A 106,338-nucleotide genomic window follows, 5' to 3' on the forward strand; every position below is an offset into this window, starting at 1 on the left:
GCTATTGCGAGGTGGGTGGTGGGAGGATGGCAGAAACACTCTTCGTCATCCACTCATTCTTTACATGTGAGCTCCTGACTGTTGTGGGTTTATCTGGGTGCCGGGGGGTGCTCTTATCAGATGTTACATTCTGCCGACAGCGTACATATTGAGATATTTAAGGTTGGAACCTACTTTCTCACCAAGAACTCCACGAATCAGCGTGATGGATCCTGTTATCACCAGCAGGATTATGAAGCCACTGAGAATGGGAAGGCACTTATAACAACACCTAGGACACGAGGATCTTGTGGGAGACCTTTCCTGCTGGGACACATTGACTCGATTATTACAATGCAATATGCACAAGATAATTCTCTGCATCAGTCGTAAAGGCAACAGAGTGAACTAACTTAGCTCTCCTCTTGATACCAAGCCTCATCTATCAGGACCACTTATTGGATATCTGTGCAGGCCCAACCCTTTGTTTTCTACTTTCACGGGCTCTGCTCTCATTATTTTCCGAGGGGAGTTCGCAACACATGCTGCCACTACTGCTGCAGCTGAGTCAATAGTACAGCCTTCCTGTTAATGAGGTCAATCCTGTCACAGTGTCATAGGGGTCTACAGCACAGGAATAGGCCCTTTGGCCCATCTAGACTGTGCCAGTCGAAAACAACCACTTAACTATTCTAATCCCACTTTCCAGCGCTTGGCACAGGGCCTTCTATGCCTTGGCATTGCATAGAGCCCCAGACCAGGGACATGAACACACAATCTAGACTGACCCCACAGTGAGATTGCAAAAATAGAGACTCTGCCTTTGGACAAATTGTTAATCGCGCAGACGGACATCAAGGCAAGATCTCATGGCAACATCATGTGGAAGGGTGAAGAGTGACATCCTGTAGTTATTCCTCAAATAACATCAGGAACACAGGTTGCGTCTCATTGTCTCATTGTTGTCTGGAGAAGCTTGACTCAAACTGACGGCCACATTTCACACATGACAACATTGTCTGCCCTTCAAAACATGTTCATTGGCAGTGATGCGTCTTGTGACATTCCTCAGACCCTCGGCCTTTTGGACTGGTCAGTGTGGGCCCCATATAATACCAGTTGAATCCCAGCAGCAACAGGATGAGGTCCCAAAGTGGGAGCCACTTGGCGTTGTGGGGGGCCACGGGGCTTTATGTGACCCCTGGTAGATTTTATGTGTTCTGACCAACAAATTCCAGCCAATGGGGGAGCAGGTGGGTGATCTGTTCAAAGCTCTACAACCATTACTTCCTCTGCAGGATGCCTATGTTACTGAACAGGTGAGGAAGGAATAACTGCTTTGAAAGTGAGCTTTTTTAAGGTTTTGTTAGAGTTTTTCAAGAAGGTCTCAATCAGAGTAGATACAGGGAACCAGAAGATGCTAAGAGTTTGGACTTCCAGAAGGCATTTGGAAAGGTACCGCACAAAAGGTTATCAGAAGTTAAGGGCCCATGGTGTTGGCAGTAGCATATTGGCATGGATAGAGAATTGGCTCATGGCAGGAAACAGCGAGTGGGGACAAGGGGTTTCTTTCTCATGTTGGCGACCTGTAACCAGTGCAGTTCCAAAGGGATCAGTGCTAGGATTGCAACTGTTTATAATATATATTAATGACTTGGAAGACAGAAGTGAATGCACTGAAGTCAAATTTGCAGACAGCACAAAAATAGGCAGAAAGACAGATTGTGAGAGTGCTACAAATATTTTGCAGAGATATTGATACATTATGTGAGTGAGCAAAAAGTAGGCAAGTGGAATATAATCTGGGAATATACAAAGTTATTCACTTTGGAAGGGAGAACAAAAGAACAACGTATTATTCAAACAGAGAGAAATTGCAGAAAGCTGCCACAGAAACAGACTTGCGGGAACTTGTGCATGAAACGCACAAAGCTAGCACACTTGTGCAGTGGGTAGTTGGCAAGGCTAATGAAATGGCAGTCCTTATTTCAAGGGGGTTGGAGTAGGGAGTCTTACTGCAACTGGACAAGGCGCGAGTGAGACCACATCTAGAGTACTGTGAGCAGTTTTGGTCTCCTTATGTAAGGAAAGATGTCATTACATTGGAGGCAGTTCAGAGAAAGTTCATGAGGATGATGCCTGGTTTGAAGGGATTGTCTTATGAGTAAAGACTAAACAGATTGGGCTCTACTCACTGGAGTTTAGAAGAAGAAGAGGTGATCTCATTGAAGCATACAGCATTCTTAAAGGGCTTGAAAGGGTAGATGCTGAGAGGATGATTCCCCTTATGGGAGATTCTCGGGCAAGAGGGCATAATCTCAGGTTTAAGCGTCGCCAATTTAACACTGGGATGAGGAGAAATTTCTCCTCTCAGAGGGCTATAAGCCTTTGGAAATCATTACCAAATACTGCTGCAGGGACAGAGTCCTTCTGTATATTATTTAAGTCTGAGACAGTTATATTCTTGATTAATAGGGGAATCAATGGTTGTGGGGAAAAGGCAGCAAAGTGGATGTTAGGAGTGCCATATCAGCTATGACCCTATTGAATGGCTTGAAGTGCCAAACAGCTCGTATTTCATTTGGTATTATGGTCAGTCCATTCCTGGCAAAGCTGAGAAGAAACTAAACGGAGATCTGGGCTCATTAACTCAATCTTGGGCAGAAAAGCTGAACAAAATGTGAAACAAATTTAGACCTAGGAGGGAGATGAAAGTCCACAAAAGGCTGAGGATACTCTCCCTGGTTAGTTATTACTAAATAAAGAACAGGAAAAGGTTGCAGTTATTTTGTTTGATGAGAGAAAGTTGATCGTGTATCTCATTACACAGTCAACCGTTAAATAACTGAGTCACACGATAGCATGGTGTGACAATGAATAGGTGCAACAGCTTCACACCTGTCAGTCCGAGTCATTTTCCAATTATCTGTCCTTTTACTTTTATTTGTTTAGAAATTGAGAAGCTATCAGTAAACAGCTATTATTTAACGTGAGTGACCATGACTAGAAAGTAGGTCCTGCGCATCACATTGGGGCCAGGGAGAAGGACAAACTGTGTACCTCGCCGCATTTGAACACAGACTGCTTCAGTATCTGAGGAGTTGTGAATGGTGCTGAATTTTGTGCAATCATTGGTGACCGTCCCCACTTCTCATCTTATGATGGAAGAAGGTCATTGATGAAGCAGCTGAAGATGGTAGGGCCTAGGGCACTACCCTGAGGAACTCCTGCAGAGATGTCTTGGAGCTGAGAATACTGACCTCTAACAACCACAACTATCTTCCCATGTGATAATGGGAACTGCAGATGCTGGAGAATCCAAGATAATAAAATGTGAGGCTGGATGAACACAGCAGGTCCAGCAGCATCTCAGGAGCACAAATGCTGACGTTTTGGGCCTAGACCCTTCATCAGTAGGGTCTAGGCCCGAAACGTCAGCTTTTGTGCTCCTGAGATGCTGCTGGGCCTGCTGTGTTCATCCAGCCTCACATTTTACCATCTTCCTATGTGTCAGGTATGACTCCAACCACATGGGAACATCCACCCTTCCAGCATGCTAAGGGTCCTTGGTATGACAATTGTCAATACAGCCTGATGTCAAGGGCAGTCACTCTCACTTCAACACTTAAGTTAAGCTCTTTTGTCCATGTTTGGTCAAAGTATGTAATGAGGTCAGGAGCTGAATGGCCTTGGCAGAACCCAAACTGAGCATCACTGAGCAGGTGCTGCTCTGTAGCACTGTTAGTGACACCTTCTACCATTTTACTGATGATCGAGAGTAGATTGATGGGCTTATTAATTGGCTGGGTTGGATTTGTCCTGCTTTTGTGTACAAAACATACCTGGGCAATTTTTCCACATTGTCAGGTGGATGCCAGTGTTGTAACTGTCCTGGAACAACATGGCTCAGGGTGCAGTTAGTTCTCAAGCACAAGTCTTTAGTACTACAGCCAGAATGTTTCAGGGTCTACAGCCTTCGCAGTATCCAGTGCCTTATGACTTTTTTTGATAGCACGTGTAGTGAAACAGCTGAAGGCTGGCATCTATGGTGCTGGGGATATCTGGAGGAGGATCATTCACTTGGCATCTCTGGCTGAAGATTGTTGCAAGTCTCATCTCTTGCACTGACATGCTGGACTTGCCCATCCTCGTAGTTGGGATATTTGTGAAGTGTCCTCCTCCAGTGGGATGTTTAATTGTTCATCACCATTTACAACTGGATGTGGCAGGACTGCAGAGCTTCGACTTGATCTATTGATTGTGCAAATGCTTAGGTCTGTCTATCACTTGTTGCTTCTGCTGTTGGCTCACAAGTAGTCCTGTGTTGTAGCCTCACCAGACTGACACCTCATTTTAAGGGATGCCTGGTGCAGCTCCTGGCATGGCCTCCTGCACTCCTCCAAGATCTCACTCTTACCGAAACTATCATGGACAGCTGCAAATGCAGCAGGCAGATTGGTGGGGAAACATTCAAGTACATTTTCCCTCTTCTTGGTTCCCTCACTACTTGCAGTAGACCAAATATTGCAGTTCTGCCTTTTAGGAATGCATCAGCTCAGTGAGTAGTAATAATCAGAAAAGGTCCTTCAGCACATTGCATCCATAGTGGACAAAAAACAATTGCCTAGCTATTCTAATCCCATTTCCCAGCACTTGGCCTATAGCCTTGTATACCTTGGCATCACAAGTGCACAGCTAAGTACTTCTTAAACATTATGAGGGTTTCTGCCTCCACCACTCTTACAGACAGAGTTCCAGATTCTTACCACTCTCTGAATGAAAAGTTCTGTCCTCATACATTTCCTCTAAACCTTCTGACCCTAACCTTGAATCTATGCCCCCGGCCATTAAGATCTACCCTAACTACGTCCTTCATATTTTTATCATTTTATATATCACAACCATGGCCCTTCTCAATCTCCTTTGCTCTAAGGACAACAACCCCAGTCTGTCCAATCTCTCTTCATAACTGAAACTCTTCAGCCCAGGCAACATCCAGTAAATCTCCTCTGTACTCTCTCCAAGGCAGTCACATCCTCCCATAATGTGAATTCCAGAACTGAACATAACGCTCTAGCTGTGGCCTAACCAACATTTTATACATTTCCAGCATCACTTCTGAACTCATAAACTCTAGCCTCGGCTAATAGAAGTAAGTATCCTTCTTAAATACGTTATCCATCTGTCCTGACACCTTGAGGGACCAGTATTCATGCATGCTAAGGTCTCTCTGATCCTCGGTACTTTCCAGGGTCCAACTGTTCCTCATGTATCCCCTTGTCTTGTTTGTATTGCCCAAGTGCATCATCTCACATTTATCCAGATTGAATTCTATTTGGAACTGAGCAACCTATCTGACCAGCCCATCTATATCCTCTTTTAATCTAAGGCTATTTTCCTCACTATTTACATCTGTGAACTTACTGATCAGTAGGGGTGCTTGCAAGCTACACTTGGTAACTGTCATTATATTACTTACCCAGTGTTAATGCATCAGCTTTTGAATGGCGTGGGGGTGAATCCACAGAAAGTTTCCTTAACCATATTTGACCTGATGTCTTGAGACTTCATAGGGGAGGGGTAATGGTTAATTTTGAGGGCTCCCAGGGCAACACCCTCCTGATTGTATAACACTGTGTCACAACCTCCAGCAGCTGGGTCGTGTCGGTGACAGGAGTGTCTGGGACCTTGGGGCTAAAGTATGATTCTATGTGTTTGGTAATGTGATGTTGTTGTTTGACGTGTCTGTGGGACAGTTCTCCCAACGTTAGCACAAGCCCTGGGGTGTTGATAAAAAGGATTTTGCAACGTTGATGACAAGTTGAAAGCCTGCATTATCAATCAATCATGAGATTTTGGCAATCCTTGATGGCACCTAAATGGAGAATTTTCAATCCAACGCCATTATCTCTCACCATTAACCACTGTACCCTTATTTACCCCAAAGCCTAAACACAGGAAGAAGATCTTGTGCCTTGTATACACATAATATTCTGAAATATTGACAAGGATTTACATTCGCGGATGGCCGTCTTATCGGACCATTTCTGCCTTCAGTGTTTTTCATCTGAAAAATTCAGAAAGAATGGCCGTAAAGTGATTGTAGAATGGTCAAGGCTAAGTCACATCTAATCTTAAGTAAACATTTCACCAATTTCTGTTCACAACCTGCAAACTGAAAACAGATGGATTTTTTGATCAGACACATGCCTCATCTACTTCATACACACCAACACATCTCATTGCTCATAATCAAGTGAGGGGTCATCTCAGACATTTCCAGGCCATCACGCTAACCAGCCTTCCAACCACTGACTCCACTGCCTTGGGAAAGCAATCAATGTAAACAAAGACACCTCCCATACTGTTCCACTCTCTTCCAAAGGGCAGAACATACAAAATGTTTGAATATATGTACACGTAGTTTCAAGAACAGCTTCCTTCCACTGCTATTAGACTTTTGAATTTGCCTTTCAAATGTTAATTCTGATCTCTCCATCTGCAGCTTCGCTGCGGCTGTAACACTGTGTTCTGCACTCTTCTCTGCTACCCTGATGCACCTTGTATGGTACGATCTGCCTGAATAGAATGCAAGACAACACTTTTCACTCAGTGTACGTGTCAACAATTAATCAATCAATTAATCTATGGTCTGCTAGAATTGGATACTGGGAGCTATCAATACAAGATCTACCCCTCAATTATATTGACCCAGCAGTTTGTCTCGGATCATCATGTGGGATCCCGAGTGTGTGGAGTTTAAATCCTTATGTTGGATCTGGATTTCCTGCAGCTGGCTTGCTAAGTTCACTGTCCCTGAGTAATAAAATAACTTAAATGTTTAATTAATAATTAATGCATTTCTTAGTCAATACAGTCATACATGAATAAATGATTTCTATTTTCACTCAGAGGTAGCAAGTGTATTTTTTATTAATGCTTCAATCTACAAAGTTAATATTTCAATAGCCACAGAATACATTCCTCACCCAACTTAGCCAATATTCTGTTCATGCTCAGTGTACTTACTCAACTATAGAAATGTTCTATTACATCGCTCATGTTATGAACCTCTCAAGCAAAAATTAACGAGTACAACAGCAACTTGCATGGATATAGCACAGTAAGCACCACAGGAGTTTAATGAAGCCAAATTCACACTTAACAAAAAAAAGGAACAACTAGAACAAACAACTATCGCTTTTTAAGGAGAACAGAGGGGTTGAGAGGCAGAGATATCCAGAGAAGGAATTCCAGAGCTTGATGTTTCCTCATACGGCCAGCAATGGTGGGGCGAGAAAACCAGGCGATGCCCAAGAAGCCAGAATAGAACATGTACAGAGTACTTGATGGGTTGTAGGGGTGGAGGAGGTTACAGATATAAGGTGGAAGAGGGCCATGAAGGGATGTGGAAGCAATTGATTTAGGTTGATCTAGAGCCAACGTTGGTCAGCATGCAAGTGGATGAAGGGGCTTGCTGTAAGAAACGGCACTTGCTTGACTTCAACCAAGTTAACTTTTGCTTCAGCAAGCTCAGTTATCGCCATAGGCATCTAACTAAAATATCAAAAAATCAGGAAATATTTTAATATAACAGGCTAACATTTCAATAAATCCAATTGTACTCCATACATTCACAGAGCTAATTTTCAACACAGCTAATTTTGAATAAACTTTGCTTATATTTCACAATATTACATCAATACTTTGGATGCAAGCCATTCAAAGGTAATTAAAGATGGGTGACAAATGCCAAGTCATGCAGCGACACCAACATCTCGCGGATGAATTAGATAAAACATAAAAACTGAAAGGACTGCAGATGCCGTAAATCAGAAACAAAAACAGAAATTGTTGGTAAAGCTCAGCAGATCTGGCAGCAACTGTCTTCGTCCAATCTGAGGAACGGTCACCAGGCCCAAACTGTTAACTCTGATGCTGCCAGACCTGCTGAGTTTTTCCAGCAATTTCTGTTTTTGTTTCTGGTGTTAAATAAAACACACTTTGACAAGGGAAATTTAGATGATAGCTTCTAAATATAGGCAGTATTTATTCGATGTGCAGTTCAACCAACTTCAGTGAAACTACAAAATAGACATTACCGTGCCTGATGTGCTTGCAGATGATTGAAACTGAGAAACACTCATATTTCAGCCTACGCTGACCTGAAAGAAGGCAGACAGTCCTGAGGCAATAGGTTCTCAAAGACATCTGTGACTAACAATGGAAACAAGGCATTTTAATGGAAGTGCATTTACAGAGGTAGGGCCATGCAGTTAAAAACCAATGTCAAGCCTCATTGGAAATGAATAATGGTTACCATGAGTTCTATTAATCCCTTGTCAGTCAAGTGCTCAAGCAGTGACTGTAATATAGAGCTTCAGTGAAAGGTTCATGGGATCCAGGCAATGGCTGTGATACCATTCTCTCTGTGTTGCATTATGATGCAGAAAAGCCTAATTATGTCTGAAGGAAGAATAGATCATATCTGCAACTGAATAAAGCAATCAGATGGCTCTGTTGGCAGTATTAACACCAGGGAGAAACCTCGGTGAATGTAATTGAACCAGGCTTGTTTATTCTAATCTTCAACCGAACCAATCTTCCATCTTCAACTTCTGATCTTCAACTCCCCACAGTAAGTGTGGGATGTTTTTGGCAACATGAGTGCACACGAGGCTCCTGGTGAGAACTGGCATTGACTCCAGCAGAGATCTTTGGAAATTACAGACCTACAGCCCCAACTTTCAATTAGTTGAAATGAATAGGTGAATAAATGAAAGAAGGTAAGCCTCTGTCTGGGCTCCCATTGTGCAGCACATGAGAGTCATTCTGTACCGAGGCTACCAGGCCAGTTGTCCAGCATTTGAACTTCTCTTAGTAAAGAAGGGTGTGCAGATTCGGTGGGTTAGTCATGAGAAATGCAGGGTTACATGGATAGGGTGGATCTGGGAGGGATACTGTTCGGAGCATCAGTGTGCAATTGATGGGCTGAATGGCCTGTTTCCACATTAGAGGGATTCTATGAAACAACACAGGAACTTTAGGTCACTCTGCCCCTTGGGCCTGCAATAACGATTAATCATCTATACCTCAACTCTTCCTGCTGCCTGTGCTCCATGTATTGTGATCAGGACAGCAACTTCAATAGCAAGATCCTACAGAAGTTTTGCAAGGTCTGTGGCACTGTTAAGACCAGCATCAGCCCCTTATTATCCAGCAGGTAATGATTCAACCAAATGCTGCCTGACCGTTTGTTGCTTCCTGAGAGAAAACAAAAGTGGCCTGAGTATGTTCCAATGCTACCTTATGTTTACAATAGCACCCCACAACCATCCACAGGCTAGTCTTTGTTCTATCCCTTCCTTTAGACCCATTCCCAATCTTCCCTGTAGATGATCTGCTGGGACTCCTCATCTTCTGATGGGGATGGCCAGGCCAATGAGTGGATTGCTGAACTCCAGATGAGGCTAAGCCAGACATTTGAGATGTCCTTCAGGAAAACTGAGGGAGAAGCACTGAGAAGAAAAACAATGATCAATTGCAAGGTGAACTGGACAGACCTAACAACTGTCCCCAAGATCAGAACATCAGAGTTTGGAATAAAATACAGGATTTTCTGGGTCCTTAAACTCCACAGGGGCATCGAGAGGGCTGGACAATGGTGCCCACACCTATGTTATTGAACTGATAGCTGGAGAAAACGGCACAGGAATCAGCTGCGTGGGAAAGGAAACTGAATTAACAAGCCCAGCCATCGATCAAATGATTTCTGGAGAATTTCCAATGAGAACATGAATGAGAATAGACCCCAAGTGATTGATCTACCACAGAGCTGAGATCCCCAGGAGGGTGCCAGTGCAAATAGGAGGCTGAGAAATTCCTCTCATGCAAATGCTGGGTGTCACTCCAATCCTTACCCATTTGCCCAAGTTGGTGATGCAAGAAGGGAATGGTGCCACTATTGGTACAATTGAACCTGCTGATCATTCAATTGCTTGTTAGTCACTGTGAGCTGGTGTGGTTGACAGGACAGCAAATCTCAAGCAAGAAAGCGTATAAAGGCACCACTAGCAGGTGGCATTGGTGAGTGATGGCAGCGCGCAGGGCAACTCAAGCAGTTACGCTGGGAACTCCAGAAGTGGATGACGATGATGAGGGGTGGAAAAGAACAGGGAAAACTAACTTTTTCTGGAGAAAAGGGTGTCTTTGGAGGAAGATGCCTCATGGAAAGAAGGTTCAGACAGACAAAAGGATTTCCTCAGCCTGATATAAACCACGGGCTCAATTCCAGACAAATGTTTAATTTTGATTTCTGTTCTTGCTGCAAGGAGAATCAAGAATTCCTGCTTTGTGATCTTTGGGCTGTCTTTGTGTTCAAACCTCATGTGACAAAAAACAGGAATGTGGGAAGTGGAAAGGAAAGGGCAATTGAAGCCAAAGATCAGGCATGAATGTATCGAATGACAAAGCAGGCTCAGACAAATTCATGGATAATAAAATGTGAGGCTGGATGAACACAGCAGGCCAAGCAGCATCTCAGGAGCACAAAAGCTGACGTTTCGGGCCTAGACCCTTCATCAGAGAGGGGGATGGGGGGAGGGAACTGGAATAAGGGTCTAGGCCCGAAACGTCAGCTTTTGTGCTCCTGAGATGCTGCTTGGCCTGCTGTGTTCATCCAGCCTCACATTTTATTATCTTGGAATCTCCAGCATCTGCAGTTCCCATTATCTCAGACAAATTCATGGTCTACTCTTGCTCAACATTGCATGTTCTGATCTCTCTCCTAGACTTTGATTGTTTACATGGAGCATCCACGGAATTTTAAGAGAGGGGGATGATTCTTCAAAGAAAATTTTTTACTTGCTCATTTGACACTTCAGCGAATTAATCAGTTGTGGGGTTTATAATCTATTGAGGTCACAGTCAGATTTGTATACCATCAGTGGTGACGAAAAATAAGGAATTCAAATATGTAACCAGGTGACTGAGAACGATCTGTGCTCATATCCATTACTTTTGCAAATGGATTCATAAAAATGGAATTGAAGGGACAGTGATCATTGTTTGCAGCCAGCTACAGCGAGTGCAGGTATACTTGCTACCACATAAGCAGGCCTAAGAGGTGCGTAATTCATTAAGCCTCTCTCATAACAGATATATGAGGTTCCCTTAGTTCTCTAATCAATAGGGAGAGATCACACTGGAAACCTCCACCCAGTATGTGAAACCAGATTACTGTGCTAACATTCTTCATTGTGATTAAACAGATTTCCAAACAAGCAAAATATTACTAATTGTTGGGCACAAACTAACTTTGTTTCTCCTGGTATTCACCTGACCTAAACAGAAATATAGTTTTCCCTATATTTCAGTGATGTTGTTCTTATTGGATAAACATATGTGTGATAATGGAATAGTGCAGATTAGATGGGCTTCAGATTGGTTTCACAGGTCGGTGCAACATCGAGGGATGAAGGGCCTGTACTGCGCTGTAATGCATAACTGTATGCATTTTAAAAATCAGGCTGTTTCTGAGATTTTACCACACACTACTGGAGGAAGATGATCAGAGGATTTACAAGATGATCAGAGGATTAGATAGGGTGGACAGTGAGAGTCTTTTTCCGAGGATGATGACTTCAGCTTATACGAGGGGGCATAGCTACAAATTGAGGGGTGATAGATTTAAGACAGATGTCAGAGGCAGGTTCTTTACTCAGAGAGTGGTAAGGGTGTGGAACGCCCTGCCTGCCAATGTAGTTAACTCAGCCACATTAGGGGCATTTAAACAGTCCTTGGATAAGCATATGGATAATGATGGGATAGTGTAGGGGGACGGGCTTAGATTAGTTCACATCGGCGCAACATCAAGGGCTGAAGGGCCTGTTCTGCGCTGTATTGTTCTATGTTCTATGAAGTGGGACTTGAACCTGAGTATCCTGGTCCAGAAGTAGGGATCCTACCACAGTGCCACAAGAACCCCTCATCATAATTATTCTCTCGGAATCAGTTAGATGTTGGGATCTGGATGCAGAATCAGTTTGGACAAAAATAAAGTGTAGCGAAAGATAAAGTTACTGGTTAGAGTGGTTTGTAACCTCCCTCACAGGAGTTCGATATAGGAGAGTATTAATCAAGCAATAGCAGGGGTTTGTAAAACAAAAGCGCTGCAATTATCTTAGGAGATTTTAATCCTCAAATAGATCAGACAAATCAAATTGGTAAAGATAACCTGGGATCTGAGGTCATAAAGTGTATTCGCGTCTGTTTCTGAAAATAAGGCATTCTGGAAGCAACCTGAAAAGAGGTTATTTTGGATTTGTGATATTTAATGAGGTAGGTTCAATTAATGATCACTTGATATAAGACCCACTCAGTAAAAATGATCATTACATGATAGAAGTTTGCATTCATGTCAAAGGCGAGAAATGTAGATCTGAAGCTAGTGTTTTAGACTTAAATGAATGCCATGTACAGTTCCAGACACAACACTGGGAAATGGATAAAGAAGCACAGAAGAAGGGGCCGAAAGGATTTACAGGGCTGATACTGGAACTGAGAGGTCATAGTGATCCACCAATGATTGTTAGGCTGCATTTCTTTTAGGAACACAGGAAATAGGAGTAGGAGGAGGCCATTCAGCCTATCAAACGTACTCTACTGTTTGACTAGATTGTGGCTGATCTTCTAGCTGAACACTATTTTTCTGCACTATCCAGACATATTAAATATCTGTAGATCTTTGTTTTGAATAGATTCAATGATAGAGCCTTCACAACCCTCTGGGATAGGGAGTTTCAAAGATTTAACATCCTCTGAGTGAAGAAATTCCTCCTCAGTCCTTAATGTACTATCTCTTAATCTGAGACTGAGCCCCGGTTCTATACCATCCTATCCAATCCTTTCTGTATCGATCCTGTTAATCAATACTAATTGTAAGATGGTTGTGTTAGAAATTTTATGTAATAGGGAATAGAACTGGAGCAAGTATGGTGCGTTGAATAGCCTCTTTCTATGATTATTACTAATTTTGTAAGTTTTAGTGAACTCACCTCCCATTCTCCAGGACTGTAGACATTGCAAATGAATTCTTCTTAATATCTCCTCATTTGACAATCCTACCATCCCAGAGATCCATCTGGCAAAGAAGCGACCCAGTAGAGGACTCAAAAATTAGGGGAGGTTTCTACAGAGCTTGTGGGGAAAAGAAAACCTAAAGATCATAGCCCCAGAGTATGCAGCCTCTCCCTGTAGCTCAAACCCTCCATCCTGACATCATCTTTGTAAATCTTTTCTGAACTCTTTCCAGTTTCACAACATCCTTCCTATATCAGGGAGACTAGAAATGCAGGCAGTATTCCAAAAGTGGCCTCACCAATGTCCTGTACAGCCGCAACATGACTCCTATACTCAAAGCACTGAACAATAAAGGCAAGCATACCAAATACTTCCTTCACTAAGCTGTCTACCTGCGACTCCTTTCAAGGAGCTATGAACCTACACTCCTCGGCCATTGGCCCATCTGATCAAGATCCCATTGTGCTCCAAGGTAATCATCTTCGCTGTCCACTACACCATCAATTTTGGAGTCATCTGCAAACTTACTAACCATATCTCCTATTTTCACATCCAAATCATTTAGAAACATGATGAAAAGCAGAGTACCCAACTCTGATCCTTGTGGCACACTGCAGGTCATAGGCCTCCAGACTGAAAATCAACCCTCCACCACCACCTTCTGCCTTCTACCTTCAAGCCAATTCTGTATCCAAATGGCTCATTCTTCCACTATTCCATGCGATCTAACCTTGCTAACCAGTCCATCATCAGGAACCTTGTTGAATGCCTTACTGAAATCCATATGGATCACGTCCGCTGCTCTGCCCTCATTAATCCTATTCGTTACCTTTTCAAAGAACTCAATCAAGTTAGTGAGGCATGATTTCCCACACACAAACATTGCAAAGTTGGGTACAGTGCTTGTGGATTGGGAGGCAGGACGTCAGAATTTGGTGTTTGTAAAAAGCTTGGGGGGCGAGGGGAAACAATGCATTGTCCCTTTAAAAGGTGATGTGCTTTTTTCTGTGCTTAGAGATTTTTTTTAAAAAGTCTCTGAGCAACTTGAAAACCTGCAGGTACAGAGAGAATCTGAATTGTAAGATTGGCATCAAAAGGCCGCAGTGTTAGCAGGCAAAGTAGCAGTTTTGTTTTGATACCCAGACAAGTTTTGAACTTAGCCAATCAATTTGAACCAGACACTTAGATAACAAAAACCAATTAAATTTAAATCTGTTACAGGGATAGTAGAAACTGCTGATGCTGGAGAATCTGAGATAACAAGTAGAGCTGGATGAACACAGCAGCCAAGCAGCATCAGAGGAGCATGAAAGCTGACATTTCAGGTCAGAAATCTGAAGATGGGTCCAGACACGAAACGTCAGCTTTCCTGCTCCTCTATGCTGCTTGACCTGATGTGTTCTTCCAGCTCTACACCATGTTATCTTAAATTGAAATCTGATGGTTTTGACAACATAGGATGAACCCTATTCTAAGAAACTGATATGTCATCAAAGATATAAAAGAAGGGACAGATAGGTGAAGACTGGAGAACCAGCTGCCAGAGTTAACCGCTCTCAGCTCTCAAGAGAGAACAGCTAGCTCTCACAGACTTCTCTAAGTCTTGGAGATAGCACTATCTAAGAAAAATTAAAAGTATACCAGTAGCACAGCTAGTTAATATTCCTGACAAAGAATCAACAGATGTGGCGTTCCTGACATAACATGTAATGGAGAAGGCACAGAGCATTCTAGAAGACGTGTAAAATCTGGCTGTAATTTCAAGAGACTAAATTTTATTTCTTTTTATTTTATATGAGTGGGATTTCTATTTATTGGAACAGCAAACAATTGGAATCTTGTTTTATTTGTAAATAATTAGTAGTTAGAAGGGATTTATTCTGTTTGTTAATAGTTTAGTTAGTTTGTTCACCAATTAGAGTTAGATAAATAAATTGTTACTTATTGATTGTAAAGTGAGTGTTGGGGATTTGTTTTATTGAACCACTAGAAGTTTCTGAAAGGCAGGTTACACCACTTTTCACACTCCTTTAACAGATTATAGGGCAAGGTGCTCCTCTTTGGGTGTTTTGGTTTTAGTTTTCAGAGCAGGGAGAGGTCAACATCCACTCCATAATACAAAGCCAATTTGACTTTCCCAAATCAGTCCTTGCCTTTCCAAATACGTGTAAATCCTGTACCTCAGGATTCCCTCGAAAAACTTGCCCACGACCAACATTAGGCTCACTGGTCTATAGTTCCCTGGCTTTTCCTTACCACCTTTCTTAAATCGTGGGACCGCATTAGCCAACCTCCAGTCTTCCAGCACCTCACCTGTGGCTACTGATGATACACATATCTCAGAAAGGGGCCCAGCCATTATTTTCTTTGCTTCTCACAGAGTGCAAGGGTACCTCTGATCTGGTGCCGGGGATTTAACCATCTTTCTGCTTTTTAAGATGTCCAGCACCTCCTCTTCTGTAATATGGACATTTTTAAGATGTCACTATTCATTTCCCCTCGTTCTCTGCCTTTCCCCTCGTTCTCTGCCTTTCCCCTCGTTCTCTGCAGTAAACACTGATGCAAAATACTTGTTTAGTGTCTCCCCCATTCCTGTAGTTTCACACATAGATGGACTTGCTGATCTCCAAGGGGCCCTATTCAGCCCCTAGTTACTTTGTTGTCCTTTATGTATTTGTAGAATCCCTTTGGATTCTCGTTAACCCTATTTGCCAAAGCTATCTGATGTCCCCTTTTTGCCCTCCTGATTTCACTCAAGGATATTCCTACTGCCTTTATACTCTTCTAGGGATTCACTTGATCCCTGTTGTCTATATCTGATATATGCTTCCTTCTTGGTCTTGACCACAACCTCAATTTCTCTAGTCATCCAACATTCCCTACACCTCCCAGCCTTGCTCTTCACCCTGACAGGAACATACAGTCTCTGGACTTCTGGAGACTTCCCAGTTTCCAGCCGTCCCTTTACCTTTGAATATCTGCGTGCAATCAACTTTTGAAAGTTCTTGCCTAATACAGTCAAAAGTGGTCTTCTCCAATTTAGAACCTTAACTTTTAGACCCGCTCTGTCCTTTTCCATCGCTATTTTAAAACTAATAGAATCATGGTCACTGACCACAAAATGCACCCCCACTGACACCTCAGTCACCTGCCCTGCCTTATTTCCCAAGAGTAGGTCAGGTTTTGCACCTTCTCTAGTAGGTACATCCACATACTGAATAAAAAACGTTCTTCTATATGTAAAGGTTTTTTTTAATGAAGAAAGTATATTTTTGAATTTAAAAAGTCTTCCAGCTGAAGTAAAATGGACGTTCATTCAGTTAATAAATGCCTTGGGTTTTTTGGAGCTGTCGGTAGTCAAGTTCCACTGTTTGTTTGTTTTCTATATGCTAAGACTGTGCAGAGCCAAAATGCTTCAGTGACAATGTGTAATATAATGACTTTTATGAATAAAGTATATTTTTGAATTAATTTTTGAATCAGTTTCACTGTTGAATGTGGATTATAAAATCCTGTCTAAGGTCATCAGCAACCACGTCAGGTTGACCCTGGGATCTGTGATTCACCTCCAATCAAACCTGTGCTGTAACGGGCAGGATAATCTCTGAGAGCCTCACGGTCCTCAAGGATACAGTCGCCTACATCCAGGGGTTGATAACTGCCTCATCAGCCTGGACCAGCTGAAGGTCTTTGACAGGAAATTGCACACCTACATGTGGGACATGCTCTGCAAATTGGGCTCTGGGGAGGGAATCCACACTTGGATCTGACTGCTCTACACCAACATTGTTAACATAGTCTCAATCAATGGGTGGGATTCGGAAAGCTTGCCACTCAGATCTGGAGTCAGACAGGGCTGCCCACTCTCTTCTGCCTTGTTTGTGTGTTCTATCTAGCCTTTTGTTGCGTCCATCAGGAAGAATGTGAATCTGAGGGGGTGACTGTTCCAGGCAGCGGAGACCTGCTAGTTGAGTCCGCCCCATACATGAACAATATCGCTGCTTTCAGCTGGATCCGTTGCCAGTGCTTAGACTCATGAGCATCTGCGACCAATTCAAACTGGCCTAGGGAGCCAAGGTAAATCGAAGCAAGAGTGAGACCATGTTTTTTGGAAATGGGGCTGATCAATCCTTTATCGCCTTTGCTATCAGAGCAGATTACCTGAAGGTGCTGAGAAAATGGTTCCAAGGGGTTGGTGCCAAAACTTGGGAGGAGCGTATTGCCAAGGTGAGGCATAAACTGGGCATTTGGGAGAACTGCTCCTTCTCCATTGCATATAAAAAGCTTGTCGTCAGGTGCAAGGTACACTCAAGTGTTACTGTGTGTGGCGCAGGTCTGGCCTATTCTCCAAGGCTAGGCCACTGCAGTCACCCGGGCCACCTTCCACTTCATCTGGAGGTCTAAGATGGACCATCTTAGGGAGACTATGTCCAAAGCTCTGAGTGGGGGTGGGGGTGGGGGATAAGAACATACCCAATGCCGTCCTCATCCTGATGGCCTCCTTTATGTATGGCTGCATCAAGCTGACTGTAGCATTCAGTATGCAAACAACAACTGTCCATACATACTGAGGTTCTATATGTCCCAAAGGTTATGGAGAATGGGCCTAGCCTCACCGCTGAAGAATGCTCCAAATAGTCAGGCCATTCTGTATCACCTGTCCGTCATGGAAAAATTTGTAAAGAGGATCATTGTTGACCAGCAGCCCATCAGGCAGTGGTCAGCACATAGCATCCTCGAGACCCTGTGGGAGAAAATGATTGACCCTGTTAGGTGGTTCTCTGAGCAGACTGTCAAAGTCATTAGGCAGAATGCCTCATCATCAGAACTTTCCAACAGGCATCAAGACAACACTTGGCTGATGGTGAGAAGGGCACTACCTGTGAGATCCTTCATGTAAGTCCGGTTTCTTGAAGCAGCTGAAGGGGTAAGAGGTTGACAGGCATCTTCTGCTGGAATGTGCCTTTGCAAAGAAAGTCTGGAGAGTGATGAAATGGTTCTTCTTGAGGTTCATCCCGAACAGCTCCGTAATGCAGGACTCTGTGTTTTGCAGTCTCCTGGAAGAACATCAGCTTGGTGAAGGGCACTCTTTGATCTGCCCAGAACCTATTGGTCTTCCAGTGTAGAGAGTTGGCCTTGACCGAGTGTTGCAGACTGACACATTCCAAGGTTCAAGACCACATGCTGAGGGATGTACTAAAGCTTAGGGCAGCTACCACCAAGACATAATTGGGAAAGATGAATGCCTAAGATTTGTTCTCTTTGCCTCAATGTATGCAAATAATATTATGCATGAGTAGAAATCAAACATGCCTTTGGTTTTTTTGCAACTGCAGGGAATGTCAAATTACAGTGTTTGTTTATTCTTAATATGGAAAGACTATACCGAACTGCGTTAGTACTAGTGTATGTACACAAAGATTTTCACTATGAATAAAGTATATTTTTGCAATTGAGAAAACAGTAAAGATTTGTGTTTCTTTTGCACATTCCACAGCCACCGTTCATCCCAAAGTACTTTACTTTTGAAGTGTGATAGTCAGTTGTGAAATGTGGGCAAATTTCACGTCAGCTTTGCTGTTTATCTAATATTGCCTGGCCTGCTGTGTTCCTCCAGCTCCACACCTTGTTATCCCACACGTACCCAGCTCCCACAAGAAACTTACGCCTGTGAGAGATAATGGGAACTGCAGATGCTGGAGAATCCAAGATAATAAAGTGTGAAGCTGAGTGAACACAGCAGGCCAAGCAGCATCTCAGGAGCACAAAAGCTGACGTTTCAGGCCTAGACCCTTCATCAGAAAGGGGGATGGGGTGAGGGTTCTGGAATAAATAGGGAGAGAGGGGAACTTACGGCTGTGCTGGGTGAATATTGACCAGAATGTAACGTCCCTGGAAACAGGAGATCTTTAGCATGCAGCTATTGAGAGGGCAGATGTTGAGTCTTGTGAAGGAATTGCCTCTGGCACTGCAGCACTCCCCCGGTGCTGTCCAGGAGTGGCACTGAGACAAATATTCCAGCCCAGTACCAGTGGAAACCATACCCAGTGGCCAACTCAGGCGTGAAATATTTGAGAATGCAACTTCTATTAGCGTGTGGTTAGCAAATATATGCTTTACAAAGTCCCGATCCTCCTCTCAGCCACATTACCATTCTCTGCATTGACCAAAACTTCAGCCTCACCTTGGCCTCACTTGGCAAACCTGCCACCCTACGTCATCACCTGTCAGCAGTCCCACTCCACATAGACTGGGAGGGGGGACGCTATTAAAGAAAAGCACTACAATCATTTTCGACAAGCATTCCACCACATCAGAAAATAGATTAATAAATAATACTGTATGTCCCACTGGAGACACACATCTGTCTGCGGATTAACTAGTCAATGTCAGCATTGAAAACTTGTAAATCCCCTCTTTCCCACAATGGCTGAGTCCGCAAGCGAACGGAATTCCGCCACAACCATCAGTTTTTAGGGGACAATTTACAAATCTCCACGTTTAATGAAAATAGTGTGTAATATTTTAATCAGATGACCATGGTTTCAATATTATAGTTTAAATTGATGTTATTACTGTTGAGTTGTTGGGTGAAAGCCTGTTTTATTAGATGTGCCAATGTGTATGTGTTCTCCGTGGTGCCCCCCTCCTTCCCGCGGTGGTGGAATTACCGAAAGAGGGGACGGACACTGAAGCAGTCACCGCTGCCCCTGCCGCTGCTGCTGCTGCCATTGAGTCGCTTCTTCCTCTCACTGTAGGTACCGTAAGTGTTCGCCTTCTCTCATTCGTGTTCTGTAGCTCGCGGAGTTTCTGCGGCTTCCTCCGGCAGAGCGCGATGGCGATGTTAATGTCACCACCGGCCCGGTTCACGCAGTGTAGGCCGCTGGATGACCGCAGGGTCCTAGAGCCCGGTACTGTGCCTCAGGTCCACGTAGGGAGGAGGGGAGTGAGGGAGTTAGCAAAGGGTAGAGGGCGTGAGGGAGGGGGAAGAGGGCATAGAAGGACTGTAGAGGCAGGGAAGTAGTGGATAGAGGAGAGAGCAGTATGGGATGGAGGGAAGGTAAGTGGGGGACAGAGGAGAGTGTGGTGAGTTTTTGAGGATGGAGGAGAGGGGCTAGGGGATGGACTGAGTGAGTGAGTGAAGCGGAGGAACAGGTGTACGAGTGGTCCAAGCCTCACTTTCATAGAACATAGAACAGTACAGTACAGTACAGCACAGAACAGGCCCTTCAGCCCACGATGTTGTGCCGACCATTGATCCTCATGTATGCACCCTCCAATTTCTGTGACCATATGCATGTCCAGCAGTCTCTTAAATGACCCCAATGACCTTGCTTCCACAACTGCTGCTGGCAACGCATTCCATGCTCTCACAACTCTCTGTGTAAAGAACCCGCCTCTGACATCCCCTCTATACTTTCCTCCAACCAGCTTAAAACTATGACCCCTCGTGCTAGCCATTTCTGCCCTGGGAAATAGTCTCTGGCTATCAACTCTATCTATGCCTCTCATTATCTTGTATACCTCAATTCGGTCCCCTCCCCTCCTCCTTTTCTCCAATGAAAAAAGTCCGAGCTCAGTCAACCTCTCTTCATAAGATAAGCCCTCCAGTCCAGGCAGCATCCTGATAAACCTCCTCTGGACCCTCTCCAAAGCATCCACATCTTTCCTATAATAGGGCGACCAGAACTGGACGCAGTGTTCCAAGTGCGGCCTAACCAAAGTTTTATAGAGCTGCAACAAGATGTCACGACTCTTAAACTCAATCCCCCTGCTAATGAAAGCCAAAGCACCATATGCTTTCTTAACAACCCTGTCCACTTGGGTGGCCGTTTTAAGGGATCTATGTATCTGCACACCAAGATCCCTCTGTTCCTCCACACTGCCACGAATCCTATCCTTAATCCTGTGCTCAGCTTTCAAATTCCTTTCAGGGAGGGAAGGTTGTTGGGCTTCCATGCGGATGGAAGGTTGCTACCCTCTCAAAGCCTGCAATTCCCCAGCCACATTGAAAACCCTAGTGCCTTACCGATGACAGCTCGCCCCTCATGTCTTTAAGGCACCCAACTTCAGAGGTTGTTTGCCACTTTCCTAACTATGATCGTTTCTGAGTATGAAAAAAGATGATGCTTTCAGAAACTTATGATAAATTTGCATACTTCTTTTGTCAAATGATGACTGCATCTAAGCTAACATTCAGACCTGTTAAAGGTGAGAGAATGTCTGAATAGGCTCTAAGCCTTTCTAGACACCTTGGGTCACTGAGTTGAATACTGTGTGAATCTTTGAAGTTTCTCTACGTTTGCACTTTGTAGTAATCACTCCTACTCATACCAGCAAAGTCTCAGTGTTGTTTGGTGGACTTTATCCATCAATCAGACAAAAGCCCCTTTCAAACATTTTGGTTATGCAAAAAAAATCAGGATAGCAAGCAAGAAAAGCAAAGGATACTACAGAATGTGGGTTAATATAAAAAGCAGCACCAGCCCTTAAAGTTTGCAGCTAAGTGCCATACTTTTCTTATGGGCCAGAACATAACTACATGAAAGGCTACTGGAGAATGACTTGTACAGATTCCTCCTCTTACATCAGTTATATTGGTGGTAATGCAATTAATCTGTTATTAATGAATTGAAGTTTTGTCATATGTAATGACTGATCAGTGTCTTGTATTTTAGACCAACAATAGAGCAGGGGAATAGGAGTAAACTATTCATCCCCTTGAATAAGTTCTGTAATCTAATTGTATCATGGCTCCTTTGAATGTTACTTCCACTTGCCTTTGTCTGAATCTTCAAAATCCTTAGCTAACAAAAAACTGTCAAATTGAGTGCTGGAAGCTTTCAAATGAACAATTCTCAGCATTTTGTTTTTGAAGGAAGTACTTTTTCAGGCTTTCACTACTCACTGTTGAAAGAAGTACTCCCTGATCCTACTCCTTTCTGTACACTTAATCAGCTCCTCATCTTCATTTTGATCACTGTTTGATGTAGCTAACATGCAGAATTTGTGACCACAAAGATGTGGTTGTGACAAATGGCATATATGTTTTCAAAAGCTAACTAGGTGAGTGCATGAGAGAAAAAGGAATAGAAAGGCAATTTGAAAGGCTGTAATGAAACGGGAGGAGATTCATGTGGCAAGTAAAATGTGCACCACTACAGATCAAATGGGCTGAGTGGCCTGTTTCTGTGGTTAAAATTCTAAACAATCCTATGTATCATTTTAAATCCAGCAGGTTGAAGGCATGGTTTTCCTTTATCCTTGTGCACCCTGTTACATCTTGATAAGTAAATTCAGAATTTGCAGTTCTAATATGGTATGACTGGAGTAACTTTCAAAATTCCAGTGAATGCTTTAGATATTTCTTTACACCCCTTGTTATTTTCCTATCATCACAAATCTCCAGTGTATGACGAATACATGTTGTACAGGTCAGGGTGTGTTGTGAAGCACAGATAAAGTAATAAACAGAAGAAATTATAAGGTGTGTAAAGAATCGTTGCATTGCCCGTATTAATCATTGTGTTTAATGCATTTGAAGTGAAGACTTGGTAATTAACTCTCTTTATATTGAGAGATGACTGCTTTGAATTTATCGTACAAATGTCTCTGTTAAGCATGAATGCTTAACAGCAGTGGAGGGATTGGGTGTTGAGGAAACACGGCTTCCCTGTGTGTGACAGGAGTGTTTAATTTGTCTGCAGTTGGAAGTTTTGTCTTGATGGTCACGATTGGTTAGAACAAAGTTGAGGAAGATCTGTGCTTGGGTATATAGGAAAAGACGAGTAATGAATAACTGGCAATACTGTTTGAATTTATTTCATCAGGCTGGTGTAGGCAAAATGTTGGTCAATCCTGATTTTAAAAGGTTTGGGAATTTTGGGAAGTGAGAGCATTATATTAAACTTCCTTTGCATAGGAGAAGGCTTGCCAGTGGCTAGGCCGCCTTAAATAAAGGATCAGGTAGTTTTGTGTAAGTAAAGATCTAGTGACGAAAATAAAGGCCTTTTGAAATGTAAATCACAAGGTGTATGCAGGTGTTCCATACGTAGACCAAAAGGCAAATGAAGAAGTATTTGAAATTCTAAGAGTAAAAAGATGCGATCCTGTGAAGAAATTGTCAGTATTTCAGAGTGGAAAAGCTAGTGATCTCTTCTCGGAGGGGAGGTGGAGGTAAATGGAAAGAGGGGACAACCTAGGTTTAGTTGGCTGATTGATTGAAGTCCCAGAACAATTGTAGATGAGTTACAGTGAACGTGTGGAGATGTCACAAGGCAGATGAACATGTGATACCACGACAGCAGATCTCCTGGCAAGAGTAGTTACAACCAGCAATAGTATTGTATGAATGTGATCACTGTCCAAGTAAAATAATCTGGCTTAAATACGCAGATCTGTCGTACTGATAATGGTTTTTGTTATTATCTATGTTGTGCAAAATCAATATTTATTCAATGGAACTAATCACAAGTGTTCACGTTTTTGAGCTTTTGCAACCTGGGCCAAGTATTTAAATGTGGAGAGGAATCTGATGTTACAGGAGCTTTCCAAGTGGTAGGATACTCTTGTAAGTTCTGACAATGATCAATTAAATAAGTCACTGCTGTCATTCTTGGCCTCTGCTCCACTTGGGATGCATTTTTGGTGGAATTGTTGTTATTTGGCTCAGGTACAATGGTCTGCTTGTCTGTACAGTCTACCTCTCTTTAATGTTCAGATGGAGTTAATATGATTAGATAGTGGAAAACCTATTCTTAGGATATAGCATAGCTGGTACTGAATAAAGAACATCTTTCTGAATATTTATCTGTTCATTCTTGGAATGTGAACATCACTGGCGAGGTTAGAATTTATGTTCCGACTGGGCGGCCCAGTGGTTAGCACTGCTGCTCTCCGTATCTGAGATCTGTGTTTGATTCCAGCCTGAGGTGACTCATGCAAACACCACACAGACATTCTCCCCACGTCCGCATTTGTTTTCTCCCACAGTCCAAAGATGTCCAGGTTCAGTGGATTGGCCATGCTAAATTACCCATAGTGCCTAGGTGGAGGGAGGTTTGGCATGGACGCAATGGGTCAAATGACCTGCTTTCTCACTGTAGGGATTCTGTAATTCTTAGTTGCTGTGACTGAATGTTGTGCTAAGTCACTTTCTGGTGTAGTTAAGAGTTAACTAGCTTGTTGTGGGACTAGAGTTACATTGGTACAACTGGGTAGGGAGTATAGATTTCTTACTTACAGGGCATCTAATAATCCTGTTTGTACAATAATCTGATAGCTTCATGGTCAAGCTTTTGCAAATTCTCTTTTTAAGTGCCTAGGGTGGAATTTGAGCTTGGATTCTCTGAAATACTAATCCACTGAATGCTGACATGATCACATGCTGGATGTTTTGTCCTTTTCTGGAGCTTGGTTTTCTGGGATAAGCCATGTTAGATTCTAAGTGTCGACTCTGTTTCGGTCTCCAGATGTTGCCAGATCTCCTGAGTTTCTACAGCATTTTCTGTTGCACTTGTTGGGTTGCTCGCTGGCAACTTTCCGGTTCTTTAAACGTATGGGGGCTTTGCGCCAGAGAATTTGGGGATTGCAATTGTTAGAGCACAGATTTTCAAAAGGAAAGTGGGGCAGCCATGAAAAATACAGGTTAGTCACTTGGCATTGGTGGAGAAACTTTGAGACAGCACTTCAGGGTGAAATTAATCAGCATTTATTAAAGACAAATAACAACTGATCCTGATGTGGAATGCTGTGTGACTTGTTGTTCCATGCATGTAAAAACTATGTACTGTAAGTCTGTGACCTTTTGGAGTGCAGGATGTATTACCCAGCCTCTCATACCTGATCTGCTGCAATGTCTTGTTAAGTCAAAGTTCATTGTGCTGCATTTCAGCAGTTGCAGTGATGTTACAGACAGTCTCCTGTGTCCCAAAGCCTACTGAGGAAGAAAATCTGCCACAGTTCTTTCTGCTGTTTAATGGCCTTCACTGGAATACGTGCTTTTATGAATATCCAAGGAAGGGCTAGATTTGCTGGTGGTGTCCTGCATGGTGGAACAAGTTGTTGGCACTTGCAGGTGAGCCAGGGAGAGTGATACATTTCAGGACTGCTGGTTGCTTGGGAACTTTACTTTGGCAAAAGTTAGTGACTTGGGGAAGAACTGAGATGGCAAATGCTGAACTGATGCAATTCCGTCCTGCAGTCTGGTCTTCTGGCTTACCGATTGGGAATGTTTATGGATCCAGAACAGCCGGTGCTCTTCAAATGTGTGTGCACAAATTTGCAAAACTGATGGGATACATAAATGAATACTTTGCTATTCCTTTATTTTAAAGAACGTTCACCTGTGAGACTGTTGCAAAACATACCCATCCAATTGATTTGCTGTGTTCTAATTTGCCAAGTTTACATTGGCAAGCATTGGAGTGGAGTGAACTTCAAAGTTTGCATGTGATTGATTCTAGTTCTGTACAAATTAAGTTATTGTCCTGGATTTTCTAGTGACCAGATCATTGTTTTTGCAGTGTAGATGTGTGCTGTGCATCGGGATCCTGGGAATCCCTGATGGACCAGACTCCAGGAGAATCGCTAGGAAATTGGGAGCTGGAAATCTCAAAAGAATCTATTTAAAAGGGAAAATTCAAAGGGTTCTGCAATTAAGTAAACTTTTGCCCAGGAAAAGTTGATTTAAACCTAATGTAACTCGTGGATAACTTTTAATTTGATCCCCTGAACTTAGCACACTGTTTGCCCCTCCTCCAACTTCTTCTCCTGTGGACCCCTTACACTCTGTAGCCTCTGACCGACAATTCCACCCCCCCCCCCCCCCCCCCAAAAGTATCTGTCACCACATCCCCTCTGGCCAGAGCTGATATCCCTGAACCTACCGTCTGACCGTCTGAATTTCGTCACTCACTTCATGCCCTAGTCACCTGACATCCTACTGTTGGACTTAGCTCATGTACTTGCCCTTTCACATCTCCCAAAGTCACTGGCTGTGATGTTGAATGTTAAAATCAAACGTCAGCTTTCCCTGTCCTGTTCCTCCCAGTTGCATACTGTGTTACCTCTAACTGTAGCATCGGCAGTTCTTACTATCTCTGAAAACAGCAATAGTTAACTTGCATAGCAAGTATTTTTGTTTTTAATCACTTTTTTTTAAATTTTAAGTTTTCTCTTAACATGAAGCTGAGGAGATCAGTGGTGATGTCCTCCCCTTTCTGTTTGATTTCTGCTTGCCTTGCCTTCCCTACTCCTCACTATTCACGCTGGAATTGGAAATTCCGCTCTGCAATGAAGTCCACAGACCTTTCAAATTATTTTGTACCACCTGCATGTGCAGCAATTAAAAGGGCTGGCTTGTGTAGGAGTGTCTCGTTCTCCGCGTGGTCAAGCAGCTTAGATAAAACCTTTGACAGAGGGGTTAGCAGGGTTGGAATGAAGTGGTAAGCACTGGGGCTTTCTTGTGGACTAATTGGGGGTGTTTAGCAAAATGGGTTCTGTTTCTAAAATAACAAAGTGTGAAGCTGGATGAACACAGCAGGCCAAGCAGCATCTCAGGAGCACAAAAGCTGACGGTTCGGGCCTAGACCCTTCATCAGACTCCTCTGATGAAGGGTCTAGGCCCGAAACGTCAGCTTTTGTGCTCCTGAGATGCTGCTTGGCCTGCTGTCTTCATCCAGCTTCACACTTTTTATTATCTTGGATTCTCCAGTATCTGCAGTTCCCGTTATCTGTTTCTAAAATATTTTGTTGTATTAACCAACATACTCACAAAGGATTTCTGAGCAGTCACTATATGGTTGACAGGGTCTATGTAGTAATAAACCATGATTCAGATTACTTCCTGATTGGAGATTTCACATTGCGGAGAGACCTATCCAGAATGGGTTACAAAGTAGATTTAACTTCAGTTTCGTCTTTGTACACATGTTTATGATGTCTTAATCCCAAAAGCAAAGCACTTGCATTCATACAATGTTCTTTACTTGGTGTTAAACTTCCCAAAGCACTTCACAGGATTAGTATCAAACAAAACTAGACTCTGAGCCATATAGGAAGAAATTGGATCTGATAACTGACGTTTGATCAGATTGAAATAGTGGAAAAAATGGAGCTGAAAGGGTACTGCGAGCTCACGGACGATTTTGAAATTTGCTGCTGATTTTCACTCTTTCATTCACGAAAATTCAATTAGTTCTGCAATTTTTTAAATTGCCTTTTTGCCCCTATTTCTGGCTTTCAAATGTAGTCAGTTCTAGGTTGGATTTTCAGATTTTATGATAAGATCTGGTGGATGCTGGTGTCATTGGCAAGCTGTAACACTTTCTGCCTGTGAAGTGACATGTAATACATTGCTTTCCACTCTGCCTTGTATAACTTCGCAATAAGGGTTGTTGAGTTGACTACTTGTGCTTTATGAGGTAACCCTGGAACTGATGTGTATAATTGGAGCTGTATTGACTTAATGCTGCCAACATACGCATTGTAGTTTTACTGAGTGAGATATCAGCCTCACCAGTTACTGAGTCAGAGATGTATAACACAGAAACAGACTCCTCAGTCCAACTCACCTGGCCAACCAGACATCCTAAATAAATCTAGTCCCTTGAAAGATGCAGGGATCTGCACTGTTGTCAGAGCATGCAGCAGGGGAATTGACGAGGCGGACTTGACCTTGCTGTCCTCAATCTGTCTATCACGACTGCAACAGGGGAATAGACAAGGTGGATGGGAAGAAACTTTTGCTGTTGGTGGAGGGATCAATGAACAAGGGTTAGAAGGGAATGGATAGAAGGTTTCGGAGGAATGTGAGGGAATTTCTTTTTTACCCAGAAGGTGACTGGAATCTGGAACTAATTCCTGTAAGACTGTTTCTGCCTCCACCAGTCATAATATTTAGGAAGCACTAGGAAGGAAATTGAAGTACAGGTCCTCAAGGCTCATAATCTCCGGATTACTGCCCGAGCCACGTGCCAATTGGCATAGGGAAAAGAAAGTTAGGGAAGTAAACACGTGGCTAAGGGATTGGTGTGGGAAAGAGGGATTCCATTTCATGGGGCATTGGCATCAGTTTTGGAACCGGGGGATCTGTACCGTTGGGACGGTCTCCACCTGAACTGATCTGGAACCAGTGTTCTAGTGAAAAGGATGAATAGGGTGGTCAGTAAGACTTTAAACTAGTGAGTCGGGGGAAGGGAAAGTGAAAGAGACAGGGAGTATGGAGTTAAATGGAAAGATAAGCAACAGGATAGCATGTGTACAGGTGGATTTAAGCTCGAGGCACACTAGGAATACAGCAAAAAGGAAGGATAGCTTAAGACATCTTGGGATTTCCAACCTCTCTCATAACGATAAGAAAGCTAGCATTAAGACACTTTATCTAAATGCTCGTAGTATTCGCAACAAGGTAAATGAAATAACAGCACAAATCCTCTTGAATGATTATGATGTGGTAGGCATCACAGAGACATGGTTGCAGGGAGCTTAGGATTAGCAGTTAAACATCCAAGGATTCACAACATATCGAAAAGACAGGGAGGTGGGCAGAGGGGGTGGGGTTGCCTTGTTAGTTAAGAATGGAATTAAATCTACGGCACGGAATGACATAGGGTCAGAAGATGTGGAGTCTGTGTGGGTGGAATTGAGGAACCACAAAGGCAAAAAAACTATAATGGGAGTTATGTACAGACCTCCTAACAGTGATCAGGACCAGGGGCGCAAGATGCACCGAGAAATAGATAGGGCATGTCAGAAAGGCAAGTTCACAGTGATCATGGGGGACTTCAATATGCAGGTGGATTGGGTGAATAATGTTGCTGGTGGATCCAAAGAAAGATAATTCATGGAATGTTTGCAGGATGGCTTTTTGGAACAGCTTGTGATGGAGCCCACAAGGGAGCAGGCTGTTCTGGACTTAGTGCTATGTAATGAGCCAGACTTTATAAAAGACCTTAAAGTCATAATATGATAGAGTTCAGTCTGCAGTTTGAAAGAGAGAAGGCAAAATCTGATGTAATGGTGTTACAGTTAAATAAAGGTAATTACAGGGGCATGAGAGAGGAATTGACGAAAATCGACTGGAAGCAGAGCCGAGCGGGGAAGACAGTAGAGCAACAATGGCAGGAGTTTCTGGGTGTAAGTGAGGACACAGTACAGAGGTTCATCCCAAAGAAAAGAAAGATTATCCGGGGTGGGATTAAACAGCCATGGCTGACAAAGGAAGTCAGGAAATATATCAAAGAAGAAGAGACAGCCTATAAAGTGGCCAAGAGCAGTGGGAAATCAGAAGATTGGGAAGGCTACAAAAACAGAGGATAGCAAAGAGAGCAATAAGGAAGGAGAAGATCAAATATGAAGGTAGGCTGGCTAGTAATATTAGAAATGATAGTAAAAGCTTCTTTCAATACATAAGAAACAAACGAGAGGCAAAAGTAGATATTGGGCTGCTCCAAATTGATGCTGGAAGGCTAATGATGGGGGATAAGGAAATAGCTGAAGAACTTATTAAGTACTTTGCGTCAGTCTTCACGGTGGAAGACGTGAGTAGTATGCCAACAACTAGGGAGAGCCAGGGGGCAGAGTTGAGTACGGTAGGCATTACAAAAGAGAGAGTGCTAGAAAAGCTAAAGGGTCCAAAAGTTGATAAATCTCCTGGCCCCGATGGGCTACATCCTAGAGTTCTGAGGGAGGTGGCTGAGGAAATAGCGGAGGCTTTGGTTGTGATCTTTCAAAAGTCACTGGAGTCAGGGTAAGTCCCAGATGATTGGAAAATTGCTGTTGTAACTCCCTTGTTTAAGAAAGGATCAAGGCAAAAGATGGAAAATTATAGGCCGATTAGCCTAACCTCGGCAGTTAGTAAAATTCTAGAATCCGTTGTCAAGGGTGAGATTTCTAAATTCCTGGAAGTGCAGGGTCAGATTAAAACAAGTCAGCATGGTTTTAGTAAGGGGAGGTCGTGCCTGACAAACCTGTTAGAATTCTTTGAAGAGGTAACAAGTATGTTAGACCAGGGAAACCCAGTAGATGTTATCTATCTAGACTTCAAACACGCCTTTGATACAGTGCCTTACGGGAGGCTGCTGAGCAAGGTGAGGGCCCATGGTGTTCGAGGTGAGCTACTGGCTTGGATTGAGGATTGGCTGTCTGAAAGAAGGCAGAGAGTTGGGATAAAAGGCTCTTTTTCGGAATGGCAACCAGTGACGAGTGGTGTCCGGGCAGGGCTCAGTGTTGGGACCACAGCTGTTCACCTTATATATTAATGATTTGGAATGAAGGGACTGGGGACATTCTGGCCAAGTTTGCCGATGATACGAAGATAGGTGGACAGGCAGGTAGTACTGAGGAGGTGGGGAAGCTGCAGAAAGATTTAGACAGTTTAGGAGAGTGGTCCAGGAAATGGCTGATGAAATTCAATGTGAGTACATGTGAGGTTTTGCACTTTGGAAAAAAGAATACAGGCATGGACTATTTTCTAAATGGTGAGAAAATTCGCAAATCAGAAGTGCAAACGGATCTGGGAGTGTTAGTCCAGGATTCTCTAAAGGTTAACTTGCAGGTAGAGTCCGTAATTAAGAAAGCGAATGTAATGTTGTCATTTATCTCAAGAGGGTTGGAATATAAAAGCAGCGATGTGCTTCTGAGGCTTTAAAAGGCTCTAGTTAGGCCCCATTTAGAATACTGTGTCCAATTTTGGGCCCCACACCTCAGGAAGGACATACTAGCCCTGGAGCGTGTCCAGCGGAGATTCACACGGATGATTGCTGGAATGGTAGGTTTAACGTATAATGAACGGCTAAGGATCCTGGGATTGTACTCAATAGAGTTTAGAAGGTTGAGGGGAGATCTAGTAGAAACTTACAAGATAATGTATGGTTTAGAAGGGGTGGACACGAGGAAGTTGTTTCCGTTAGGCGGGGAGACTAGGACCCGTGGGCACAGCCTTAAAATTGGAGGGGGTAAATTTAAAACTGAAATGAGACGACATTTCTTCAATCAGAGAGTGGTGGGCTTGTGGAATTTGTTGCTGCAGAGTGCAGTGGAGGCCAGGACGTTGGATGCCTTCAAGGCAGAGATCGACAAATTCTTGATCTCAAAAGGAATCAAGGGCTACGGGGAGAGTGCAGGGAAGTGGAGTTGAAATGCCCATCAGCCATGATTTAAATGGCGGAGTGGACATGATGGGCCGAATGGCCTTACTTCCACTCCTATGTCTTATGGTCTTAAGTCTTTACATATGCCCTTGCAATGCCAAGGCATACAGAGCTATGGGGCCAACTGCTGGCAAATGGGATTCAAACAGTTTGGTACAAAAACGAAGCTGCTGGCAAAGCTCAGCAGGTCTGGCAGCATCCGTGAAGGAAGAAACAGAGTTAACATTTCTGCTCCGGTGACCCTTCCTTCACAGTTCTTTTGGTTTTCAGATAGCTAGATTGTTCTTGACTGGCACAGACACTATGGGCTGGAGAACCTTTTTTCAGTGCTGTTGGGCCCTTACAGTTCTGGTAGGAGCGAATACTGTACAGTCAATTTTGGATGCGGTGCTCTAATCGCGCAGTGACTTTCCACCTTTTTTGGCATTGCTGTTGATGTTCCTTCTGCTTTTTTTCTGGTTCATTTGTCAGACTGCACAATCCTGTTTGCACCCTGTTGACCATGTAAAGTCCTCCTTACTAACATCTATCTGGGGGCTAGTGCCAAAACTGAGAGCTGTCTCATAGACTAGTCAAGCAACAAACATTTGGTCCTTTCAAGATGTGTGGGTTTACAATAATCTTAAAAAGGGTTGGAGGTATCGCTGGCTGGCCAGCTTTTACTAACCATTCCTAGTTGCCCTGGAGAATGTGGTGGTGATGGTGAACTACCTTCTCGAACACTGCGGTTCTTTGTGTAGGTTCACCCACAATGCCCTTGGGGAAGGAATTGCAGGATTTTGACCCGCAACTCTGAAGGAATGGTAATATATTTCTCACTCGGGATGGTGAGTGGTTTGGAGGGGATCTTGCAGTTGTGTTCCCAAATCACCGCTGCCCTTCTTCCTTCTGGATGGAAGTGACTGTCAGTTTGGAAGATGCTGTCTAAGGATCTTAAGTGAATTTCTGCAATTCATCTTATAGATAGTATGCTCTGCTGTTACTGAGTGTAAGGGTGACAGGAGTGGATGCTTGTGAATACAGAGCCAGTCAGGATGGGCTGCATTTTCCTTGGTAATGTCAACCTTCTTGAGTGTTGATGGGGCTGCAGTCATCCAGACAAGTGGGGAGTATTGCATCAGATTCCTGACTTGTGCCTTGTAGAGATGGTGGACAGGTTTTGGGGAGTCAGGAGGTGAATTACTCATTGTGATATTTGTAGCTTTGGACCTGCTCTTGTCACTTTATCTATGTTGTAAATCTAGAGCTGATGCAAGTAGTCCTGTTTGGTGGCTTCCCCTGGTTCAGTTCACATTTTCAGGTATTCTTGGCATGCCCTCCTGCACTCTCCATTGAACTGGGGTTGATTCCTAGTCTCTGTGTGCGAAGCTGGAGGAATACAGCAGGTCGGGCAGTATCAGGAGCTGGAAAGTTGGTGTTTTGGGTTGGGATGCTTCATCAGAATTCCCTGGCCCCCAAAACCTCACCCGCACCACCTGTTTCTATCTCCTCCCCAAAACCCACAAACCTGACAGCTTCAGTCAACCCATTATCTCTACCTGCTCCTGCCCCACTGAACTCATCGCTTACCTTGACTCCGTCTTATTCCCCCCTGCATTCAGGACACTACCCGTGCCCTCCGTCTCCTCCAAAACTTACAATTCCCTGGCCCTCAAAACCACCTTGTTCCTTTGATGCTGCCTGGCCCACTGTGTTCCTCTAGCTGCACGTTGTGTTGACTCTGACTCCAGCATCTGCAGTTCTTGCTATCCTTGATCCCTAGGCTTGATGGTAATGGTTCAGTGGGGCATATGCCGGGCCATGAGGTTACAGATTTTTCTGGGGTACAACTCTGCCAATGTTGATGGCTTGAGGCACCTCATAAGTGCCCAGTCTTGAGTCGCAAGAGCTGTGCAAAGTCTTCCCCCTTTAGCTAGGTGATAGTGCCACACAACACGGTGTTAGGGTGTTCTCAATGTGATTTATGTCTCCAAGAACTATGTGGTGGTCATTCTTACTGATAGTATGCAACCGTACAGCGTAGAGAATGTTGACTGCCATAATGTTGAATGGGATAGATTGTAAAATGATGTAGTAGCTCAAAACTGGGCGTACATTGGAATGTTAAAGGGATAATATTTGTTCTGCTGACATGTAAGAAATTAGGTGCTAAGCTGTGCCGGGGATGACTCTGTCTCACAGACAAAATGTGATAATCTAATTATACTCTGTTTTCTGTAAGTGTTGAACTAAAGCTAAAAAGATACAGAACTGTCTAGAGCGGCGATTGAGAAGTGAGGAGCTGTCTAGTCGTGCACATTGTTTCTGGGCTGCTGACCTTTGCTTCTAATGTTAGGTGATTAAGTCACGTACTATCATTGTTGCTAGGCATATGACTATGGGGAAGTAAAAGTTGTATTTCGCATACATGACTGACTGTGATATAAAGTCCTCTATAAAGGGAAGATGGTTCCCTTATTGGAGGGCAACGCTTGACATGACGCTGCAAGCTCTGCGAAGATTGTTAAGTGATCCTCTAAAAGCTTGTACTAGCTTAAATAAACTGTGGCTGTTCACAAGTCGGCATATTGCATTTGTATCAAGTGTGTCGGAATCTCCTGAAAGAGAACCCCACACCATGAGGCAGTGCAGGCTGTCAGCAGCGCAGTACAGTGAAACTGAGTGAAGTTCGGCTAGCCCCGAGCTCCAGTCGTGGTGAAGGTGTTGGCCATTCCCACAGCAGAACCAGAAATACCATGTAAGGGTGTCAGTGATAAGCTGATAGACTAGACTGATAACTCCAGATTAGCTGAACTTGCGTGGACAAGCAAATTATTTAGAGTGGAATTTGGCCACTCAAACTCTAGTGTGGAGTCACAGGTGAGCTTGTAAAATGGTCTCACTAACCTTCTGAGAGAGTATACATCAAGAGACGTTTTTAACACTGATGACAAAGGACTGCTTTACCAGATTGTTGTTTTTTTATTATTATTTTTAAAAATGGCAAGTGTAATGCTGCAAAAAGCCATCAAGGGACTGCTGTGGCCTGTGTCAATATGAATAGCATCGTAGACCTGCTGCCTTGTAACGGGACTGTAGAGTGAGTCTTTTTTTTACCAAACCACCTGACTGACCATCAGTGTTCTTTTTTGAGATAAGGATCAGAAAGATGCGCAAGATACATCAGTGGAAGAAAGGGAAGGTTATCATCCTGGCAATTCTGAAGAGTCTGATGAATGCTTACTATTTTGCCTGGCTAAAATTGCAAAGGCTGGTACTTTACTCCAGAGCACAAATTTCTGAAAAATCTTCAACCGCATTTATGACACAGCAGCCTCTTACACTAAACAGAAAAGGATTGAGTTTTTTTATCAGCACTTGCTCCAGTCCTTTTTCAAAATTTTTCACTGAACAAAGTGAGGCTATTATGTGGTGTCAACAAATTGAAAAGTCTACTTTTGTCATCTACCGCACCACCATTTTTCTTTTTTATGTCTAAGCATGTTTCTTGGCACGTTGGGACACAAAGGTTTCCTCTGCCGCCTTGAAGCTCCTTTTAATATCTGTTCCAATTCAATGGATTGCAATTTTACTGCATTCTACCCTAACCTATATGGCCCAGCACATTCCTGACCAATTAGTCTGGGAGTTAACCTTGATTCAGTATAGAACAGCATGTCAGAAGCAATGGCAGGTGTGTCTGAAGTTTGGTACCAACCCAGTGAAACAATAGAATTAACATGCGTGGAGCTGAGTGATCCTCCAGCCAATGACACTGATCCAAATTTTGAAGACCTGTCTAATCATCTATGAATCATGGTGGAAATTTAATCAGCCAACAGGTGAAAGCTCCACATGCATCTTCATCCTCAGATGGTACAGCCCAATACTTGAGAGTAAAAGACATGACACATTGTTTCTGACTATCTTCAGTCAATGTTGCTGAGTGAATAATGCCTCTCCAACTCTTCCTGAGGTCCCCACCATCGTAAGCCAATCTTCAACCAATTCAGTTCATACCATGTGATATCAAAAGATAGTTACGTTTACCAGATACAACAAATGTAAGCCCCCGCCATTGCAATTTGCTGTTCTTAAAGGCTTGTGCTCCTAACCTGGTTGCATCTCCAATCAAGATGTTTCAGATCAGCTACAACACGCCTATCTAACTGAAAGTGTAGACTTGCTGAGGTGTGCGGTGTCCACAAAGCAGTTAAACCAAACACCACTCGTCAGTCTGTTCTGGATCATCAGCAAGTTGATGTGTGTTGTTAAATTTATTAAATCACACTTGTTCACAAGTAGGCTATTCATCAAATCAACAGCAGTAGTTTAAGAAATCAGCTTAAGACAAGGGTAACTAGAGATGTACAATAAACCCTGGCCAAGCCAACAACACCCACATCTGATTCTTTGCAAACCTTTCCCAGCCAGGGGTTCTGATAGGACCATCCAGCTCCAGACCTTATTGCAGACTTAGTCCAAACAGGGAGGAAAGAGCAGAATCCCAGAGGCAAGGTGAGAATGACCACCTTTGATGTCAAGGCAGCATTTGACTGGGGTATTGAGGAGTCCCAGTAAAATTGACGCCAAGGGGAACGGAGCAGTCTCTCCAATGCCTATCTCAAAAGAAGATGGTTGTGGCTGTTGGAGGCCAATTGCTTTCCCTCCGCTTTTCATAAATCTTGTACCTCTTTTTGTTTCCTTCTCCATCTTAGTGAATGTGTTGATTTCAATTGGGTTTATTCTTTTACTGTGGATAATGAAATTACCTCTATATCATGTATTAGCACCAGATAGTTTAATTTACGCAGTAAAATTCTCAGGATTTGTTATAGTTTGCACATCCTGTCAGCATAAATAATAACTGACGTTATCTGTGACCGACTAAATTAGTGTAGAAAATTGGAGCCAAGAGTAAGACTATTGTTAAGAGCTTCTTGTGGACCCAGTGGGTTACCAATTCCATGTGTTTTTCATTATGAGCAGTTCACGTTATCTTGTGCAAATTCTTGTAGTTTGGAATTACTCAAATTAAAGTAGAGTGAGTGTTGAAGATTGAAAAGTTTGTCATACATTTGAGTTGGTTACGCAAGATTTACAAATCAGATGGGCAGGGCTGGGGATAAGCATTATAACACATATTAGATTACAGATATCTATTACATAGCTAAAGTTTTGCAATATTTATAATGTGACATATAGATATACCAAGTTTCTGATTGCAGTTAAAATTCCTTAAATGGTCACCCATCTCTTGTGTTCAAGAAATAAACTAAATGGACAATTATTGTTAGCTTTTTTTTTCTTCCCTTCATTCCTTTCTAGGAAAAATGTATTAATTCCTCACAGAAATACCACTTTTGTGGGTAACTAGTAATGGCTCCAAATGTCATTCATAACTTGGAAACCTTGATCATGTGTGTGGATGGGTGGTTCTCACTGCTGGGGAGGCATATGGGTTCAATTCTATGTTCATCTGTCCACTCAGCACTTTTTTACAGTGACTGGCAACTAGAGGTGGGGTGGAGAGGGAGAGAGAAGTGGGGAATCCCCTCATCCCCTCTGGTGCTGAAACTCCTATAGGCTAAACTAATACATAAACATAGTCGAGCCTTGAATCCTTTTTTAATGCAGTTGGTATAATTCTATTGGAGAGATGCTTTGCAGTAATTTTCCTGGAGCTTCTTTCACTCACTCGCCATAACTTTGGAGTTTTGGAATCCTGCTGAAAAGTGAGTGGACTTGTTAGAGTTGAGATTGTAGAAGCCCAAAGGAAGCTTTATTGGTGCTGTCTGAGCAGTACACTCAATTAATTAATTTTAGTTACTCCTCTATCACCTTATCTACACAATACCAGTATTCTGTCCCAGTCTTCCTTTCAGTATTTTGGAATCCTTTCTGAATCAGTGCTGTAGAAAGAACCATATTCAACCTTGCAACAACATGCACAGTTATTATAGTCGCACTTGCAACTAGTCAATCTGCTGATCAATTCCCTTCACGTTGCAAGAAGTTGCAGTAAGTGAAGCAATTGCTGTAGACGTGCTGATGAGCTGTAGCCACAACCGAGGCGTTAGACCTGAAGCAGCTGTCCAGGAGTAAGGACAGGGCTGTCATTGCAGCTGTTTGCTGGGGAGAGTTTTAAACTGCCCATGTATTGCAACATGGGAACGAATACAGTGCAGAGCACTTTAGAAAGCACTCGAGTCATTTGCTGCGGCTCTACCTTTAAACGGGTATCTGATTCATTGTCACAGTTGACATTTTCTGCCATATTGCCAACCTCCATGCTGTGATCGTTGGAGGGAAAGCTAGATGAGGGGCAGGAGTAAGGAATGCAAAATTTATATTGATATGGTGAAATGAAGTGGGATGCTCCTGTGGGACATAGCAGCTAGTCTATTTTCAGTAATTCTGTGGGTGTAAGTGCTTTCTGGTTGAGAAATGAAAACCAACAGCAAGGACACCACGTTGTTCCAACTTCCCTGGTTTAGGAAACTGACTTTCAAAACTGAGAGAAATAGGGACTGAAAGGTAGTTTTTACACTGGTACATTAGATACTGGAAAAATTAAATCCAGAGCTTTACTTCAATCTAAACCATGGCAGAAGGAAAGGAAACATTTTGTATCAAGCTAATGTAGGATTGAACTTGGAAAGTATTTTCTTAAAGAAAACGCAATACTTGAAATAGTGGAAAGGTGGAGGCCAAAACCCTGCATCGTGGTGCTAACTGGGGCAGGGCTTGTGATGTGGAAGTTGTATAGTACTTCTGAATGGATGAACTGCAGTTGGATGATTCGCCTTCCTTGCTCGTCTTTTTTGGGTGAATCTTGATGCTAATAATGCACGTCTACAATTGTAGCCAGGATACATTGTGATGCATGAACTTGCTTGTTTTATTATCTGAAAAGTAGTGCACCAAGCATCTGGTGTCAGTGAAGCTGGAGATCAGTTACTGCCACCATAAAAATTACTTTCCATCCATTTGCAATTAATTTCCTGAGTGAATTGAAAGAGCAGATCTGTGTTTGTAATGTGATTCCAGCTGCTTCAGGGTTGAAAGTACTTCCTTAAAATTTTGATGCTCACTGTATCCAAGTCTCTGAGTTTTGACTCATTTGCTCCCTGCCAAACTTAGTGAAACATTTCTTTTCTCCCCCCCACTCCTTGTTTTCAAGTGGTGTGTGGTTTTATATCGTCATCTGGGTAGTGTGACCTTTTCCATGGGCACTGTATTTACAAGGGGTATTTATCTGTAATGGCTAAGCAAAAGAAATTGCAAAGAATTTCCTCCAATTAGTTGATTGGCTTGTTTATCCTTTTCTTATCCATTTTAAATAGAGCATGCCAGTGGTTTCAACCATCGAATAGGGTATTCAAACTGAAGTCTGGCAATCTGTCTCATGAAGCTCTGGCAAACTTTGACTTATCCATTGGCTTGTCTGTATTATTTAAATTAATAATCACTCCAGAGGTTTGGGGGAAAGAAATTTGTTGGTTGTGTGTCTTCAGATATGAGATATCTGATAATTAGTCAGAGTCAATACAGTGAGGAGCTGAATATACACAGTAGGTCAGGCAGCATCAGAGGAGCAGGAAAGTCAACGTTTTGAGTTTACACCCTTCATCAGGACTGGGGAGGGGGAAGGGAGCACAGAAACACATAGAGGGGGAAAGTGGGACTGGGGGAAGGTAGGTGGAATGGTGATAAGTGGATGTAGATAGAGGATAGTAGAGATTGGTCAGTGGGAAGGCTGAGGCGGATAGGTGGTAAAGATGGACAGGTTGGGTCAGGTCAAGGAGATGGGGGTGAGAGGGAGGGTGGGATGTGGGATGAGGATGGGGATGGGGAGATTTTGAAACTGGTGAATTCTATTTGAGGCCGTCAGGCTGTAGGCTCCCAAGGCATATTAGGTGCTGCTCCTCCAGTTTGCATGTGACATCAGTGTGGCGCTAGAGGAGGCCCAGGGTGGATATATCACCCAGGGAATGGGAGGGGGAGTTAAAATGGTTGGTGACTTGAAGGTGGTGTTGATTATTGTGTACAGAGCACAGATGCTCCATGAATTGGTCACTGAGTCTGCGCTTAGTCTCACCGTTGTGGTCTCCTCTACATCGGGAGCAGCAGATACAGTAGACCAGGTTGGAGGATGTACAGGTGAATGCCTGTTGGATTTGGAAAGATTGTGTGGAGCCTTGGATGGAGGGGAGAGGTGCGGGGTCAGGTCTAATACCTCCTGCAGATGCAGGGAAAGATGCCAGATGTAGTGGGGTTGGTGGGACGTGTGGGCTGGATGAGGGAGTTGAGGTGAGAGCAGTCCTTACGAAAGGCAGATAGGGGTGGGGAGGGCGACATCTCTTCAGTGGTGGGGTCTGATTACAGGTGGCAGAAGTGGCGAAGGATGATACACTAGATGTGGAGATTGGTGGGTTGGTCATCCCGTATTGACTTTGACTCCGGCATCTGCAGTTCTTGCTAACTCCAATCAATCAGCATTGCCAACTTGCAATTCAATGTACATCAGTGTGATGTGAATGCTGATGCAGCTTACTTCACTCTGTCTCCTACATTAGAAAAATATAACCTTGACCACTTGTGTTGTTGTCCAAGTAGGCATCGTCAGTCTTGGCCTTTGCCATATTGGATGCCTCCGTCCCATCTCCTGATAAGGAAGCTGTTCACTGACTCCATCTAAACTTCCTGTTACCTTGGGAAGGCAACCAATATCACCAAAGACACCTCCCATCTGATTACAACCTCTTCCAACCTGTTCTGTCATGCAGAAGATACAGAAACTTAAACACACAGACCAACAGACACAAACAAGTTCTTCCCCGCTATTAATAGATTTCTGAGTGGACCACTTAACTTTTAAATTTAAGTGTTGATCTTGTTCGTTCTTCTCTGTAGCTGTAACATTGTGTATTCCTTACTCTGTTCTATTATGCAAATACACTTTGTATGGTCTAGTCTGCCTGTACTGCACTCAAAACAAAACTTTTCACTGCACTGAGCTACGTGTGATAATAATAAATCAAAAATACAATTTGACAAGATAATAAAGTGTGAGGCTGGATGAACACAGCAGGCCAAGCAGCATCTCAGGAGCAGAAAAGCTGACGTTTTGGGCCTAGACCCTCCTTCAGAGAGGGGGATGGGATGAGGGTTCTGGAATAAATAGGGAGAGAGGGGGAGGCGGACCGAAGGTAGAGAGGAGAGTATAGGTGGGGAGGTAGGGAGGGGATAGGTCAGTCCAGGGAAGACGGACAGGTCAAGGAGGTGGGATGAGGTTAGTAGGTAGGAAATGGAGGTGCGGCTTGGGGTGGGAGGAAGGGATGGGTGAGAGGAAGAACAGGTTAGGGAGGCAGAGACAGGCTGAGCTGGTTGTGTGGTGCAGTGGGGGGAGGGGACGAACTGGGCTGGTTTTGGGATGCGGTGGCGGAAGGGGAGATTTTGAAGTTGGTGAAGTCCACGTTGATACCATTGGACTGCAGGGTTCCCAAGCGGAATATGAGTTGCTGTTCCTGCAACCTTCGGGTGGCATCATTGTGGCACTGCAGGAGGCCCGTGATGGACGTGTCATCTAAAGTATGGGAGGGGGAGTTGAAATGGTTTGCGACTGGGAGGTGCAGTTGTTTATTGCGAACCGAGCGGAGGTGTTCTGCAAAGCGGTCCCCAAGCCTCCGCTTGGTTTCCCCAATGTAGAGGAAGCCACACCAAGTACAATGGATACAGTATATCACATTGGCAGATGTGCAGGTGAACCTCTACTTAATATGGAAAGTCATCTTGGGGCCTGGGATAGGGGTGAGGGAGGAGGTGTGGGGGCAAGTGTAGCACTTCCTGCAGTTGCAGGGGAAGGTACCAGGTGTGGTGGGGTTGGAGGGCAGTGTCGAGTGAACAAGGGAGTCACGGAGAGTGTGGTCTCTCTGGAAAGCAGACAGGGGTGGGGATGGAAAAATGTCTTGGGTGGTGGGGTTGGATTGTAGATGGCGGAAGTGTCGGAGGATGATGCATTGTATCGGGAGGTTGGTGGGGTGGTGTGTGAGAATGAGGGGGACCCTCTTTGGGCAGTTGTGGTGGGGGCGGAGTGTGAGGGATGTGTTGCGGGAAATGCGGGACACGCGGTCAAGGGCGTTCTCGACCACTGTGGGGGGAAAGTTGCGGTCCTTGAAGAACTTGGACATCTGGGATGTGCGGGAGTGGAATGTCTCATCCTGGGAGCAGATGCGGAGGAATTGGGAATAGGGGATGGAATTTTTGCAGGAGGGTGGGTGGGAGGAGACCCCACCACCCAAGACACGCTTAAAGAATTCACCTTTGCCTCATTTTTTAAAAAATGCACCAAGATTGCACAGTACCAAATTTATTTAGGATCTTGTGGTGATAACGCGTCCAAATTCCTTATTGTGCAGCATGTACCTCTGGACTGATTGTGTAACTAGTTCACTTTCTCTTCCATCACTCTCATTTATGTAATAAAAACAATTCTAAAAATGGAAACTCAAGGTCTCCTTTGCTCTGTTTAGTTCGTGAGGAGAGGGGCATAAAACCCTGCAATATTAATTAGCCACATGATTCCTAATCTTGTGCACAAAGATTTTGTGACTAAAGCAGACATGAAGCACTGTGCCACGGTAATGTGCCAATACATATTGAAATTGCTGACACTATTCAAGTTGGGCACGTGATGAGTTTGAACTATGTTTAGCCCAGGGTCATTTTGAAGTGTAATTGAATGTGGAACTACAGTGGTAGATAGCTTTTATGATAATTGGAGTGCAGGTTTTGACTTTACTAAAAGGATATGCAAGAAAGTTTGTATAGCACCTTTTCATGACCTCCGGAAGCATTTTATAGTCAATAAGTACTTTTTTTGGTGTAGCTATTATAATAATGTTGAAAAAGTGGTTGTTAATTTGCACAAATAGCAACAAAATAAATGACCACAATTTTATTATCCTTGTGTTGGTCTGCTTTTGTGGCTATTTGCATCATTCTTGAAACAAGAACAGAAATTGCTGGAAAAGCTGAAACAGCTGAAAAGCTGGCAGCATCCGTGGAGAGAAATCAGAGTTAACGTTTCAGGTCAAGTGACCCTGGTGTTTTGGGCAGTCTGTAAGACAACTTACAGAACTTACTACCATCACTGGCCTAATTCAGTCAGTTGTTGACTGTAGAATGTTGTCAATGGTTTGGTTCAGGGAGCAAAAGATTGGTAACTAGAATTTAAATCCAGAGAACTGAGATTGTGTTTGAGGGAGGCAAAGAAAGCAAGGAAATGTAATAAATGGGAGGATGTTGAGAGGGATAGAAGTGAGACCTTGGAAGACAGGTCCTTGAGTTTGCAGCACAGGTAGGTAAGGTGGTAAAGAAGCCCTGACAGACATTTTTCTTCATTGGGCATGGTATTGAATACAAGAGCAGGGATGTGATGCTGAAAATATGATACTGGTTCAGGCAACAGTTGGAGTTTTGTTTAGTTCTGGTCACCATTGCAGGGAGGACATCACACTGTTGAAAGAGTACAAAGGAGATTGACGGGAATTTCGGGACTTGAAAGTTGTAGGAGTGAGGAAAGATTGAACAGGCTTGAGCTGTATTTCTCAAGGAGGTTGAGGGGTGACTTAGTTCAGGTATACAAATAAATGAGGGGCTTGGATGAAGTGTCAGGGAAGATGTATGTTCCCCTAGCCTAGAGGTCAAAGGCAAGCAGTGGCAGGATTGACATGATTGATAGGAGGCCGAGAGGAGATATAAAGAAAATCTTTTTGTGCCCCAGAGGGTAGAGGGTGTATGGGATCTACTGCCCCCTTTTTGATTGAGACAAAAACTCATTTAAAAGGAACCTGTTCTGGACTGCTGTAACTTGCAAGGTTGAGAACCAGGTATCAGTAGGTGGGATTAGAATGGGTGGCTAGTTATTCAGCTATGATAGGCTATATGGTCTTGTTCTTTGCTCTAACTTTTCTGTTGTTCTAAATAACTTTCCTAGTTGTTAGTCTTTATTATAAAGCGTTAACTTGATGGTTTAGTGTTAATGTGGCTACTGATATTTTTTATTCTGGTTCTAATTGTTAAATAAGGTTCATTTTTCAGTGCAAATCAGTGATAAAAGTTGACTAGTCCTTGAAAACCTCTTTAAATAGGACAGCCAGAATTGTCAACGTTGACAGATCTTTATTATTTGTTCTTTAATTTGGGAGACATCTACAGCTGAAGTGTTTGTTGTCCATCCCTAGTTGCCCGTGCTTGTATATGGAGTTGTATATCACCACCTGCAGGTTACTGTTCCGATTTCCTGGGCACGCATCTGAGATCTGGATACTTCGAATGGATGACTTGTGTTTTTCCTGGCCCTGCAAAACTGCCTGTCTGGCATGACTCAGCACTGTTTTGTTGAAGTAAAGCTGAAAAGAAAAGCCAGCAGAGGCTACATTCTGCCTTCAGTTACTCAACGCAGATCTACGTCAACAGCATTTGCAGATAGCTGGAGATTTTATGCTTGAGACTCAAGTGGTTTATCAGCCGTCTCTCTCTCTTGCCTTGAAGTATGTGTGCTCACTCTTGTGAAATGGGGTTGGGGATGGAAATGAGAAGGTTTGCTGTAACAAATAGAGGTGCCAACCTACAATGGAGACAGACATTATGGTTTGAACCATTGTCTGATGATCAATTTGAGTTAGCTTAAACGTAACCTTTCTGCAGTGGCCATGCTTGAACTTTGATTTTTTTTCTGTACTGGTACAAGATGACCCACTAAACTGAAGTATGCTGATTACTGGTAACGTTTTTTAATATACTAAATAACTTGTAATATTTCTACCTGTTTCAGCACTCTTTTAAGCTTGTTTATATTTCTCCAAGTCAGTGTTTTATTTCAGTTATGGTATCTGTCAACCATGACTCACAAGTTAGCACGTTCAGAAACAGGCAATTGTGGGATCAAACCCACTTCATATGTGACTCCCAATCCAATGTAGCATTAAGGGTCAACTGCACTGTTGGAGATGCTATCTTTCAGATTTTGCCACTGACTGTAAGGCAGTTGTGTTTGCTGGTAGCTACGTATTAATACACAGGGTTGTCACCCATCCTTACAGACAGGAAAGCGGGCACACATACTGCCTATCTTGACTCAACAAAATAGATGATACTGTTCTCTGGATTGTTTCTTTGGGTAATGCCTCAACCAATTCGAGTCAGTCTGCCTGTAGTAAAAATTTAAACAAAAATTGGCAGTTTGACTGTTTGTCATTCATTGACTGGTGCATTCTCCATGGCAATACCTCTGGCAATCAGCAGTCTCCTTACACGCTGCGTAAAAATTGTTTACTTTTTACTTTGGTATTTCTTGTGAATTGCCCAAATAAGCGTAAGATATCAGACTTCAACAAAATGTTCTTTTTCCAGTAATACTCCAATCAAGTGCTATTGTTTCTCTTCTCACCATAAAGTTGTGTCCAGTGCATGCTTGCAGTTTCAGTTCTGCATGGCAGCTGTGGCTTTTACTTGAGGATTTAAAATAGTTGAGAATATTGGAGCCCAGAATTGCTTATTCATGACTAAGGGTTTTTTTTTTGTCTTTTGAGTTTGTGAAATGTCATTTCCCTATTTATTCTGCCAAGTCATTGTTGAATAAACCTGCTTTGAATTGTGGCATATGAGTGTTTTGTCAATTTAGCAGGATGTGAAAATCTCCAATTGAACCTAAACTTGTAGCCAAGCAGTGCAAAGCTGGCATTTTCACTTCTACCGTTTTAATTGCCACATACAGCAGGAGGAAGAAATTTGGGTGATGGGTCGGTGGGGTTTATTGTAACTGGGTTTTTTTAATGTCAGGAATATTGCATAGAATTTACAGTATAGACATTTGGCTCAAATAGTTTAAATCCGTATGCACCTCCCCTTCCCTTACTTCCTCGAATCTTAGCATGTCTTCATACCCCTTATTCCCTCAAGTACAGCAGACTTTTTATTGTCTGACATTAATGGGACCAGGAGTGTGCTGATTGATCAAATAGTCCAGATAATTAAAGAAGTGCTCATAATAAAGGTAAAAATGCACACTATGTTACAGAAGTGTAATGTGGAGGGTGTACGCATCATTTGTTATACTTTATTTACTGTATTTAAGTGATTTAAATAATCATGCATCTTTACCTTAAATAAAACTTACCGACGGAGAGCCTTTCCACTTGTAGCCTCAAATGACTACTCTGATGTTCCAGTAGGTCATGGAATTTGAGGAGAAATTGACTCAAAATTTAATTAAATGTTGATATTTCATGTGGCCATTCAGTTTTAACAGCAAGTATATTTACATTGAGGTAAATAAATTTTAATGTAAACTAATAATTGGACAAAATAATACAGTAAACTTTGCCGTATTTCAGGGATATAGTTTTTGCAAGTTTGTCAAGATTGCTCGTCAAAGTTTGCTGTACTTTTCCAGCAGCCCCTTGAATATATCTGTTCTGTTTGCCCCAGCCATTAATTAGATAACTGGTTCCACAATGCAACCATGATTTGTTTGGATAAAGACGTTTCTCTGAAATTCCATGTTGTTTCTACTATTGACTCTTTTTTTGTTGTTAACCCCTAGTTTGTAGTCTCCCTAGCAAGTAGAAATGTTCTGTTTCATCCTCCGCACCCTTTGTGCGTGGGTTAGCTCAACAAGTGTGACTTCCTGATTTTGTGTAGCCTCTGCTAAATATCACATCCTGCCAACCTTTTGGAAATGATGATTTCAGAAAACAAAGTTTGTTAGAAAACTTGGAATATTGTGTCCAGTTCTGGTCGCCCTATTATAGGAAAGATGTGGAGGCTTTGGAGAGGGTGCAAAGGAGGTTTACCAGGATGCTGCCTGGACTGGAGGGCTCCTCTTATAAGGAGAGGTTGACTGAGCTCAGACTTTTCTCTCTGGAGAGAAGGAGGAAGAGAGGTGACCTGATCGAGTTGTACAACGTATTGAGAGGCATGGATAGAGTTGATAGCCAGAGACTTAACCCCAGGGCAGGATTGACTGCCACAAGGGGTCATAGTTTTAAGGTGTTAGGGGGAAGGTATAGAGGAGACGTCAGAGGGAGGTTCTTCACCTAGAGAGTTGTGAGTGCATGGAATACTTTGCCAGTGGTAGTCGTGGAAGCGGAGTCATTAGTGACATTTAAGCGACTGCTGGACATGCACATGGACAGCAGTGAATTGAGGGGAATGTAGGTTAGTTTATTTTATTTTTGGATTAGGATTATTCCACGGCACAACATTGCGGGCCGAAGGGCCTGTAATGTGCTATATTTTTCTATGTTCTATGTTCTGTGTTCTAAAATCTAAACTATAAAAGCCAAAATCATCATTTCCCAAGACTGACCATTTGTTTCTTGTTTTGGCAGTTCTGTCAGCAAAGAACATGGATTCATCTGAAGTGGAATTTGGGGCATCAACAGCAGATGATGCTGCTGAGTCTCCAGTGGCAGTGGAAGAATCATTCTTCAGTATGCTGGACATCTTTCTGTTCTCCCTTATTGCTGGGTTTGCAATCTACTGGTTTTTCTTCAGAAAGAAAAAAGTGGATATCCCAGATTACAGAACAATCCAGCCACAGTAAGTGTTTCAACAAAAATTCCCAGAGTCTTAATTAAATGTCCAGTGGAGCTCCTCATAAAGGAGGAGTGGGGGGGGTAACTAGTTTAGTCTCTTTCAATCTCTGGAAAGTCTCTGAAATTGAAGCAGATTGGTTTTCAAACCCGATCCATATTTGACCGCACTTATCAGCTCTGTCACTAAGTCTGCCTGTCGATTTCCACCTCAGCATCACCTCCATTTCCCCATGGCTATGTCTTTAACTGCCAAGGATCTGGAATTTCCTTTTTGTTTTTATCCCCCCCCGCCCTCTCTCCTTTTAAAGTGGTCTTCAAAACTTCTTACCTCTTTAACCATACTTTTAACTATTTGCCCTAATATCATATTTTATGGCTTGGTGTCAAAGTTTGTTACATAACAGTCATGTGATGTGCCTTGATCCCACTGCTTATGTTTAAAGATTCATAAAGTATAAGGATTTGTTCTTTTCCTTTCTGAACTTTTTCTTTAAAACACCCCTTACTTTGTGGTTGAAAGGTATTTCAATAACTTAATGCTCTCCTTTTTCTGTAATTCTTGCTTGTATGTCTCCTGGTGTGTTCTTGTTCCTTTTTATTGTTGCACTTTTTATTGCTGTAATTCAACTCTGTTATGTTTGCATGCTGTAATATAGCGCACTCAGTGTGTAAACGAATACAAGCTATGTAACATACAGGAGGGAGTGGGGGATCATGGGAGGCACTGAACAGCAATTGAGAGGAGCATTTTGGCTATTTGGGAATGTAGCAAGTTATCTGAGGCCTGACTCCAGCTGGATACGTGCAGATAGGGATCTGCCCAGATTTAGTTGAAATTTAGCAATGGATAAGGAATCTAGAACTCCGGAGAGTAGGCCTGGTTTCCCAGATTGACCCTGTCAACCCCATCATTTTGCTTGTTGTAATGAGGTCACTTCACAACCTTCTCATCTCCAGACTGTTGTATCTTGCATTTTCTCTTGCCTTCTCTAATGTTCTGAAAACCTGGTTTCAAATCTCACCATGGCAGAATCTGGAATTTGAATTCAATAAAAATCTTAATTCTAAAACTTTAATAAAACCTAATTTGATTCAGAATCCTGAACTAGATTCGCAAGTTTCAGATTATGCTTCAGATTTTTGCAGCCTTTCCCCAATTATAAAATAATATGCGTATCTATTCTTCTTACCAAAGCGCATAACTTCACACATTCCCAATTGTGTTCCATCTGCCACTTCTTTGCCCTCTCTCTCCTCGCCTGTCCAATTCCTTCTGCAGCCGTCCTGCTTTCTGACCACTCCCTGTCCCTCCACCAATTTTTGTCTGCTGCAGCAGCTGCATGGTACTCCCACGCAATTTGCAATCTCATGTCCCGGCATATACCAACTCTGTTACTGCCATCAAGCCACAAGGTCAGCCGTGCTTCAATGAAGAATGCAGGAGGCTGTGGCCCGGAGCTGCACTAGGCATCCCTTAAAATAAGGAATCAACCTGATGACGCTACAACACCAGACTACTTGTCTATCAAACAGCAGAAGCAGCAAGTAATAGATGGAGTTAAGTAATTTCACAACCAACGGCTTAGCTGTAACCTCTGCAGACCTGCCACATCTAGTTGTGAATAGTAGTGGACAATTAACTAGCCCTCTGGAGGAGGAGACTATACAGATGTCCCCATCCTTAATGATGATGGAGCCCAACTCATCATGAAAAAATCAGGCTGAAACATTTGCATCGGTCATCAGCCAAGTGGCCAATCCATCAGTGCTTCCTCCTAGCCTCTCAGTTGCTGGTCTTCAGTCAGTTCCATTCACTCCAGGTGATAACAGAAAATGGTTTGAGGCATTGAATCCTGCAGAGGCAATGGGCACTGACAATGTTCCAGCTATAGAATTGAAGATTTGTACTCCAGAAGCTACCATTCCCCTAGCCAAGCTGTAATCAGTACGCAACAGTGGCATCCACCCAACAATGTTGAACATTGCCCAGGTGTGTTGTATACACAAAAATCAGGAGAAATCAGCCCTGCCCAGTTATTGGCCGATCAATCTACTCTTGATCAGTAAAAGTGACGGAAGGTGTCACCTACAGTGCTAACAATTAGCACTTGCCTAACAATAACCTGCTCACTGACTTTCCAGTGCCATTCACCTCCTGATCTCATTGCAGCTTCAGTTGAAATATGAACAAAAAGGCTGAATTTCACAGATGAGGTAAGAGTAACTCTCCTTGGATATCAAGGCTATATTTTGCCCAAGCATGCCATGAAAGGAACTCTGACAAAGCTCGAGTCTATGGGAATTGGAGAAAACTCTCCACTTAGTTGGACTCATACTTGGCACATAGGAATATGGTTGTAGTTTTTGGAGGCTATTCATCCCAGCTCCAAGACATCTGTGCAGGAGTCCTCAGGGTAATGTCCTAGACCCAATTGTCTTCAACTGCTTCATCAATGACCTTCCCTCATCATAAGGTCAGAAGTAGGGATATTTGCTGATGATTGCACAATGTTCGTTGCCATTTGAGTCTCCTCAGATGCTGATGCAGCCAATGTTCAAATGCAGCATGACCTGTGCAATATCCAGGTTTGTCTGACAAGTGGCAAGTTACGTTTAGACAATGTGATGACCATCTCCAACAAGAGAGAATCTAAGCATCGCCCTTGCTATTCAATGACATCACCAGCACTGAATTTCCACTATCAGTATCCTGGGGAATATCATTAACCAGGAACCTTATTGCTGCAGTGTTACATGACTAACCAAATAAGAACAAGCCAGAGGCTACTCCCTAAAGCCTGTCCACCACCTACAAGGAACAAGTCAGGAGTGTGATGGAATATTCCCTATTTGCCTGGATAAGTACAGCTCCAACAACACATTAAACTTGGCACCATCCAGGACAAAGCAGCCCGCTTGACTGGCACCACAGTAGCAGCAGTGTTGCTATTTACACATTGCACAGCAGAAACTAATTAAGGCTGCATAGGTAGTACTTTCCAAACCTGCATGACTTCCATTTATGAAGGAAAGGGCAGCTGATGCATGGGAACACCACCACCTGCAAGTTCCCCTCCAAACCACTCTACATCCTGGCTTGGAAATATATTGCCGTTTCTTCAGTACTGCTGAGTTAAAATCTCAGAAGTCTCTCCCTAAGAGCATTGAGAATGTACCTGCACCAAATAGACTGTGATAGTTCAAGAATACGGCTTGCCTCTACCTTCTCAATGGTATCTGTGAATGGGCATTAAGTGCTGGCCCAACCAGCAACAGCGACATCCTGTGAATTGATTTTTTTTAAAAAATTCAAAGTCTGGTGCCCCTTTTCATTTCAATTATTGCTGATACTTATCCATAATCCAGTGAGATTGTGCTGTGACTGCCCAAAAATATATTTCATATTGTACCTTAACTCCCAATAGGCTTTCATTGCAACATTATGGTAAAAGCTTGTGTCTAACCCACTTCATCATTCAGTTCATTTAACTCAACTAAAACCTCCAGAATTGTTGTGCTGAGACCTCTGGCACTTCCCAGTCACACACCAAGAGAAGAAATTGCAGGAATTGACTTACCTTTTTTGGTACAAACTGAAATACTTTCCTGTAAGATTCATGATTAACATTACCCCGTTGTAAAGCTCCCTTGTTCGCTCAAAAGAAAAAAAAATTCATTGCGACTTGCCTCTAGATTACCAGGCAATCTTGTTTGCCAGCTCTGGTCAAAAATGAACATGGAGAGAGTTGGAGGCCACTGCATTTCACATGAGACTGAGTCAGTGAGTGTGTATGTATGTGCTTTGTAAACACTTACAATTAAGTCGTCAGCTCAGTTTTGTACCATTCATCATTTCCCACTTATTCTTTCCTGGGAGTGGACATGAGCAGCAAGGCCATTGTTTGTTGCCCATCCCTAATTGTCCCTTGAAATGACTAACTTGCTGCGGTGCTTCAGATAGTATTTAACAGCCAACTGTGTTGCTGTTGGCCTGTAGGTTAGATCTGGTGAGGACGGCAGATTTTCTTCCCTAGAGACATTAGTCAACCTGTTTTGCTTTTGCAGCAATGAATAGTATGGTCACCCATTACTGAAACCGGTTTTCAATTCCAGAATTATTCACTGAATTCAGATTCCATCAAGAATTTGATCTTCCTCCCCATATCATTTGTCTGGCCTGGTGGTTATTACATGCTACCGTCTCCTCCCAAGTCATGTTCAAATCCAAGTAATTAAAACAATTCCTGTTCTAGTTTTTGCATATAAGTAGCATCGACCGAATGTTTAGTAGGTTTAAATGTGGTGATTTTCGCCTGATATTTTTATTTTTGGTGGTCATTTGATGTGATGTATCATTCACTGGGGCATTGAAAAGAACGGGGACATATGTTTTGAATAGAAATCTTTTATGATGAATTACGTAACCATAGCAGCAGGCCTCCTCTGTTCAGTCCTGAAACAGCTGCCTTTCAGCTTAGTTATTTTTTCTCCTCGAGAGGTCATTGGATGTGATGAAGCCGTTGCTAAGGGAAACACAAGTGCAGAAGAGGGGCAGATTGCAAAATGATTTATACACTGAAAGACACTGCCACCACCAAGTAGAGAATGTAATTATTTGTTAATGCAACCACTTGAATGTCAGTGGATTTTGTGAAGGTTGCAGTAACAGTGTAAATATGGATCACAAATCAGTTCGCCTGGCATAAGAAATTCCTCAGGGGCGTCATTGAGGCTTTACTTTCTCACTGTTGTAGACAAGGATCTTGATTGTGAAATGATGAATGGTCTGTAACATCTGAATACAGTGGAAACATAGCATAAATAGAGTGCAATTCTGCCAAATCTGCAGTTTGCATAATAGACTGAGAAATCTGAAACTGGAGCTATGGGCTGTATTTTCTCTGTTCGCCAGCATGAAGTAGACCTAAGCAGGTTAGTGTTTGCTTAATACTTCTGAAACATAACACTACAGTGCAGTAGAAAGATGGCCTGAATTTGCTGCTCTGCATTAAACGTGTGCTAGTACATTTCATGGTCATAGGTTCTGAAAATTCCCATTCGATTCTTGCTCGGCATCATGTGTACTGGATGGACAAGGCACAGCTAATAAAGTAGCTTTATCCTATGCCAGCAGACAGTGTGATGCTTTGAGTTCCCAGAAGCCATTATTTGGGTCTGCCCATTAAAGAATCTGTCCTCTGGTGCTATTTTCATATTACAGCCAACCCCTTAAGATTTCCAAGTGTAAAATTACAGCTGCATCATTATGATATTGACCAATGCACAAAATTGTGGAATGGATTGTTTAGATGGGGGAAAAATATTTGTGGATTTACTCCTCTCCAAGTGTGTTGACTGTTCTTGTTTGGTATGAATAGGAATTCATGGATTGCATGGCCTGGGCTGCTGTTGTAAGCAGAGATGCAGTTACATGTGGGAAACAGTAATGCTGTTAATCATAATCCGTAATCCAAATTGAAAACCCTGCATTGATACTAAAGGAGGCCAGAGCATTTTTGCTAGTTTCATTGAACATGTTCCAGTGATTCAGCCTTGTGCTGCTAGGTAAATCTAAAATACGAAGTCTTCATGCAAAGCCGAAGACCCAATCATTGCAGTGCAGATGGGCAGCAAGCTACCAAAATGTAGGTTAAGTTGGGACCACTAACCGTGTAACTGTTTGCTGCCCCCCTCCCCCCAATCCACCCCAGCTCTACTGTGTCATCTCGAGCGAAGAGAAATCTCTCTCATCCTTTGACTTTCAGCCCAGCATTGTTTGGTGATCTCTGCATGACCATATTGTACAAAATAGCAATAGATCGAAGTGAAGTCTGCCTGCTGTTGTATTTGATGCATTTTTTACAGAGTCAGAAATTATGTTCTAAAGCTTTTTTAATTAGCATTTCCAGCAGAATAGGTAATCTAGCCTTTGGGGTGCACTGTGAAAGCAGCTTCTCTGGTTACATGCATAGCTTTTCCACCACCTACCTCCCTCAGTCTGACACCAAAACAGTACAGATTTCAGCATCTTTTTATTTCATTGTGTTAAGCTCTTGACCTTGTTGTCTGTCTTTTGCTCCAAAATAGCATACATGGCGTCATGGAGAAACCAAAACTGGTGAAAATGTCATTAATATCGCTTGTTAAGAGCAAATGCTTTTTTAAAAGGTAGCCACAATATTGCTGGACAAGTAATCCCGAGACCCAGGCTAATGTTCAGATCCATCAATTGAAATATAGAAAGTTATTCCGATGGTGAGCCCATAACCATTGACACCGAAGCTGGCTGGTTCACTAATGTTCATCAGGGAAGGAAATCTGTCAGTATTTGATTGGCATACATGTGACTCTAGACCCACGGTAATGTGGTTAATTCTTTATCTGCCTTTTGAATGGCCTAGAGGGCCAAATAGCTCAACAGCATCAAGGATGAGCAACAATTGTCAGCCTTGCCAGTGGTATCCATGTTCTCAAGGAATTGTGGCGCAAAAAGATGCTGTCGTCTCCTAATTAAATGGCCCCCTTCTGATCAAGATTAATATAATTGAATGTCATCACAGAAAAGGAAAACAGATACCTACTGCTCATGCAGGTGAGAGGCCTTTGAGACGCCCCATGCACAGTTCTGTGTGCACAGAAATATGAAGACGGCTGTCAATTCAAATACCCTGTGATAGTCACACAGCTTGGCATTTATTAGAATAAAATTTACTCTACCTTTGAACTGTTGAACTGTGGTGTTCTGCATTGTATGGAGATCGATTCATTTGACGTATTGTTAGTATCTTTTACATTGATTTCAGAATTTTGATGCAGCGTCATGAGTTCAAGGTTGAACGTAGTGGGGAATGGGTCATATTAATGATTAGCACGTCAGGGTAGTTAATCCACATGCATAGCAAGTTGAAAACTTCTAGTCTCTTGTTAGGCCCACAGGGAAGAGCTTGTTCTGATTTAGAATTTTATCCATTAACAAGGTGATGCCCTTTTCCAAACCTTTTTCGAACGTCAAACAAGCCAAGCCAGCAAACAAAGTAAATAGGTCTTGTTTGGGTTTGATTACCTAGATTGTTGAGACTAGAAGGTAGAAGACTATAATTTGAATAGTGTTTTAAATGATGGACCAAGGCAGCTGCTTGCATCCTAGCTCTGTCTGACTGAAGCCAACTTGAATGGAAATTTGAATAGTATAGACATCACCTCTTTTATATAGGATTTAGCTGTCATATAATTAATCAGAAGTAGGGTAGTCAGCCTCTTGATCCTGTTCTGCCATTTGATAATATTATGACTGATCTGTATCTTAATTCTCTTTCTTCCTGGATAACCGGAATCGATCAGTCTTTGTTTATTTTGTAGTATTATAAATGGCACTTAACAGCTTCACATGGCACTGTCTGAAGCGCTTTGTGACAGCATCCCCAAATGTGTTACCCTTAGGTTTCAGGTTGTTTCCCCTCCTTGATCTGGTCTTTCCTCCTATGACCATGGAAGGTGATATTGAGCACCTCAATTGGATCACCCTTCCACATGCAGAGAGTGGTTAGAATGTGTAACTTAATACCACACGAGGTAGTTGGCACAGGTCAGAGCTTCCCAACTTGTGGGTCAGACCAGTGAGGCCACAGCATAAGGTTTTGGGGTCATGAACTCTGAGAGAGTGATAGCTGCTGTGAACCTCAGACTGATTTCTGTCTGCAGTGAGGCCTCTTTAAGTCCGCAGGCTGTTCAGCCCATCAAGTCCACATTGACCCTCTGAAGAGCATCCCCACCCCTCCAGAAAGTTGTCATTTGGTGAATTAAAACTTTCAAATCTGATCTTGATTGTGTCTGTTTTAAATAGGGCAGCTAAGGGATCTGGAAGTAATGTGTATTAAGAAAGTTTTTTTTAAAAAAGCCAAGATCTAATTGAATCAAGTTCAATCGACTGAATGAATGGTTTTGCTCTATTCCTGTGCTATCATCATTTATTGCTGTGTATAGCTCATTAAATGGTATGCTTTTGAGAAGGTCATATCAATTGTTTATAAAATTTAAGGCATGTGCTATATTTCTTTGTAGTTCTAGCAATAAATTTGTCTGACCTTTATCAGCTGAAACAAATAGGATGCTTTGCAGAGCGGAGAATAATTTCCTCTGTAACATTTTACTTCCGTGATTTTTTTCTCCTTTTGCGCCTGTTTGGTGGTTTCAGATACAGCATTGAAATGCAGCAACTACAACCTCCTCCACCTGGAGCAATGGGCCTTCATCTAGTCAGCAGGTGACATGATAACTACGTGCCCGGGGTGAACTACAAGCATATAAGAGTGAAGATGGTACAATTAGTGAAACATGCTTGCTTTATGCAGGCAGTTTACATGTTCTTTATTTAATTGTATATTCACTATTTCCCACAAACAGAACTGGAGACATTTAACCAATTAACTGATGTGGTACAGTTCCCATTTAGGCTAATTATTTTGTCCTAATTTGAGCATTGCAGGGATCAAAAATGTGGCGTAATGTAGTGCGTGTCTCTGCTTGTATCAATAGACGAACTGCCTCATCAACAGCAACATTTCCAGAAGTGGAATTATCTTCGAATTTTGTAGAATCCCTAATGTTAATTTGATGCAAGATAAAACTGTATTTAATCAAGTCTTGCATGTCACACCTGCATTTAAGTCATTAATCTGACCACCTTTACCTTACACTTGCATATTCTTGCAGAGTAACTCCTCCAAACTTCTTTTCTGTAAACCCTTTATTCTTCCCTGCCTCCCAGACGCTTGCACCCAAATGGCTAACTAGGTGACACGATATTTACCCAATCTGCGCTCCCTATTTCTATAAGAATCTAATATACTTCTCTATCAACTGCTGTGCTGCCTTGATGTCTAAGATTTCCCCTCCTCTACCAGTGATCTTCCTGACAGTGGCTGGTTGACTGCTCCCTTGACACATTGTCAGCTTCAGCTTCCAAATTTGCTGAAACATTTGTCGCATTTTCATGCACTCTCTCTGCGCAAGAGGGAAGCGCAGGTTCGTGGGTGGATGAAGTACTGGTAATGTCATTCTTGCACTCTTCTTGGGTCTATGTGAATGTAGAATAAGGGAATGTTGATGAAGACCCAAAAGCACTTTCACTACATTTGTGGCACGTTATTTTTTTTCCCCAGTCATGTTTAATTGTGCAAAACCCTTTCTCAGTCAGCTGATTGTGTTGCGGACTAGGTTTAACGTAATATACCCTTCTCTCTGTTGAACAGTGATGGGACTCCGAGACACTGACAAACCTAAATAGGAATGGTCTGTTTTTACACTGCCGGGATTCATTTTAAACCAGGGTATTTCAGACCAATAACTGATAGGGACTCTATGCCAATTCAGTATGGTGAGAGACTTTGTACATGTGACTTTATTGACATGTTTAATATCACTTTGTGGTTGGATATGTCTTGTGTTTAGTATTGCATCTTATTTGGTTAATCAATCCTATTGGAAAATGTGATTTTCATTGTTTTGTTTTGGAAACTGGAGGAAATAGGAGGTGTTCGCAACAAACAACTGCACCTCCCAGTCGCAAACCATTTCCACTCCCCCTCCCATTCTCTAGATGACATGTCCATCATGGGCCTCCTGCAGTGCCACAATGATGCCACCCGAAGGTTGCAGGAACAGCAACTCATATTCCGCCTGGGAACCCTGCAGCCATATGGTATCAATGTGGACTTCACCAGTTTCAAAATCTCCCCTTCCCCTACTGCATCCCTAAACCAGCCCAGTTCGTCCCCTCCCCCCACTGCACCACACAACCAGCCCAGCTCTTCCCCCCCCACCCACTGCATCCCAAAACCAGTCCAACCTGTCTCTGCCTCCCTAACCGGTTCTTCCTCTCACCCATCCCTTCCTCCCACCCCAAGCCGCACCCCCAGCTACCTACTAACCTCATCCCACCTCCTTGACCTGTCCGTCTTCCCTGGACCGACCTATCCCCTCCCTACCTCCCCACCTACACTCTCTCCACCTATCTTCTTTACTCTCCATCTTCGGCCCGCCTCCCCGTCTCTCCCTATTTATTCCAGTTCCCTCTCCCCATCCCCCTGTCTGATGAAGGGTCTAGGCCCGAAACGTCAGCTTTTGTGCTCCTGAGATGCTGCTTGGCCTGCTGTGTTCATCCAGCCTCACATGTTATTATCTATGATTTGTATATTTTCATGTTAAGTGTGAAAACAGTTTGCAGATTAATTTATTCTGTGGCTTTTCGATCCTGTTTGGAAGGAGGACAGTTGTTGTCTGTGTGTGTCTGTGTTTGGTGCTCATAGTGAAGAATGGTTATCTTCTCTGAGGCCCCAGTAATTCTGTGGCATTTTTGCAGGCAGTGACTGGAAGGTGAGTTCGCTATGTGACTCAGAAGCGTGGAGGCTATGCCATTACCTTGTAAAAACGCATCAGTGCTAATCAACTGAAAACCTCAAATGCTAAGTACTCTGATTTTTGGCTAGATATGGTGCACCTTGACATCTCATGCATAGACTTGCCATTGGAGTTCATCGGTTGCTCAATGTATTAAAGGCGCATAAAATCAAAATGCTGTAGCTGTTGGAAATCTGAAATAAAATAAAATGCTGGAGGAATTCAGCAGGCCTTGCAATATCTGCGAAGAGATTTGATGTTTGAATCCAATATGACTCTTCAAAGGTCTACTACTTGCTGAATTTCTCCAGTACTTTTTGTGCTAGAAAAGGTTAGGATTGTTTTTATTTGATTTTGTTTTGTTTGTATGTGATATTGTGTATCTGCATATTGCTCCGTATTAGTTGGGTTTGCTCTGTTGCCCATTTGTTTTTTTTCCCCAGTGTTTTTTTTAATATTCTCTGCCTAATCTCTGCTAACCTTAGTAAGGAATTTCCAAAGAGATATCCGTGGAATATGCTTGTTAGAAACTGGAACTGCTCAACATATTTCATTCCATTTCAACTCATCAGACTGCACTAGACATGACCACAGGCCATGGGGAAATCTTTTGAGTTGCGTACTTGATGAAGCACTGGGACTACGTGGATACCTCATTTTTTGAGCGAGACTGTGAACTGAGCAGAGAATCAGCAAACAGAGTTGACCAAATGGTTTATTTTTGAGATGAAAACTTGTGTGATATGAATTTTAGCATATGTGGAAGAAACATATTGGTGCAAGGTAAGTATTCAGGTTTAGCTTCCTCTTCCTGTGTTATGTTGGACAGGAGTGCAGTGGATAACCATAATGGTTGCTCAAAGGCTGATTAGGTGAAAGGATTTTACTACTCACTGAGCTTATTTTCATGTATAACAATGTGAAATTTATGGACCAAATCTTGCTGAAAACTACGTAAATCTCACACTTGTCTGAATAATTGGTATATCTGGTGTTTGCAGGGTACCAACAATACAGGAAACCAGTTTTATTGAAAAGATGAAGAAAACAGTAAGTACATCGTTTACTGTTATGTTGTGTGGACCATAAGACATAGGAGCGGAAGTAAGGCCATTCGGCCCATCAAGTCCACTCCGCCATTTAAATCATGGCTGATGGGCATTTCAACACCACTTCCCTGCACTCTCCCCGTAGCCCTTGATTCCTTTTGAGATCAAGAATTTGTCGATCTCTGCCTTGAAGGCATCCAACGTCCTGGCCTCCACTGCACTCTGCGGCAATGAATTCCACAAGCACACCACTCTCTGGCTGAAGAAATGTCGTCTCATTTCAGTTTTAAATTTACCCCCTCCAATTTTAAGGCTGTGCCCATGGGTCCTAGTCTCCCCGCCTAACGGAAACAACTTCCTAGCGTCCACCCCTTCTAAACCATACATTATCTTGTAAGTTTCTACTAGATCTCCCCTCAACCTTCTAAACTCTATTGAGTACAATCCCAGGATCCTTAGCCGTTCATTATACGTTAAACCTACCATTCCAGCAATCATCCGTGTGAATCTCCGCTGGACACGCTCCAGGGCTAGTATGTCCTTCCTGAGGTGTGGGGCCCAAAATTGGACACAGTATTCTAAATGGGGCCTAACTAGAGCCTTTTAAAGCCTCAGAAGCACATCGCTGCTTTTATATTCCAACCCTCTTGAGATAAATGACAACATTACATTCGCTTTCTTAATTACGGACTCTAACTGCAAGTTAACCTTTAGAGAATCCTAACACTCCCAGATCCGTTTGCACTTCTGATTTGCGAATTTTCTCATCATTTAGAAAATAGTCCATGCCTGTATTCTTTTTTCCAAAGTGCAAAACCTCACATGTACTCACATTGAATTTCATCAGCCATTTCCTGGACCACTCTCCTAAACTGTCTAAATCTTTCTGCAGCTTCCCCACCTCCTCAGTACTACCTGCCTGTCCACCTATCTTTGTATCATCGGCAAACTTGGCCAGAATGCCCCCAGTCCCTTCATTCCAAATCATTAATATATAAGGTGAACAGCTGTGGTCCCAACACTGAGCCCTGCCCGGACACCGCTCGTCACTGGTTGCCATTCCGAAAAAGAGCCTTTTATCCCAACTCTCTGCCTTCTTTCAGACAGCCAATCCTCAATCCAAGCCAGTAGCTCACCTTGAACACCATGGGCCCTCACCTTGCTCAAGGCCTTTTGGAAGTCTAGATATCTAGACATATCTAGACATCTACTGGGTTTCCCTGGTCTAACATACTTGTTACCTCTTCAAAGAATTCTAACAGGTTTGTCAGGCACGACCTCCCCTTACTAAAACCATGCTGATTTGTTTTAATCTGACCCTGCACTTCCAAGAATTTAGAAATTTCATCCTTGACAATGGATTCTAGAATTTTACCAACTACCGAGGTTAGGCTAATCGGCCTGTAATTTTCCATCTTTTGCCTTGATCCTTTCTTAAACAAGGGAGTTACAACAGCAATTTTCCAATCATCTCGGACTTTCCCTGACTCCAGTGGCTTTTGAAAGATCACGACCAAAGCCTCTGCTATTTCCTCAGCCACCTCCCTCAGAACTCTAGGATGTAGCCCATCGGGGCCAGGAGATTTATCAATTTTTAGACCCTTTAGCTTTTCTAGCACTTACTCTTTTGCAATGCCTACCGTACTCAACTCTGCCCCCTGGCTCTCCCTGGTTGTTGGCATACTACTCACGTCTTCCACTGTGAAGACTGACGCAAAGTACTTAGTAAGTTCTTCAGCTATTTCCTTATCCCCCATCACTAGCCTTCCAGCATCAATTTGGAGGTTGGAAATCACAAGATTTCTTAAGTTATCCTTCCTTTCTGCTGTATTCCTAGTGTGCCTCGAGCTTAAATCCACCTGTACACATGCTATCCTGTTGCTTATCTTTCCATTTAACTCCATAACCACTTGGTGATGTGAGAGAATCTATTCCCTCTCTAAACTTCCTATTCCTCCTCCCCCCACCCCCACGCCCATCAATTGACTTTCACTGGTTTCAACTTTACCCAGTGCATGGGTGTTAATTATGTTAAGTTTCTGTTCAAATGTAGCTCCACAAGAATCACTACCCAAATCCCAATGTCAGCAATTTCTCTCCATAATTCCTGGGATATCATAGATCGGTCCTTGTCCTTCTCTGAAGCCTCTTTTGAGTTTAGAATTGTTGAATCTCAGAAACCTGTGGCACTGGAGACCATTCAGCCCACCAGACCACTGCTGGATTTTTGAAAGCGCTGTCAAGACCCCTCCGCTGTTTCTGTAACCCCATAAGTTTCTTACCTTTGTGTACCTGTCTCACTCCCTTTCTCAGTTTCAAAAAAAACCAACATTTCTACAAAATAAACAAAATATCTGCTTCTATCACCTCTTCAGGTAGAAATTCCAGCTCTTGACAACTGAGTGTATCAAGAACCTGTAGTCTTTCCTGTAGGTCTTTCTGCCAAGGATTTTACATGTATGGCCTTTTTTTTTTCAAACTGAGCCATTTTCAAGAGAAAATAATTTTTCTCTAACTATTCTATTAAGATCTCCCTCCCTCCAACTTGAAAATCTCTCTTGTGCAATATACCTATCCTCTGTTAAGAAAAACACCTTAGGCCTTGCCAGCTTCTACCCAGAACTGAAGTCCCTCATCCCTGGAAATGCACTGCTAAACCACCTCTGCTTCTCCTTTGTTTTTAAGAGTTTTTACATCTTTCCTGAAGTCTGCAGTCCACTTATATCCCACTCCAGTTCTGACCCCAAACCAAATATTCAAAAGAGTTCTGGCATAATTATTTTCTTCTTTATGCTCAACTTATAAACTAAGTGCAGTATACATGTAAAAGTCAAGTTTCTAAGATTAAGCTTTTAGTCAAAATGTTTTGAGGAGGAGAAGCCGACATGTACAGGAGTAACATTTGGGAGAGGTTAAAATACACTCTAGATCACCTGACTATCGCAGATTTGTCAGGTCAGAGACTATTCATCTGTCACACAGCCCTTTTTGTTTCCTGTTTCTGAGCCATTCTGTGACCCAGACCATTACTTTCCAAAGTATTTCCTTCATTATTCATTATTCATTTTTCTTTACTACTTCCAGTTTTCTCTCTCCACCTTGAGCCAATACCTTACTTAGGTGGGGTTTCATATGCATCTTTCAATAACTTAAGCAAATGACTAACTATTCCCTCAAATGAATATCTTGATTGGTGATATAAGTAAACTGTTCAATTATCGGTTGAGCCCAGTCCTGGTCTCAAAGATCTGCACGTGTAAACGTTAATACTTTTTCTACTATTTCCTATGTTGCCCTACCTCCAATTTAAAGATAGAGATGCAATACTTCAAGATCCTGATGACATAACAGTCACACCCGATGTGTCCATGTTATGCTAATTACCTAGAATGTATGCAGCAATTTGAGACATCCTGAAATATTGTTTCTGTGTCTTTACGTATTCTTCCCTGCAGGGAAAAAACATAGTTGTGTTTTACGGCTCTCAAACAGGAACTGCGGAAGAGTTTGCAAACAGGCTGTCAAAGGATGCCCAGCGGTATGGGATGCGAGGAATGGCTACTGATCCAGAGGAATATGATATGGTTGGTAACATAGTTTCATTACAATAAAGAATCTGAACATAACTGAACCCAAAGCTACTGATAGATTTATATGTATAACACACGAATGGCAGATTTATATGTATAACACACGAATGGCGTTTTTCTGATGGATTACTTGAGATTAAGAATTGTCTCTGTTTCAGTAGAGACTCTAATTGTCTCATTTTCTGCCTGTTCCCTTTTAATCTACCTTCGTCTTTGCCTTCAAATCTTTTTGGCATGTTTCCCTGGACCTCGTCCTCCCTGTCATTCAAGAGACTTGTACTAGAGATGTTCAGAACTGACCATTCAAAAAAAATTAATTATTCAGTAGTTTTAACAATGTTCCTGAATAGTATCATTTATTAAAGTGAATAAACTATCAATAAAGCACAAATGATTTGCTTCATCAGTTGTTATTAAAGGATGAAATATTTCCCGTACAAAAAAAGAATGGTCACAGAATTGTCTCACCTGCATGCTTTAAAAAAGTGTTTTGTTGAAATGTGATAATTGGTCACATGCACCAAGGTGACTTGTCTACCTGGTCCCAAAAATTGGAGATTACTGTATTCAGCTTTGTGATCTCTCTAGAAATCAAAGCTTAGTGAATTTTAGAAACTGGGTTCGCATGACTGCTAATGTCATATTAATTGCAGTGAAAACAAATTCCTAATGTGTCCACACTAATAAGTGACCATGTCTGAACCTATTTATGAAGACAGGGAATGATGACTGTTCATTTTTAATTTTGCTTAAAAGTAGTTGGATTTGTCCCAGCGTGCTGGTAATTTCCCTATAGTGTGAAGGGACAGATGTTGACTTTGTAACTGGAAATCAGCTATATTAAGTATGGCCAACAGGAAAGCAGTAGTGTCAGTTCGGGTGAAGGCAATGGTAGGCACCCTTCCCTTCCTATATCCAGGAGGGAAAAACAGCCCAATTACAGACAGCAGTAGAACAATCTTACGACCAAACTTTGAACGAATGAAGCACCTTTTAATTACTAATAAAAAGTATCTGAAGCACTTCTTTAAAAACGAAAATAACTATCTTAAAGGAAAAGTTCTGAGTGATGTGCAAAAATTTGAGCAGTGGAAGATTGATAGAGAGAGTCTTAGGTGTAAAGAGAATAAAAAAAGAGCTAGATGTTCACTGCTGGTGGGTGGGTAGCTTGAGTCAGGAAATTTTCTGACCCAGCAGATCTGCTTCAGTTTAATGCGTCCCACCACCCTCAGTTTTTGCTCCAGGGAGATATTAGGATGGAAGTTAATCCTAGAAGCATCAGTGGCCACAGGAGAGCACTGCGTCTCGGCTGGTGGAAATGTCATCCAGTTTGTGTTTTGAAAACTTTGGGCCTTCGTAGCCCTCATCTTTCACACACGTCCAGAAGCCACGCACTTTTACAACCACCCCTCCCCATGTCAACCCATGTTTCCCACCCGCACCACTGCCTCCCCAGAACCTTCTGCCACCACTATCACCATCTCCCCTGTATCTATAGTGGGCAAAGGTCAGGAACGATGTGCAGATGAAAGGAAAATTAAACTCTTAACAATCTACAGAACTCTCATTTGTACACAGTCAACACTGGAAATTAATGGAATCTGTTGCTAGTGAAGCCGTAATGCAATGTTGAGGGGTGCTGGAATTTGACTGAGATCAAGTTTTCTGGCCTGTGACTGAGACATCCCACCTCCCAGCAGTACCAGCTCAGGTCAACAGGTATAAACTCTCCCTTTCCCCAAGCCTGTGGTATATGCATTCTGCACCTTAAGCTGTCTCATAATTTTCCAGGTGGCCTCTTGATATTATAAATACATTGCTTAGTATGGTACCCTACAATGAGATGTAAGAACCAGCATTATGTTTTTGAGCCTGGAGTGTGTTAAATTTTAACTTTATTCTGCTGCTTATTTTGTTTAATCATTCGAATGAATGAGGTAAGGTAATGCAATTGCTCATCCTGAGCCAGGGAAAGCACACTCTAGACTGAGAGTTTTTGGAGCAGTGGTGAGGGCATGTGGTGTTGTCAGAGGTGTCATCTTTGACGAAGGATAGGCCTTGCTTTAACTTAGAGAATTTGCAACTTCAGTTTGCCCCAAAATGAATGACTGCTCATGAAGTACTTGCTGAAGCCATTCTTATAAAGTAAGAAATTTGCACCTAGCTGAATCACTCAAACAGCGGTAAAATAGCCAGATAATCTGTCCCAGAGATGAACACCTGAGGGTATTGGCCAGGAGCACAAACTTGACCACGTGCTCACGTTAACGTAAAATATCCTGTGGTGTGCTAGAAAAGAAAATTAATCTGATGTCTTTGGTAGCTATTTTTCCATTGATCCGTTCTACCGAAAACCTACGTCTAATCCCTTTTATTTACTGCATGTGAAACTTTACTTAATGGATATTGACTGTAATGCTTAACTACATGCTGACAGTGAATATGCTTCAAGCATGATCCGTTGTCTAATAAGCATTTTGGGAGTATTGTACTTTACACTTGTTTTGAGTTAGTCCAATTTTCTACTCCTTTCAGTCTGAACTAAATCGACTTACAGAAATAGAGAACTCCCTGGCAATTTTTTGCATGGCTACATATGGTGAGGGTGATCCCACTGACAATGCACAAGACTTCTATGACTGGATGCAAGAGACTGATATCGATCTATCTGGTGTGAAGTATGCAGTAAGTACTATAGAAAAATGGGCGAAGGGTTTGTGACTTTATATGTCTTGTATAACCTAAACTAATGTGAAGATAATTTCAGAGGAATCTTCAGTCCGGTGAATTGTACAATCTGTAGTTAATGAAATGCAGTTTGTAGTATGTTCGCATTAGGAATGAATGTAGCTTTATTTTGAAATGTTTCTTTCTAATTAGTGAAATATAATCTTTAATATACTTATTGCAAGTATAGAAAATAACTTGCAAAATGACGAACCATGAATCTTATTTTAAATATATTTGGTCATGTTTTAGTTTCTTGGGAGTTCTGTAGGCAGATTCCCTCAGAAATGATGTCGCAAAGCAGCTTGAAATTTCTGCTTGTTCTTTTTCAAAAAAAATGCATACATGGATGAGGGTGTCGCTGGCTAGACCAGCATTTGCTGCTGTCTGGGCATTTGAGTGTTAAACACATTGCTGGCCCTGCCTACTCTGACTTCTATGTGATTCCAGACTCACTGCACAATTCCTCCCTGAAGGACATTAGTGAACCAGATGGGTTTTTGCAACAATCAGCAGTTGTTGCATTTTGTCATTAGGTCATCTTTTAATTCCAAATTTTATTGAATTTGAATTTCAAATTGTCGTGGGATTTGAGCCTCTGTTCACAGAACATTGGCGTGTGGTTGTGGATTACCAGTCACTTGATACTTATGACTGCACCAACTCTTCTGTCACGTTTGAGGCATGATATGTAGCAGATACAACATACTTGGGAGGAACATAGTACACCTGTGATAATAAAATGTGAGGCTGGATGAACACAGCAGGCCCAGCAGCATCTCAGGAGCACAGAAGCTGACGTTTCGGGCCTAGACCCTTCATCAGAGGGTCTAGGCCCGAAACGTCAGCTTTTGTGCTCCTGAGATGCTGCTGGGCCTGCTGTGTTCATCCAGCCTCACATTTTATTATCTTGGATTCTCCAGCATCTGCAGTTCCCATTGTCACTCACACATAGTACACCTGTGGTTCAGTGGTAACTCTCTTGCCTCTGAATCAGAGGGCTCAAGCCCCCACTCTGGGATTTCAATACGGAACTTTTCCCACGAATGCCCACCCGCTCCACTAGAGATGCTCAGTAGCTGCCCTGTGTACTGATGCACTGCAGAAATTATCTAAACATCCTTAGACAGCACCCTACAAACCCCCGGCAACTTCCAAGTAGAAAGACAAGAGCAGCAGATACATGGGGACACTACCACCTGAAATTCCCCTCCAAGCCTCTCACCACCATCCTGAATTACAAATATATCACCACTCCTTCAGTGTCACAAAGTCAAATGCCCTGGAATTCCCTCCTGAAACAGTATGTGGTTCTACATATAGACTGCAGCGGTTCAAGAAGGCAGCTCACCACCACCCCCTGGAGAGCAACTAGGGCCGGGCTATAAAAGCTGGTCCAGCCATCAAAGTCCACATCCTGTAAATAAACTTAAATAAACACAGGCAATTTAGCACCTCAGCATCCCAAAACGGTCAGTTTGGGGTGCTTCGCTACTCCCTCCCCCCACCCTCAGTCACACGACCCCCCCCCCCCCGTCAGCTGCGCCATATCCCACCCACCGCCCATCAGCTGCACCTCATCTCTCGCTCTCTCTCTCCCCCCTCCGATGTTAGGGTTTGTTGTGAAGTTTCATTGCTATGAGCAGCCAGTATCTCTTGCCGGTGGTTATAGTTGATACCACATGGCTTGCAGGATGATAGGAAATGAATTAAGTAGGCCTTCATCTTTGCCTGTCTAGCAATTCCATTTTTCCATTGATGCTTGATAGATCCCAAAATGGGAATTACTGCAGTAGAGTCTCAATTTTGCAGAGAGATGGATGCAGTGGCGTGTGAGTGGAATCCAGGAAGTCTGGGGACATGTGAGAATCTTTTGAATTTTACCTGTAGGATCTTCTATTTTTAATTCTGTTTTCTGCCAGGCAACTGGTTTGTTGCTGGTTAGGAAAGCAAGTGCCAGTAAGTTTCTGCCAGGCCCCTTGGAAACTGTCCTTGACAGTTAAGATGGACTAAGCAAGAGTTCAGGACAAGGTGAGGGGGGAAACAGGCAGCTTTCCACCTCTGATTGTGCTGTTGCAGTGGGTAAGGGAGAAGCTACCATTGACAGGCTGAATGCATCTCTGAGGAGCCCAGATAGCACTCTTTCTGCTCCACTGATAGCTTTTTCTGAGCCAGGGAGAACTCAGCTGCCTTATGTTAGTTGTGCTGTCGAAGCCTCAGTTAAATATGTTGATGAAGGTAGAGACGAGGCAGTTCTCAGTAGGTTGCCATATCCCCATTATTACATCTTTAACCTCTTTTCCTCCACCAAATTGCTTGTTACTATCGAGATGCCAGTTATGGCTGTGCTGTGGTCTTCTCCACACACTGTGATCCCACTTACATCTAGGCCAGCTACAGAAGAATGAAAGCATGAATGCCGTGTACAAACAATCCTTGATGAGCAGTTGGCTTTCAAAGCAATTAATAAATTCCATTGACTGTAACCTGCTGCAATTAGGAAAGGCAGGTGAAGGATAGGAAACTCCATCTTTGCACATAATAATTGAGCATTGAACCTGGGTACCCAAACTGCTGTGGTCTGAATTTCTAAACACCTACTGACCTTTAGTATCTAGTCCCACATGATTATTTAAACATAATACTGTACTTTAGTTCAGAACCATGAAGTCTTGTTTGCAGAGTTTGGTCCTCATGAACTTTCTGCAAGATGTAACAACTTTTCACTGAACCCATGTGTCTCAAGCAAAAAAAAAGGCATGTCAGAGACCTGATTGTTAAAGAGTTTAGAATTTGCTTTCTTTTTCTAGGTCTTTGGACTTGGAAATAAAACTTATGAACACTTTAATGCGATGGGCAAGTATGTAAACAAGAGACTGGAACAGCTGGGAGCAGAAAGGATTTTTGACCTCGGTCTGGGAGATGATGATGGCAAGTGAGTGCTTTTGTATGTCCAGGTTTTATGAAAATGTCAAGATATTTTTGGAAACCCCTTTTTTATAGTGTTCTAGCCTTCAGGATTTCCTAACTGGGATGCAAAGTTTAACTGGTGTTTTCTTTTACCAAAGCTGAAAATGAGATCTTTTGCCCACTCCAGGTTAAAATCTTTAGTTGCTTTGTCTTTGAATACAATATGGTTTTCTGAAAAAAAAGACTTTAATTGTTTTCTTTTAAAACAAGCTTTACACTTTAAAATGAGATGTGTTCGGTGTCTGGCTTGCTGCATTTGTTTCATTTGAGGCTAAGGTGCAGATACTGGAAGGCTTTCACAGTTACACATGACATTCATGAACTAGTGGCAAATGCTGTGGTCAGAGACCAATTGCTAAAATATAAAGTGGCACAGTTCAATGCTGTTGCCATTTCTGAGGTACAAGAGAACTGACCGATTTAACGAGGGAGAGCGGCTGCGTGTGTTCTTTTAACAAATGGTCACATCTCTAATATTGGTTGTAAGCAGGGGTCATATGAATGCTTAAATTTGCTCGTCCTCTGCAATGATTTAAGGTGCATAGACATGGAAAGAAACCAATTATCACCAGACATTTCCCTTCTTTCTTCTTGTACCCTATTTTATTTAACAATATATTTAACATGCATTATAAATTAGCGTGGTTATGTCACAAGACAATTTCTGATTAATACATGAACCAAATACTGCGAATGTTGGAAATCTGAAATTTAAAATAAACAAAATACAGCCAGGTCTGACAGCACCTATGAAGCAAAGAATAAATTTGACACTTGAGGTCGATGACCTTTCATCAGAGCAGTTGTCTACCTGGTGAGTTAGCTCTGTCTCTCTCTCGGGAGGTGCTGCCAAATCTGCTGACCATTTACAGCATTTTGTTTTTAATCTATTTCTGACTAAATTGACTTGGTCAGCTTTTGTTATTTTTACATAAGTTCTTGGAAAAGGACAATCTGTGCTAATGCAATTAAGGGAAGCCAAATTCCATTTTGCATAATAAAATTTAATCATCCTATGCCAGCTGAACCTGTGACAAGCCTGCTGTCAGAATGTAGTGTTTACTCACATCATTTTAATGGTCACATTATGATTGCCATGAGGTTATGATTTCTGGTTTTGATTGTTTGCTGTGCTGTTTCTATATAGGCCAAGAGATTTGCTGTGTATGGTTTTTGTAATGAGGTGAGATATTGGGCCTCTATTGTATTTGCTGACATGAGCTTCAAGATGTACTGCACAGCTAGGTGTGGGGGGTAGCAGGGAAAGCGTTTACCTGTTTCTGGAGATAGTCATCCTGTAGGTTAAATACTTCAAATTTGGCCAGTAATTAGAGAACAGGACAGCACAGTCCAGTGGTTAGCACTGCTGCTTCACAGCATGAGAGACCCGGGTTCAATTCCACTCCCAGGCGACTGTCTGTGTGGAGTTTGCACATTCTCCCTGCATCTCCATGGGTTTCCTCCGGGTGCTCTGGTTTCCATCCACATTCCAAAGATGTGCAAGTTAGGTGGATTGGCCGTGCTAAATTGTCTGTAATGTGCAAGTGGGCTAGCCATTGGAAATGTAGGGTGACAGTGGTAGGTTGGGCCTGGATAGGATGCTCTTTGGGTTGAATGGCCTGCTTCCCCACACTTGGGATTCTGTGATTCTAGGAGGGAATAACTACAAGTGAGGAAGGTAGAGGGATCTTGAAGTTAGCCTCAACTCTTGACCTTGTCCAACAGATATCAGATACTTGCTCCTTGTGTGGATGTGAGAAAAGACTATAAGGATGATGGGCTGTCGTGCAGGAGGCCATTCAAGTGGGGGGAGCTACAAGAAAAGTGGTAGGGCATCTGTAATTAGGCATAAAGATAGCATCCTTTGTGAGCAGGATTGAAAGTCCCGCATGGTGTGTAGCCAACCTGATGCCAAGGTAAAGGGCGTTGCAAGCCAGCTTGAGATGATACTGGAGAGGGAGCAGGATGAATCCAGTCGTGTCCATGTTGGCTGCAACACCTTGGGCAGGAGTGGCAAGAGGTCCTGTTTGGAGAATATCAGGAATTAGGAATAAAATTAAAAAACAGGATCTCAAAGGTTCTTGCTTCTGGATTATAATCCAAGCCATGTTCAAATTGGCATGGAGATAGAATATTAAGGAAGTATACACTTGGCTAAAGGAGTAGTGCTGGAAGGAAAGGTTCCAATAAGTCAGATAAACATGATTTTTCCCTTAAGAAAGCTATGCTGACTGTCTCTTTTGTCCTTGTGACTATTAATTTTATTCTGAATTACTAATTCTAAAGGTTCCGATGTTAGTCTGACAGTTTTGTAATTGCTGGGCCTCTGCTCAGAGGCTTTTCTTGTTTTTGAAGAGGTGTGTAAAATTTGCAAAGTGCCAGTGTTCTAGCAGTATTCAAGGCCCAGGGAAGATTGTGGCTACAGCCTCCGCAACTGCTGCTACTCTTCCTTCAATATACATGCCTACATCTTATCTGTTCCTATTTCTTGTCAACTTGAAGTGCCAACAGCTTATCCAATGTTACTTACTTATCAATTTTGAACCCATCTCTTGAGTTTCCTCCACTGTCACCATGGCCTCAGTGACATCTGCTTTCCTATTAAATACGGATAGAAAATGGTAATCAGAATGCTCCTTTTTCCAGTCTTTGCGTCCTGATTATGTGCCTGTAAAAGACTTTGGTTTTCCTTTGTTTCTTGCCAGTCTTTTTTAAAAGTCCCTCTTTCTTTCTGTTTGCTTTTCCATCCCCTTTTCAGAAAGGGGTATCACAGCTTTAGCGTGAGCTGTGCTTCCGTCAGAAACTAATGTCCCCACCTGTATCTAAAATGGAAAACCAGCTCTTGATTGGGATCACAAGAGACTTTTGCATTTACCTGCCTGATTCTCTCAAACTGGCTAGCAGTCACCTATCCCCTACCTACCTGCTTGCCTTAACCTGCAGCGTGCATACCCTGTCTGACACATGTGTCTAGCACCCACAGACCAGGTAAGGTCTGGCAGTAGGAAAGAGGCCATTTTAGAGCAGCAGCCAGTTCCATTCCCGTGATGCGGTATTCGGACTGCGTCGGGATTGGACAAGGACCCTTGCTGCTAGATATCTGACAAAATACAGAATGTGGCATTTGTTCAGACCAGGCTCTGTCATCTCATCTAATGGTAACCCCTAAATCATAATCCTAAACACTGAAATGAGTTTGCAGTATAATTAATCCAAGATCTTTCCTCTTCCTGTTAGCTTGGAGGAGGATTTCATCATGTGGCGTGAGCAATTCTGGCCAGCAGTGTGTGAGCATTTTGGAGTGGAAGCCACTGGTGATGATTCCAGGTCAGTGCCATGCAGGTCATTTTATGTAGACCAGGTAAATTCTTTGTCTGTCACTATTTTCAAAAAAAAAAGCCGGGCAGCTGACAATAGAATAGAACCAATCCTAGTCATCAGGACCCATACATCCAAAGCAACTCATGAATCTGGAAAATCATCTTACTTCACTTCTTTACATTGAGCTTTTAATAGTTTTGATCAGTGGTATGCATGGAATGTCTCAAATCTCAGATTTAACTACATTACAATGCATGGGTACCAGTTTCTGACATTTGATTTATACCTGACGTATAACTCTGATTAGATGAATGTTGACTGAGGGGGTGGGGAGGGAGCCTGCAATTTATAACACAAAAATCCAAAAAGCCATCAGTTGCTTTTTTGGACATAGATTGTCACTGAACTTTTTACTGTGGAAGTTTGAAGTAGTTATCTAAATGATTTTGATAACCAAGACAAGTTTATCTTGTCAAGTGTTGAGATTGTTTGTGCTTTGTAGATCCAGTTTAAAAGCAGCATTGTATTTACTGCTTTGCAGCATCCGTCAATATGAGCTAGAGGTGCATAACGACATTAAGATGAATAAAGTCTATACTGGAGAGATGGGACGTCTGAAAGCTTATGAAACTCAGAAACCGTAAGTGACTTTTTACAGTGCTCTTTGAATTGTCATTGTTTGTATTATGCTTATATTGAACTAACACCTGACTATTTCTGTATAATTTAACAAGCAGTAATCTTAATTTCAAAGCGTAAATTGAAGAAACTTTGTGCCCTCGTGTCAGTGCACTTATTCTGCTTACATGGCATCTATTATCTATCCCACTTATTGATACTGATTAACTTAATTGGCACAGAAACGCAGTCATCTCGTGTCTATCAATTTTGCAACAGAGCCAGGGCCACAATCATCTTGTGAAAATAAGGATCTTCAAATGTGCTTTCATCTTTCTGGAAAGAGTATTGTGGTCATTTTTTTAATGAAATCCCTAAGTTAACTCAGTACTTGGAAACCTGTCAAAGAGCTTCATCATTGGTTGATTTATACTCTGTCTTTGTGTAACATCTCACTTATTCTCTGTTCTACTTTCAAGATAAAATGTATTTTCAGGAAGCAGTTCCAAACTAAAGCTTTCCCCCACAAGCCACCTTCAAAATGCTTCAATAAAGTTACTCACCTTTTTCCTTACTTGGTGACATCTCAGAGCAACAGGATGAGACTTTAACAGGTTGTCACAGATTTTTTTCTGTCATGGATAGTTTGATATTTGATCACTTCAGAACTGCCAAAACTAGTGAAAGAATAGCTCACGGATCTTAGAACGCTCAGCAGAAAAGTTGTAAAGGGATGGGGAGAGGGTTCTGGAATAAATAGGGAGAGAGGGGGAGGCGGACCGAAGATGGAGAGAAAAGAAGATAGGTGGGGAGGGGATAGGTCAGTCCGGGGAGCATGGACAGGTCAAGGAGGCGGGAAACACCACCCTTGTTCCCTCTGCTGCCAACCTGAAAGCATACTGTTTCAGGGTAATAAGTTAGATTAACGCCTAATTGAAAATGTCCTTTTCCTGTCATGTATGAGTCACTTTCAAGATCAAAAGGTTTCAGTGGTTTCCATTTGTTTGACCTTTACCTAATATTGTAATAATTCAAACTTTTATTTCCACAAAGTAAATGTAAGCTTTTTAATCAAAGTTGGCTTAACAGCATTTGTCCATGACCCGTGTTGATTCCTGGATGCAGCAATGGCTTAATTCTAAACTAAAGTTTTCTGTTAGAATTACTGTATGACCTTTCCCTTCCTTATCTCAGCATTGTCTTTAAGCCCTACAGTTCTCAAATCTCTTATCACAATACAGAACTGAAATGATAGAACTCACTGCCTGGCGTTGCTTCAGGAATGAGCAATGATATCTTTAAGGAAAGGTTTAATGAATACGTGAGGAACAAAGATAGAATGGTACAGGGCATGATGGGAGGAAATGATTGGCTGTGATCGAGCATATACGGGGTCAGTTGCCCTGAATGACCTGTTCTATTCTGAAAGTTCTATGTAATTCTACCTATGCCTTGTAACATTTAGGCCTGCAGTCTGTTTCATTCATAAAGCATTTAATTTCCCATGTTTCCATTGCAACAGTGCTGTTTGTCTTTTTGGGTGTCTTCAAGGTGGAGATTGATAAATTCTTGATCTCACAGGGAATTAAGGGCTACGGGGAGAGTGCAGGGAAGTGGAGTTGAAATGCCCATCAGCCATGATGTAAATGGCGGAGTGGTCTTATGGTCTTCATAGGACATCTAATGTATTCTGCTGAAAGCTACTATGCAAGCTGGTGAATTGACCTCTGCTCATCTCATTAAATAGTTGCTACAGCATTTGAGTGGAAGGAGTAGCAGGGCCAGTTCGACATGGCATGACCTACTCCAAACACACCATATTTTAAAATGAGTGTGCATTGCAATATCCTTTTCTACCAAATGTTGGACCTGATTGATGCATACATGGGAATGCAAGAACCACCCTTACTTAAGTCCTAACTTAACTGTTCACCGAACAATTTTCAAACTATTTATGAAAACCTTATTGATTAATCACTGCTGAGTTAATCATGGTGCCCCACCTTAACAGCACCTGACATGCTGGGAAATCCCTGTCCTCGATGATTAATCTGTCCATATGAACCAATGTACAAGCAGATGGATAGAGACTGGGTCGTTTACCGAATGGGCAAGAGACAGTCCACCCATGGCGGATCTGGGGTTCAGGATACAGGTGGATGGCATGCACAATAGGGGCAGATAAAAACAGCCCAGTTGTAACATTTTGAAATTTCAGTAAATTAAGGTGTGAGTTACCTATGGATGAAACAATGCTCAGAGGAGTTTGAAGTTAGCCCAGTTAAATAAAAATAAAAATTAGTGGGATCATTGCTAGTGTGTGGCATTAGTTGGTTGACTCTTTCAAAGCACTGGTACAGGCAGAGTGGGTTTCCTTCTGTGATGTATAATCCCAAGATCTACAGAGGGGAATACTACCAAGTTTGGAATAGTTAGAGAATGATTTTTTTAAAAAATCAGTAAGTTCAGGCTAGAATTTGAGAAATTGAATTTTAAAAGTTTTGGAGTGTTGGCAGATTGGGCGATTGTATGGTAAGTTGATTCCTGATAGAGAAAAATGAGGTGATTTCCAAAATCCATCTCCTCCACCTCTCTTTTGTTGTCCGCTGATGATACAAATATTGAGCAGCGCTACCTTTGGTTGACGTGCGCACCACTCTGATCAAACATTATGTTGTTTCCAATCCAGGCCCTATGATGCAAAGAATCCATTTTTGGCAACTGTAACCGTTAACCGGAAACTGAACAAAGGAGGAGAGCGGCACCTCATGCACCTCGAGCTGAACATCACTGGTTCAAAGATTAGGTAAAGAAATTAAGGACTTTTTTGTTTTAATTTGGGCACTGTTGGATTAAATTGCATCTATTTTCAATGCAAGAAGGCTGACAGGTAAGGCCAATGAACTCAGGGCACAGAGAGGTACATGGGGCTGGGATAATCTAGTCATTACAGAAACATGGCCAAAAGAGGGACAGGTCTGGCAGCTTAATGTGCCAGGGTACAGATGCTTTAGGCGGAACAGAGGTGGAGTCAAGAGGGGAGGGGGAGTTGTATTTTTTGATTAAAGTAAGTAGCAGTGAGGCTTTGTGGGTGACCCTAAGAAATAAGAGGATGGTGATGTTATTGGGGTTGTACTGTAGGCCCCCAAGTTGCTAACAGGAATTAGAGGAACAAATATGCAGAGAGACTGGGGCAACATGCAGGAGAAATATGTTTGTCATAGCATGGAATTTTAATTTTCCTAACATAGACTGGGACTGCATTAGTGTTAAGGACTTAGATGTGGAATTTGTGAAATGTGTTCAGGCAAGTTTTCCTCAAGGAGTATAAAGAGGTTCCTACTCAGGCAGGGTCAAAACTCACCCTACTCTTGGGAAATAGGGCAGAACAGGTGACTGAGGTGACAGTGGGGGAGCACTTTGGGACTAGAGATCACAGTTCTGTTAATTTTTAAAATAGTTGTGAAGATGCACAAAACTAGTGCACAGGTTCAAGTTCAAAATTGGGGCAAGGTGAATTTTGATAGAATTAGACAGGAGCTTGCAGGGGTTGATTTGGAGTAGTTTGTTTGCAAGCAACAGGATCTCTGGCATGTGGGAGGCAATTAAAAGTTGTGATAGCTAGAGTTCAAGGTCAGCATATTCTTGAGGGGAAAGGGTAAAGTTGGCAGGAGTAGGGACCCCTGAATGATGAGATACTGACGCTTTGACCAGAAAAATGAAGGAGGTATGGCTCAGGTACAGACATCTGGGATCAAGGGTATCCCTGGAGGTATATAGGAGATACAGGAATTTACTGAAGAAGGAAATCAGGAAGGCGAAAAGAGGGCACAAGATGGCATTGGCTGAGAAGATTAGGCTGAATCCAAAGAGATACTTTAAGTAAACTAAAGGAAAAAGAACAACTAGAGAGAGAATAGGACTCCTCCAAGGACCAAAGTGGACATGTGTGTGGAACCGCAGGAGATGGGTAAAGTCCTCAATGAACGTTTCTCCTCTTTGTTTACCATGGAGAATCACAGGAAGGCTTGGGAGCTTGTGGAGGTGGTTTTGGAAGTATTAGAATGTATGAAGGTGTATAAATCTCCTGATCCTGAACAGATGTATCCAAGCATCCTACAAGAGGCTACAGGAGAAATTGTGAAGGCCCTGGCTGATGCATTTGCATTGTCGTTAGCCACGGGTGAGGTCCTGGAGGACTGGAGGGTAACAAATGTTGTGTCATTATTCAAGAAGGGCTGCAAAGACAAACCTGGGAACTATAGACCTGTAAACCTAAAATCTGTGATGGATAAGTTGTTTGAGAAGATTCTGAGGAATAAGATATACATGCATTTGGAAAGACAGGTTTGACTAGGAGTAGTCAGTATGGCTTCATGTGTGGTAGATCATGCCTCACAAATTTTAAAGTTCTTTGAAGTGACCAGGAAAAATGGTTGAGGGCACGGCAGTAATACTAGTCCAATGGATTTCAGTGAGGCCTTTGATAAGTTTCCACATGGTTGGCAGCTCTGGAAGATTAAATCGCATGGAATCCAGGGAGAGTTGGCAAATTGGATACACAATTGGCTTGATAGTAGGAAGCCGAGAGTAACAGTGAAAATATGTTTGTCTGACTGGAGGCTTGTGACTAGTGGTGTGCCTCAGGGGTTGGTGCTAGGTCTATTGCAGTTTGTTATCTACATCAATGATTTGGATGAGAATGTATAAGGCATCATTAGTAAGTTTGTGGATGACATTGAAATAGGCAGTATTGTGGACAGTGAGGAAGGTTATCAGAAATTGCAGCAGGATCTTGATCAGCTGGGGAAGTGGGCTGAGAGATGGCAAATGGAGTTTAATGTAGATAAGTGTGAGGTGTTGCAGAAGGGCCTTGGAGTTCGAGTGCACAGTTCCCTGAAAGTGAAGTCACGGGTAGACAGGGCAGTGAAGGCGGCTTTTGGCTCACTGGCCTTGATCAGTCAGGGCATTGAGTACCGAAGTTGAGAAGTTTTGTTACAATTGTACAGCTTGTTGGTGAGGCCACACTTGGAGTGTTGTGTTCAGTTTTGGTCACCTTGCTATAGAAAGCATATTATTAAACAGGAAAGAGTGTGGAAGAAGTTTGCAAGGATATTGCCGGGACTCTAGGGACTGAGTTATAGGGAGAGGTTGGACAAGCTAGGACTTTTTCTTTACAGCATAGGAGACTGAGGGGAGGGGGGTTGGGAATATCTTATACAATCATGAGAATCGCAGATAGGGTGAATGCACTCAGTCTTTTTCCCAGGATTGAAGAATTGAGGACTAGAGGACATCAGTTTAAGGTAAGAGGGGAAAGAATACATGGGAACCTGAAGGGCAACTTTTTTTACACAGAGGGTGGTACACATATGGAATGAGCTGCCAGCGGAAGTGGTTGAGGCGGGTACATTAACAGCATTTAAAAGGCATTTGGACAAATATGTGGATAGGAGAAGTTTAGAGGGATATGGGCCAAGTGCAGGGAAATGGCATTAGTGTTGATGGACATTTTGGTCGGCTTGGACCAGTCTGGACTGAAGGGCCTATCTCTGTGCTATAGAATTCTGACCCTATGACACTGATTTCTTCCAATAGTTGTGAGTAAATTGTTCCCTATTTCAGTCAGAAGGTGGAGAAGAATATTTTAAAAAAAAATCTCAGCTTCAAACAGAGGATGAGTCCTGGATGATTAACATTCTGAAATATTGCTTTTCAAAGTCTTTACAAGGAACATCATGAGTGACCTGACTCCAAGTGCATATAACTGAGGCCTAATTAATGACTTGGATAGTACACTGAGATGAGGAGGAATTTCTTCTCATCAGAGGGTATTCAATGTGTGAATCTCTTGACTAAAGAGGGCGACCCGGCTGGGTGATTAAGTACATTAAAACCTGTCTATCTCAGCCTTAAACTAGCAAGGGAATCCAAGGTTATAGGAGGAAGGCAGGAACGTGAGTTGTAGATTATCAGATCAGCCACGATAAGCCAAGGGGCCTATTTTGAATCCCATGTCTCATGGTCTCACGTAAATTAACTGGCCATTTTTGAACTGTTCTTGATTTCAAAATATTAAACAGCAAATTTGAATGTTATCAAGTGTAATCGGTGTCCATTTAGGTAACAGTCAGTGGATTAAGGAGTAGAAGTTTATAGCTGAACAACCACCTTGTCTTTCCCATAGTGTTTGAAGTGACAGAGAGATGGGCCAGGATGTTGTGAAGGCATTTTCCTATGCAGTTAGAGGTTATAACTTTTGTCCCCTTACGTTCTCACTGTCCAAGGCCCCAATCTCCAGTTCCAGGTGAAGCAGCATTTTACTTGTGCTACTTTATAGTCTGTATTTGCTGTTCACAATGCCATCTTCTCTACATTGGTGAAATTATGTGCAGACTGGGTAAAGCCTGTGTGGAACACCACCTCTCTCTGCAATAATGTCCCTGACCCTCTGGTCGCTTCTTATTTCAACTTGTCATCTTGTTATCATACAAACGTTTGTAGTCTAGGTGTGCTGTTCCAGCAGAGACCTAATGCAAGCTGGAGCAGCACCTCCTTTATAGGCATTTTACAGCCTTCCAGACTCAACAATGAATTCAACAAGTACAAACCATGATCTCTGACTTCATTCTGATCTAATTTGATTTGATTTATTGTAGTCACGTGTATGGTGAAAAGCTTTGCTTGCTAGCAGTACAGACAGATCACAGTAATCAGGGAATGCAGATCTTTGGACGGTGAAGCGTATAGTTTACACTGCACAGGATGTATGCAAAGCAAGATAAGCATTAACAAGATCAACATCAGTTGAAGTTAGAGTCCATTCAGTGTAACAACGACAGGAAAGAAGCTGTTACTGAACCTGTTGGTGCATTTGTTCAAGCTGCTGATTTCCAGCCACCACTGCCACCATCACCATTTCTTTGTGGCATAGTTTTCCTTTCATTTCAGGGATATGTTCTATTTATAAACTGTTCAATATAACTGAGAGTTCAAACGTCAGTTGAGGAGAAGAAAAGCAAACGGGACAGACAGTTGTATACGGGGAAGCTTGCCCAGTGAAGGTTGCATCAGTAGAATAATGAGGAGTTAAGGAAGTGTCTTGGTTAATTTTCTCATTTTGGGAGTGGGACAGTGTGAGATGTCTGATTTTTATGATCAGTTAAAGAGCTGTGAATGTATGGGGCCAACTATGTGTTAAATCCCTTATGGTGTTTCTTTCCCACTCTTCTGTTGTAGGTATGAAAGTGGAGATCACGTGGCTGTGTTCCCTGTGAATGATTCGACGATCGTTAGTGAGATTGGCAAAATATTAAACACAGACCTAGATGTAATATTTTCCTTAAAAAATCTTGATGGTGAGTAATAAGTGAACATCCAGGTAAATAAAGGGTGTAAATTGGAAAAACAGAAAAGAATATTTCGTGTTAACTCCATTGAATAATAGGATATTAAACATTTAGATACCAGCATGCTTTTCACTGAATGTGATCAGTTGATGTAGAAGGGGCTGTAATTCCAGTCTGAAGTTTCGCCCCCACAGATAGTTAAGGAAGCATCGAAAGCTTGCCTTTGCTCGAGACAGATTTTTATTTACAGAATGAAACATTAACAGATATATATCTCCTCAGCTGCAGTCAGTAAATAACCCTCTGTGCTGAAGTGAGGTCCCTTCTGGTCTAGTGGGAGCGTTCCTACCTCTGGGCCAAAGGATCTAGGCTCAACTCCCACCTGCCCCGGAGGTGTATCATTACATTTCCAAACAGGCTGATCAATGGCAATAATGATGTACTGTGGTAACCAGTGCCCCTCACTTGTTTAATTTCAGTTGATACCATTAACAAACACTCAACAAGTGCAAGTTGTGCTGTTCATTATTGTAATTTAATTAAGAGGCACTAACTTAATAAATTGCACCACCAGTGGGAACATGAGGAATGGAAAGAATAATTTAGAAATGAATTACTGTGAAGTTTACTCCATTGCTATGACCATAGTGTTTCTTTTTAATAGCAGTGGCATTTATGAATCCTGCTTCCTTCAGCTTCCAACATTTCATCTGTATTTTTCATTCTTTAATTACCTGAAAGAGGCCTGTTCTGAGTCGAGTTTAAATATAAACCTTTTGATGTAAGCTGTCAGCGTTCACAAGGCAAGTGACCTATCACTAATCTGTTCTGAAATACTGAATTCAGTGCTTCCAGCCACTATAAGAAGTTATTAAGCTGTCGCCTGGGAGACTATGTTTAGACACTTGACTATATAAACAAACATTGCACAGCCTGGTGCTTGACTAATGCTGATTAGGGTGGATTAATGAGCTTTGATAAAATAAAAGGATACACGCAACTTATCCTCCATTTGGAGAAGTGTACTAACTTACTCACAAGTGGGGTTTGTTTTTTTTTGTTTGAGATCAGTTATCCTTCAAGTGCTTCAGATGCATATCATTATTTTATTACCATTATAATGGAAGTGCTGAACAAAAGTGCTCTCCAGTGTGTCATTAATTTTGCTTTTATTGTGTTTGTATGCTTCTAGAGGAGTCCAATAAGAAGCACCCATTCCCCTGTCCAACTACGTACCGAACAGCTTTGTCACATTATCTAGATATCACCAATCCTCCACGCACTAATGTTCTCTATGAACTGGCCCAGTATGCAACGGATCCCAAAGAGCAAGAATTTCTTCGAAAAATGGCTTCATCCTCCCCTGAAGGAAAGGTAAAGGACACAGATGTTTATTGAGAGCCCCATAAAGTGAATCCTGTTAATAAACCATTTGAACATCCACTATGTGACTCATTGTGCCTTCTCTCCTGTGCACTTGTTCTTTCACTATCTCTCCCATTTTATTCATTTCTAGCTACAGTACAACAAAAATTTGCCTTTGATCTAGCCTCCAGAACATGGAATTTTCTCCTTGCCTTCTCTATCCTTTAACATAGATAACACAGTGTGGAGCTGGAGGAGCACAGCAGGCCAGGCAGCATCAGAGGAGCAGGAAAGTTGACATTTCGGGTCAGGACCCTTCTTCAGAAAATGAAGAAGGGCCCCAACCTGAAATGTCAATTTTCCTGCTCATCTGACGTTGCCTGGCCTGCTGTGCTCCTCCAGCTCCACACTGTGTTATCTCTGACTCCAGCATCGGCAGTTTGTACTATCTCTATCATTTAACAAGTTTGTTCAAACCTATCCCTTTTGCCAATTTTGGGTAACCTACACTCATAGGTAGCTTTCATGTCTTTTTTTTGTTCCTGCTAATGTTTCTGTCAAGCTCCTTGATGTTTTGGGGTGTTAAAGTTGCTACATACATAAGTACATCGACAGAATACCGCTTCTGTTCTCTGGTAGCTCGCTCTTGCGCATCTAGATGAGATTGAATTTTATTAAATAAATTCGTATCCAATACTTACAGACGGGATTGATATCTGCAGGTTCTGTAAAATGTGGAGAATTTATGTTACAAACATTTAGTACAAGTGTATTGAGTATAGGAGTTGGGAGGTCGTGTTGTGTCTGTACAGGACATTGGTTAGGCCACTTTTGGAATACTGCGTTCAATTCTGGTCTCCCTGCTGTAGGAAAGATGTTGTGAAACTTGAAAGGTTTTCAGAAAAGATTTAAAAAGATGTTGCTGGGGTTGGAGGGTTTGAGCTATAGGGAGTGGCTGAGTAGTCTGGGGCTATTTTCCCTGGAGCGTCAGAGGCTGAGGGGTGAAGTTTACAGAAGTTTGTAAAATCACGAGGGACATGGATAGAGCGAATAGCCAAGGTCTTTTCCCCAGGGTGGGAGAGTTCAAAACAAGACAGCATAGGTTTAAGGTGAGAGGGGAAAAGATTTAAAAGGGACCTGAGGGACAACTTTTTCACAGAGGGTGGTGCGTTTATGGAATGAGCTGCCAGAGGAGATGGTGGAGGCTGGTATAATTACAACATTTAAAAGGCACCTGGCTGGGTGCATGAATAGGAAGGGTTTAGAGGGATACAGATCAAATGCTGGCAAATGGGATGAGATTTATCTAGGATATTTGGTTGGCATGGACGAGTTGGCTGAAGGGTCTGTTTCTGTGCTGTTCATCCCTATGACTGTAAGAGGCCATAGAGCTTTTCTCACTCCTTTTGAATGTTTGTTGAACGGTGTGGTGCTCCTGTGGTTTCATCTGGACACATGCTGATAAATGCTTAATAGAATAACTTCCAACTGGAGAAAGTGAGGCGATTGCTTCAATCTTTTTATAGTAAGGATGTCTCTGTACTGTGTTTCAGTCACAATACCTCAAGTGGGTAGTGGAAGACAGGAGGAACATTCTGGCCATCTTACAAGATTTGCAGTCCCTCCGCCCACCTATCGATCATTTGTGTGAGCTGTTGCCACGGTTACAGGCTCGTTATTATTCTATTGCTTCATCTTCAAAGGTGAGACTTGCTGAGAAGCCTTGCTCAAATACATGCTATTCATGCAGGTAATGTAATTGCTTATTAACCACTTGCAGTAAGGTTTTGACCATAGTACAAGTAAACACACATTATTTTAAAATTTCATATCCAAAATTCTGCCAAACGTGTTCAGTGATTCATCATTGACTGACGAATTCCTATTGGTTGCCTAGTCATGGGGGATTGGGACTAGGACAATGCATGATGCCACTAGATCTCCAGGGAGAGGTGACAGTTGAGGCTCTGTTCTGCAGTACTATTGGTATCAGCCTGTACCTCTTTAATGTATCAGGTTGTCCTATAAAATGTAGGCAGGTTGAAAGATTTCTGAAGAAGGGCCCCGACCCGAAACGTCCAGCTTTCCTGCTCCTCTAATGCTGCTTGGCCTGCTGTGTCTATCCAGCTTCACAGTGTGTTATCTCTTGAAAGATAAAGCAGTTTAGCTTTGCCTGGTTCTGAAAGGGCAGGGAAAGAAATTGAGATAACAGATCACAGAAATTGATATCCACCTTTCAGCTTTGAAACATCTCAGGAGAGAGGGTTGAGGACTTGTGGAAGGACCATCCAGGAGGTCTCCAAGTTTCCATCTTAACTGTGCCATTCAGAATAGGTACATGAATCAGAATCCATTAGTTCTCATGTAGATCTCTGTTAGCATTAATGTGTTCAGCAATTCTATGATTTAAGGTGAAATTTAACAACAATACCCTATCTGAGCTCCAGTTTAGGATCTGGTGTGAGTGTTACAGAAACAAACAAACATACTTGGGCACAAATATTTCTGTCAAAACAGTCCTGGGAGAGATCACTGTTCTGTGAAAATCTATCTGTAAATAAACATTAACTGGTGGCGATTTATTGTAGCTTTGTAACGTTTCTATTCTTTTGCTCATCTAGGTTCATCCTGATTCCATTCATATTTGTGCAGTTGTGGTGGAATATATGTCTAAAGCAGGTCGCATCAACAGGGGTGTAGCAACAAGCTGGCTGCGTGACAAAATCCCAACTGATAATGATCACAAACCGACTGTCCCAATGTACGTGCGGAAGTCTCAGTTCAGGCTGCCTTACAAACCCAGCACACCAGTCCTCATGATTGGACCTGGCACTGGCATCGCTCCCTTTGTTGGGTTTATTCAGGAACGGGCATGGCTGAAGCAGCAAGGTAGGGAAGCAAAATAATACTTCTAATGTTAACAGTGCCCAGAGTGCACTTCTCTTCACTTCGGGTTCCTCTGATTGGACTCTGTATTGATTCTGACATTTCCGTAAAACCTGGCCCATCCAGTCTGCTCTACCGTTCACTCATGGCTGATTTACTTCTCAACCCCATTCTCCTGCCTTTTCCCTGCAACCTTTTGATCCCCTTGCCACTCAAGAGCTTATCTATCTTTGTCTTAAGAACACTTAATGACTGGGCTTCCACAGCTTTCCGTGGCAACGAGTTCCACAGATTCACCATCCTCTGGCTGAAGAAATTCCTCCTCATCCTAGTTCTCAGGGGTTGTCCCTTCGCTCTAGGGCTGTTCCTTTGGTTCTTAGTCTCTCCTACTTGTGAAAACATCTTCTCCATGTCCACTCTATCCAGGGCCCTCCGTATTCTGCAAGTTTCCCTTTTACTTCTCTTGTAGCCTCGCTTTATATTTTTCCCTTTCTGTATTGCTGTTCCATCTCTACATATAGGGTTCTAGTTTGATCACAGTTAATGTACAGTGTATTTCCTGCAAAATATGATTATGGAATGTGCTGCTGGCAGGTGATTCTAAGCAGCATTGTATCTGTGCTTTGTACTGCACAGACTGTTGCAGTTTCTAAAGGGCAATAAGAAATGAGTGATAAATGGTGTTCCTTTCTTCACCAAGTATCCATTGTACTTCAGTGATTCTGTACTGAGAAAGTTCTTCATAGTTCCTTTAACATCCAGACACCTAAAGGACAGGCTCATTAGTCTAAACCCATCAGTTAGAAAGCAACTGAACTCAGACCAGACCCCCAGGGCAAGGGGCTTCTTTAATATTCCTGGTTTCCTAGATCTAGTACTGTTTCATTCGCTTTATGCTGGCATTGTGTCTACAAAAGTAGGTGGGTTTACAAAGCTCGTGGTACCACAGACGAGCAGCTGATTAACTAAAGCTGCAAACATTTCCATCAATTTTTTTGGAAACTTGCAGTGGCAAAAGACACAACCCAGGGTTTGGGTTTGGATTCTGGTTCTGGAATTTAAAAGTGCTACAGGACTAAAAATGTTTCTTACAGGTTGGCCGACTGAATTAAAAGTGATCTTTATTTAATAATAACTTTGCAGTAGAAGGCCCTGCGCCACGTTAGAATCAAGAGTAATCACTATCTTCTGGAGCGACAGGGCCAGTATACTCTCTTGCATTTCCCTGCCTGGGCCTCCATTCTGCAAACACTAATGGGAAGATGGAGCGATGGGGAATCCTAAAATATTACACAGTGGAAACAGACTGTTCTACCCATTATGCCTGCATCTATTTTTTTAAAATCCTGATCCAAATAGTCAAATAGCACAATCCTAATCTATAATCGCCTGTTTTGATATTCTTTGTCAGTCTAATTTCCTGACGGCTTTTCTACACTCAAATTATCACAAAGCAATGAAACTCCTTACCCTCCACATTCTCTGCCTTCCCTCTTATCAGCAGGCTTCCAAAAGTATATTTGGTGTTTCTTGCTGTTCAACCTCTGTAGCACCAAATAATGAGCCTTCTCCTTTCCCTCACAATTCTAACCTCAGAATCCTTCTTGATGAAAAATCGTCCCTTTCTACAGCTTGATTTTCCCCACCCATGAAAATCCCAAACCCATCCTCACCTACACGTTATTCACACAGAGGTGAATGTGCTCAGGCAGTATGTGACAATTGCACTTTATTTGACAGGGAAGGAAGTTGGAGAGACTGTGTTGTACTACGGCTGTCGTTATCAGAATGAGGATTATTTATATCAGGAAGAGCTGGAGCAGTATCAGAAGGACAGTGTCCTTACTCAGCTTAATGTAGCATTCTCCAGAGACCAGGCAGAGAAGGTAAGCTGTTGTGAGGCTGGGTGAGTCCTGGCCATGATAATATGGACTATACTTGTCTTTCTGTCCTCTCCTATGCCAAGGCAAACCCTGATCTTAGACAGTGAGATTGAATACATTCCATATTTATGGCACTTTTGAAAACTGACTGTTTTGTAGATTTGAATTTATATTGATAAGATAAAGGAGGAGCGTATTCATGGTTTTTAAAAATCCTGATGAAGTCTTTCAGCTTTAACAGAAATACTTGACCGGTGTTTGCACAATGATGAGTAAAGTTTAATCCATGAGATTCTACTAATTATCTTCAGGATTGGTGTTGGGGTTGAATGATGTCTGATGTCATTAGAAGCCCAATGCAGTTTGTTCATACAAAAAGATTGAAGCAATATTCTGTTTTTAAATAGAATCTATAATCTCTCCCCTTTGATCAATTCCTTACCTATCTCCATAAAATTATATTGGACACCTAAAGATGTAATGTATCTAGACTTCAGTAAAATTCCACACAAAAAGGCTTGAGATAATGGGTGTCTGCTCTGAAAATTAGTGATGCATGAGGAATTAATTGTGAGTTGAAAACTCAGTGGATGCTACTTAAAGCTGAAATGTTTGACTGATCCAATCTTGCTTTGAACAAATTTGCAATGGCCTTTGGGATTTCGCTCAGCAGAGGCAATCAGATCTGGCTGCTAAGTCCCTGGAGCTATTGGGTAGAGCCTCAGCAATTTGTGTAAGAGGGCATCCTATTCCCAATGTGTATCTACACTTAGCATTAAAATGGAATTGAAAAACTAGTCTCACCAAGCCTAGAATCGGTTGTCGTAAAAACCAATCTGATTCCCTATTCCTTCAGGGAAGGGAATCTGCTGCCCTTCTCTGATCTGATCTGCAAGTGACTCCTATGTCATTAACGTTTGACTGCCATCTGAAATAGTTTAGCGTGCTAGTCAGGTCAAGGGATGAGCAACAAATGCTAGTGTTGCCAGCGGTGCCCAGAACCTATTGGAATTTATTTTTTTAATGAAAAAAAACAGCTTTGTAAATGCAGGGAACCCAGGACTAGAAAAAGTAGGGAGGTATGGATGGACAGGCCGGTCAGTGTAGTGCCCTGATTGGGAAGGCCAGCCCTGAGGAAAGTGCCCCTGTCCTCCACACCTGTGCTGACTACACTGCAACAGCTGCCCCTCCTCCTGAGTGTCAAAATTGCAACTGGGCATTCATTGACCAATTGGCATGAGAGTGGGCAGGCTGCTAAGACCTCCCCCCAGCCCCTGTAACATTACAAACAGTTCTGGGTTGGTTAGGTGAGAGAACCACCTGAGGAATTCTGTGGCCTGGTGGAGCTGTCAAATTCTTACCCTGTCAACAGGGTGTTGAAAGTCATTTGGAATTTCACTGCCAGAGCAATGGAGGCCGTCGTGCTGAAGTGGTTTCCTGTTTTGGTCAGGATGAGTGCTGGGCACTGGATCCATTCTAGAAATGAGGGAAAATTCCACTTCCTGGGAGTGAGAGCATGAAAGATTTCGAGGAAAGTCCCACGTGCCTGATGATTGTGCCGCAGTGCAAAAGTCAAAAGACCACAGCTGTTGAATCAGGAGCAAATGTATTGGGTCCTTGCATGAATTCTGAATGTTATTCCTTGTTTAAAAATGGGGATAAAGTTTGTTTCATGATGAGCAGGTGGGGTGCAGCTGGTTGAGTGGTGGTATCTGAACAGAGATTATTCAAAAGCAAATTTCAGGATTGATGTTAGGAAGCACTTTATCACACAGTCTAGCTTTAAACCTCTGCGCCTCATTTTTTTATACAATTTAAGATCCTCCTTTTAAACCGACAATTTGACCAAGTTCTTAATTCATCCTAATTTCTTTTTTGACTTGGTATCAGATTTTATTTAATAAAGCACTAGTTAAATGTCTCAATGTTTTTCAGTTTCGAATGGCAGTTGTTATAGTTGGAAATGATTCCAAATGAGCAAGTGGTAGGAAAAGAAGTTGAATAATTTTGTAGCCAGCCATCAGAAATTCGGTAGGTTTTTAAATGCGCAAATGGGCCAATGGCCGCCCCCTCTCAGAGATGTGATTTCGGACAACTAAGCTTTTCCCCTCTCTCGTGAACCTCAGGTTTATGTCCAACATTTGCTGAAGAAAAATAAAGAACATGTGTGGAACCTAATCCAGAAGGAGGGTGCCCATATCTACATCTGTGGGTAAGTACTGAGGAAATGCAGCACTTCATGTACATTCACATCAATTGTGAAATAGCAAATGTGTCAATTTCCATGTGTCTGACTCCTCTTAAAGCAAAGTCCAGAAAAGGCTAGAAATAAGCAGTCAGTAGCTGGGACATAAAAGCAGTGGATTGATCTTAACTATGACTCAGGGGAGGCACTGGCCTAGTGGTGTTATCGTTGGATTGTTAATCCAGGGATCCAGGTGATATCCTGGGCTTGCATCCCAGCAGATGGTGGAACTTGAATTCAGTTAAAAAGAAGTCTGGAATTAACGGTGAATGAATTCATTTTTGGGAAAAGTCCGTCTGGTTAACTAATGCTTCTGAGGGAAGGAAATTGCCCTCTGTACCTAGTCCGGACTTCATGTGCCTCCAGACCAACACCAATGTGGCTGACTCTTAACTGTCCCCTCAGCATTTGGGGATTGGCAATAAATCCTGGCCTATCCAGCGATGCCCTCATTCTGTGAATGGATGAAAAAAGAACTAACCCCATACCTGCACATCCTCCATTGTCCCCAACACCCCTCATGTCTTCCCCCAAGCGTTACTTCATTCAAATTTTTGCACCTCATATTAGTTTTGCTCCCACTTTGGTTCCCTGACTCCTATTCTTGGTGCAAGGTGCAGAATTTCCAGTGTCTATCCCCAGGAAGCATTATCTCATCCCATGATCTCCAGATGTGAATGAGGTTGGGAACTACCTGCGAGGTTGGAAATTTCGCTCTCGAATATTCTTTAGTAGCTAGGTGATCCTCTGTTTTGCTGTAGATTCCTTTCCTTAATGCATAACATTTTCAACAGAAGTCTCTATAAATGATTTTTCACTCACTAGACTCATCCATTCTTGACATTTTCTCCACTTTGTAAAATGTTCTGCTGTTGCCTTGTTTCCAAGCCTGTAACCTACAAATATTTGCAGTTTATCCTTAATACAAAAACACATTATAGGCTTTCAGCATCGCCCTCTCTTCTTCCTTTATGGTTTCTTGGCAAATTAATTGTGTAGGTTTTGTCTGTTGTCCTGAATTTTGGATATGGAGGTGTTGGTGTCAGAAGTTACATGACACCAGGCTATAGTCCAATGGGTTTAATTGAAATCACAAGCTTTCACTGCGCTGCTCTTTTGTCAGGTGAAGTGGATGAAAGCACACAGGCATAGCATTTATATGCAGAGGTCATGGCAAGATAATTGCAGGTAATTGTGTCAAAAGATAAGTACAAATAGCGTAAGAGGGGTGTTGACTGGCTGAAAAACAAGTCTTTGCAGGTGATCAAAAGTGCCAACAGCCGAATAGCAAATGAAGGGATAACATATGATCCAATTATTTAACGCAAAGAGATAATTATAAAAACTCAAAAGTAAAATAGTGTTAGTCAAACCAAACAGCTGGAATAACATGACAGGTATAAGAGTCGCATGACAAGGGTCTAACCAAAGTAATAAGTAACTCAAAACTGTACAAACTAATTAAGTTAGATCATAACAAGTTATCAAGGTGATGGTGTTAAAACAGGACAGTTAGGAAGACTTTTGGGGCGGCATGGTGGCTCAGTGGTTAGCACTAAGCCTCACAGCGTCAGGAACCTGGGTTCAATTCCAGCCGCTTGTGACTCTGTGTGGAGTTTGCACGTTCTCTCCATGTCTGCGTGGGTTTCCTCTGGGTGCTCCAGTTTCCTCCCACAGTCCAAAGATGTGCAGGTTGGGTGGATTGGCCATGCTAAATAGCCTGTAGGGTTCATGGAGGTGTAGGTTGGGTGGGTTATAGGGGGATGGCTCTGGGTGGGATGCTCCAAGGTTCAGTGTGGACTTGTTGGGCTGAAGGGCCTGTTTCCATACTGTAGGGATTCTATGATTCTGATTTATGGATACAGAACTGTGTGGTGGGGTCAAATGTAGCTCGACATGGACCCAGGATCGTGGTTGAGACCATTCTCATGGGGACGGAACTTGGCTATCACTTTCTGCTTGGCGGTTGTGCGTTGTTGTATATCTTAAAGGCCATCCTGGAGGACACTGACCTGAAGACTAGAGGCTGAATACCCTTGACAACTGTCGTGTTCCCTAATTGGGAGGTAACATCCCTGTATGGTGATTGTTGCATGGTGTCCATTCATCTGTTGTCATAGGGTCTGCGCGGTCTCAACAATGTACCATGCCGCAGGGCATCCTTACCTGCAGCATATGAGGTAGACAACATTGGTGAATCAGATGAGTACCTGCCATGTACGTGGTTGAGGGGTGCTCCAATGTGTGGTAGTAGTATCCATGATCCGTGGCAGGGTTGTGTGGTTGATGTTGTCCTGAAGGCTGGGTAGTTTTCTGCGAACAATTGTTTAAGGTTAGGCAGCTGTTTGAAGGCAAGAAGTGGAGACATAAGGATGGCTTTGGTGAGATGTTTGCCATCATCTGTGACATTTTAAAGGCTGCAAAGAACGTGGTGCAGTTTCTACACTCTGGGAAATATTGGACAATGAATCGCTTCGCAGAACACCTACATTCAGTCTGCAAAAAGACCCTGAGCTTTCAGTTGCCTGCCACTTCAATACATCGCTGTGTTCCCTGGCCATCAGCTTTGTCTCCAGTGAAGCTCAGTGCAAACTGGAGGGACAGCACTTCATTTTCTAATTGGGTAACCTGCAGCCTTCTGGTCTCAATATCTGTAGTCCTTGAGCTCTCCCATAGCCCGCACTTCAGATCTTGTTTATACATGGTCTGTTATTACACAGAACACATTGTTAGCCACTAATAGTCCTGGACATCCCAGATGTCTTTGTTTTTCTTCTCCCACAGTGGTTGAAAATGCCCTCGACCGTATCTCTTGTGTTTCCCGCGCCTCAGCCCTCACGTTCCCTCCCTGCAATAACAACAAAGACTGAACTCCCCTTGTCCTCACATATCACCCCATCAACTTCCAGATTCAACGCATCATTCTCCATCTTCTGCCATCTGCAATCTGACCCCTACAAAGGACGTATTTCCCTCCCCACCCTATCTGCCTTCCGGAGAGACCACTCTCTCCGTGACACCTTCATCCACTCCACACTCCCCACTAGCCGACCACCACTGGCACCTTTCCCTGCAACCACAGGAGGTGCTACATCTGCTCCTACATCCCCCCCCCCCCCCCCCCCCCCCACCCACACCAACTCACCTCCATCCCAGGTCCCAAAAAATACCTTCCACACTAAACAGATGTTCACCTGCACATCCACTAATGTGGTCTATTGTGTCCACTGTTCCTGATGTGGCCTCCTCTACATGGGGGAAACTAAGCGGAGGCTTGGAAACCGCTTTGTGGAACATCTACGCTTGGTTTGCAACAAACAACAAACCTTCCAGTTGCGAACCATTTCAACTCCCTCTCCCACTTCCTGGATGACATGTCCATCCTGGGCCTCCTCCAGTGTCACAATGATGCCACCCAGAAACTGGAGGAACAGCACCTTGTATTCCACCTTGGACCCCTACAACCCAATTGTCTCAATGCGGACTTTACTAGCTTCAAAATCTCCCTGCCCCCGACTTCATCCAAGACCAGCCCTCCCTCTCATCCCCACCTCCTTGACCTGTCCGTCTTCTCTCCCACCTATCTGCTCCACTGTCCCCTTTCTAACACCGTCTCCCCTCCTCTCTTTATTTCAGAGCCTCCTTCCCCTCCCCCCATTTCTGAAGAAGGGTCCAGACCCGAAACGTCAGCTTTCCTGCTCCTCTGCTGCTTGGCCTGCTGTGTTCCTCCAGCTCCACACCTTGCTACCTCAGACTCCAGCATCAGAAGTTCCTACTATCTCCCATTAATAGCTATTCACCCTCCTAAGCCAGATCATTACTCACTTCTTTGTCTGGCCAACTGTTCTTCCATCTGTTTGGGCTCTATCCCTACCTGTTGTGTACTCTTTACCACCACCCCCCCATCCCCATCCTGTGCATATAAACTGACATATTCCTAACTACAATCAGTTCTGAGGAAGAGTCATTAGACCCAAAGCGTTAACTGGATTTCTCTCCACAGATCCTGTCAGACCTGCTGAGTTTTTCCAGCAATTTCTGTTCTCATTTGACTTACAGCATGTGTTTATTTTGTTTAATTTTTTTCCATTATTATGTGGCTACTGACAGACTTTCCTGGGCATCTGGATGGTAGCTTTTTGGGCATTGGGTGCCTGGAACAGTGATGCCCTCTACTGGAGAATAGCACCTCTGAGTGGGGCTGCACCTGTATCTCTACGACCAATAAAATTGAAGAATCCTGACTTGAACGCACACATCCCAGTTTTGAACTCCAAGTGGCAGAGTTTTGAATGAGTTAACAACTTGTATCAGGAAGCAGTATTAAAATGTTTTAAGTCAATGAGCTGGATTAAGATGAAATTTTAGGGAGACAAAAGATTGTTGGAGATTTAGAGTAACACTGAGAAGGAACGAGACTCCACAACTGTAGAAGTTAATTTTCACTGCCTGCAAGGTTTTGAGTAAAGTAGACCTGCCACCCTATTAGTTTTAACACTCGAATAGACAGGACCCAGCATTTTCTGTCATGGGTAAATATCGCAAATTCATACCCTTGCACTTATCTCACTTATAAGTCAATCGGCATGCTACAAGCATGCTGAAGATATGGAAGGAGTACAGCAAATTGGAAAACTTCCTGATTTCTGTGTTTAACTGCACATGTCCAATGATGAAAGTTGCTGTCCAGTTTACATAGCAAATCGCAACTAACCTATTAGGGTAGCAGAAGTTGCAATGATTGATAATTTCAAACAGAGATTGGCTGGGCATTTGAAAGAAATTAACTTGCAGGGCTACCGGGTCCTAAAAATATCAGATTGACCGTGGAGCTTGTAAAACTGACAAGCTAAAAGAAACTGGTAATAGTAAGGAGGTAATACATGAAAGGTTAACTGGACCAGATGAAGGCATTGACTAAAGAGAGATTAGATGCACTGTGGTAATCTTTCAAAATTTTATATATTCTGGAAAGTAGCAAATGCAAGCCCACTATTTAAAAAGGGAGAGAGAATGAAGCTTACTGACACATTGGTTTGATGTCAGTGGTAGGGAAAATGTTAGGCTAGTATCACATCATCTATTCTAAGTGAATGGACTAACACATAGCAGATGGAATATAATGTGAATAAATGTGAATTTATACATCTTGGTCGGGGGGGGAAGAAACAGTAAAGCAGAATATTTCTTAAATGGTGAGGGGTTGTGAAGTACAAGTGTCCTTGTTCATGCTTCACTGGAAGTTGGCATGCAGCTCAGCAAACATTTACAAAGTCAGATGATATGTTGGCAGTCATTGTAAGGAGATTTGAATACAGATCCTCCAGTTCTGTAGAGCCTTGGCATGATCTTGCCTGGAACAGTGTGTATGGTTTTAGTTCCCTTTATCTAAAGAGGGATATAATGATCACTGGGTGAAGTGCAGTGAAGGTTCACCAAATTAATCCTGGGCTGGCAGAATTGATGAAAGATTGAGGAGACTATGTCTCTATTCTGTAGAGTTTTGAAGAATGATCTCAATAAAACACCAAATTCGAACGGTATGATGTGATAGATGCGGGTAAGAGCCTACCCTAGCTGGTGAGTCTAAAACCACAGAACATACATCGTCTCAGGATAAAGGATAGATTAAGAACAAGATAGGAAGAATATTTTTACTCAATGATACATCTCTGGAATTCTCTATCGCAGAGGTGACAAAGGTACTCATTGAGCAGATTCAAGATAGAAATCAATAAATTCCTGGAAGATAATGGCATAAGGAGATAGTGCAGAAAAGCTGCATTGAGGCAAATTAACAACAATCTAATTGAATGGTGAAGAAAACTGGATGGGCTGAATCACCTCTTCCTATATTCCGTGTGATGGAATGAGATTGACTGGTTACTGTATGGAGAACTAGCTTGGGTCTGAGTGTCAAATGCCATCCTGCATCATAATATGCATTTAATCTAAAGTAATTATTCATGCTGATAGATACAACACTAATTTTAATGTAGAATTCAAGCCATTAAGAGGAGCAGGGAATTTCTGCAATAGCCTGAACAATAGTTATTCATTAGCAACTTACTAAAACAGATTTTGGTCATTATTGCAAAGCTGACCGTGGGACCTTGCTGTGTTCAAATTTGCTGCTGACTTTCTTCATCACAATAGTAATTACACATCTAAAATAAAAGCTAATTGAGAAAGTGCTTTGCAAATTCCTGCGGGAAATGGAAGGAGCTATATAAATACAAATTTGTCTTTTCTTTTTCAGTGATGCAAAGAACATGGCAAGGGATGTCCAAAATATGTTCTACAGCATTGTTGCTGAACTGGGAGAAATGACACATGAACAGGCTGTTGATTATGTGAAGAAACTGATGACGAAAGGCCGTTACTCTTCCGACGTCTGGAGTTAAACTGGAAGTTGGGGCTAGTAAGCTTCCAGTGATGTATTATGCACCTATCTGTTCATTGATGGGTGAATTAATTATCAGCGTCTCCCAGCTGATGACCTCCACCAGTCAATGCAAGAGATTTGTAGAATTAAACAACTGGGCCGAAGGGCCTGTTTCCACACTGTAGGGAATCTGATCTAATCTATTCTAAGGCAATGATTCTTTTTATATGGGGGGGGGGGTTGGAAAGACTCAAATGTCCTTTAACTGTTTATGGGAAATAACTTTGCTTTATTTTAAATACTCTACCCCAGAAATGATATTAAAATTTTACTTTAGAAACTTTCCATTGCTGCCTTTTTAAAATCTCAGTAGCCTTTTCCAGAAGAATCCTTTATGATAGTTACCTAAAAGGTCAGTTGTAGCACACCAAATCGCTGAACTTCTACCCAGCACCTATTATTTATCTTTGTACCTTTTTAAACATCAATTCTATTTCAGGAAAATGTTGGGTTGGAATTTTGAGAACAACACCATCTTTTACATGGAACAATTGTGTGACCTGATCAGTTTTTTTTTTGGTGGAACTCTCAATTGCTGCCTTGACATCTTTTTGATTCACAAAGCCTCAACCTTTGAGAGGAAAGTGTGGTGGGTGAATGCTGGGTGACTGGTGTGGGTGAAGGTGTTGGGAATGCATTGAACTCTGAGCCTTCTGCATTCATTGAGTTCAGAATGCATGTAACCTAATAGTCTGCAAAACTTTTTAACACTCAAACTTTAAAAAAAATCCTGTATCTGTAAGATGTTAAAATACACTGTACTTTGCTCTGGTGATTTTATATCTAACTTCTAACTTACAGACAGGGATATAAAATTGTTGTCTCTGATGAACCGTTCACTGTTGAGTCTTCTGTGACTTGATAAGAATTTGGAATTCTGTCATATTGGCTTAACTTTTTTATGAAGGAAAGTCTGCACCAAAAGCGATGTGTGAGTGATCTGAAATTTAAACTGGAGCCCCTGTATCTGGGAATGTACTTATAGCCACCTTTTGACACGGATTGGCTGTTGTGAATCTCTAAATATTAGACTGCACTGTCAGCTTGACGTGCTGCAGTGTGAATAAAATGGTGATTGTGAGGCTGCATCATTCTATTAACAGAAGTTTGCATTCAGCATCATGGCACTGAAACAGACTTTGTTTTCACCTCTCCATCTCCTCAGGTCACAGAAAATAAAATTGTTGGCAAGCCACAGCTACATCTCAAATTTTGTGTTTTGGTAAACTTCTACACCTGTAATCGGCTAAAGCTGCTGCCAGATCAGTGTGTTTTCAAAATACATTTTATTGTTATATTGTTGCTCATACCTGGTACATAATAGAACATTGGTGAGCGCACAAGAAAGACAATGACGCTAAAAGTTTTTATTGCACTGTGGAGTCTTTTTAGACAGTTTGTTTTTAACAACTGCAGCCCAAAGCGCACTGATGATGAAAATATCCTATTTTAACATCACCTTTTCCCCTTGTTATCAGCAGCGGAGGGTCAGATAGGTGACCTGCCACTGAACATCCACAAGTATCATTCGTGAACCAATCATTGGGATATCTGAGACATTGACAGAACTGTTTTTCTCTTTGCTGTCTCATTGAAAAATATCTCACCATTGATCAGCTCTTCCACTGAGTCTGAATTTGCATTAATATATTACATGTTGTCCTGTTGGTCTATTGTGGCGAGGAGGTGACCTTCAAAAATCTTTCCAGTCTTATGCATAAACCCCGACCCCAATAAGATCTCATTAGGTCCAAAAGGAAATAAATCCTCGAGTGACTGATTTTGGAGCCTTTTAAAGCTACGAATGATGTTAATTTAACCTGAAAGTGTAACTGGTATTTCAGGCAGCAGATGAAATCACTGGGAAATGAAAATTCTGAAGATAACTAGAGACTGAAATGGTAATTGTCAGTCTTTAATCCTGTAATTCACATAGCAATGACTCAAAATCACTGTATAACTGATCAAATAGGGATTTTACAACAAAATTATGATGTCTGTCATCAGAAGTAAGCACTTTCTTTCAATGTTTTAGGATCAATGGAATTGCATTTGCAATTTTCCAATGTAACCGTGACCCCTCAGTCAGTGATATTTCCCCCCGAAATTCTTTCTGCTATGTGTGGCCAGAATATTGCATTACACAGTCCCTTTTAGAATTGATGCATGGCGACACCCATCTTAAAGGGATTGTTGTTTCCATGTTGCCTGTCTGCTCCCTGCACAGCATATTTCTGAATCTTGTGTGGCTGGTTAACCTAGTTAGGAAGATTGATTAGCTTTTTAACTTCTAAACATCCCCCATTTTGTTCCAGCTGAGCACCTTATCATTCCCTGCTAGCCTGCTTTTTAAAAAAGATAAATCACTACATGCAGACTTAAGTCATTGCTTAGTGACTAAGAGGATTCATGCTGCTTTTGTAGGTGGTTTTTTTTTTGTTCATGGGATGTGGGTGTCGCTGGCTAGACCACCATTTCTCCCCCAAACCTAATTGCTCAGAGGGCAGTTAAGAGTCGGCCGTGTTGCTGTGGGTCTGGAGTCGCATGTAGGCCAGACCAAGTAGGAATGGCAGATTTCTTTCCCTAAAGGATATCAGTGAACCAGATGGATTTTGAATAAACAGCAAGTATTTGGCATTGTCTTGTGATTTGCATTAAAGATCTATACTAGCAATTCGTTAGATATCTGGAAATACATTCAGATTCTGCCCAAACTGCTGAGAGAGGAATGTTTCAAATTTAATAGCTATTTAGGTATAAAATGGTCAATAAAAGGTTATCTGCTTGTAAAAAGAAATGGAAAGGGAAAGTGCAATTTTTTAAAAACCTGTGGCTTTTGTCTATTTACAGGCAACACATACTAAACGTTAAAGTTTTATTTTGAAAGGAGAAAAGGACCAACTTTTTCAAAAACACAAGTAGTAGTGGATGTAGTCACACTGACCAGTTTCATTGTGGGCATGGCAACTGAACAAGCCCAGAAATAAAAGTGTCAGCCAAGTTCTGAGATGATATTTCAGTTTAAGCAAATTGAATTTGCAAAGAGAGCAGATTTCATCATTGTTTAAAGTAGCTGGCATGACAGTGTAAGAGCAAAAGTCTGTCTTTTTACACAACAGACTAGCCCAGGTGAAGTTATCCTGCCTGCACATTGAAGAGACTGGGCTTCTTAGTGACTAGTAAGAGTCCACAGGAATGTAGAAAGATGCATTAGGGACTGGAAATCAGCAACAGACCCAGGATAATTCGTGACAAGATTTTATCCTATTTAAAAGCTCTTTAAAGTCAAGTTAGTATTCTCTTTACAAAAGGACAAAAAGCCAAGTTATTGAAACTTGTAAGCATTTGGATGTATCAGGAGAAGTAAACCCACTTGATCTGGGCACGTTAGCAGGGAAATATCTCTAGACAGTTGGAGGGAAAGTTGGGAAAATGCCTCCTGCCAGTGAAAAGGTTTGTCAAAGTATGGGATGGGGCATATCTGTCATACTTGAAAAATGATCAACAGGAAGACTTTTGTCTTGACTGTAAAACAAACTGTAGGATATAGCAGGAATGCAATGCATTTCAAAGCCCTGTGACCTTAACTGCATAGCCTCTTCATTACTCACTGCGGCACAAGTTGTAGATAACCTACTCAGCTTAAGTTGAAGTATGGATACATTCATATATTTGTTATAAACTTTTGCATTTGAGTTGGTTAGATTTATTCCTCTGCCTTAATTTGAAAAATGCAAATTGTAACAACCCAGTGAGTATTCATTACTAGAGTATCAGAGTTGACAAAATCTGTTTAAATTAAACCAAAACCAGGAGGGCCTGCCAGTCCATGCACTCGATGGATTATCAGACTTGGGCTATGTGCACCCTGCAGTTCAACCCTGGTGCTTCTGTGTGTACTTAGTTTTGTACATCCAATGATTAGGAAAGGACTGCTTTTCAAACCACTGCCATCAAATCAGCAGCCAAGATATTGATAAATAAATGAGAGCTGAGATATAAACTTTACATAACAGCCATGAGGGTAGTGAAAAGCTGAAGGAAGGGCATCTCAAACCTTTTACCATCTAGATTAAAAGGGGAGTTGATACAAGACCGCCGGCTTGACTAGCTGTACTTGGTATTGCAACAAAAACAAGTCACACTGAAAAATAATGAGTGTTTACTGAGGCTGTAAGTTCTTTACCTCCTTTAAATTGGATGCACATCTCCATCTCTTCATATACTAGTTTGCTGTAAAGCAAATGCCAGGTATGCTGCTGACGCTGGCTGACTTCACTCCGTGTTCCCTGTGAAAGGGCCATGGCTAGTTGCTCAGTTGATGTATTTTCTGCAATCCAGTGCAATTCAAATACAAAGGTACCAATTGGATTGACAGGGTGAATGTGCCTGATGTATGTGACATAACTGTTCCTTCTGCTAATTGAAAGTCATTACTAACTGAAAGGTCTGGGGAATCTGCACAAGGTCAGACTGCTTCCTAATTTCTACCTACTTAACAGCGTTCCGTTGTGAATGCTATATGCCTGTTAAGTGTGCTGCCATGTCAAAGATGTATATATGTCAAATGCACTGTTGTCTCAGTTGCTCTGTAGGTAATGTGAAATTCTCAATTGCATTAATTTTTCTGTAGGAAGATTCTAATTCATGTAAATTGCAATGTTATACAATGAGAGGGAACAATGGCTTGAGATTATACAGGTGAGCCCATCTCAAATTTTCTAACCTGTTGCAGGGACTACTTTGTGATCTGTTTCCCTGATTCAGTTTTCACTTGTCTAGTTCTGAATAGCCTAACAGTATCTTGTTCAATGTCTTTACATCTATCATGTAATGTGTCTCTGAAAACATTAAAAGAATTACAGAAATCCAAACTTTATTCTTGTCTAGAGATAATAGGAACTGCAGATGCTGGAGAATCCAAGATAATAAAATGTGAGGCTGGATGAACACAGCAGGCCAAGCAGCATCTCAGGAGCACAAAAGCTGACGTTTCGGGCCTAGACCCTCTCTGATGAAGGGTCTAGGCCCGAAACGTCAGCTTTTGTGCTCCTGAGATGCTGCTTGGCCTGCTGTGTTCATCCAGCCTCACATTTTATTATCTTTATTCTTGCTCATCTGGGAATCGGATGCTGCAGTATGCCATTGTGCATCTTTGGGTGTCTTGTTAGGACAGTATGTACTTGTAATGCTGACTACACTATACAACACTACTACAATAGAGCAAGTTGGTGTTTACAGAATAATAATTTTAAAACCTCAATGTTGCATAGTATGGGTGAGCTGACCTTCGGCATGCACTCTGCTCAGGAATATGTAGGAGCAGAAGTGGGCCATTCAACCCATTAAGTCTGCTGTGACATTCAATGAAATCACAGCACTTTCTTGTCTTACCTCCTGTAACATTTGATTACTGATTTTAAAAAATCTATCTCAACCTGTAGTATCCTTAACAACCTGGTCTCTTGCCCTCTGCAATAAAGAATTCCAGAAATTCACTACCCTTACAAGAAAAATTCCTTCTCTCAACCTTCAATGGGCTACCCCTTACTTTAGAGATAGTCCAGGAAAAAAGGCACAATCACAAAGGAAAAATAATGTCTCTGCATCGACCTTGTCAAGCCGCTTAAGAATCTCTTACTCAGCACAGTAAACCATCACCAGTTCTCGCTTTCTGAGAGAGCAGCCCTGTGGTTTGGTAAGATAGTGGTGCTTTTATCTTTTAATGTATGGCACCCTGTCAACATCATCTGAAATATCTCCACAGCTTCACTTTATCTAGCCTGCATGTTACCTCAAAGAATTCAGGAACATTTTTTCTGGCATGATTTCCTCTTCCTGAGCCATTCTGATTCTGCTTAATCATGTACTTCTAAATGCTGTGCTATTACATCCTTTATTACAGTCTGATGTTTTACCAATAACAGACATTAAGCTAACTGGACTGTACTTGCCAGTTTTGCTTTTTCCCACCCTTGAATATAGGTTATACACTGGCAATTTTCCAATCCTCTAGGTTTTTTCCATAATCAAAGGATTCTTTGAAGTTCACCATCAGTATGTCCACTATCTCTGTAGTTAGTTCACTTAAAATCCTACGATGCAACCCATCAAGTCCAGGTCACTTTTATCCCTTTTAGTTCCATAGTTTCCTTCGGACTTTTTTCTCTTAGATAGATAGTAAGTGTTTATTTCCTCCCTCTTTTTACCTCCTGGATTATGTACTATTTTTGGAATGCTTTTAGTGACCTCTACTATGAAGAATGATGTAAAGTATCAACTCTTCTGCCGTTTCTCAATTCCTCATTATCACTCTCCCCAACCTCATTCTCTAGATGGGGTTGTGTTCACTATGGCCTTGCTGTTCCTGTAAAGAAGCTGTTACTGTCTCTTACGGTGATAAATTGTCAAGTAACATAATTTATTTCCTTTTTCTTTGTCTTCATCTTTTTACTGGTTTTTAAAACTTTCCCAATCCTCTGATTTATCATGAATATTTGCTACATTATTTCTTTTCTTTCAATTTAACATTCTTGGCTAAAATGATTGATTTATCCCCTTCCTAGAATCCTCCATTTGCAGTGGGATGTATCTTTGTGCATCCTGAACTACTGTTTGTGCGTATGTCATTTTTCCTGAACTATCTTTTCTGCTAAATATCCCAGTCCAGTATAATCTTGTATTAATATGGAACATACTTAGAGATATACAGCACAGGAATAGACCCTTTGGTCAAACTTGTGCATGCCAAACAGATATCTTACATTAATCTAGTCACATGTGCCAACATTTGGCTTGTGTTCCTCTAAACCCTTCCAATTCACAGCCTATCCAGATGCCTTTTTAAATGTTGTAATTGTACCAGGCTCCTCCACTTCCTCTGGCAGCTCATACCATACATGCCCCACCCTCTGCATGAAAAAGTTGCACCTCAGGTCCCTTTTAAATATTTCCCCTCTCAATTTCCCCCCTCACCTTCAACCCATGCTACCTAGTTTTGGAAGCCCTAACCCTGAGGGAAAGACCTTGTCTATTCACCCTATCCACCCCCCTCATGATTTTATAAACCTCCAAGGTCACCCCCTCCACCTCTGACACTCTCAGGAAAATAGCCCCAGTCTATTCAGCCTCTCCCTATAGCTCAAACTCTCCAATCCCTAGCACCATCCTTGTAAATCTTTTCTGAACCCTTTCAAGTTTCACAACATCCTTCCTATAGCAGGGAGACCATTTGCGCAAAAAATAAATAATTGTGTTGGGTTTAACCAACAACTTTCTTTTAAGCTACTTTTAGATTAGAGTATTGAATAATGCAAAAGACAATTATATTCAATGTAGAGCTATGTGGAAAGGATGCTTGGGGCGGGGGGGGGGGGGGGATGGTAGGAATGGTTCACAATGAAATCTTGTAAAACCAACTACTGAAACTAAAGGCATTGCTAAAATAGTCTGCCACAGAATGAAAGTTGCACAAATTCAAGGAAGCTAGTGCAGCTAGATATCATTTTAGATTGACCAAAGGCAATAGAATAGTAAAAGGCTGCCTCCTACTGGAAAGAAAATTCAGTGAGACCAGGGTGAGTATCTAGATACACTTTGCACAACTTGTGAAAATCTAAAACTTTACTCCCCCAAAACCCCCTCCCAAATACTTTCAGAACTTCATTTGATTGAGACAGTTGGCACGACGTTCTTCTCACATTCGGCACGTGAACACTATGCCCCAGTGAAACTACAATTGATGTACAGTTGTCAGTGTAATGCTGTCACTACAATTCGAGAGGCTTAAGCATGAACCTATGACAGTAAAACTCCAGTGCAACATCAGGAGTACTGCACTTTGTCACAACTACAACAGGCCTAGCGGTATTATCGCTAGACTATTAATCCAGAAACTCAGCCAATGTTTGAGACACCCGGGTTCAAATCCCACCACGATAGATGGAATTTGAATTCGATAATTAGGAAAGAGAGAGCCTACTAATCATAATCACCATGAAATCATCGCTGATTGTCAGGAAAAACCCAGCTGGTTCACTAATGCTCTTTAGGGGAGGAAATCGGCCCCACACACCTAGTCTGGCCTACGTGTGACTCCAGATCCACAGCAATGTAGTTGACTCTCAACTGCTCTCTAAAATGTACCAATCGCCACAAAGTCTCAAAGAAATTAAACCAGATGGACCACCTGGCATCAACTTAGGCACAGGAAAAGACAACAGCAGAAACAGCCCTGTCAACCCTGCGCAGTCCTCCTCACTAACACGGGGGGGGGGGAGTGCCAAACAGACTAGTTATGCAACAGCCTGACATAGGCACACTCTCAGAGTCATACCTTACAGTCAATGTCCCAGACACCACCAGCCCTGGAGATGTCCCATCCCACCGACAGGACAGACCCAGCAGAGGGCAAAGCACAGTGGTGTACAGTGGAGAGGGTGTTGCTCTAGGAATCCTCAACATTGACTCCAGACCTCACGAAGTCTCATGCCTTCAGGTTAAACATGGCCAAGGAAACCTGTTGATTACCACATACCATGGGAAACGCTGAGGATGGCATGGGCACAAAACGTACTCTGGGTGGGGGATTTCAATGTCCATCACCAAGAGTGGCTCGGCAACAGTACTATAGATGGAGCTGGTCGGGTCCTAAAGGACATAGCTGCTACGGTGGGTCTGCAGCAGGTGGTGAGGGAACAATATACTTGATCTCATCCTTACCAATCTGCCAGCTGCAGTTACATCTGTCCATGACAGTATCAGTAAGAGTGAACATCGCACAGTCCTTGTGGAGACTAAGTCCCATCAGAGATTAAATTCCATCGTGCTAAATAGGACAGACTTCGCACAGGTCTAGCAACACAAGACTGGGTGTCCATGAGGGCCATCAACAGCAGCAGAATTCTGCTCAAGCAAAATCTGTAATCTCATGGCCCAGCGTCTCAACCATTACCATCAAGCCAGGGAATCAACCCTGGTTCAATGGACAGTGCAGGGGGGCATGCCAGGAGCAGCACCAGGCATACCTGAAGATGAGGTGTCAACCTGGTGAAGCCACCAAACACGACTACTTGCATACCAAACAGCGAAAGCAGCAAGTGATAGACAGAGCTAAGCAATCCCACAACTAACAGATCAGATCTGAGCGCTGCAGTCCTGCTACATCAACTTATGAACAGTGGTGAACAATTAAACAACTCACTAGAGAAGGAGGAGGCTCCACAAATATTCCGATCCTCAATGATAGAAGAGCCCAGCACATCAGTGTAAAAGATAAGGCTGAAACATTCTCAGCAATCTTTATCCAGAAGTGCCAAGTGGATGATCCATCTTGTCCTCTTCCAGTGGTCCCCAGCATTACAGATACCAGTCTTCAGCAATTTCGATTCACTCCACATGATATCAAATGGTTGGGGACACTGGATACTGCAAAGGCTACAAACCCTGACAACATTCCAGCAATAGTACTGAAGACTTCTGCTCCAGCACTTTCCACTCCCCTCGCCAAGCTGTTCCAGTACAGTTACAGCACTGGTATCTACCCGACACCATGGAAAGTTGCCCAGGTATGTCCTGTAGATGAAAAGCAAGACAAATCCAACCCGGCCAATTACCGCCCCATCAGTTTACTCTCGATCATCAGGAAAGAGATGGAAGGTCCCATCAGCAATGCTATCAAGCAGCACCTGCTCAGTGATGCCTAGTTTGGGTTCCGCCAGGGTCACTCAGCTCCTGATCTCATTACAGCCTTGGTTCGAACATGGACAAAAGAGCTGAATCCCAGAGGTGAGGCGAGGGTGATGGCCCCTGACATTAAGGCTACATTTGACCGAGTGTAATATCAAGGAGCGCGTGCAAACTGGAATCACTGGGTATCAGGAGGCAAACACTCCACTGGTTGGAGTCATACCTGACTCATCGGAAGATGGTTGTGTTTGTGGGAGGTCAGTCGTCTCAGCTCCAGGACATCTCTGCAGCAGTTCCTCAGGGTAGTGTCTTAGGCCCAAACATTTTCAGCTGCTTCATCAATGACCTTCTCTCCATCACAAGGCCAGAAGTGGGTATGTTCGCCGATGATTGCACAATGTTCAGCACCATTCGTGACTCCTGTGATACTGAAGCAGTCCATGTTCATGTGCAATAAGATCTGGACAATATCCAGGCTTGGGCTGACAAGTGGCAAGTGACATTCGCGTCACACAAATGCCAGGCTATGACCATCAACAGAAAGAGACAATCTAACCACTGCCCCTTGACATTAAATGGTACTACCATCAACATCCTGAGGGTTATCATTGATCAGAAACTCAACTGAACTCACCCCATAAACACAGTGGCTACAAGAGCAGGTCAGAAGCTAATAATACTGCAGTGAGCAACTCCCCAAAGCCTGTCCCCCACCTACAAGGCACAAGTCAGGAGTGTGATGGAATACTCCCCACTTGCCTGGATGAGCGCAGCCCCAACAACACTCAAGAAGCTCAACACCATCCAGGAGAAGGCAGCCCGTTTGATTGACACCACATCCACAAGCGTCCACTCCCTCCACCACTGACGCTCAGTAGCAGCAGTGTATACTATCTACAAGATGCACTGCAGAAATTCACTAAAGATCCTCAGACGGCACCTCCCAAACCCATGACCATTTCCATCTAGAAGGACACAGTCAGCAGATACATGACAACACCACCACCTCCAAACCCTTCCAAGCCACTCTCCATCCTCACTTGGAACTATATCGCTGTTGCTTCACCGTCTCTGGGTCAAAATCCTGGAATTCCCTCCCTAAGGACATTGTGGGTCAACCTACAGCGGGTAGACTGCAACGGTTCCAGAAGGCAGTTCACCCCTACCTTCTCCAGGGCAACTAGGGACGGGCAATAAATGCTGGGCCCAGCCAGCAACACCCACATCCCACAAATGAATAGAATAAAAAACGTACAACAGTCTGTGCCTTTGGCATTAACCAGTAGCAAAGCAGATCAAAGGTTAGTTCTGTGCACAACTATTCCTGTAAGTTACTGAATAAAAAACTGCTAGTTACTGAAAATACAAGAAAGTAATGAAATAGAAGATTAAAGTAAAATCAGTCTGTAATCATTGGAAAGAGAAATGAAAGTAACAAGTTTGCAATGTGAAGACAGTTAAAAGCTTGAAATCAAAATTCAACAGCTGTGCGAATTTGTAATCAAATCGTTGAATAGTTTCAAGAGGGAGCTAGCTGAAGGGTGTGGGGAGGAAGTGGGTACTGAGTTGGATGATCAGCTTGAATGACAAAGCAAGCTTGAAGGGCTGAGTGGCCTACTCCTGTTCCTATTTTTTATGCTTCCATGAAATTCATTATTAGGAGAGACTAAAATGACCAATGTATTCAAGGGGAACCAATAATCACGAGATTGAGAACAGATGAGATGAATACAGTGCTCAGGTCAGAGTGGGAGCAGACTCACATGGAGAACACATAGAATGTCCCTGATGGGCTGAACCGTTTATCGCTCTATGTTCCGGTCATTTGTGAATTTGTGGAAACACGTTTCAGACCACAGAGCTGGACAAGATTACATAGATAGAGGGCTCTGACATTGCACAGCGTACCCAGGAGCAGTTTCAGCAACATTCCTGGTTAGGAAGAAGATACTGCCCGAGACATCAGATCACAGTGGATTGGTCTCTGTTGATGGTTCAGTTAGAATGGAAGATCATCATGATGGCGTGTGGATAGACCATGAGTGGAGGAACGGGATCTCGGAGGTCTGAACTTGGTTCCGGGACAGTCATCACAATGCCTTCAGCATTTGAGAATATCAGGCCTGTAGGAGGCTCCTGTGGGAGAAGCATTATATCCCCTAAGGAAGTAGTTCTTGTTGCTTGTACAGTACTCAGATATGGATAGAAATGCTTTAAATCAAAGCTATTGACCTGCAATAAAAATGCCATCAGCACCTTGAAGATGGGCTTGCTTTGGCTTGGCCACCTGTGACGTTCCCCACAGGGTGTATCAGCCAGAGAGAGGGGGCATCTCACCAATGTGCTGCTCAAACATCTCCCCCAGCCATAACCTTCACCTCACTTTCTGCGCAAGCTTCAAACATACAGGAGTCTCTGTGCCATCATGATGATCTTCCATTCTAACTGAACCATCAACAGAGACCAATCCACTCAGATGGCCCATTATCTACTCTCAATGAGGTAGAACCTTGCGGTTACGCCCACCCCGCATGCTTCTCCCCCTCTTCCTGAGGGTGTGCCCTCAGTGTGCCCAGGGGCTTTGTCTGCAGGTTTCAGGCCTGGCCCATTGCAAGGACAGCCTTTGCCACTTGACCTTTACCATCAACCCCAGTCTGCAGAATATGCTGAGACTCTCCCAGGCCTAGGAATCCCATCGAGAGCGTTGCTTGGGACCCCCAATCTTCACCCAGTGAACCACTGCTGTCCTCAGTCCACAGTGTACCCACTCTCCTCCTGATACTACCACACTTGCCCCTCCTGTTGCCCCCAGCACCAGATTGCCTCCAATGCCATTTCCTAGGGAGTCGAGTTATAAAATGCCCACGCTTGTCACTGCTCCCAGTCTCACCATGTCCAGCAACCTGGCACAACTGCACCCCTCCAATATCCTAGTGCTGCCTTTTCCAGAGAGCATGGGTCATAAAGGGTCACAGCCATTGCTCAGATGTTGTGAGGCAGAGGCGTGATG

The 106,338-nt window shown here is 42.6% G+C and overlaps 1 protein-coding gene across 5 annotated transcripts; it reads left to right on the top strand.

The window, feature by feature from the left end:
• Positions 1-19,663: 19,663 nt before the first annotated feature.
• Positions 19,664-98,515, top strand: LOC125464406 (NADPH--cytochrome P450 reductase-like). Of its 5 annotated transcripts, none has more exons than XM_059655526.1 (16): positions 19,664-19,817; positions 46,589-46,799; positions 58,195-58,243; positions 61,698-61,826; positions 64,368-64,517; positions 67,370-67,494; positions 70,767-70,856; positions 71,392-71,490; positions 74,158-74,274; positions 78,708-78,826; positions 80,010-80,191; positions 81,736-81,885; positions 82,804-83,071; positions 84,809-84,954; positions 87,078-87,163; positions 93,456-98,515. In XM_059655526.1, the coding sequence occupies exons 1-16, from the start codon at positions 19,670-19,672 to the stop codon at positions 93,598-93,600; spliced, it is 2,214 nt and encodes a 737-aa protein (XP_059511509.1). In that variant the 5' UTR covers positions 19,664-19,669; the 3' UTR covers positions 93,601-98,515. The 5 variants fall into 5 exon arrangements, with proteins under 5 accessions (XP_059511509.1, XP_059511510.1, XP_059511511.1 ...); XM_059655527.1 differs by having other exon boundaries at positions 19,701-19,813; XM_059655528.1 differs by having other exon boundaries at positions 19,739-19,822.
• Positions 98,516-106,338: the final 7,823 nt, after the last annotated feature.

The sequence above is a fragment of the Stegostoma tigrinum genome, chromosome 27 (assembly GCF_030684315.1).
Source record: "Stegostoma tigrinum isolate sSteTig4 chromosome 27, sSteTig4.hap1, whole genome shotgun sequence".
Classification (NCBI taxonomy): Eukaryota; Metazoa; Chordata; class Chondrichthyes; order Orectolobiformes; family Stegostomatidae; genus Stegostoma; species Stegostoma tigrinum.

What these genes read in the sequence shown, in the direction of transcription:
- LOC125464406 (XM_059655526.1), top strand. Translation starts at nt 19,670, where the DNA reads ATGTGCCAATGTGTATGTGTTCTCCGTGGTGCCCCCCTCCTTCCCGCG. An exon ending in TTCCTTAAAAAATCTTGATG is followed by an intron (nt 78,827 to 80,009) that starts GTGAGTAATAAG and finishes GTATGCTTCTAG; the next exon opens with AGGAGTCCAATAAGAAGCAC. An exon ending in GCCCATATCTACATCTGTGG is followed by an intron (nt 87,164 to 93,455) that starts GTAAGTACTGAG and finishes TTTCTTTTTCAG; the next exon opens with TGATGCAAAGAACATGGCAA.